Below are 144,179 nucleotides of genomic sequence, written 5' to 3' on the forward strand. Positions count from 1 at the left end.
AGGCAGGATGTTCTGAAACAACCTCCAGCCAGAATAGAAAATTCTCTTAGAATTCAGTTGCTCCTCTATGAGTTGAGGCTGGGACACAGCAGTGCCAACTCTTGGCTGCTGTGAGCACCATGATTCCAGTGCCCCTGGCTGCAGAGCTCAGTGGCTCATCGTGTCCTGGGGCTGAATGCTAAGACCGCAAATCCTGTGCCCTCCTTGGGGTGTTTAAGCTCATCCCACTTGGATTCTGCCCCAACTTTGCAGGCTTCTTGCAGGCCCAGAGTCATCTGTTTCCATTCCATTGTTAATATCAGGTTGAGTTTCAACGGACTCAAACCTTTTCTCGTCTCCTCCCTGCTTCCCCTTTGGGCCGGAAGCCTCAATCCTATTATTTATGAGCAAACTGTTGGTCTGCTCTTCCAAAGCCTAAATCAGACTATAGTGCATAACATTCAGTGCAACTTCCATGGAGCTAGAAGATGACTGTGGTTCTTTATGATAATTCTCATGACAGAGATAAGATGTTGAGTCTAAGGAAGATTGAGAGCTTTGCCTAAAGTTACACACTCGTTAACTTGCAAAATGTAGTTAGGATTTGAACCCAGGTTTCTGAGGCTTCAGACTCTGTACCTTTTCCATGGTGCATTTTCACCTACCTGCTATGCACTTCAGTACCCTATCTCTGCTCCAGCTCCAGGCTGGGTCATCTTATTGCATCTTTGTAGATGCCTCCATGCAAAATGTGTAACTAAGCCTTGACAACTCTGAGTCAGGCTCCCCTTGGTCTCACTATATCCTTGGGAGAGTGGGATGCTACCCCTCTTCATCTACTACTGTGCTCTACTGGTAAATCCTCAGAAATTACAAAGGCTGAGAAATCGTGTGTGGCTTTTTTTCTATGATAACATTTCTCTTTATTTATAATTCCTTCTATTCCCATTCTACAGAATCTACTGATTCTGAGACTCCAGATTTATTATTAAATAGTGTGTGCCCAGTTGGTCAGTCGTGTTTGAGTCTTTGTGACCTCTTGGACTGTAGCCCGCCAGGCTCCTCTGTCCAAGGAATTCTCCAGGCAAGAGTACTGGAGTGGGTTGCCATTTCCTCCTCCAGGGGATCTTCCCGACCCAAGGATCCAACACATGCCTCCTGTGTCTCCTGCACTAACAGGTGGATACTTTACCACAGAGATGCCAGATTTATTATTAAATAATAAATATAGGTGGCTTTCCTGGTGACTCAGACAGTAAAGAATGTAGCTGAGAGAATATTCAGCTATAGAAAATGTTTAATCTAATTTATTACATTTTCTGTCTGCTATTTAGGTTGTAAATTGCTTTCCGTTAGCTTTAATTTATGAAAATAAGCTGTGAGAAGTCAGAAAATGTTGAATATGTGCTGGCATCAACACTCTCGGAAGGTTATGCCTCAGCTAAGGAGATGCTTAAGTCGTTTTAAGGCTTATTTCAAAGTTCAAAAATGAAATTATTACTGCACAGAGACATCAACACAGTGCTTACATAAAGAATATGATGGCAAAGCAATGAGGGATACTTTACGTGAATAAATATCTCTTTATGGTCTATTAAGAATTCTGTGCTTGAACTAGTAGTTACTCCCATTAGCTTCTAAATGGAGCATTGTTGAGAAGCATTGGACTGTGATATTATGAACGACGTTGCCAGAAGAATAAAGTGGTAACAAGTGTTGAGTTGTTTTCAAATGATAGCTGAGAGATACTAAGGATCAATGAGTTTGGTATATAAGAGACAGGGAATGGGTGGAGAGCTCCATCTTTTCTGAATGCCGGCTGGGATATGTCCTCTACATAGAGGGCTGATATTTTGGTTGGGTCCAAATAGTAAGTCACAGACCAGAAATGAGGATGGATGGGGTTGTCATTTTCTTGGACTCTCTAATATTAATTCTATTGATGTAAGTAGGGATACAATAGAATTTAATGAACCAGAAGACCAGGCTGGACTGAAAGGGAGTCAGCTGACATGGACCAAATGGGATGGTAAGACCACAGGGGTCCAAGCAGGGCACAGTCCCCTTAGTCCTCCAGGCTCGCAGGGAACCCCTGTGATAACTGGACACTGAGGAAGACATCTGGTCATTTGGCCAGCTTACGTACTGATAACAGAAGCAACAAAAAAGCCTCTTATTGGAGGCACAAGAACACCCAGCATTCTCAGGAAACAAGGTGGATACTAGGATTGTGGCTACGCTTGTTATTTGAGATCACAGCAGCTGGTGAGAACTGGGTTTCTAATGTGTTGGGTCTTATTTGAATAGCCAGTCAGGCTGAGTCATTATGTAGCAGGCACTGTTTGTTTGCTGAAGCCCTCCACAGATTATAAACAATAAGCTCAATTCATCTATAACTATGGTGATTCTTCCTGTCCACTTTTTATTTATCGACTGTATTTTATTCACTTTGCCCCATAGTACCTAGACAAATGCTTGCCTAGTTTGAGTTCTTAGAAAATGTGTAGTGGTATTCTCGCTTTGAAACTGACCTAAAAGATGACGGAAAGTAATTGTTTTAGTAATATGTAAGAGGTCTTCTTAGAGAGAAGGATAGCTCTGCTAGGTCAATGTTTATAGGTAGGTCTATGGGAGTAAAAGTAAGATGCTTTAGTCAGGGACATAAAAATAAAAAAAAGTGCAATGAAGATCGGTGATGCACAAGCAAGTAAAGGGCATTGGATGCTGGGTTGGAGACTAAGAAGAATGAGAGAGAGTTGAGGAAAGAGGTAGGTTTCTGAGGAACAAAGAGGAAGTAACACTGTCCAATGAGATGTTCTCAGTGGTGGGGGTTTCACAACAGAGGCACTTAACTTACTTGGTTCTGAATTGTTAATAGTATCGGAAATTGTATCTGCTTCGTTGAATCCTCAGGCCTTTTCTGTTATTTTGGGCATAAAAGAATTAGAATGGTGTCCATAATGAGGCAATGCAGAAAAAGAAACATACTCTTGGGACTTCCCTGGTGGTCCAGGGGCTAAGACTCTGCACTCCCAATCCAGGGGTCCCGGGTTTGATCCCTGGTCAGGGGACTAGATCCCATATGCCACAACTAAGAGTTCTCCTGCAGCAATGAAGATAGAAGAACCCACGTGCACAGCCAAATACAAATAAATATTTAAAAAGAAATGTACCCCTGAAACACTAAATGAACCCTAAATTTAACTCAGAAGAAGCAAAAACAGGAATTCCAGGTGGACCAGGTGAGGTATCAGTTTTGATTGGTTCCCTCTAATAAACCTGGGAGGGACCCATCTCTTCCCTCTGCTGGTGGGGAGGGAAATCAATTTGTTTAACGTTTGGATTTAATTTTACTGGAGTTTTCAGTTTCAGACAACAAAAGCAAGAGGAAATTCTCTATTCATCTTAATCCTCCTAATTTGTAATTCAGTATGCATTTGGCATTTAGAAATACATATATTCAGAAAATACATATATTTTAATCTAAAAGAGCTTCTGATACTATTAACAGATATTAATTATAATCCTTCAAAATAACGAAATTTTCAAATTAGCATCTTACTGTTTACTTTCATATCTTAAAAGTCTGAGTCTCTAGGGGTGGGAAGCTAGAATTTCAACACACAAGAATGATAGTAGATATATAGAAATCTGTCCCTTGTCCCTGTTGTTCAAGCTTTTAATAAAGTCCCCTTCAGTATTATCTTTTGATGTCAAGAAATCCTTCTTTTATAATGACCTACATAATATCCGTCTTTTAAAACTACTCTGTTGCTTCTCATATTATTTTTTTAATGATTTTAACACAAGCATGTAAATACTTTCATTATCTCCATACACACATAAGAAAATCAACAGTCATGGACTGCTGTTTGAAGAGTTTAAACTTGCATGTGGGAACCAGCTCCAAACTCACATTTGATCATCAAACCTAAGGAACAGGAGGGATTTATAAGTGAGGTAGGAACCCAGCCATCAAAGTCTATGCCAAAAATTCTTTCCTTAAAACTTGCCACACAGCACTGTGCCTTTTATGTGCCAAAGGTGGGTCTTGTTTAAGGCATTTATGAAACAAATATGGAAGTTAAAGCAGAATCTCTATTACTAATGATGATGGCACCTGGCAATGTCATAACGTGAGTTATACAATAAAGCAAGGCAATTATGCCAAAATGCCTGAACTACTAAGAAACTTATATCATATATTAAATATTCACCCTACCTGAGTATTTTATACTCAGAGTTATACCAAGCCGAAATCAATCCCTAGGAATAAAATAGAAACAACTTTTCTCTGCCTCTCTTACTTTCTCTCCCTAGACAGCAATAGTAATAATGCTGATTTATATGTTATTAAAACCTTTACACGGCATATCTAGATTTTCATATCAGAGTCCAATATTATTATGACAGTGGCTCTATAAAGCAGGAATTGAAGTGGACATAGCTTAAAGATGAATGAATGTTAAGCATAAAAAGTGTCATTGCTCAGTTAATTTCACACTACTGGCCAGAGGTTTCCTGCAACTCCAGGCCAGATTTTGGGAACTACTCTCTGGCTTGGAGCAGCAGACAGCAGCGTTGCTTTCAGTTTGAAGAAGCCCATTATTGAGCTAAACAGATGCTTGGTATTTTGCATCATCAGCTCATCAAGCCTACAGACAACCAGCTCTCTCTAGCCACCATCACCATTCGATAGGACAGCTTGCCTTTCTACAGTTTTACATTGGGTCCCACATGCCTCTTAAATCCAGTTAGATTCCTGAGTTGGAGTTCCTCTAGGAACTTGTCTGTTTTCGGTTCTTAGCGTTCTTCTCAGGTTGTTAAAGTTCTAACCCGTTTATGACCCTGCTTATAAGAACCTCCTCTGTGCCAAACCACATTTTCCTTCTTTAGAATATGGCCACTTTCCAAGAAGGGCCCGAGTTTCTTCCTCCTTTCTTTCCTGTTTTCCTCCGTCTCTGTAACTTTCCACAGCCTGACTCAGATGGTTCTGTGCTGTGTCAGATGCTGGCTGACTCATTTAATGAGTAAGTGGTTTGGATTAAGACCTTGGCAGGCCTTCTCTAGGACAGGCCGGTGTTCATCTAACAGCTTTTCAATGAGACCCCAGGCCTTTTCAAGGGTGAGAGAAGAAAGAAAAGAGACAGTGGAGATAAGTGAAAACTGATGTCAAGAAAGCAAACCACTCAGTGAAGGGACTGGCATTTTGGAAGGCAGAAGGAAGGAGATTCACCTGGGGAGTGTTCTGGCTTCTCCAGCTGAGATTTCTGCTGTGGCTTCAGACCGGTCTCTGAAAATTTCTTTGTCTCTCTCATCTTTCTCTGGATTCCTACGCAGGCCTAGAGCAGCTTCTACACGGGGCAAGCCTTGCAAATGTACCCCTTATTATTTATGTGTTTCAGTTTTCCAGATAATTCTTTTTCCAAGTTGGACTCAACTCATTCCCACAGCATTTATCCTGAAAGATCTGAGTAAATTCAAAGTTCTAGATACACAGTCAACTTTCTATTTGATTTACCAAGCACTGTCACATTATGAACCCCAACGACGCTGTGATGTGTGAGGGTCTCAGGGTTATGTCCAAATGAAAGGACAAAAGCCACAGTCTAAAAACACAAGAGCAACTTCAAAATAATCCCAGTTCTTTACTAGTATTAACACAACAAGCGAGGGCTGGTAACTATTCACCGTACTTAGATCACTTCTTTCCATAATTTATGTTCACATCAACTCACAAGCACACCCTGAGTTTAGAAAAATCATGTGTTCACTCCTATTTTTCATGCTGGGGTTTGAAGATTTAGAGGTTAAATGAATTTCCTAAAGATGTACAGCCTTCAGGGGGCAGAGTGAGAGGAGAAACTGAGGCTTTCCCTTCCAGGCCCGTGACCAAATCACAAGGCTTCCCGTCTACACTAGCCTTTTCGTGAAACCGAGAAAATGAAAGGCCTTGTTGGTGGAGAAAGCACTTGATAAATAATAATGAATTGCTCAAGGTTTTCATCCCTATGAGAAGCACATAATCCACAGAGAATGTTATTCATTTCTCCTTCATCTTAATGTGATATGGTTTCTGAATGTTAAGGAGTAGAAGATGATATACTGCAATTCTATTTTAAAAATGAAAAACACAACAAATGGTGTTCTAGCATAGGAAGTGCTTGTTTTGTTGTCATGCCATGAACCTAAGTTGACAGCTGATTCCCCTGCTCCCCGCCGGGGTAACTGGAGTGCACAGCCACTGGTGGGGAGTTCTGATACGGGATAATGCTCCCCTGAATTTCTTGATTTCCTTACTACTTGCAATGTGGAGTGAAGCTCTGTTTTTAGGTAGCAAGTTGACTTTAGAGTCTGAATATTGAGATAAAAATAATTATTGCTACTTCATTTCTTCAGGGCACAATATATAAAAATATCATAAAGCAACTTACCTTCTAACTCAGAAGGTTCGGTGTGTAATGAAGCGGTGATGAGCAGACTTGCTTCCTGGGGTCTCTCTTCTTTCCTTCTTCTCTTCCTTCTCCCCACCCATCCATCCACCCGGCCCCCTCCCTTCCAGGCTCCCTTTCTTTTTACAGTCAGCTCTCAGCTTATCCCTTTGACCCCAGAGTCACCCTGGCAGCTGACTTGGATAGGTCTTATTAGTTCTTGAAGTCAGCAGGCCTAGACTTCTTTAATAGGCCCTAATTCAGAACAGCTGTGTTTTCACTGTCTTCTGCTGCTGAACTTTTAGAGGAGGACAATTTTATGCAGTTAAGTAAAAGAAAATAAATGAGCAATTTATGTCATTAATTTTATCAGTCTTTTCAGGGAAAAGATGTAAGCATGTAACATCAAAGACATTTTTTGAAAAAAATTGAAGTGTTCTCCAGTAGGTTTGATTGAACTTACTTGGCCCTAGGGAGGTTCTTAATGGATGATTAACAAATGTATTTCAATCTTTTTTTCTTCTTTTCTCCCTAAAATTACCCTAGGCATGTAACTCTAAAGTTTTTCATTCAGGGAACCCCAACGAGCTTTCAGGTTACATTCAATTCTAGAGATATTAAAAATAATATAGTAATTTCCCTTTTAACAATTCTGTGTGTACTTGACATTTCTGTAGAAAAACCTATGGCACAATAGTTTCATAAATTATGTAACACTTTTAAAACCTGGAGCATGAGTTTCAGGCTCAAAACCATATTGCCTTCAGAAAACATGTCCCACAGCCAAGGTAGTTCAAAATACTTCCTTGTTTTGCCTGTAAGCTTTATAAACTAGGAGCTAAAACAACAAACAAACCTCTACAAAAAAACCCCAAACATACCCAAAGGAAAGCAACAATAATAGCAAAACCCACCTCTTTCAGTATCTGCAGATTAGTTCTATGCTGAGGGGCTCCTTCAATACTTAATTACAAAACTACACTGCTGGAGTAAATCACCTATGTATAACAATTAGAAAAGTATACTGTGATGAAGTGCATTTTCAGCAGACCATTTCCCCTATTTCCAATTCCAACATAACACTTTTGCCTTTGCAATTGAGAGGGCACTGAGTCTATTATCTAGGTATATTTGTGAAGACTTCAGGATATGGAAAAATGCTCTAAGACCATGCTTTTGTTTATCATCATTAAAGAAAGAATAGTAGGACCATCCTGTACTAGTGGTTTTCTAATCACATGTTTCTCTGAGTTGGGCTTATAAACTTGAAAATTATATTTCTCAGGGCTGAGATTAAGCTGAATTTCAACAGAAATTGCTAGTCTTTCTACCTGTATATCTAGTCACTGAGTTACTGGATGAACTTGGTACTATCCTGGCTTCTCAGGGTCATCAACCCTTTAGAAGTAAAGATTACCTCTCTCTGGGTTGTAAATATTGACTCTCTTAATGAAAGACTATAGCGATGGGTCATTGAAACTTCCTTCTGCAAGCAGGATATTTGCACAGTGTTAATTAAAACTGAGTACGTAGATATACTTACCTTTTAAACACAGTCCTAGAATAGTACAAAGTAATTACTCATCTTAGTTCAAAATGTATAGCAAGCTGAGCTCTATGTTATAAAATGACATTTTTGACCTGCTAATTATATGGTGGGCCTTTGCTTTTTCTCATATGTCTTGCTTTCAACTAACTTAACGGTTCAGTATAAAAATAAAAATAAAAACAACAAAACTGTCAACACTTGACCATGTCAAATAATCATGTTATTATTAATGACCATGTGATTAGTCGTGTTACTAATGACTTTGTCAATATTTGAGCAGGTAAAACTTGATCAGTTTTTCATCATGGCCAAAACATATCATGAACATTACTATCTAACTGCCAAGTTACTGCACAGAAATCTTGAACTAAGATTCTTCCTTTAGAAATGTGTATGGGTTGGAGATTTTGCCAACGTGGCATGAAAGAAAACTTGCCAACCTTCTCATTATTCAAAAAGTAATCGCATTAAAATCAACTAAATAGATTACAAAGAAGGCAAAAATTGGGTCTTGTAATAAAGATACAAATTGTAGCCAGTGATTGGGATGTGTTTCCATTATCACTGGCATTTGTAATCCAGAAGCCTTAAACTTCAATATATTGAATTCAATATATGTGATTATATTAGAAAATGCCATTTAAAAACCTAGAGAAGTTGAAATGGTATTTGAAGCAAATATGAAGTTATTTTATATGTTTATCCAGTGATTTTTAAATATTCCCTTTCTGTGGACAAAATTCTTAATTTCTTAAATATTAATTAAGCTGATTTTAGTGAAGCAAAGGAAAAAAAATCACTTTGTAACAGTTTAAAAAATGTGAATGAAAATATGATGCATTATGTAGTGCAAGTGACTCCAGCATCTTCGTCGTGCGAACAGGCTCTCACACCCCACTGTCTAATTCTGCACTCTTCAATGGATGATTCTTTCCCAAAACAAAATACTTCATTCAGCCATATTGGACCTGTACCTGCAAAAATCAGATACAACTGTATTAATAAGTATAGTTTAATGTTTATGTTTGTGTGGAACAGTCATTAATTTATTCACTAATTTAACAAAAAATGTGTTGCTCATTATCCACATGCAAGCTCTGCACCCTATGTTAAGATTCAAAAGTTAACTCTCTACTCCAGAAAATTTTATTTTCGGTCAGTGTGTAAATGACAAAAATACTAAGTAATAAGAGCTGTTATGAAGTTCAGCTCTTCATACAGACTTTTATGAAATCATAGATTAACTAATTATTGGTTTTCTCCAAGGATTTAATAAATTAATTTTATTTTTAAAAATAAGGGAGGAAATCAGCTTTCCTAACAATGGATATATGCTATAACTTAATGATCTAAACGTGTCTGGTAGGAGGTGTATCCAGAACATAAGCGATCCTGCAGTTCTTTTCTTAGCTTCCTGTGTGTTGCAGTCTGCATGTGTCTGGTCTACCAGGTATATTATCTATTTTTAATTAAACTAAGACTAACACGATCAGCAAAGGGCTTACAAACTATCCTGCAAGAAGACTACAGATTATTAATTGCAAACACAAGCAAACAAGAAAATGGCAGAGGTAACACTTGTACTCTTTGTCTGAAATCTTCCTCAGACACATTAGAAGGAAAAACAGGCTGTCAGCATCGGCTACCTAGAAGATAATTAACCAAACAAACTTAACTGCCACTTTCAAGATAAGAACATTATTTTATCAGTGACTAAGAAAACAACTTCTTTTTTTTAAGGAATTCATGGCAAGAAAAGATAACTTTAAAATGAATGTTTGGCAATGTTTTTCTGATATTCTCTAAAGATTTTTTTAAGTGTATCAGGTATAACAGTTTTTTCTTTCATACTTAAGACACTTGGGAACAGACTCTTTGAAAAACTTATAAATGAATGATTCCATTTGGTTTTGTTAAACATATAATATTGCAAACCTGACGAATTTTCAAGAACATTTCATGTCATCAAGAAACTGATGATTTAGCAGTGAAATTCCAATAAATACCTTTGTAAAACTGTGGATGGTAAATAAATATCTGAATACTGTAAGTATAATCAATAATGCACTTTTTCCATTTGGATCAATATGATGGTAAAGGGTTCTCTTTCAGTCTCAAGAACTATATAAAGCATGTTTAGAAGCAAATTCAAAACCTAGAAACATACCTCTGTGTAGCTCTAAAAGCTAAATGAAGATTTGTTTTTTTACAGAGGAATATAAAATGGCACATATAATTCCATTACTCTTAACTGATTTTCAAATAATCTGTGAGTTAATTAAAAGTTAATAATATATGCATGACTAGTGTATATAATTGTATAGTAGTGGACAGGGAGGCCTGGCGTGCTGTGGTTCACGGGGTCACAAAGAGTTGGACACGACTGAGCAACTAAATTAGCAGATACTGGAAATTTTATAATCGTGATGTGGATTATATTTGACCAAAGCTTAAAAAATGAATGAAGGTTTTCCATATATTGAAAAGATGTAATTCCATACAGTGGGGGCATCATGAAATGTATGATGGATTAAAACAGTGAATGGTCTTCTGGCATCTGTAACAGAGTCCATTAATGGGAGGAGGAGGACTCTTTGGGAAGGTTGGATAGGAAGCTAGGACCATGCTATAAACAAAAAAAATAATAACATCATCAGAACTATATTTTAGAATTGTAAGTCTGGCAGAAATGTGGAAGATGGATTGAAGAAGAAAAAAAAATCTATAAGCTAATGCAGCACTTCATAGGATGTTTACATAGACATTTTCTGTAAAGACATGTTTTTATTTACTTTTAGAATTAGGAAATTATAAGTTCCATATATAAAATAAATAAGTGCACTTACTTAATTTTTGAATAATTTGTGCCTTCACTAGAAATATCCAAATAAAGACAAATATTAATAATATTTAGGTTTACATTATCAAAGTAACTGGGAATAGTATATTTTTCATTTCACATAATAGTAATTAAATCATTAGTATCCAAATAATTTCTCTATTAGACAAGCAAAGGTTTTCCTGGTCTGATCAATTATGAGTAGCAACTTGGAGAGCTCAATTAGTTTATGAAATGTTTATAAGAGTAATAAGCCTTTTCAATTTGAATTTTTAAGGTAGATGAAAAGGAAAAAAGATTAGAGGAATATGATCTTAAAATCAGAAGCCTGACCAGTAATACTCTTTGGTTTTCAAATTGCTCTTACTAGGTATATTGTGGTCCGTTTTGTGTTTGTGAGTAATTGTGTTTATGAGCACATTTGTGTGTGTGTGCATTTATTTTAAATACATAAGGTCTATCTAAACTTTTCCGAAATTGACCCAAAGAGCTACTCAACAAGATAAGCAAATAACAACAACTGGACAAATAATAAAGCCATTTTCCTGCTAACGTGGAAGGGAGCCAAAACAGTGGGGCATTTATAAATTGTATTTATGAGTTCAGTTCAGTTTAGTTCAGTTGCTCAGTCATGTCCGACTTTTTGCAACCCTATGGACTGCAGCATGCCAGGCCTCCCTGTTAATCACCAACTCCCAGAGTTTACTCAAGTTCACATCCATTGAGTCGGTAATGCCATCCAACCATCTCATCCTCTGTCATCCACTTCTCCTCCCACCTTCAATCTTTCCCAGCATCAGGGTCTTTTTCCAGTGAGTCAGTTCTTCACATTAGGTGGCCAAAGTATTGGAGTTTCAGCTTCACCATCAGTCCTCCCAATGAATACTCAGGACTGATTTCTCTTAGGATGGACTGGTTGGATCTCCTTGCAGTCCAAGGGACTCTCAAGCTTCTTCTCCAACACCATAGTTCAAAAGCATCAATTCTTCGGTGCTCAGCTTTCTTTATAGTCCAGCTCTCACTTCCATACATGACTACTGGAAAAACCATAGCTTTGATGACAAAGTAATGTCTTTGTTTTTTAATATGCTGTCTGCTGCTGCTGCTGCTAAGTCACTTCAGTCGTGTCCAACTCTGCGACCCCATAGACGGCAGCCAACCAGGCTCCCCTGTCCCTGGGATTCTCCAGGCAAGAACACTGGAGTGGGTTGCTATTTCCTTTTCCAATGCATGAAAGTGAAAAGTGAAAATGAAGATGCTCAGTCGTGTCCAACTCTTAGCAATCCCATGGACTGCAGCCTACCAGGCTCCTCCATCCATGGGATTGTCTAGGCAGGAGTACTGGAGTGGGTTGCCATTCCCTTCTCCAAATATGCTGTTTAGGTTGGTCATAACTTTACTTCCAAGGAGCAAGCATCTTTTAATTTCATGGCTGTAGTCACAATCCACAGTGATTTTGGAGCCCAAAAAATTAAAGTCTGTCACTGTTTCCATTGTTTCCCCACCTATTTGCCATGAAGTGATGGGACCAGATGCCATGATCTTAGTATTCTGAACACTGCACTTTAAGCCAACTTTTTCACTCTCTTCTTTCACTTTCATCAAGAGGCTCTTTAGTTCTTCTTTGCTTTCTGCCATAAGGGTGGTGTCATCTGCATATCTGAGGTTACTGATATTTCTCCCAGCAATCTTGATTCCAGCTTGTGCTTCACCCAGCCTAGCGTTTCTCATGATGTACTCTGCATATAAGTTAAATAAGCAGGGTGACAATATACAGCCTTGACGTACTCCTTTCCCAATTTGGAACCAGTCTGTTGTCCCATATACAGTTCTAACTATTGCTTCCTGACCTGCATACAGACTTCTCAAGAGGCAGGTCAGGTGATTTGGTATTCCCATCTCTTTAAGGATTTTCCGGAGTTTATCGTAATCCACACAGCCAAAGGGTTTGGTGTAGTTAATAAAGGAGAAATAGATGTTTTCCCGGCACTCTCTTGCTTTTCTGATGATCCAACCAATGTTGGTAATTTGATCTCTGGTTCTGCTGCTTGAACATCTGGAAGTTCATGGTTCACGTATTGTTGAAGCCTGGCTTGGAGAATTTTGAGCATTACTTTATTAGCATTGTGCAATAGTTTGAGCACTCTTTGGCACTGCTTTTCTTTGGGATGGGAATGAAAACTGACCTTTATTAGTCCTGTAGCCACTGCTAAGCTTTCCAAATTTGCTGGCATATTGAGTGCAGCACTTTCACAGCATCATCTTTTAGGATTTGAAATAGCTCAGTTGGAATTCCATCACCTCCACTTGCTTTGTTGCTTCCTAAGGCCCACTTGACTTTGCATTCCAGGATGTCTGGCTCTAGGTGAGTGATCATACCATCGTGATTCTCTGGGTTGTGAAGATCTTTTTTGAAAGGGTTGTTATTTATTATAACTTATATGAATAAGCATGAGTGAAACTTTTGGTTTTGTAGTGATTGAGAGCATGAGAACAGCATGGTTCTGTGGCCTCTGCACCCTGGGGACTGTGATGCTTTCATTCTACAATTCGTAGAACTTGTCACCAGATTTATATCTCAGCAGTGCAGAATTTTTACAATCCAAGAAAAGAGAATTAAATATGAGGATCCTCTCAATAGCTGAAGCGTCCAGAAGGGCCATCCCCACAGGGGCAACTCAAGACAGATATTATTCAGTCAATGCGCTGCCATGTGAGTCTAAGTTTCTAGAAACCATAGTAGGGAAATTCATGAATATTAGAATGACAAAGATGCAGTAAAAAAATAAAAATGAACATGTAAGCCCACTGTTTTAAGGATTTATTGTGTGGCAGAAAATAGTCAAAGTACTTTTGAGCTGTTACCTTACTAAATTCTCCATCTTAAAAAGTTAATAAATGCTATTTTGGGGTCATGATACTGTTATGGAAAGTGAAAGTCAGAGAGAGGAAGTCACTTTGCCCTATCACATAGCTAGTGCATGATGGAGCCAGTATTCCCACCCTGGGTCTGCCTAGTGCCAGGGCCTTTCATCAGAGATTTACTGCAGTCCCTTGCATCACTGAGTTGTATGTGTGTGCTCAGTCATGCCCAGCTCTTTGCAGCCCCATGGACTGCGGCCCTCCAGGCTGCTCTGACCATGGGATTCCCCAGGCAAGAACACTGGAGTGGGTTGCCATGCCCTCCTCCAGGGGATCTTCCCGACTCGGGAATCAAACTCACATCTCTATGTCTCCTATATTGGCAGGATTCTTTACCACTGCACCACCTGGGAAATCTCCCTTGCATTATTAGATTCCATCATTTAACAAATCTCCTTGCAGTGCCTATATGAGTGAACAAAATCAGAATCCATCCTCTCTTGGACTGACTTTCTAGTGAAGACCTTTGTTTTAGGTGAATGCAGCAACTGAGGTCACATAGATAATTAGTGGCAAAGCTGATTCCTGTATTTAGAATGCTTAACTCATGCATGCATGATAAGTTGCTTCAGTCGTGTCTGACTCTGTGTAACCCTGTGGACCATAGTCCCTCAGGCTCCTCTGTTCATGGGATTCTCCAGGCAAGAATACTGGAGTGGATTGCCATGCCCTCCTCCAGGGGATCTTCCTGACCCAGGGATCAAACCCATGTCTCTTAAGTCTCCTGCACTGGCAGGCAGGTTCTTTACCACTAGCGCCACCTGGGAAGCTCCCACTAACCTCATATTACAATGCTTTTCCCATTGAGAACACATAGATGAGATAAATATTTTAGTAACTCTGGTGTTATGCTATACAGAAAAGATTCAGGCACAGTGAACATACTGGGTCTTTTCATATATAATTTTACAAATTTACTTCTAATAACTTTGTAAAATATTGGCAATTATTTACATTTCACTGATAAATAAATTGAGACTCAGAAAGGATGTGTGATTTTCTCAAAGTAACAGAGAAAATAGGGACAAGCAACAGAACATAATGACATTTAAAACTTGGTGCAATTCACTGACTATAGAGAAGACCAAATAGAGTTATAAAAATTATTTTCAAGTATTTGCTATTTTATTTTTATATTAATATATTCAGGACTATCAACACTAAGGAAAAATTTATTTAATACTTACTCCCCATCTTCTTCCAAATTGTTTTCTGCATTAAAAATTAATGCCAAGGTAGAATAAAATTCATAAAATTTTATCTTCATATGCACTTCAAAGATTAAAAAACAGATCTGTTTTTATTTCTGTAGGTAACAACAGTTACTGAAGGACTTTTGTCATTGCTGCTGTCCTTGGTATTTTTTTGCCTCTGAGCAATCCTTGCTACTAGCGGAAACCATGAAAAATTGATATATGTATTTTAGGGATGATTTTATTCTCTAATCCTACCTGTTTATCATCTATTTCTCTATCTATCTAAACATCTATATAGCTACAATTTCCTTTACAATGTGAAAGCTGTATAGGAAGGAAAAACTGATTTTGTGTTTCCGAAAGCAGACAACAAAAACTGTCGTCCATGGCTTCTGGAGTTTTATGAGCTTGGTTTGTGATGCTTAACAGTGTGCTTGACAGATGATACCATTTCTTCTTAATACCTCTTTAAAACAAGACAAATATTGATATTTCTTTGAGGGACTTGAGTTTCTTTAATCTTTTGTAACCACTGCTTTTATTTTTAAAAAGTATTCATATTTCAAACAGTAGCCAGATACACAGTGACATGATGAGATTTGAGATTAGCTGCTGAATAAGATAAGTGAAGAAGCAAAAAATCACTAATGGTTAAAGCCTCTGAATGAATTTTAATTACATCCAGTCAAGGCTGGGTGACATGCATTTATATCACTTTTTAGACTTCTAGTTGGGAAGTGCTTTGTCAACAGCTTCTTCTTTGAGAAAAGCATTATGCTTTTTTTTTTTTTTTAAGGGAGTGGGGTGTCCAATGTTAAAAATGAAGTGGAATCAGACTAGAGAGTGGGTAAACTTAGATTATAGTTCTAGATTCTAGTTTTGGGGTTCTGGAGAAGCCACTTATTTTCTCTGTTTTATTATATATGCAGAATAGAGGGGTGGGGCTGAAATAGCTCTGATTTCATTTACTTTTACAATTCTAAGATTCTGAAAAAGCAAGCTCTTTAGAGATGAGGTTTTTAAGGTTAAAGAACTTAGAAGGACTTTCTGTCCAGTGGAGAGACAAGATAAGGGATGAACGTTGACCCCTGCCTCACAATCACCATAACAGCTATGGAAATGTGGGTGTTTTGTGACAGTTCTGTCAGATTTCCTTAGTTTTCTAGGAAGAATGGGGCTATAATACCTTTCTCATAAGCACTGTGAGCACTAAATGAGACTGCATAGTAAACACTTGATAAACAATATTATTTCATACTTAGTATTTCTCTGTTAGATAAGCAATAGAACAGACATGTTGCGAACTCTATTAGGCTCTATGAAAGTGAAAGTGATAGTGTTAGTAGCTCAGTTGAATCTGCTAGTCTCCTCTGTCCATAGAGTTCTTCAGGCAAGAATACTGGAGTGGGTAGCCATGCCCTTTCTCTAGAGGCTCTTCCTGACCTAGGGATCGAACCCAAGTCTCCTGCATTGCAGGCAGATTCTTTACCATCTGAGCCACCAGGGAAGCCCTGCTTCTTTACCAGCTTCCATAATATCGAACACAGAAACATTTGAAAGCTTTCAGTGCACAGGGATCAGTATGTAAGAATCGGCAGTTCTAATCTATTTATATATTTAATTTATCTTTGAGATTGTTTTTACTCCCAATCACTAAGGGATAGTTCAGAGACACAGAGTTTTCTTTTTGATCTCTTTCAGTTTAGTTTTATAATTCTTAAAATGCCACTCAGAAAATTGAATATGGAACGTGAAAGGGGTAATGTACAAAAGATAGCATTTATGTTTAGAATTTTCTTCTGTTTCTGCTTTTACATTTGGAGCTTCAGTACCAACTCCTTGAAATTTAGGAGAAGATGAGGTGGCTGCTCCAGAACCAGTTCTTAGTTCGTTCATTAGCCTAAAGGCTCAGACATGCCTGGAACAAATTCCCAGACTACCACCATCCCCTGATGAAGCTCATCCAAGTTTGCTACAGGGAGCCCACTGGGAGAGAAGAGGCTCCCTCCCTCCTCCTTGCTCCAGGCAACAGCAAGCACCAGAAGCTTCTCAGTGCTTCTTTAACATTTTTGTCTCCTCAGGAAAAAAGAAAGAACATTCCACTTGATGCAAAAGGTGCATCCAGATGAAAGAACCCATTTAAAGGAGTGAGCTTTAAGCTTTGTTCCTATGAATCATTTTACTTGCAACACTAATTGTTCTTAAAAAGTTATTAAGGATTATCTCTAACAAGCCAGGTTTGCTACTTTAAAATGAGAAGGAAAAAAAAAAAAAAAGGAGAGTGGGAGACTGTGTCCAGAAAATGGTATTCTTTCTTTAACAGGAGAACTATACAAAGGAGATAAATTTAAACTTTCACCTTCTTGTTTCAATTTTGATAATAATGTACTATATAGCATTAATCTGATTCTTCTTACTTTCCTATGAGAATGACATACAATTAAAACTTTAACGCACCTCCCTCCTCTTCTCTGCTCTACACCTCCCCACTCATACTTCTAAGTTTCCTTGCCTGCTTCTCTTTTGCAGTCAAAATTGCTTTCTCGTTTACCTCCTGAGTAAAACTGTAAATTTAAAACGGAAAAAGGAAGAGTTTAAACAGCTTCACATGAAATGATGGTTTGCCATGACTAATCCAGAATCAGTTTATGTTGTAAGCCTGTTTCTTAAAATACAATGTACACTGAAGCAGATCATGAAGTTCATTTTTCAGATTCTTTTTCTTCAGAACAAATCACCTCAGTTCTATTTTTTCTCCCAGCCCACCTTGCTTTACTATTTTAAAATTCTTATCATCATTCTTCAGTTGTTTGGGGGTGAATTTCCACAGAGAGCTGAAACAGCGCTGGGTGTGTGTGTGCAGCAGAGCGGGGACCTTACTAGAGAATGTTACACAGAATGTTCTTAAGTCACACCTCCGTACTGCAGAAAACCACATTCAACTTTTCCACCCTTGGAACATCACGAATGTCACTCCACAATGTAACACTAATCTGACTTATCTACCTTTCAACTTTCAGCTTCCCCGGTGGCTCAGACAGTAAAGAATCTGCCTGCAATGCAGGAAACCTGGGTTTGATCCCTGGGTTGGGAAGATGCCCTGGAGAAGGGAACAGCTACCCACTCTAGTATTCTTGCCTGGAGAATTCCATGGACAGAGGAGCCTGGTAGGCTACAGTCCATGGCGTCGCAAAGAGTTGGACATGACTTAGTGACTTTCACTTTTCAAAGAGGATGGTAAATATGTAATTATACAGTTAGTGGTCCTGCTCCCTGTGATCTTGTCACTTGTGAGCAATGCTGTGAGTCTGGCTTCAAACTGGGCACTTTCTAGACGCCATTTCTTTTCAGATTCAAAACAAATCTTTGCTGTTCAGTTGGTCCATCATGTTCGACTCTTTGCAATCCCATGGATGGCAGCACTTTGGGCTCCTCTGTCCTTTACCATCTCCTGGAGTTTGCTCAAACTTATGTCCATCAAGTCAGTGATGCTGCCCAACCATTTCATCCTCTGTCGTCCCCTTTTCCTCCCACCTTCAATCTTTCCCAGCATCAGGGTCTTTTCCAATGAGTCAGTTCTTTGCATCAGGTCGCTAAAGTACTGGAGTTTCAGATTCAGCATCAGTCCTTCCAGTGTATATTCAGGACTGATTTCCTTTAGGATGGACTGGTTGGATCTCCTTGTAGTCCAAGGGACTCTCAAGAGGCTTCTCCAACACCACAGTTCAAGAGCATCAATTCTTTGGTGCTCGGCTTTCTTTATAGTCCAACTCTCACAACCATACATGACCACTGGAAAATCCATAGCTTTGACTAGATGGACCTTTGCTGGCAAAGTAATGTCTCTGCTTTTTAATATGCTGTCTAGGTTTGTCATAGCTTTTCTTCCAAGGAGCAAGCGTCTTTTAATTTTAATGTAAATACATAGCCTCACTGAAAATGGACGCCTATTTTAGAGAAGTAGTCAGTTATCTCGGAAAAATCTTGAGATGATTGTTTCCATATAGCCAAATGAATCATTTCACTTGAGACTAAACTCAATTGTTTCCTATTTAAATAATAAGCTTTTTTTTTTGGCTAGTATTTCAGAATATTTATTTTATTCCTTTCTTACCAGTGTTTTAGACTAGAAATCCCTAGTGCTTTAGACTAGAAATCCCTAGAAGTATAAGCAAGAATGAATAAAATCTGGGGGGGAAAGAGTATTTTACTTGTGAAACTAGGCCTTCAAGTTAATGGAATCTTACGATAATAGTCTCCAGTTGTGTATTGACTAAGGGAAAACAACTTTGAAATCTATAGCAAGGCTCCATATTCAGAAAAGGAATGGAGCCTGGGTATAACGTCTTATTCTGTTTCCTCCTACAGTTCATATTTGAAATGTTTTTTTATAAAATTATGTATTTTAAATAAATGGCCTTTCATGCTACAGATCTTAGTTACATAGAAATGGAATCTCTCTGAAAAGAACATTCTAGAAACTCAGACTGGCAGATTAGTCTTCCTAAACAATTAACTGATTCACTTGATTTTCTAGTGATGAAGAGTTGGGGCTTTTTTTTTTTCTTTTTCCCTTCTCTGGGGGAAAAAAATAAATCTAGCTTATCAATGTTTAAAACATTTCATGTGGAAGTAAATTTTACAGGTACATGAATAATTTTAGTCTGACAATTTCAAGCTGAGGAAGTTCTGAAAGTGTAGTGTAAATGGAAAAATTTGGAAATTCCAAAAATCTATTTGGTGGTGGCAACTTATGGATATTTTCTATTTCCTTTGTTTCTTCTATTCAGAGCTTTAACACACAAATTAAAAACTGGTGACTAGGGGCTTAAACAAAACAGAACAGAAACTTTCACTATCACCACTTTCTTTCTGTCTTGTCTTTAGCCTCTTTATGAAGTTAAATTATCCTTCTGGTCTCTAAAGACTTTGGAATCTAGATTTCTTCTAAAATTCATCTCTTAAATCTGATATAATAAATTCATTTAGGTAAAGGAATAAAGGATATAATTGTGATCTATTATTAATACTGCTTATGTGTTTAGCACAATGCATGACAGAGAGTTATTCCTCAGTAAATTGTAACATAATAGGACTAAACACAGGCTTCCCAGGTGATGCTAGTGGTAAAGGACCTGCCTGGCAGTGTGGGAGACGTAAGAGATGTGGGCTCACTCCCTGGGTCAGGAAGATCTCCTGGAGGAGGAAACGGCCACCCGCTCCAGTTTTCTTGCCTGGAGACTCCCATGGACAGAGGATTAACAATATGTTTCATGAATATATTTCATGAATTTAAGAAGTCTATCTTGTTTAGTCTTTTGATATAATTTGACATACTCGACTATTTTATTATTACACATAAGATCACCTGGTAATTGTTCAGTCGCCCAGTCGTGTCCTACTCTTTATGACTCATGGCCTGCAGCATACCAGGCATTCCTGTATTACCTACCTGGTAATGCTGCTATGTTATGTCTATAATTCTGCATCCAATCTCTATTGCCAATACCTCTCTAGAAGAATAACTAATGCAAGATGAAGGTGGTCAGATCTTTCTCTCTTTTTTGGTTACCATCAACTTCAGAGATACTAGTTACTCATCACATATGGACAGAAGAATAAAAAAAGAGGAAATACTGACTTTAAAATTCTAGTTTATCTATATATGGCTACTTTCTTCTAATCTGTCCTTCAGAACTTATGTATGTTTAATTATACATAAAACCTAATATAAGATGCCAGGGTAGGGGGAAAAAATGAGGTAGTAAAAATACCATGGGTAAACTTTCAAATATTTTATCCCCTGCAAATTTTCTCCCAAGCTCTTTCAATACATTCATAAAACATGTTACCAAGTCATCAGATGAAAATGCACAAATTTACATGCAGCATAAGAACTACGTGATTCAACCTCACATAGAGGGGAAAGTAACCTTTCCATTCCTATTTCCCATCACATTTCTTAGAGAGAGGAGAAGTCATAACTGGCAGGCATAGAGAGCCCGTATAATTGCTCCTTTTTCTTTCAGAGTTTCTACTGCCCTTTCTGGAGAAGGAAGTGGAAACCCACTCCAGTATTCTCACTTGGACAATTCCATGGACAGAGGAGCCTGGCGGGCTGCAGTCCATGGGCTCGCAGAGAGTCGGGCAGGACTGAAGCGACTCGCAGGGCGTGGTGGCTGGGAGGTAAACGCTGAAACCGGTACCCCGCTCAGTTCCACAGAAGAGAGAATGGGGGAGCACGAGGCATTGCCCACAAGACCCAGAGAGGTCAGTGAGTGTCCCAGGAAGTCAGGCCTTGTCCATAACTGACTGCTTCCTGCTCTGCTTTGCCGATCATTTCCCGCATTTCCTCTGTTACATTTTCCACTAACCAATTCAGTCTAAAGGAAATGTAGACATTAAAAGGTGTCTAAGGGCATTTGTCTTTTCCTTAAATCTCTTTTCATTCCTACTTTCTGGGAAAGGCCTGTAAAAAAAAATTCTACTTCCTTTTCTATATGTTCCCGTCTCTACTTGATTATACGTACTGGAGAATGCTTACAATTCATTTAAAAAAAACTTACCTTTTCCAAAATAAGCTCGCTTATGCACACTTTGAACACCTTTGTATCCCAAGCTCCTGCAGACGACCAGTCCTCCACGCAGTTCCCAGCGGTCATCACACACCGTACCCCACTGGCCTTCGTGGAAAATCTCCACTCTGCCTTCGTGAGGGCCGCTGCCACCCACCAGTCGGACTGTATTAGATGGTCCTGTAACAGAAATAAACAGGGTTTAATATTATATATATGCACATACTGCTTTATAATGCTTTTTCTTAAAAGAAAAAAAGCACATTTTTCCAGTAAGTTCAATTATTGGAATAAGTATTAAACTTTCTAGCCCCACCTATTGGTAAAGATTTTAATTGCAAACAGTGTACATAGCGGTCAAATCTGAAGAAAGCTCTTCTTACTTGTGAATCTCTTCCAGCAACTTTAAAATTTAACAGCTACAAGTCTGTTAATGTTATAGAGATTTTATGATATTTTATGATATCATAAACATAAAAAATAGACCAAATATCCCATTCTTCACCAAGATAAACAAAATAACTATAGTGACAACACTGATCTAGAAACAGCAAGGCTCTTCCTTGTTACAAGATCCCTGGATTTTATCCCAAAGTGTTTTTCTTGTTTTGTAAAAGGATTAATGAGATAGGGATCAGATAACTTTGTATATTTTGAGAAATTGGTAAAGAAGTAAACTTTGGGAAGAAACATATCATGTCTATAATAGTAAAAGTACTTTTGCTCTGCAATGCCTAAGTAATGAAAATTCCCATACATGATGTAAACGTTTATAAAATCTTTATCACGTGCAGCAATTAAAGTGTCTCTTTGCCTTCTTTAAAAGCAACATATACATTTCAAACCCAAGAACAGGTAAATAAAGTGGGTAATCAGTATTACAAAAAGTTTCACTTAGAGTTAGAAAATTTCTTTAAATAACCTGTCCTATTCTAGTAAGTTTTTGCTTAGGAATATTTGGCTAAAAATGGGGAAACAGAAAAGACAGAAAGTAACTTTTAAAATTTATTTATTGCTAAATAAAAATAACAATATTCTCTAATAATTTAAAAAGCCAATGAATTAAACACAATTCTACTTAAATATATCTTTTCAAATACAAGTTTGAAGAACATCATATTATAAAAAAGCACAATGTAACTGTTACAACAAAAGTATCTCTGTAATGTGAAAATGGAGTTTTAGGTTATGGGTTTTCAGAACTCAGTTACCTAAAGGAAGAGCACTTTTCTTTCTAATTTCAGTAAATTTTGTTGGAACAATGTGTAAAGGAAAATAAGTCATTTCCTACAAGCCTGACTGAGCCACTCAGAAACAGGAAAAGCAAACAAAGTAAATGTAGTGTTACAACTACCATTATTTTCTTGATTCTTTCAAAATGTTATTCAGTGCTAAATAATGAATTTATGTGATAATACCCAGGTGCATAAGCCCTTTTTCACTTAATAAACATGAGTTATAAGAATTAAAAACATTTTTTAAAAAGGAAAATAGCTTGCTATTGCAGTATTCAAACTTTCAATTACTGAGTAACCCAATTGTTCACTGTAAATGCCTAAGAAAATATTAAATGATTCAGCAGCAGATTGTATAAAGTTTTAAACTACTAGGGTCATGTAATAGTAACTAGTGCCACTCCCAAGTGTTTAAATTTTACACAAGTAAGAAATACCTAAGCACAACATTTTTACCATGATTCTATGAAAAAACAGATGTCACATTCAAACACGTGATTTTATGAGCTTGCCTTACTGCCCAAATAAGTGTACAGAAGTATTCTCATTGTGGGTTCTTTCCCCTTCTGTTCAGTTCAGTTGCTCAGTCTTGTCCAACCCGTTGCGACCCCATGAACTGCAGCACACCAGGCCTCCCTGTCCATCACCAACTCCCGGAGTCCACCCAAACCCATGTCCACTGAGTCGGTGATGCCATCCAACTATCTCATCCTCTGTTGCCCCCTTCTCCTCCTGCCCTCAATCTTTCCCAGAATCAGGGTCTCTTCAAATGAGTCAGCTCTTCACATCCGGTGACCAAAGTATTGCAGTTTCAGCTTCATCATCAGTCCTTCCAATGAACATCCAGGACTGACTTCCTCTAGGATGGACTGGTTGGATCTCCTTGCAGTCCAAGGGACTCATCAAGAGTCTTCTCCAACACCACAGTTCAAAAGCATCAATTCTTCTGTGCTCAGCTTTCTTTATAGTCCAACTCTCACATCCATACATCACTTTCCCCCGTACATCTCTGAAAATGCCATTAAGGAACCTGGCTTGTTCTGGATCAGTGGTTCTCAAACTTTAGTTTGTGCTAGCTCAGGCTGCTACAACAAATATATCATGGACTGATGGGTTAAGCAATATTAATTTCTCATAGTTCTGGATGCTGGAAAGTCCAAAAAACAAGGTGCTGGCAGATTCAGGATGGGGTTTAGCCAACTTCTTGCAGCCAGCTGCCTCTTGTCTGCTGTGTTCAGGTGGCCTTTCCTCAGTGAATGTTCATGCAAAAAAAGAAGTAGAGAATATCTCTCTGGTCTCTTCTTGTAAGGCTACTAATAGAGGAAAACAGTAGAATGGGAAAGACTAGAGATACCAGGAAAATTTCTTCAAGAGAATTAGAGATACCAAGGGAACATTTCATGCAAAGATGGGCTCAATAAAGGACTGAAATGGTATGGACCTAAAAGAAGCAGAAAATATTAAGAAGAGGTGGCAAGAATACAAGGAAAACTACAGTAAAAAGATCTTAATGACCCAGGTAACCACAATGGTGTAATCACTCACCTAGAGCCAGACATCCTAGTGTGCAAAGTCAAGTGAGCCATGGGAGGCATCACTACAAACAAAGCAAGTGGAGGTGATAGAATTCCAGTTGAGCTATGTCAAACCCTAAAAGATGATGCTGTGAAAGTGCTGCACTCAATATGCTAGCAAATTTGGAAAACTCATCAGTGGCCACAGGACTGTAAAAGGTCAGTTTTCATTCCAGTCACAGTGAAGGGCAATGCCAAAGAAGGTTCAAACTACCACCAACTGCACTCATCTCACACACTAGCAAAGTAATGCTCAAAATTCTCCAAGCCAGGCTTCAACTGTACATGAACCGAGAACTTCCAGATGTTCAAACTGGGTTTAGAAAAGACAGAAGAACCAGAGATCAAATTGCCAACATGTGTTGGATCATTGAAAAAGCAAGAGAGTTCCAGAAAAACATCTACTTCTGCTTCACTATGCTAAAGCCTTTGACTGTGTGGATCACAACAAACTGTAGAAAATCTTCAAGAGACGGGAATGCCAGACTACCTAACCTGCCTCCCAAGAAACCTGTATGCAGCTCAAGAAGCAACAGTTAGAACCAGACATGGAAGAAGGGACTGGTTCCAAATGGGGAAAGGAGTATGTCAAGGCTGTATATTGTCACCCTGCTTATTTAACTTATATGCAGAGTGAGTGAAGTGAAGTCTCTCAGTCATGTCCAACTCTCTGACACCCCATGGACTGTAGCCTACCAGGCTCCTCCGTCCATGGGATTTTCCAGGCAAGAATACTGGAGTGGGTTGCCATTTCTACACCATGCAAAATGCCAGGATGGATGAAGCACAAGCTGGAATCAAGATTGTCAGGAGAAATATCAATAGCCTCAGATATGCAGATGACACCACCCATATGGCAGAAAGCAAAGAGGAACCAAAGAGCCTCTTGATGAAAGTGAAAGAGGAGAATTAAAAAGCTGGCTTAAAACTCAACATTCAGAAAACTAAGATCATGGCATCCGATCCCATCGCTTCATGGCAAAAAGATGGGGAAGCAATGGAAACAATGAGAGACTTTATTTTCTTGGGCTCCAAACTCACTGCGGTTGGTGACTGCAGCAATGAAATTAAAAGCAGCTTGCTCCTTGGAAGAAAAGCTATGACAAACCTAGATAGCATACTAAAAAGCAGGGACATTACTTTGCCAACAAAGGTCCATCTAGTCAAAGCTATGGTTTTTCCAGTAGTCATGTATGAATGTGAGAGTTGGACCATAAAGAAAGCTGAGTGCCAAATAATTGATGCTTTTCAACTGTGGTTTCAAGAAGACTCTTGAGAGTCCCTTAGACTGCAAGGAGATCCAACCAGTCAATCCTAAGGGAGCTCAACCCTGAATATTCATTGGAAGGACTGATGCTGAAGCTGAAGCTCCAATACTTTGGCCATCTGATGTGAAGAACTGACTCATTAGAAAAGACCCTGATGCTGGTAAAGATTGAAGTTGGGAGGAGAAGGGGATGACAGAGGATGAGATGGTTGAATGGCATCACCAACTCAATGAACATAAGTTTGAGCAAGCTCTGGGAGTTGGTGATGAACAGGGAAGCCTGACGTGCTGCAGTCCATGGAATTGCAAAGAGTCAGACATGACTGAGCAACTGAACTGAACTGAATCCCATGACAGGAACCTTACTCCTGACCTCACTTAAACCTAATTAGCTCCTTAAATGTCTACCTCCAAACCATCACATTAGGGTTTCAGTATATAAATAGGAGGAGGGGGGTTCAAAGACTGTTGGTCTCATACCCAGAGTTTCTGATACAGTAAGTTTTGAGTAGAACCCAAGAATCTGTGCTTTGCACAAGTTCCCAGGGACTTCCCTGGTGGTCCAGTGGTTAAGACTTCCTTTTCCCATGTAGGGGGTATGGGTTTGGTCTATGGTTGGGGAGCTGAGATCTCACATACCTTGTGGTTCAGAAAAACAAACCAAACAAAACAAAACCACAATACAGAAGTAATATTGTAACAGTGCAATAAAGTCATTAACAAGTGGTCCACATTAAAAAAAATTAAAAAAAAACAAGTTCCCAAGTGATGCTGATGCTATTAGGTTCCATACTTTGGAAACCACTAACCTAAAGATCATGTTATACATTTTAAAGAGAAAGCATATTATATAAGACACAACTATTGATGCTTGTATTCAATATTTTGACCTCATTTATTAGAAAAAGAATGGCTTGTAGATTTCTTCCAAATTCCCTGTGCTTGTAGGATTTTAATGGAGATTTAATTCGTTAGTGCCAAATACGTCTGGACATGCCTATGCTTATCTCTCACTTAAATATTTTGAGTTATAAATCAATTGCTGGCAGCTGATCACACTTTGATGATCCCTGATCATCTCTGAACTAATAGAATGAAAAGAAGCAGATCAACAGATTCATTCAAGTGTCAGTATCACACATGCAACTACTCTGTTTTGAAAAAAAGTTCATTTTATCATTTTGAAGAGCCTCAATCACAGCATGTTTCTCTATAAGATGGTAGATCAGAATTTTCCATGAATGTGGATGTAAATAATGCCTTAGCATCACACTAATATAGTCAGACAGATATTTTTTTCCTAATTGGGAAACTTTTGCCTTGTACTTAAGATTTCAGAAGAGTAATTTTTATGATTTTTTTTTCTGAGTCATTATCTTAATTCCCTTCTTAACTTTATTAAATGTAGATTTTTTTTCTAGAGTCAAATCACAGAAACACAGATAAACACTATGTGCCCACTTCATGACCCTCTACATTAGTTATTACTTTGTAATTGGCTAAAAACAGAAACACAAATCGAAATGGGAAGAACTCCCCATGTCAAAGACCACAGGATTCTCTCAGAACTCAGTGATGCGAGAGTAGTCAGGCATCCGGACCAGCTAAATCAAGACTTGAACCTGCTCAGGACTCTCTCCAACTGTTACCCAAGAGTCTCTGTTATGTTGCTTCATTCTTTTCTTTAATTGCCAGCTGGATATCTTTGTTCTTCAGGGAACATGTCTGTTATCACTCTTAAATTTATATTTTACATTCTCTTTCTTACAGACAATTCTAAAACAGGAAGTCCTCTGATGGCCTAGTTTGGGTGAGATTCCATCTATGGACTCAACAGCTTGGGCCAAAGACATGGTCAGTTGTGTTCACACGGCATTCTTGGAATGGGGGAAGGAGAGAGGCATTTCCTGTGAAAGGTGAGTTTTGAGCAAAGACAGAAAGCCCAGTTCATAAGACACTTTAATAACCTTGGTGTATTTATGATTAATAATTGTTCTATATGTTCAGCTTTGTGTTCTTTTTCATATCCCTGACTGTAGAATATAACTGAAATTAAAAATGCGAGAGTTAGATCATCTGGATGCTACCTCTTCCTCTGACTCTGTTTGTGTGAGCTATTAGACAGTTTAACCTCTAAGACCAAATTCTCCAACTGTTAAGAAAGAGTACATGATATTTTCTCTTTTACTTAAACACATCTAAACACAACTTCTTTGTGCCAGGCATTTTCCTTGGTTTTCTATGAATTATTTGAATAAAGCATGTATCCTGCCCTCAAGACTCAAGTATTTCTGAGGTTATTATGATGCTTAGTTTTGTAACAGGAGGGAAAGGGGCAGGGCACAACTTTGGAAAGAATTACATAGCCCAGTAAAACTCATTCAGTTGTGTCTGACTCTTTGCAGCCCCATGGACTATACAGTCCATGGACTTCTCCAGCCCAGAATACTAGAGTGGGTAGCCTTTTCCATCTCCAGGGGATCTTCCCAACCCAGGGATTGAACTCAGGTCTCCCACCTTGCAGGAGGATTCTTTACCAGCTGGGCCACAAGGGGAGCCCAAGGATATTGGAGTTGGTAGCCTATCCCTTCTCCAGCAGATCTTCCTGACCCAGGAATCAAACTGGGGTTTCCTGCACTGCAGGAGGATTCTTTACCAACTTAGCTATCAGACATAGACCAAGGACATCAAATGGCTTCAAGATGGCAGATAAAGTCAACTTTGATTAGACCTTGATCATCAATCAGCAAGCTAAATGTCACACCCAGAGGCACCATGACAGTTCCAAGGCACTGTCAAAAGACTAAGGAGTGGGTGGTGGCTGATTTCTTGGAAATCTCCACCACTTCCAAAAAATAGTTGGAATAATTTTCCCACTCATTAGCATATGAAATTACCAAACCTATAAAACGAATCATGCCACATTTGTGCAGAAAATCCTACAGTCTTCCAAACGAGATTAGTGGAGACTTTTCAGTCCAGTTCAGTCACTCAGTCATGTCTGACTCTTTACAACACCATGGACTGCAGCATGTCAGGCTTCCCTGTCCATCACCAACTCCCAGAACTTACACAAACTCATGTCCATCGAGTCAGGGATGCCATCCAACCATCTCATCCTCTGTCGTCCCCTTCTCCTCCCGCCTTCAATCTTTCCCAGCATCAGGGTCTTTTCCAATGAGTCAGCTCTTCGCATCAAGTGGCCAAAGTATTGCAGTTTCAGCTTCAGAATCAGTCCTTCCCAACAATATTCAGGACAGATTTCATTTAGAATGGACTGGTTGGCTCTCCTTGCAGTCCAAGGGACTCTTCAAGAGTCTTCTCCAATACCACAGTTCAAAAGCATCAATTCTTCGGCCCTCAGCTTTCTTTACAGTCCAACTCTCACATCCATACATGACTACTGGACAACCATAGCTTTGACTAGATGGATCTTTGCTGGCAAAGTAATGTCTCTGCTTTTTAATATGCTGTCTAGGTTGCTCATAGCTTTTCTTCCAAGGAGCAGTTCAATTCAGTTCGGTTCAGTCAATCAGTCGTGTCTGACCCTTTGTGACCCTACGAACCACAGCATGCCAGGCCTCTCTGTCCATCACCATCTCCTGGAGTTTACCCAAACTCACATCCATTGAGTCGGTGATACCGTCCAACCATCTTATCCTCTGTTGTCCCCTTCTCCTCCCACCTTCAATCTTTCCCAGCATCAGGGTCTTTTCAAATGAGTCAGCTTTTTGCATCAGGTGGTCAAAGTATGGGAGTTTCAGCTTCAACATCAGTCCTTCCAATGAATACCCAGGACTGATCTCCAGGATGACTGGTTGGATCTCCTTGCAGTCCAAGGGAATCTCAAGAGTCTTCTCCAACACCACAGTTCAAAAGCATCAGTTCTTTGGCGCTCAGTTTTCTTTATAGTTCAACTCTCACACTATAAATGACTATTGGAAAAACCACAGCCTTGATGAGATGGACCTTTGTGGACAAAGTAATGTCTCCACTTTTTAATATGCTGTCTAGGTTGGTCACAACTTTCCTTCTAAGGAGTAAGCATCTTTTAATTTCATGGCTGCAATCACCATCTGCAGTGATTTTGGAGCCCAAAAAAATAAAGTCAGCCACTATTTCCACAGTTTCTCTATCTACTTGCCATGAAGTGATGGGACCAGATGCCATGATCTTTGTTTTCTGAATATTGAGCTTTAAGCCAACTTTTTCACTCTCCTCTTTCACTTTTATCAAGAGGGTCTTTAGTTCCTCTTCACATTCTGCCATAAATGTGGTGTCATCTGCATATCTGAGGTTATTGATATTTCTCCTGGCAATCTTGATTCCAGCTTGTGCTTCCTCCAGCCCAGCATTTCTCATGATGTACTCTGCATATAAGTTATATAAGCAGGGTGACAATATACAGCCTTGATGTATTCCTTTTCCTATTTGGAACCAGTCTGTTATTCCTTGTCCAATTCTAACTGTTGCTTCCTGACCTGCATACATGTTTCTCAAGAGGCAGGTCAGGTGGTCTGGTATTCCCATCTCTTTCAGAATATTCCACAGTTTGTTGTGGAACAGAGTCAAAGGCTTTGGCATAGTCAATAAAGCAGAAGTAGATGATTTTCTGGAACTCTCTTGCCTTTTTGTTGATCCAACAGATGTTTGTAATTTTGATCTCTGGTTCCTGTCTTTTCTAAATCCAGGTTGAATATCTGGAAGTTCACAGTTCATGTATTGTTGAAGCCTGGCTTGGAGAATTTGAAGCATTACTCTGCTAGTGTGTGAGATGAGTGCAATTGTGTGGTAGTTTGAACATTCTTTGGCATTGCCTTCTTTGAGATTGGAATGAAAACTGACCTTTTCCAGTCCTGTGGCCACTGCTGAGTTTTCCAAATGTGCTGACATATTGATTGCAGGACTTTCACAGCATCATCTTTTAGGATTTGAAATAGCTTGACTGGAATTCCATCACCTCCACTCACTTTGATCATAGCGATGATTCCTCAGGCCCACTTGACTTCACATTCCAGGACGTCTGGCTCTAGGTGAGTGATCACACCATCGTGGTTATCTGAGTCATGAAGATCTTTTTTGTACAGTTCTTCTGTGTATTCTTGCCACCTCTTATTATCTTCTGCTTCTGTGAGGTCCATACTGTTTCTCTCTTTTATTGAGCCCGTCTTTGCATGAAACATTCCCTTAGTATCTCTAATTTTCCTAAAGAGATCTCTAGTCTTTCCCATTCTATTGTTTTCCTCTATTTCTTTGCATTGAATGCTGCTCAAGCCTTTCTTATCTCTTCTTGCTATTCTTTGGAACTCTACATTCAGATGGATATATCTTTCTTTTCTCCTTTGCCTTTCCCTTCTCTTCTTTTCTCAGCTATTTGTAAGGCCACCTCAGACAACAATTTTGCCTTTTTGCTTTTCTTTTTCTGGGGATGGTCTTGATCAGTGTCCCTGCACAGTATCATGAACCTCTGTCCATAGTTCTTCAGGCGCTCTATCTCTCGGATCTATCCCTTGAATCTATTTGTCACTTCCAGTGAATAATCATAAGGGATTTGACTTAGGTCATACCTGAATGGTCTAGTCGTTTTCTCTGCTTTCTTCAATTTAACTCTGAATCTGGCAATAAGGAGTTCATGATCAGAGCCACAGTCAGCTCCTGGTCTTGTTTTTGCTGACTTTAAGGAGCTTCTCCATCTTCGACTGCAAAGAATATAGTCAATCTGATTTCAGATTGACCATCAGGTGATGTCCATGTGTAGAGGCTTCTCTTGTGTTGTTGGAAGAGTGTGTTTACTATGACCAGTGTGTTCTCTTGGAAAAACTCGATTAGCCTTTGCCCTGCTTCATTTTGTATTCCAAGGCCAAATTTGCCCATTACTCCAGGTATCTCTTTACTTCCTACTTTTGCAATCCAGTCCCCTATAATGAAAAGGACATCTTTTTTGGGTGTTAGATCTAGAAAGTCTTGTAGGTGTTCATAGAACTTAGCTTCTTCAGCATTACTGTTCAGGGCATGGACTTGGATTCCTGTGATATTGAATGGCTTGCTTTGGAAATGAACAGAGATCATTCTGTCATGTTTGAGATTGCATCCAAGAACTGCATTTCAGACTTTTTTGTTGTCTATGAAGGCTACTCCATTTCTTCTAAGGGATTATTGCCCACAGTAGTAGATATAATGGTCATCTGAGTTAAATTCACCCATTCCCATCCATTTTACTTCACTGATTCCTAAAATGTCGATGTTCACTCTTGCCATCTCCTGTTTGCTCACTTCCAATTTACCTTGATTCATGGACCTAACATTTCAGGTTCCTATACAGTATCGTTCTTTACTACATGAGACTTACTTCCATCACCAGTCACACCTACTGCTGGGTGTTGTTTTTTCTTTGGCTCCATCTCTTCATTCTTTCTGGAGTTATTTTTCCACTCTTCTCCAGTACCATCCTGGTCACCTACCAACCTGAGGAGTTCATCTTTCAGTGTCTTATTTATTTATTTATTTTTTTTTTTGCCCTATCATACTGTTTATGGGGTTCTCAAGGCAAAAATACCAAAGTGATTTACCATTCCCTTCTCCAGTGGACCACATTTTGTCAGAACTCTCCACTTTTAGGAGACTCAGTTCAGCTCAGCTCAGTTCAGTCACTCAGTTGTGTTCAACTGTTTGCGACCCCTTGGACTATAGCACACCAGGCTTCCCTGTCCATCACCAGCTCCTGAAGCTTCCTTAGACTCAAGTCCATTGAGTTGGTTATGCCATCCAACCATCTCATCCTCTGTCATCCCCTTCTCCTCCTGCCTTCAATATTTCCAAGCATCAGGGTCTTTTCCAATGAGTCAGTTCTTCACATTAGGTGGCCAAAGTATTGGAAACTTTTAGGAAGTAAACAAATATGGATCCCTTCTCCCCTGAGGGACAGGTCCCTTTTGCTATGTATTTCATAGCCCAGTCTGCCCCAGACATCAGGCACAAAATTCAGAAAGCAACTTCTGGGCCTCAGATTCCAGTGAATCATTTGCTCCAATTGGCTTATTCAGTTTTTAAAAATAGGGATATGGCCAAAAAGGCTGAACACACCCAGGAAAATATGCAAAAGACCCAAATGATTGCAATGGTTTTTTCTGCTCAGAGACCACCAACTAATCTTCCTACTCATTAGCATATGAAATTGCCCAGCCTATAAAAACTAAACACGCCACATTTCATATAGGAACTTGCCCTCTGTGATGGCCCACATTCTCTCTGTGGTGTGGATCTCTGAATCTGAGTAAACCCACTTCTTACCTATCACTTTGTCACTCACTAAATTCTTTCTGCAATGATACTTCGAGAACCTGAGCTTCATTAGGTCCTGAAACCAGGTACCGTGGGTTTTGGCAGGGTTCAAATCCCAGCACATGGGTTCAAGTTCCAGTCTGAGGTACACAGTTTGAGTTTATTCTTCAAAATGAAATATAAATCTAAAGTTTTTACTTTTACAACTCTTGAAAATTTTGAGATTTACATTTTAAGGTGAGAGTACTTGAATATATTATCATACTATTAAACACCTTACTTTTTAATTTTTTAACTACTTTCTTATTTAATACTTAACCTTCTCAAAGAGGAGCTTTCAGCCCAATAGGTTGGACTTTGGCAGACAGACAAAACTTACCCTATGGTTTCAAAAGGAATATATTTGACTTTTGTTATTGCCAAGCATGATGGATCTTAAAGAGGCTCATGGAGACTGGTAATGAGTAAAACATGGCCCTTAAGCCAATCCTAGCTTTCTGTTTATTTTGTAAATAAAGCTTTAGTTTATTTACTAAATAAACCTCAAAATTCTCCAAGCAAGGCTTCAACAATATGTGAACCAAGAACTTCCAGGTGTTCAAGCTGGATTTAGAAAAGGCAGAGGGATCAGAGATCAAATTGCCAACATCCACTGGATCATAGAAAAAAAGAGAGAGTTAGAGAAACACCTACTTCTGTTTTATTGACTACGCCAAAGCCTTTGACTGTGTGGATCACAACAAACTGTGGAAAATTCCAGAGACTGGAATACCAGACCACCTTACCTGCCTTCTGAGAAATTGATATGCAGGTCAAGAGCCAACAGTTAGAACCAGACATAGAAAAACAGACTGGTTCCAAATTGGGAAAGGAGTATGTCAAGGTTGTATATTGTCACCCTGCTTATTTAACTTATATGCAGAGTACATCATGTGAAATGCTGGGCTGGATGAAGCACAAGGTGGAATCAAGATGGCCAGGAGAAATATCAATAACCTCAGAGATGCAGATGACACCACCCATATGGCAGAAAGCAAAGAACTAAAGAGCCTCTTGATGAAAGTGAAAGAGGAGAGTTAACAAGTTGGCTTACAACTCAACATTCAGAAAAATAAGATCATGGCATCCGGTCCCATCACTTTATGGCAAATAGATGGGGGAAACAATGGAATCAGTGAAAGACTTTATTTTCTTGGGCTCCAAAATCACTGTGGATGGTAACTGCAGCCCTATAATTAAAAGACACTCGCACCTTGGAAGCAAAAGTATGACCAACCTAGACAGCATATTAAAAAGCAGAGACATTACTTTGCCAACAAAGGTCCATCTAGTCAAGGCTATGGTTTTTCCAGTGGTCATGTATGGATGTGGGAGTTGGATTGTGAAGAAAGCTGACCATCAAATAATTGATGCTTTTGAACTGTGGTGTTGGAGAAGACTCTTGAGAGCACTTTGGACTCCAAGGAGATCCAAGCAGTCAGAAATCTGTCCTAAAAATTCACTGGAAAGACAGATTCTAAAGCTGAAACTGCAATACTTTGGCCACCTGAGGAGAAGAGCTGACTCATTGGAAAAGACCCTGATGCTAGGAAAGATTGAATGTAGGAGGAGAAGGGGATGACAGAGGATGAGTTGGTTGGATGGCATCACTGACTCAATGGACAGTACTTTGAGCAAGTTCAGTGAGTTGGTGACGGAGAGGGAAGCCTGGCGTGCTGCAGTCCATGGGGCTGCACAGAATTGAATGTGACTGTGTGACCTCACTGAACTCAACTGAAAGCTTTAGTGGAATGCATCCATGCCTGTTTGTTTACATATGATGCAGGTTTGCTTTCAGACTACACAGCAGAGTTAAATAGTCTGACAGAGACCTTCTGGCGTGCAAACCAAAAATATTTACTAGCTGGTTCTTTTCTGAAAAAGCTTGGCAACCCCTGATATAATTGAAAACACAAGACTGGTATGATGGCTGATTTCAGTAGGGAAGAACCTGCCACGTGACCCCTGGAACCAATAAGGCGATAATTAATCTCTACTTATTTTCCAATTTAATGCTTTGAAAACCTCTTTGCCCCTCCTTTCTTGCTCCCTTTACTTCAGTTACATAATTACTCACATTTCCAAATAAGCTTTCCCTCCTTCATTCCTGGGGCTTTGGTGCCTCGATCCCCCACACCCTCTCCTCCTCCCAGCCCCCACCAGCACCTCCCGTTTCTTCACCCCAGCACCCAGTTTTGATAGGTACCCTTCTCAAGCTCACACAGCACTGAAATGTTAGTCGCTCATCCTGTCTGACTCTTTCCCACCCATGGACTGTAGCTCACCAGGCTCCTCTGTCCATGGATTCTCCAGGCAAGAACACTGGAGTGGGTTGCCATTTCCCTCTCCATGGGGTCTTCCCCACCCATGGATTGAACCTAGGTCTCTCACATTGCAGGCAGAGTCTTTACTGTTTGAGCTACCTGGAAGCACAGCACTACTGACCTACAAAGCACCAGAAACTGGTCTATTTTTGCCCCCGTACTGACATCCTTCCAGTTATCTTTTCAATACCTGACCAAATATCACTCGATGAAGCGTGATGGAATAAATGAATGAATTAATTTTGAGCTCTTCTTGATATGTGATCTCTATTACCTGAGTGGATTAAATCGGCAAATGTTAAAAATACCAAACACTGAAAGGAATAGAATTTAGTATGTCATCCGTCTCTAGAGAGAATGTTGTTTCTATGTGCAGAAGCAGTAAATTGCGCAGGGAAGGTTGATTTTAGAAAAGAGTCCTATTACAGGGGAAAAAAAAAAAAACCCACATGGTCATCCACTAAGAGCCCTCTAATGTGGAACGGTCTGGTGGGAGGGTTTCATCAGAAGCCTCACAAATTCCAAAGCCCGATTTTGTAGGTTTAGCGGATTTATCTCTTAGTGGCAGACTAATGTTAAACAGAATCTTGGGACTAAATGGCAATTCAATTTACAACCAGAAATGTAATTGCCTCAAAAAACAGGAATATTTTTAACTACTTGACAAGGCCATTTTGTCTCTGTGGGCAATCTGTGCAAGAAGTCAAATCACAATCAGTGAATTATTCGTTTAATTAATTTATTAATTTACAATGAGGCATAGCAGTGAGATTTTTGCCTCTGGGATTGGCCCGTGCTCTTTTGCTTAACACATTTTTCTTTCTATATGTTAATATATTTCATCAGGTTAGGGGATTTTACATATTTCTGCTCTGATCCACGGTGGTTTAATTTTCTAAAGGCAGTCTTACTATACTTACTTCCTAAGGTTGGAAAGAAGAGTAGAGTACTGATATTTTTTATATATTTTTAAAATTCTATAAGAAAGATAAAAACAATATGTGAAATACTTATTATACAAATAGCTCATTCATATGTCTATAATCATAAAGTATCAAACAAAAAATAAGGAGCAGATAATTTACAGAAGAAAGTTTTTTAATCTGAGAAAATGACTTCAAATTAGTGCAAGTTAACAAGTTCAGTGGCCATTGTTGGGTTTTTTTGTTTTGTTTTTTGAAGGCTTATTTTTAAAGGAAGAAGTAAAACAACTACATTAAATATCTAGAATAAAAGAATAGCTAAATTAATTATAGTATATTCATTAGATGGATAGTTTTAGAGGCATTAAACATAACTGTCAAAGGAATAATGTAGAAAATGAAAAAAAAGATAATATAAAACTAAGTAACTATATTAACATTTTATTTTACTATGCCAAAAAGTTGATATTTAAAAAGACTAGAAGGAAGTATCCAGGAATATTGATAGTAATTTGTATAGGGGACAGGAATTGAATATAAAATATTTTTATTTTCTGAAATTATAATTTTTTTAAAATTAGGATTAATTAAAATACGTGGTAGCCAGATACTCACTAATGTCCTTACTGTTTTAAAGGGTCTATTACTCAAATAAAGCCAAAATTTGTCAAACTGAGGAAAAGAACAAGCTTAGAATGAGAGATCTTATATAATGTTATTTATATAAAACAGAAAATAATACCGTCTACCATTTATGCAAACGTACATATGTAGTTAATGTACAGAAGCATGAATGGAAACAAACATGTCAACTCCATGATGGAAGTTTAACCTAGAAAATGAGACAGGCAAGCATAAATGGGACTTCAACTGTGCAAGTTAGCATATTTCTTATAAAAAAGTAAATATGTGCAGTCAGTATGGTAGAAAGACAACACCTCTAAAACGCAGGTGGCGTATACATGATTATGTATCAGCTATTTTGTTGTAAATGTTCTTTCTTCCTGTCTTTATATTTGAAATCTATTTTATTTAAAGAAACCTATTTTAAGTCTCATGTTCACAGGGCTACTGATGGAGCCATCCATGAGCCCAAAATAAATTATAGAAGTGCTTCATATGTCAGTCTTTTCTTGAAAGTTAGGAAAAAGTATTATGAATCTGCATAGCATAGAACAGAGATGCTGAGGACATGGCATAAACTGGTTAGCGCCAACTAGGTCCAAAATGGCGGACAAGTGAACTTCCACTAGACCTTCGGCGTCATTATACACTTATTATAACACATCAGAAAGCTAAACTCACCTACAGACACCAGGACAGTTCTAAGCCCAGCCATAAAAAGCCAAAAGTGGGCAGTGGCCCAATCCCTGGAAATCCGCACTCCATCCCCAAAATAGTTGGAATAATCCTCCCACTCATTTGCCTGTAAAAACTAACCACCCCATATCTTAGGGCCTCTTACCTTCTGAGATGGTCAGGACTCTATCTATGGAGTGTGTCTCTTCCTGAATTAGCCATCTTTTACTTTACTATGACTCTTGAATTCTTTCCTGAGGGAAGCCAAGAACCCACACTAGGCACCGTCCCAGGGACTCGCCTGAGACCCGAGATGTGACCATCCTTTTACACCCCACTTTCTTTCCTGCAACAAGCTCCAGCTTTCAAAATTTTAATTTGAAAAGAAAAGTCAAGAAGAATGTGAACTCTGAGGCATCTCTGCATGTATCCAGCACTGCTACTTGAGTGGAAGAAAAGAACAGAGGTTAAAATGACTTGAGGAGTGTAGTTTTTCATTTCAATTATTATCATATTGCTTGCCTTATTGTCATGCTTTCTTTACTTTAAATCATTTAGTGGAATTACGATTTAGGGTTAAATTTATTACCCAATGGTAATTATTGTATTTGAGTTCCAAATGTAGCAAAAAAAATTTTTGTGAAAGTCTAGCTGCAAGTTGACCCAGAAGTCCTTGTAATGAAACAAAATTCTTCTGGAAAGATAATTAGTCTAGTGCAGTATTTAACTATGAAAGGCACAATCTGGTGTGAAATAAAAGTCATACTTTATGGCAAGATCAAAAAATTTAAACATAAAATTTTTTCTGCCCTTTGGCCTCTTCTGCCCCTAATGTTCATTGTATATCTTGCATTATGCATCAACCAGATCTCACCCATCAGCAGAAATACCTGCTCAACAATAAAGAGCAACAGAGTCCTAGCATCAAGACAACTCCTTAAAGATAACGTTCCCTCTAGAGCTTGTAAGAGGTCACATGACCTAGCATGATGACCTGAAGATCTGGATTATGTAAACTATCAATAGTAACATCATTTGATGTACATCCCTCTGTCTCAAAAACTTACTCAGCTGGGCCTTGACTTCTAATGGAGCTCTCTGAGATGCTCTTCCCAAGCTATCATCCTTAAATTTGGCTCAAATGAAATTTTCCATTTCTTCCTTCAATTGATGGATTAATTTTTCTTTTGCAATGGATATCAGATGTCTGCAGAAATATGTTGAGTTTCTTGGAAAAATAATTTAACAGATTTTGAATCTTGATCTGGAAGTTGAAGGAAACAAGTATTCTGGAAATCCCAAAACAAAGTAAAGAGGAGAAACAGGAGGGAGAAGATCCCAGCTAAGCAGGGGTGTGTAAAATTTTTTGGCTGGAGGGGAGAGTCTGAGGATAGCTTTTTTGGCTGGAGGGGAGAGTCTGAGGATAGCGTCTAATCTAGTTGGTTTTCAACAGAGTCAAGTTCAAGGTTCAGCTTGAAGTTGTAGACTTTTCTGCTCACATTTCCTGTTAGGCATGATTCTTCAGTAAAATTTTCTTACATACCCAGGTAGAACTAGGGAACATTCTCAAATGAAGGGAGACATGTGGTGGTCATTGTTGGAATGAGAGATGTGGCGGGGAAGCAACAACAAAGATGTGTGGGTGTGTGAGTTTCCTCAGGCTACTATAGTAAATGATCAATCTAGACAGCATATTAAAAAGCAGAGACATTGCCAACAAAGGTCCGTCTAGTCAAGGCTATGGTTTTTCCAGTGGTCATGTATGGATGTGAGAGTTGGACTGTGAAGAAAGCTGAGCACTGAAGAATTGACGCTTTTGAACTGTGGTGTTGGAGAAGACTCTTGAGAGTCCCTTGGACTGCAAGAAGATCCAACCAGTCCATCCTACAGGAAATCAGTCCTGGGTGTTCATTGGAAGGACTGATGTTGAAGCTGAAACTCCCATACTTTAGCCACCTGATGCAAAGTGCTGACTCATCAGAAAAAACCCTGATGCTGGGAAAGATTGAGGGTAGGAGGAGAAGGGGACAACAGAGAATGAGATGGTTGGTTGGATGGCATCACTGACTCGATGGACATGGGTTTGGGTAAACTCCGGGAGTTAGTGATAGACAGGAAGGCCTGGTGTGTTGCAGTTCATGGGGTCTCCAAGAGTTGGACATGACTGAGGGACTGAACTGAACTATAGTAAATGGTCACAAACTGTGCAGCTTAAAACAACAGAACTTTATTCTTGCAGTACTGGAGGGCAGAAGTCTGAAATCAAGATGGTGGCAGAGCCTTGTTTTCTTTGAAGCTTCTGGGGAGAAATCCTTCTTTGTCTTAAGTTTCTCATGGCTCCAGCAAGTCTTAGCATTCTTTGGCTTGTAACCAGATCACTCTAATCCTTGTCTCTGTCTCCACGTGGTCTTCACTGTGTCTATATGGCATTCTCTTTTTATCAAGATGTCCATCACTGGCTTCAGGGCCCACCAGAATCCAGTATGACCTCATCGTAGCTTAACTACACCTGCAAAGACCCTACGTCCTAATAAAGGCACATTCTGAGGTTTCAGGTGGAAAGGAATTGCTAGAAAGCCTATTAAACCCACTATCACAGTTGTCATGGGGATTTGAAAGAGGAGATGAAGGGAATATAATTTTTTCGTATTTTCATCAAACTGCTTTAGACAGGAGGCACTGGAATTGCCTTAGAATATGAGGGTGGTGCTCAAACAATTTATTACAATTTTATTTCAGGATTAAAGGAGTGACCATCCCCACCCCCCAACCCCGCCCCGGATTTCAGGACTGTGGAATAGCTGGGTAGTAGACATTTGGTTGCACTGGAAATTAGTGACTTAGCAAAATTAACAATGATGACAGTGAACACCCATAGTTCAATAACCAAGAGATTAGATTGAGAATGTGTGGCATCAAAATAAATGGCAGTAAACTCAGCTGATACGGAGTAAATCTGTTACAACTTAAAAGCTCTTACTTTGCAGTGGATTAAGCAGGATGTGAGTGAGAACACAGCAGAAGCAGGGGTTGAGGGTAACCGGAGCGTCCAGGAAGGTTCCTGCAGGGTAAGCCACAGTGGGAGATATTTCTGGGACACTTCATGTGCAAGTAAGTAACTCTGCTGGCTGTTCTAAGGAATCTGACCTTGAGATTCGCATTGTTGGAAGCACAGTAGCCAGAGAACCAGGTTAAGGGGGCAAATAATCCGTTGTGACCTGGGAATTCCCTGGTGGTCCAGTGGTTAGGACTCTGTGTGCTCACAAAAGAAACAATCTTGTATTAGTGTAAGATGATGTTCACTGCAGAACAGGAAGCCAGGACCTGGTTCTCTGAAGAAGGAAGGAAAGTCATTTGGGCCTCCAAGCTTGTGGAGACATGGGAAGTGGTGTGTTGGGCCTCTCTGCTCCATCTGAACTCTAGCACATACTTGAGTGAATTATAAACTTTGCTGATGCAAAAGACCTGGCTGGAACTGTATTGATTTTTTTTTTTTTTCTTCTCATTATCTCTGCTGAGAGTCAAGCTGTGAGACAGCTGGGATAGGTCCTAAACAGGACCAGTGCTAAGCCCTAGACTCATTACTGATTTAAATCTCTATTTCAATTTACAAGACATATTAGTTATACACACTATTAAGGAATACATCTATTGCTTCTTAATGGAACACTATGTGTTTTTAGCAACCATTTGTGGAATCATATAAAGCTGAAAACATCACATAACTGTTGAGAATGATCAGTGTTTATGTAAGTTACATGGAGCCATCACTGCTTGGGGACACTGCTCTGCTGAAGCCCAGTTGGGCCACTGAGGAAAGGACAGTGAGCAGTTAAACAAGAAACATGGACTGAGATGTTATGGGGAGGGAAGTGGGAGGGGGGTTCATGTTTGGGAACACATATAAGAATTAAAGATTTTAAAATTTAAAAAAAATAAATAAATAAAAGATAAAAAGAAAAAAAAAAAAAAAGAAATGGGACACCCAAGCAGCAGCATAATTGGAAAAAAAAAAAAAGTGTTCAAATTGAGCCGGTTACTGAAATAAAGAGAGAATATTAACAGGTAGCTTCTTCCCCTGGCACACATGAGTAGCTCTCAGCAAGGTAATGGAAGCTTGGTGAGCATTCCAGAAAGACTATGTTTCTGAGTTAATATTCTTTAGGGAGAGACTGGAGGCAGTGGCTGGAACAGAATATGAAGGAAGAAACATAAACAGTAAATGAGAAAGCTTTCTTGGAATCTGACCTAGTGGAATTCACGTTCTAAGAACTTTTTCTTCCTTAAGGTCTTCAAATGATTACGGCCATCCTAGATAATCAAATTGTTCATTAAAAACCTCCCTCTCTCCACACCCTGCATATGATATATTCATGGTATTTATACATAAAAATATAGAAAACTAGTGCAGGAGTGTTGGATGGAGTCATAGAAACAAATTGGAACTTTGCAGATCAACACACCAGGTTTTGTGTTTCTGTTCTACCACTTATTAGCGGTGAGCTTCAGTTTCTAATCTATAAAATGGGAATGATGATAAGACTTACCTCAAAGGCTCTTCTGAAGATCAGATGAGATAATGCATTAAAGCCCCAGGTGCTGAGCAAATGTTCTCCAAACACTCATCATAATTATTTTATGGTTGGAGAAGAAGCCTTGACTTTGGTCAGCTGATTGCTTTGAGAAAGACTGGGATTCATTCAAGGGTGTGCTGAGTCCTCAGCAGTAATCAAATGAAAGACATACTGATATTTCATATCGTGGTATGAGTTTCATTGTATGTAGTCTTAATGGGCAAAAAGCACAGTAGAAAACAGAGACATTAGTACTTGGTACCTTTAGGACAGAGCATCACACAAAGTATTTAATTGTACAGCAGGAATTCTATTTGCCTGAAACACATACACTTTGAAGTTAGGGTGAGAACACAGCAAACTATTAGGACAAGCGTTAGAACTTGACGCAGACTTATTTTCTTTTTAGTATATGTTATTAAATCGGGTGTCATGTGCGCATTTGAACTGGGCATTCAGCATACTTTTGTCTAGAGAAAAAGCCCTTCTGCCCTAATGTGGAAAGTTCAGGTTAGCATTTCACACATGCAAGAAGTTCTGTGCAGTCTGGGGAGCCAGATAGCTTGTGAACTGAAGCCTCTAGCATAGTGTCCCAGGGTGTTTGGGTTCAGGGTCATCCTGAGGCCAGTGTAGACCAAGTCTTGCCGGAAGGAAAGATGGCTCCCAGCACAGAACAAGGTAGGACATCCAATGAAACCACAGGCAACGAGATCCGACTCCTCTTCAGACGTCTGCAATAATCAGCTCCTTAGCATTGCTAGTTTGCTAGCATTGAGGATGGGTGGTCTGATTGCTCCCTGCCCCTCTTCTCTGGGAGACCTTAGTGTCAAGCCGGCACAAACCCAGAGTACCACTGACAACTCTAATTTGTTTCAACCTTTCCTGGAGCTTTCTCATCAGCAGCATCGTGGGCTCGTACTTCTTTCCTCAGAGCCTGGAACTCCTGTTTTATTAGGCTGACATTTTGTTCTGATCTGTGTTGACAGCTTCTGGCCTCTGGTGGGCACTCTGTTTAGTCGCTCCTTTTATTTATAACTTACACTCTTTTCCTCGGCTCAGACAAACTCATTGATTTGTGATCTGGTCACACTTGTGTTGCTCTATCTAATGTAAAATCTTATCCGAGTCTCCAGCATCTCTCTTTTTTGTCCACGGCATTTATTTGGCTTCTTGCATTTTCATTTGGCACACATTCATGTTCTGATTATGGATTTAAATGTCTGCATTAGACCAGTGAGAAAGAATAGCTCCGGGTTAGAGAGACCCACCGGGAACTATGCCTTACGAGTGTTAAGCACTCCATGATTTTACAGAGCCATCTACATACATGGAGTATCATATGTGACTCTCACGACAACCCTGTGAGGTGAGTGATACAATGCCCATTTCACAGGCAAGGGAATGAAAGTGGGCAGACACATAGGGACGCTACTGAGAATTCTCCTAGAACCTTAATATCCTGAATCCTGGGACTATATGTGTTAAAACTTGGAGGGAAGGAGAGGTGAGGAAATTCCATCTGTTGATTAATAGAGATAAACATTCAAAATGAACCAGGAATCCCATAGCTTTCTTTTTTTGTAGTTTGTCTTTTCCTATTTTTTCTCCTTTCTCATTTTCAGCTTTTTTACCTACAAAAAATATCTCCAGTTCTACTGAAATATTTCTTTTTCTCCAGGATCTATACAGGATATTTAAAGCACAAAGAATTGCTTAAAAAATGTTTTTCTTTATAGTTTTTATTGAGTAACATAACTAACACACTTAGAAATTTGTTTTTACATGTGCTTTTACCAAGGATATTAAATGCAGCAGGCTGGTGAAAGGAGCTTTATAGAATAAAATAGTTTCAGCATTTTTTTTTTTATGATCAAAATATTCTTGCTTGAAAGAGCCAGGTAATTTAAGGCAACAAATTTTAACTTTTTTATTTTTGGCTAAAAAATGTTGAAGGAACTGCCCCAGCTCCACTTGACTTCATGATAAAACTTGAAAAAATATGCCATAAACTGGAGAAAAGAAGACAAGAAGGTAAACTAAGCAAATCAAAGTCAATTTACCTTTTGAAAATTCTAACGAATTGAAGACTCTTGATCCCCTCTGAACAGCCACGGAGCCCAGTTCCTTCCCCCATCTAGCCCTGCTCTAATGCATAACTGCTTGTGTCCATGTCTGTGTTTTTCAGGGACAATTAGTTCTGGAAGGCCAGAGACAACAGCTATCTTACTAGCTGTTAAGTCTAGCCCCAGGAGGTATATGGTAAACATATGCTGAACAAACAAATGGATTCATTTATGGCATTGCTATTTCTGGCTGAGACTGATATGTCTGAGGGTAAAGAACTCACATATAATCTGTTACCATGAAATTTCTCCTGGGAGCCAATGGATTCAGGAGACACTAGATGAGTGGGTGGCAGAGTGATCCTGGCCTGGCTCTGTAGAGGGTAGGAGAGAGCAGTCTGCAAGTCAATCCATGGAGGCTTCCCAGCTCAGGGACAGTGGTCATGGAGAGGTGCTGGAGAGTGGACAGGTATGAGCAGGGGAGCAGAGGCCCCAACAGCACCAAAGGACCAGGAGAGGAAGGCATGCGGAAGCTGACACCATGTAGGAACCAAGGTCGTTTGGAGGAGCCGCAAGGGGATACTGGAGTCAGCTGTGCTGATGACTTGTCCAGAGATGAAGGGCCTTTTAATGAGATGGTAGCACGGGGTATCCCGCCCAGCCCACCTGATCTTCAAAGGGGCCTGCCCTAAAACGATCAGGAAGTTACGCTGGTCCTGACACATGTATGGAAGAGGAAATAAGAATGAAATTAGAACATGCTCCAGCACCACACACAAAAATAAATGCAACATGGATTAAAGGCCTAAATGTAAAACCAGGTACTATCAAAATCTTAGAGGAAAACATAGAATACTCTCTGACAAATATCACAGCAAAATCTTTTTTGACCTTCCTCCTAGAGTAATGAGAATAAAAACAAAAATAAGCAAATAGGACCTAATTAAACTTATAAGCTTTGGCATAGCAAAGAAAATCATAAACAAAATGAAAAGACAACTCACATAATGGGAGAAAATATTTGCAAAGTGACCGACAAGGGATTCATTTCCAAAATATACAAACAGCTCATGGGGCTCAATACCAAGGAAACAAACAGCCCAATCAATAAATGGGCAGAAAATCTAAATAAACATTTCTTCAAAGAAGATACACACATGGCCAAGAGGCACATAAAAAGATGCTCAACATCACTAATTACCAGAGTAAAGCAAATCAAAACTACAGTGAGGTATCACCTCACACAGGTCAGAATGGCCATCATTTAAAAATCTACAAATGATAAATGCTTGCAAGGGTATGGAGAAAAGAGAACCCTCCTACACTATTGGTGAGAATCTAAACTGGTATAGCCACTACTAAGAACAATATGGAGGTTCCTTAAAAAACTAAAAATAGAACTACCATATGATTCAGCATTCCCACTCCTGGGCATATATCGAGAGAAAGCCATAATTGGAAAAGACACATGTACCACAGTGCTCACTGCAGTACTATCTACAATAGCCAGGACATGGAAGCAACCTAAATGTCCATCGACAGAGGAATGGATAAAGAGGAGGTGGTGTGGAAAATCAGTCAGTTATAAAAAAGAATAAAGTAATGCTGTTTGCAGCAACATGGTTGGACCTAGAAACTGTCATACTAAACGAAGTGAGTCAGACGCAGAAAGACAAATATCATAAGATACTGATTATATGTGGAATCTAAAAGAATGGTACAAATGAACCTATATGCAAAATGGAAACAGAGTCACGGATACAGAAAAGAAAAAAAAAAAAAAACAGTTACGAAGGAGGAAGCGGGGAGGGATAACTTGGGAGACTGGGATTTTCATATACCCTCCACTATATGTAAAATAGATAACTAACAAGGACCTACTGTATAGCACAAGGAATTCTACTTAATACTCTGTAATGATCTATAAAGGAATAGAATCTAAAAAAGAGTGGATATATGTATATGCATAACTGATTCACTCTGCTATATAGCAAAAACTAACACAACACTATAAATCGACTATGTGTGTGTGCGCTAAGTCGCTTCAGTTGAGTCCAACTCTGCGACCCTATAGACCATAGCCCTCTAGGCTCCTCTGTCCATGGGATTCTCCAGGCAAGAATACTGGAGTGGGTTGCCATGCCCTACTCCAGGGGATCTTCCCAATCTAGGGATTGAACCCGAGTCTCTCATGTGTCCTACATTGGCAGGTGGGTTCTTTACTATTAGTGCCACCTGGGAAACCAAATCAACTATATTCAAATAAAACTAATTAAAAAAAAGCTGAACTCCCCCCCAAACAAAATAGAAAGTCAATGATTATTTTCATTATATTTAAATCACACTTGAAAAATATTTTTTAAAATTAAAGCAAAATAATTCAACATCAATTTTCATATATCAGAATTAATTGAAGATGTGGGGAATAAGGTACTTTCATACAGAATAAATTGGTGCAACCTTTTAGGAGACATTTGCAAGAATCCACCAAATTGTAAAATACATGTCACCTTTGAGTTATTGATTCTACTTCTAGCAAATTCTCTATTAAAAAACATTCCCAAAAGATGATGTAAGAGAGTGCTGAAAATACCGTTGTTTCTTAACGCCAAGCTAAAGCAAACAAAAATCATCAAGTATTCATCATTAGGGAATTGAATGATACATTATGCTAATTAGGGCAGCACTATATTAATGGAATAGTGTGTAGCCACTGAGAGAGAGTAAAAAGTACCATAAGCATTGCCATGGCAGATGATTGGTATGCTAACTTAAATAAGAAGACAGACTACACTGTGTAGATGTTTCTGGATATGATTCCTTCTGTGTTTTTGAAACATCATGGAATTATATACTCTCTATGGGAAGATACATGGAGAGGAATCTGGAGGCTATGCGCACACATTTATACACAGAAGTTCCTCTTAACACTTCTTCAAAGAAAGCAAGCACATAAACTTCAAAACAGCCATGAAAATAAATACCTGTAAGTGAAAACATTTCTGAACACATCTGAAAATAAAAAGTGTTCAAAGCATTTGAAAGCCTCAGGTAACAAAAGAAAGAATGGGTGTTTGGTTAAACAGGCTGCAAAATAAAGGTTTCCCTTATTTGCCAAGTTTGGCCAGAGTCAAGGTTAAGAAACTCAGAGAATGTCTTAAGAAAAGACAAGAAGGAGATAAAGAACCAAAGATGGAGAGTCCCATGAGCAGAGGAGCCTGGCAGGCTACAGTCCTTGGGGTCGCAAGAGTCAGACAAGACTTCGTGACTAAACCACCACCAAAGGAAGAGATAAATTTTGAGATAAACATGCAGATAGAGAAGAATTACACAGGAGCTCAATGAAAATAAGTGGGTGACAGGGGAAAGGGGAAGAAATGGAATAAAAAGTAAACAGCTGATCAAAGTGATCACATCAAATAATAAATGGACACAAAGGAGACTTCTTCCTATCCACAGACTGTAGCCTGTCAGGCTCCTCTGTCCATGGGATTATCTTGGCAAGAATACTGGAGTGGGTTGCCATTTCCTTCTCCAGGGAATCTTCCTGATTCAGGGATCAAACCCACGTCTCCTGAATCTCCTGCATTGGCAGGTAGATTCTTTACCCCTGAACCACCTGAGAAGCCCTCAATACAATAACAACAACACTAATAATCACTGACTCACACTAAAGCACTTTGAGGATAAACAATACTCAGTATTGTTCAATTTAAGGGCACACACAGTTCAATAATGAAGCAATCACGGAAACGATTATAGAAAGCATCATATGGTTATACCACACTTAAATGGCTGGCATTCACAATGGTGACCCTAAGTTGCCTAAATGTGTCATCCACACACACGATTAGGTTAAAATAATTATTTTTAATAAGACAGAAAAATTAATACTGCATTTTAAAAACAATAATTACAATAGAGAACTGCTAGAGTTTTATGGTTCCATGAAAGGATTTGCCAAAATCTGTCTCAATCAGATTCCTGATGGGTAAAGATTATGATCATCGCTGTGCGTATCACCTATTCTCACAGCACACACACATCATACACATTACATGCAGTGCCTAGTGCGAATGCAGAGAAGTCAAATGTGAATTCCTCATCTCCTTTCAAAATTTTTTCATTATATCTGGTAGGTTCAGACTAGACATACAAGTGTTGACTTATAAAGATAAGTCATCTAATATTTAGTTTGCAAGGTCCAATTTACAGATTCTCTACACTAGAATATAAAATCACCATTCCATTCACAGAGAGTCCTGTTGTGAAATCTATGCTATTGCAGTTTTGAAGGTCTGGGATATTGAATATTACTTGTCAAGTTTTTATCAAAACAAAACACAAAAAATCCCAGCTGTCACAGAATTAGTCTGTCAGGGTTCTTAGATTGTGCAAATTCCTATATGTAACATTTCAGTTATTTCGGTTAGTAGGTAAGGAGGCTGTAATTGTTTCTATTCATAAGCTTGATTTTCCTTCAGCAGATTGAAATTGGCTTGAAAATTGAGCAATTTTCTGTGTGAAATTTTTAGAAAATTACACTCATCACAAAAACTAAATACAAATGGGTAATGAGATTTAGAGTTGTGTAATTTAATCTATTTGCTTTATTCCAATTAGCACAGTTTACTTGTAGAAAACTGTGGCTGACTTTCAGAGCATCTATGGATCAATACTGAAGTTCTCAACCTCTACATCAAGAGTAGCCCACCACCATCACAAGCTTGTTTATTACAGAGACACAGAGGAAAAAAAGCAAGAAATTATAAACTTACTTTGCATGCTTCCACTCCCTTTTTCTCCCTTCTGGCCTTTTTGTCCATTAATTCCTTAAAAAAAAAAAACCAAAAAAATATTAATTTAGGCAATTCACAATGCTTGCCCTAAAAGGAGACAGAGCGTGGCGAGGTCATCTGGAGCATCAGTGTATAACAACCTACAGATGCTCAGACATAATAATGTTGATGGTGATAATGATGATGATGACAGCTATCATTTTAGAAGGCTGTTATGAACTTGGCATTTTATGGGTAGGTCCTTTACATACATTATCTCAGATTCCTTACCAGGGTATTAAGTGTTCTATTTTCCTAAAGTAAGCAAAACTGAGGAGTAAGCAGTTTCTTTGAGGCTTTTGCATGCTCCATTTTATCCTTTTTACCTGTGTCCTCCTCCCTTCCCCAGAAAGTCTAGTGTCCACCATCTCATCCCAAACTTTGATTTTCCATTCTCATTACAATTTTTCTATCTTACTTTCTATTTCTTTTCTCTTTTGTGTGGAGCCTCTCAAAGACTGAGCGGTGAAAAGAACTGGGAGTGCTGAGATCCTGATTACCTCAGTCCTGGGGAAAGCTGGGAAGGTTTAAGGGGGCGTCTAAACCTCTAGGCTTCAAGAAATTTTGAGAAATTTTGGCTTTGTGAAATTTCATTCACATAGTTAGAGAGTGGTACAAAAGGTATTCTAATAAGGCTTAGGGCTTCAGATACTTACAGAAACATCGCTAAGACCCTGCTCTTTGCTAATTGGTTTGTTATTTCATCCATGGTTCCGTTTGGAAAGTTTCATCCAGAGGATCAGTCCTTAGCACCAACAAGAGACTTCATGAGGGACAATCCTGTCTCATGAGAGGAGTGCTGCTCTTGCTTATTTATTCTCCTTCCAAGGGTCCTCAGTTGGCTGTCTTGCAAATAATAACCTTCCTGGTATAAAATGCATGACTGATCACAGTGCCATCTAGCTCTAAGTCAAAATCTTTATTAACATTCTTGATTTCCTCTAATAACAAACAAGGACTGCTCTCTTTTCATCCAAGAACTCAGAAAGCAGAGTTCAAAAACTCATGAGCTTTGGGATAATAACAATCATTTTAAAATCTCTTGTGTTGAATTATTTTGCTTGGCCACTTATTAGGTATGTGGCTCAGATCAGGTCTTTAAACTGCCGGGAGAAATATCAATAACCTAAGATATTCAGATGACACCACCCTTATGGCAGAAAGTGAAGAGGAACTAAAAATCCTCTTGATGAAAGTGAAGAGGAGAGTGAAAAAGTTGACTTAAAGCTCAACATTCAGAAAACAAAGATCATGGCATCTGGTCCCATCACTTCATAGGAAATAGATGGGGAAACAGTGGAAACAGTGTCAGACTTTATTTTTCTGGGCTCTGAAATCAATGTAGATGTTGATTGCAGCCATGAAATTAAAAGATGCTTACTCCTTGGAAGGACAGTTATGACCAACCTAGATAGCATATTCAAAAGCAGAGACATTACCTTGCCGACTAAGGTCTGTCTAGTCAAGGCTATGGTTTTTCCTGTGGTCATGTATGGATATGAGAGTTGGACTGTGAAGAAAGCTGAGCACCGAAGAATTCATGCTTTTGAACTGTGGTGTTGGAGGAGACTCTTGAGAGTTCCTTGGACTGCAAGGAGATCCAACCAGTCCATCCTAAAGGAAATCAGTCCTAGGTGTTCTTTGGAAGAAATGATGCTAAAGCTGAAATTCCAGTACTTTGGACACCTCATGTGAAGAGTTGACTCATTGGAAAAGACTCTGATGCTGGGAGAGGTTGGGGGCAGCAGGAGAAGGGGACGACAGAAGATGAGGTGGCTGGATGGCATCACCAACTTGATGGACATGAGTTTGAGCAAACTCCAGGAGTTGGTGATGGACAGGGAGGCCTGGCGTGCTGCAATTCATGGGGCTGCAAAGAGTCGGACACGACTGTGCAACTGAACTGAACTGAACTGAGCTAAAGTTTATTCTTCTTTCAAATGAAAAAAAAAAACAAAAACCCAATACTTTCTATTGCAGAGTTGCCTTGAAAATTAGCAACCGTATTTAGAAAAAGCCTTGCCCATAAGAGATGCATGGGAGAGATGGTAGCTCTCGTTATTTGTTGTACAATATCACTTAGCTAGAATGATCTTATGATTTTATTCTCAGTGAATCAGAGAGGATATTTTCATTTCAGTTCACTTTTTTATGGTACAATTATTTTAAAATTTATTTTTCAGTTTTACTCTTTATTTTGGATTTTTTAATCTGTTTTTTCCTCTAGTTTACTTTGCTTCATCTATGCTTTGTTTTTGAACACTTGTCCTTATTTGACTTTTAGAGAAGATTTTTTTTTTGATCCCCAATTTACTATATTTAAAAAAATACAAAATAATGTGTGTTTTTATTAAAAATTAAAATTTTATTGTGAAGATTTCATGAAATCCCAACCATTCTTTATCAGAGTATGATACAGAGAAAGTCTCTAATTATTTTACATCTATGATTACAAGGTACATCATTAAATTCACTTTTTACTTATGATTCAGTCATTTCAGGTAATATTAAATTGACAAGAATCATTAATCTTGCACAAAGTCCCCAAAACCATTTCTACTTTTTTTTTGGAGGGGGGGGGCGGGGATGGTAGGCTTTTATGAGATATAATAACAAAGTTTTAGATTTCCTCAAGAGGAAAAATCTAAGATATTAAACAAAAATTGTGGATAGGGGTTTAAAGTGGTGTAACTGGTCAGTTCTAATTCTTTTCAGAGAAGATAATAAACAATTTTATCATTCTACCACTATTTTCACAATTAGAAAATAGTCGTAAAATGATTTTTGGAAGTCTTTTCATACTGCAATTTGTCTTCAGTATTTAAACAACAGGATGGTTTAAACCAAAGATCTGAGCAAATGACCTACTTTTTTTTCTTATAAATAAAAACAAATGTTTTATGTTATTTTAGCATGATTCAGAGATTTCCTCACAGACAACATTTGGAAATCTTTTTTCACACCTGAACACATGAAAAACATCCTTTCTAGAGAACAGGGTTCCTCCCTCCTTTATGAAGCGATGCCTTAGGCTGAAAATGAGCCCAACAACTTTGTCAAAATCTGGAGTTAACCACCTCCTGTCAGATATGTCACTCTTCCATCAAAAATAAAGAACTAATATCTCAGACAATCACTGAAAAATAAGAAGTAGATGGTATGTAACATACTGCCATTCTAAATTCTAAGATCAGAGGAGCTATTCTCACTGACATCATTATGATGTCAGGCAGTATCAGAGCCACTGCCACGAGCCAGGCCCTGGGTTCCCGCTTTCACACGCAGGCACACTCAGCTCAGCCAGTCTGTCCACATCGATCCAGATGTGACACCCTCCCTCCTCGGCCTACTGCTTCTTCCTGTCTCCTAGATTCTTCACCTTCAACCTTCTCCCTAAGCTGTCACAGTCTTTTCACCTTTCTTCCCTCTGTATCTTCAGCCACTCCTGTATTTCATCAGGCCATCAGCCTTTAAATAGTATTCAAATTACCTTCCAAAGAAAACACAAAATCAAATGAAAGAACTGAGCTCCTCCTCTCCCTCAGAAGCGCCAGACCTCTCCAGCCCCATCTACAGTCCCCACCACCAGCTACCTCTGGGCCTTCCCAAATCTGGCTTCCACCCAACCCCACCAAAACTGCTCTCAATAAAGGCAACGTCCTCATGGTAACAAATGCCAAGAGCTTTCTGTGGGCCGCATCTTACTTGACCGACTTGTGCAACTGTCTGCCTTTTCCGCATCACCTTGTCTGGGCTCTCCTCCTCACTCGGGCTCCTTTGCTCTTTCTGCTCTGTCTGAACTTCTGGAACCACTTCAGCCTTTATCCTAGGCCCCGTCTCTTCTCACTGCCTACCCATGAAATACTATTAAAATAAGTGATTATTAAAATTCATTGACCTCAATGAACACTTAAATGAGCTTGACTACAACTTTGTCTTTTTACCTCTGGCTTCACCTCTGAGTTTCAAATCCATATATTTGACTATCTATAAATATCTCCATGGATGGCACAGAGAAAGTGTTTCATAATTGTTTGTCAAATAAATAAATGAATTTGTTATGGTCTATAGCTTTAGATACTCCTAAGAAAGACCATAACTCATTCTTAGAATCAGACTTTGAATGGATTCCAAGAGAAGTAAATTATTTACATTGCTGGAAAATCTAGTTCATTTTAACAGGTTCTATTCAGACTCCTTTAGGGATTTTAAATATATGTAAGGTTACACTTCAATTAAATCTTCCAAGCTGTCTTCAGTAAACCTGTTGGGATGATAAATGCTCTATCAATTTGGGATGGATCAAGAAGAAAGTCTTCCCTTTTTCTGCTTATATGTTTATATTTTATCAGTTAAGGACTGTGTCTTCTTTACTTCTCATTCCCTTGTACCAAGCATTGTCCCTTGTGTGTGTGTGTGTATTTATATATATGGGGGGGTTACTTAATACACATGGAAGAAAGAGGGCAGGGTGGGGAGGAAAAGAACAGGAGAGAAAACAGGAGAAAATAAATAGGGTTGCTTTTTTAAATACTTTTTTGCTTTGAAATCTGTTAATGCTTTGACATCACTCAGATAGTCCAGGCTGTCATTATTTAGAAGATGACAATTCGGAGATTTTATTTCTAATTGTATCACTCTTTGGACTCTTGTATGGAAGGACTCATTTACTGTTTTAATCTGAAGTATAACTAAACCAGTACCAGGCACTGCTGCTCACATTTCTAGCAAATTTGAATCTTTTAATAAGGAAGGGATATCCTGAGAATATCTTTGGTCAAGGGATTTATTACCTCTGTCCAGAGTTACTGTTTCTCCACATTCCTTTACTGGAAATGTGGTTCTCAAACTGTGATCCCTGGATCAGCATCATCACTATTACCTGGAAACTTGCGAACAGTAAACATTCTTGGGGGAACCCAATTCTTAACCTACTGTATTAGAAACTCTGGAGTTGGAGCCCAAGAAGTTGTTTTAACAGGGTGATTCTAATGCCTGCTGAAGCCTGAAAACCACAGACAAAAATGGTATACTATGCATCTTTAGGCCAGCTCCCATAGGACTTTCTTTAACACCTTGTCCTGCTGTATGGAATTAATCCCTCTACTTCCTACTTCCACAGCTTCCACCTCCCATTACTTCTGTCCAACTGTACAAACGTTTATTACTTACCACTTGGAAATATAGCTAATTGCTTCTGTATTTTTCTGCCCCTGCTCCCTTCTAAAATTTCTGTGCAAAGATCACAATTCAGGCGTAGGCTACTGGCATAAGGAGTAGAAATAATATCATTGTGTATGCAAATTGTAACGGGCCCAAGCATGTCGATCATTAAGTACTAATAAAACAACGTCTGCTGGATCATCAAAAAAGCTAGAGAGTTCCAGAAAAAACATCTATTTCTGCTTTATTGACTATGCCAAAGCCTTTGACTGTGTGGATCACAATAAACTGTGGAAAATTCTAAAAGAGATGGGAATACCAGACCACCTGACCTGCCTCCTGAGAAACCTATATGCAGGTCAGGAAGCAACAGTTAGAACTGGACATGGAACAACAGACTGGTTCCTAATAGGAAAAGGAGTGTCACCCTGCTTATTTAACTTATATGCAGAGTACATCATGAGAAATGCTGGGCTGGAGGAAGCACAAGCTGGAATCAAGATTGACAGAAGAAATATCAATAACCTCAGATATGCAGATGACACCACCCTTATGGCAGAAAGTGAAGAGGAACTAAAGAGCCTCTTGATGAAAGTGCAAGAAGAGAGTGAAAAAGTTGGCTTAAAGCTCAACATTCAGAAAACGAAGATCATGGCATCTGGTCCCATCACTTCATAGGAAATAGATGGGGAAACAGTGGAAACAGTGTCAGACTTTATTTTTGGGGGCTCTGAAATCACTGCAGATGTTCATTGTAGCCATGAAATTAAAAGATGCTTACTCCTTGGAAGGAAAGTTATGACCAACCTAGACAGCATATTAAAAAACAGAGACATTACTTTGTCAACAAAGGTCCATCTAGTCAAGGCTATGGTTTTTCCAGTGGTCATGTATGGATGTGAGAGTTGGACTATAAAGAAAGCTGAGCACAGAAGAATTGATGCTTTTGAACTGTGGTTTTGGAGAAGATTCTTGAGAGTCCCTTGGACTACAAGGAGATCCAACCAGTCCATTCTAAGGAGATCAGTCCTGGGTGTTCATTGGAAGGACTGATGTTGAAGCTGAAACTCCAGTACTTTGGCCACCTGATGTGAAGAGCTGACTCATTTGAAGAGACCCTGATGCTGGGAAAGATTGAGGGCAGGAGGAGAAGGGGACAATAGAGGAAGAGATGGTTGGATGGCATTACCAACTGGATGGACATGGGTTTGGGTGAACTCTGGGAGTTGGAGTTGGACAGGGAGGTCTGGCATGCTGCAGTACATGGGGTTGCAAGAATAGGACATGACTGAGCGACTGAAATGAACTGATACAGTAGGAGGCAAATTATCTTACAAAGGATAGGATTTCAGGTCTACCTGTGTTTTGCTAATTATAACTTAAGAGGATTTGAAGGGTTTTGGTTAAAGGTACGTTAATATTGTTTATTAATATTGATTATTTGGTTAGTATTTTGCTTTTTTCTTTGCCAGTCTCCCAGTCTCTTTATTCTGTGATAGATGGCGATTTACAGTGGTGTGAAGCTGATAGATCCTCTCTTGTGCTTTTATATTAAACTGGTTTCCTGTAGTAGATAGAAGCCTTGCTCACATGGACAGAAATCAGTTTCAAAATGTTTCAGATAACAGATAAACTGCATGTAACTGCTACTGTTCATGCCATGATGACCATTGTTTTTGTTATCTAAGAAGTTGAAAGGAATATCAATGATCTGGTGTTTATTTTCATGTTCTATACAGAGAATATGCATTATCAGAATACCTGGCTTCCCGGTCCTCCCCGCTGGTCCTGGGAATCCTCGAATTCCAGGAAAACCAGAGATCCCCCGATCACCTTTAAGACCTGGATTACCTACATGATAAATGAAGGGGAAAAAAAACAGTAGTAATAATTCATTTTTCATAACGATTTGAGAAAATAATGAAACAATCTAATTTCACTAATGGATATAAAAGAGGCGAATCTCCAAGGTGGAGGAATAATGTCTTTCCTAAAATTTCATGTGTAGAAATTGATAGATAATATCAACAGTAAGTGGAAAAACATTAGTGCATACACAGCAGATATTCAATAGGTAACATATTGCTAATATAAATAAAAACACATGAGGAAACATCTTAAAGTTTTAATTAGAAGGTTTATATAGTCTAATCAGGAATCTTCAAATGGCAGGATTTGGCTGTGGCTTAAGTGATAACTTTGAAATGTAAGTTAAAAATTGGATTTTTAAGAATTGTCCCAGAGATTTCACAACTCAAGAAATGGGAAATATCAAAGAATATTTATTAAAAAAAAAACTTAGGTACTAGTGAAGGAATATATTACTCTATTTCCCATGCTCTTGTTTATACCTGCTGCTTTTGCTGCTGCTGCTAAGTCGCTTCAGTCGTGTCCGACTCTGTGCAACCCCATAGATGGCAGCCCACCAGGCTCCTCTGTCCCTGGGATTCTCCAGGCAAGAACACTGGAGTAGGTTGCTATTTCCTTCTCCAATGCATGAAAGTGAAAAGGGAAAGTGAAGTCGCTCAGTCCTGTCTGACTCTGCGACTCCATGGACTGCAGCCAATCAGGCTCCTCCATCCATGGGATTTTCCAGGCAAGAGTACTGGAGTGGGGTGCCATTCTACTCCATTGTAATCCCAAACAATAATGTAACTGTGTGTGCGCTTGTGTTTCCCAGGGACAGGGAGAGTATTCAGTAAAAACTTCTTAAAATAAATTTTAAAGTAAAAGGTCATAGGTCATTCTCCTTGACATGCTGCCAAGGAATCAGCACACTGAAATGCTTTTTTATTATCTTATTTGAGATAAAGCACAGTTAACATAATATCCACCCCAATACATAAGTAACAATTATAATATGTTTGCTGTATTGATTATTTAAAACTACTAAGATAAATAATGGACTCCAGTATCCTTGCCTGGGAAATGCCACAGAGAGGCGCTTGGCCAGCTGCAGTCCACGGGGTTGCAAAGAATTGGACACAACTTGGAAACTGAACATTAGGCTAAACACTTATTTTTCTCAGACTTTCATATCGTGGTTGAGTGTCAAGCTGAATTTAGTGGGCTTAACTGCATGTATATGTGGGGTTTTAATAAACCTGCTTAAATCAGAAAGTAAAATTATCAAGGCAGTCCATCATATACTTTTAAGCTCCTGATTCCAGTTCTACACATGAGGCAAATGGGCAACGTGGCAAAGAACAAAACAGAATGCAGCAATTAGTTAGGAGAGATGCCTTATAACTTGAATATTTTTGCTGCAGTGCACCAAATCAAATGTAACCTAATAATCTAAGAGAGTCAGTTTATCATTCCCACAGTGAAATCTGCTTCTCTTTAGAGGGGCCAGATAATGCTTGTTTGTGTACAGGAGCAGTACCAATAGCCACAGACTAAAGCCTCACTTAAAGAATCAAAGCAGGTTTGCAACAGTATCTGTTTATAGTATTAACAAAAACTGAAACTTTTAAATCCCTCTTTCTATTTCATACATCCATAGTTTCGAAACAGCTGCAAAAGATGTTCCCAAGATGAAGCTTTGAACAGCAAGTTGTAGCCCAGACTGAACTTTTATGGTTGAGTTATAAAGCTTTGACAATTGCAATTTGTAACGGAGGAGCTGACAGACCTTTGACAATAGCCACTCTGGCAGATAATATAACACTGGTTACTTCCCCTGCTCCTGACATTAACACACCATTGCTAAGCTCTGCCAGGTGCTAGTCAAGTGAAAAGACTTTTCTGAATAAAGGATCTTACCTGGTATTACTTTCAAAGGCACAGCAACAATTCACCCTATAGATGTATTTTATTTTCTTTAAAGAAATTTAATTAAAAAAAAATGTAAACGTTATATATTGGCTTTTTAAGCTCCATGACATAAAGGGCAGGCTTGTGTCAAATTCATGCTTTTAATTTTTAAAAACTGTTTTTCTGATGTACGCTGGGCTGGTCAATACATTGATCAGAAAGAAGGACATTTTATATAATCAAAAGACAGAAAAATAAGATGAAATCCTTAGTATTTAGGTATTTTGGGAGAGGGCAGAACAAACCATTTTAGTTGTAATTAGACTGTGCAATGTACTCCCCACCTTCAGAAATCATACAGGTATTTGATTTTGAGCCATGAATAACATGGTGATCATGTTCTTATTATTATCTTCTTTATTTTTTTGAGAGCAAAGAAAGTTCATGATCTTTCTCTTTTTCTGTCTTCTATTATCTTCTTTCAAAATACTGCTTTCAAGATTACAAAATAGACTGAAGAAAGTAATTTGAAACATTTTGCTCCAAGTAAGATACAAAGAGTAACTGACAGCAAAGGTAAAATTCATCCGTATTCTAGTCAATATTTATATTGAAACTGCAGAGGAGAAGACAATGGCACCCCACTCCAGTACTCTTGCCTTGGAAAATCCCATGGACGGAGGAGCCTGGTGGGCTGCAGTCCATGGGGTCGCTAAGAGTCGGACAGGACTGAGCGACTTCACTTTCACTTTTCACTTTCATGCACTGGAGAAGGAAATGGCAACCCACTCCAGTGTTCTTGCCTGGAGAATCCCAGGGACGGGGGAGCCTGATGGGCTGCCATCTATGGGGTTGCACAGAGTCAGATATGACTAAAGTGACTTAGCAGCAGCAGCAGCAGCAGAGATTTAAGCAGGTATGTTCAGTTAAGGACTATATAACGAATATGATCCAATTCGCCTTTGACTCATTTTATTTTATTTTTGCATCTTTAAAACCAGATAACTTGTAAATACATTCAACGTGAAGATAGTTTTCATATTTTCCTTCACCTGTGACTTCAAACTAGTTCTGCCAAATACTGTTTGCAGTCAGTGATATAGAGCCCTCCCTAGAATTAACCAACAATCTTATGCCATTAACGTTCTTCAAAAATGAAGAATCAGTGCTGACCATTCTGAACATAGAGGTGATGAGGCTACCCAAACACTTAATATGCCCTCAATACACGCATACACACACACGCACACACACACACACATCCCACAGAGAACCAATCAAATAGCTCAACCCTCCTTCCTCATACATGGCTGTATACTACTCAGCTCTGCTGTACATAGTGGAATAGTTACTATTACCATACCTTTTAGACCTGGAAAGCCTGGCAAACCATTTAGTCCAGGAGGGCCTCTATCTCCTTTTTCACCTGGAGGTCCAGGAGGACCTTTAAAAAAATAAATGACAATTACTGATCATAGTTTTAAAGCAAGGGTAAAATAAATTTGTCACCTGTGCAGACAGTTACATAGGTAAATCCAAAGCCTTTTGTTTGTTGCACAGTTATACAGAACAAACGAGACTGACCTTCCTGGATGGAAGCGGTGTAGCCAGCCGCTGAGTACCACAAAGAGATAGCCCTAAACTAGACAGCCTGATTACAGATAAAATACTTATGTGTGCTGAGCACTGTTCTGTGTTCTCAGATCCTGGCGGCAGAGACAGACACTGAGTCAATGACAGGACAAGTCCACATTAGTACTGTGTACCTACTGGGAATGAAACCCAGCGCCCCTAAAACTGAGTTTCCTTGCCGAGTTTATGATTAGCCTCTCTATCCAATATTTTATTCCCCTTCTTGTCTTACCCATGCTCCCTTCAGGATTGAGGAGCATCAAAGAAAAGGTAGATCAAGCAGGATCTTTGGGACCTACCCAGCCCAAGGCTCTCCAGGTCCTCTGTTTCTTATTTGTAGAGAAAAGTCTTTAGTTTTCTAGGCCTTCCTTGAGCCCCAATGAGCAGGCACAAGCAGTTAACAATGAGACAAGTGAGGCGGTACAGACAGAAAGCAGGAGTCCAGCAAGGTAGCTTCAAGTTTAGAGTCCTAGATCCTCCCCAACAATAAATGTGACAATCTGACACATGTCTGCGTTGATCTGCAGACACCAAGCTGCTCATGGAGGTGGAGGATGGTGACTATGTGCAGACCACTAGCACGGAGACCCCAGATTCATTGGAACCAGAAGGTTGATGACTAAGTTTCTGGGAACATCTCCCTGTTACCTCACCACCAGGCAGATTTCACTATATTAAGTTAGATGTTCCGTAGAAAATGTACAAATAGAGTCACGTGTGGTACCGTCAAAGGAAACAGAAGTCCATGCAAAGCATATAACCAAAAACCATATTGTTGAAAATGATACCCTTGGGTATTTGTTAGAGAGATGCACGTCAGCACGAGGAGCAGTGGTCAAAAGACTTGATTGAGGAGGTAGGATTGGAGTGGACTTTGAAGAATGGGTAGAAGGAGAAGAAAGAGGATTCTGGATAAGTGGGAGAGATGTGGGGAAAGACAGTAAAGTGAAAATGAGTAAAAGAATAACTTTTCGAGTATAATATTAAGTAGAATCCCAAGTTGGATATAGATGTTATAAAATAAGTGGACATTGCAGGGGAAATTTGGACTACTTAGCATGGCAATTATTAATACCACAGTGTCCCCCAGTACTGAGTCTGATCAACACTGATTAAGTCACTTGAATTTTCTGTGTCCAAGAAAGAGATGGCACTATGTCCCTCTTCTTCATAGAGTGCCACAGGACAAGTATTAATCTCTAAAACAGCAATGTTTTAAAAGAAGCATTTTTCAACTTCTGTGGTTCAGCCACATAACCCAAGGACAATACACAGTCATAGTTAGTGTCACTGGTTAAACAGCACTCGTTTACAAATTGTAATCAGGTGGGAAGATGTAAGACCTGAAAAATTCTAAGAAGGGGCTACATAAATAAAGATAATCTGATGAGTAAGTATATTCTGTCCATTTTCTTTGCTTCTTTTGAAATACTCGTCCCTGCTTTTCTCCATTTTCCTGAATTGTTTCTGATTTTGCAAGGTCCAAATTGGGTTTCAGGACCTTCCTTCCCTGATAACTTAATTTTCCAAATATCCATGGCACATTTTCCATTTCCCTTCATATACACCACTGGGCTATAATGTTTTATTGCATTTTCATTACAATAATAACTACATATTATAGGAAGGGTAAAAGCCTAGACAAAATGAGGAAAATCTAATTCATAATTCTATCATTTTAAGAGAACAACCACTAACATTTATATTTTCTATTTGTGTTGTATATTTTTTGCCTCTTTTTAAAAAAATATAATCATCATGTAAATTACATACCACTGGGCATTAAATAGCTGTAGTAACAACCAGCAAGTTCTGTTAAGCTATAGCTTAATGTTGGAAACATATATTTAGATGTCTACAAGTGAGGTCATGGTTCTATATCAATGGGAATCCATGCCTCTCCTATTCCTGCAGCAAGTACTTCTCCCCAACAAAGGAGTTTTAACCTCACGACTGTGAACATGGCTGTAGGTCATTCATCTCTGCACAGTGGCAACAGAGCAGGAAAGTAGGCCAGAAAGACTCAATTTACAGCTTGAATTTTGCTGAGCAAATTGAAGGGAACCAAATCTACAGTACTCCAGGATGAATTTCGAAAAAAAGAGTGCATACGCAAAGACTTTGATTCAGTGATTAGGGCCCTAAACCAAGACAGACATCTCAGGAAAAACTACACAGCGTGAGACAAGAAACAAGGGACACAGATTAGCTGTGGACTTGCAGCCTCTGAGATTAAGAGTTTTCACCATTTCTTTAATAATTCAATATTCAAAAAACTAAGATCATGGTACCCAGTCCCATCACTTCATGGCAAACAGATGGGAAACAATGGAACTAGTGACAGACTTTATTTTCTTGGGCTCCAAAAATCACTGCCGATAGTGACTGCAGCCATTAAATTAAAAGATGCTTGCCCCTTGGAAGAAAAGCTATGACCAACCTAAACAGCATTTTAAAAAGTAGAGACATTAGTATGCCAACAAAGGCCCATCTAGTCAAAACTATGGTTTTTCCAATAGTCATGTATGGATGTGAGAGTTGGACTATAAAGAAAGCTGAGAACCAAAGAATTGATGCTTTTGAACTGTGGTGTTGAAGAAGAATCTTGAGAGGCCCCTGGACTGCAAGGAGATCCAACCAGTCCATCCTAAAGGAAATCAGTCCTGGGTGTTCACTGGAAGGACGGATGCTGAAGCTGAAACTCCCAACACTTTGGCCACCTGATGCAAAGAACTGACTCATTGGAAAAGACCCTGATGCTGGGAAAGATTGAAGGCAGGAGGAGAAGGGGATGACAGAGGATGAGATGGTTGGATGGCATCACCGACTCGATGCACATGAGTTTGAGTAAGCTCAGGGAGTTGGTGATAGACAGGGAAGCCTGGCGTGCTGCAATTCATGGGGTCACAAAGAGTCAGACACACTAAGCGACTGAACTGAACTGAACTGATAGCCGATTAACAATGTTGTAATAGTTTCAGGTGAACAGTGAGGGGACTCAGCCACACATATACATGTATACATTCTCTCCCAAACTCCCCTCCATCCAAGCTGCCACATAACACTGAGCAGAGTTCCCTGTGCTATAAAGTAGGTCCCTATTGGTTATCAATTTTAAATATAGGAGAAGACAGTTAACTTAACACATCTTGAAAAGATCTCAAGACTCCTTCCTCTGGATATTTGTAATAAATATATGCTCCAAAACTGTTTGAAAACTATAGAATTTCTAATACCAAATTTCTATATATATCAGTACATCTTAGTATATCATTTTCTGGAGGAATGAGAAGATACTTTACCTTGGAATAAAGTGATATTTTTCAGTGTCTGAGAATGTTCCCAATCCTTCAGCCTCAGATCATTAGTGATATTATTCAACAGTTTCACTTCCCCTTTTAATTCCTGTTCCAAATGCACTTGTTTTTCATCTAGAGACTTCATTTCTGCTGATGCATTGTACATACGCTCCTCTAATTTACGCATCTCCTATGAAACACAAGCCAACATCCACAATTTCTGTTACACACATAATATCAAATATATAAGTTTAAGAAGCCCTACAAGTCAGATTTTTTAAAATGGATAATATTACAATAATATTATGGAATAAGAATATGGACATTAGAGAATGACTTTAAAACAGTAATTCTTTGGTTTTGAAGCATTTCCTCTTTTAACTGAATGGCTTATTTCTACACTCTACCAGGAAAAAAAAAAAAAGGTTAAATATATATATATCTTAGACATGCTTCTATTCCTAAATATCTACATGTCAAAATGCTAAAACTAAAATCAAATTTGAAACTTGGCATATGGTTTTAAATTCATCTAAACTCTTTATACTGTACTTGAGTAATTCCAATTCTATCAGCTCAATAGATTTGTATATTAAATTGTTTTACAGCAATAGCAAAGCTTAATGTCATAATTCTCAGTGGTGATGAACATTAAGGATAGCTTTTCAGATTCGATAAAATCTCAACCAGCATATTAACAATATCTTATGTTCAGGTTTTTTGCCTCTGTATTTGAGATTTCATTATTTTATATTTTCAAATGCACATATACATTGTGGGCATTTATATACATTCATGCATATCTTAAAACTATGAACAAGAGAGATGGCATCATGTTCTGGATTATGACTTTATTTTTTACTCAATAATATATTAAGAATATTTACCTATTAAAATATTTAGAAACTGCTTTATTTTTTATAATCTAGTAGAATTATATTGTATGTTTCATAATTTGATTCCTATTGATAAAGAGTTTTGAGCTGTACATAAATAATGCTGCAATGAACACAATTTTATATGTATCTACATATTTATACAAGCACTTTTATAGGACAGTTTCCTGGAAGTGGATCTGATCAAAGGGACTAAATATAAAAATTTTTGTTCACCCCTCTCCCTACCACCTTATAAATACACAGGACTTCTTTTTTTTTTTTTAATCTTACTTAATGTATCTGAATACCTACTTTTTGCCCTCAAACCCTGGGTATCATCAATGCATTTAATTTTTCAGAGTAAGAGTAGACATAATAAAATCTTGTTCAATTTGCTTTTCAAATTGATGAGGTTAAGCATCCAGTTGTAAAGTTTTTGACAATATATATACTTTTTATTACTTTTCAAGTCATTTCCTGGGTTTTCCTTTGGGAGCTGGGCTTTCTCTTTCCAGGGTACCTAACTTTCTCATCTATCTTGGTAACATTTTCTATTTCTCTGTTCTACTTACCTTGTGTCCTCTGTCTTCATTGTATGATTTATACTTTTCTAATGACTTCAATGTTTAATTGCTGATAGATTCTCATTTCCCAATTGCACAAAGAAATAAATCAGTGGTGTACTGTTCCTTAATCCAGGTATGAAAAGAAAATTTCACCTCACTTGACTGGACTGGACAAGTTGAAGTGAGAGGGTCCAAAGTGTCAACTAAAACCTTTGGAAAGAAATGCAAGTATACCCAGATCTGCCTGTACAAGAGCCCTGCACTCAAATAGAGATATGTCAGTTTTCACCACCCTGACTGTGCCTTCCCCCATCCAAAACCTTGTTCTAGATTAGGATGTCTCTACCCTCTGCTGCCTCCCTCCCCATTTAGTCTTTTCTGTGCAATATGGTACATATATACATGAAATAATGAACACGGATGTTTTATAGAGCATAAGAACATGATAAATATGCTTGACATCATTGATGTGGCTGCAGATTGCCCCAGCTGTCAGGATATCCACAGATATCCTGTGATACCCTGATATCCTGTTATCAGCTTCTGATATCCACAGAGAAAAGGTCAAGGGACTAGTTGGTGATTTCTGCTCCCTAAACCTTAGGAGTCACCCATGTTTTTCATACCTAAAGCTGAGGCTGCCTTTTCCCCCTTTCTTTGAAAACTCTATATAGCGCTCATATTAACCACACTTTACTTGAAATAGGTTTTATTGGGAGGAGAGAAAGTTCATTTGATATATCTTTAAAAGTCCTCTATAGCAAGGGTCTCCAGCTAACAGGATCTAATACCTGATGATCTGAGGTGGAACTGATGTAATAATAATAGAAATAAAGTACACAATAAAAGTAAAAGTAAAGTGCACAATAAAAGAATCATCCTGAAACCAATTCCCACCACCCCTCATCTGAGGGAAAATTATTTTCCACGAAACCATCCCTGGAGCCAAAAAGGCTGGGGACTGCTGCTCTACAATAAGCGCACACACTGTCCATCTACCACCAGCGGCTCTGCTAGAAACAAGCATGTAATTTTGCCTTCTTACAGTCCTTTCTATGTAAAACAGAGATGATACATCCCACCTCTCTCTTTTATTTAGTCAGTATTCTTCTTTCTGTCAAATTAATGCCTGGTCTGTCCTTGATAAACAAATGCTGGTATTACTTATAAGTCTTTTATTCAAACAATTACTGATTGAGGCATGTATTTAATTTACTTATTCCTGCATTGGGCTAAAGATTCAAAGATGAATCCAACTGTTTTAAGCAATGGGAACAAGATTGTAAATACTATTTTCAGTGAGCAAGCATGCATGCACACACACACACACTAGCACTTACCTAGATTTCAAATCTCTACAAATGACTACTGTCTTACAAAAAAAGAGCTTTAAAAAAATAAGTTCCTCCTTTCCCTTGTACCTCCATCTCTAATGCTTGGACTGCTTTCAAAACGAAAGTGCAATTTATTTCAACTCAATGATCGATTATTATCAGATTCCAACTGTTTCTATTATATATCATTTCCAGGCTCCCTGGTGGCTCAGACGGTAAAGAATCTGCCTGCAATGTGGGAGACCTCGGTTCAACCCCTGGGTTGGGAAGATCCCCTGGAGAAGGGCATGGCGACCTACTCCAGTTTTCTTTCCTGGAGAATCCCCATGGATAGAGCAGCCTGGAGGGCTGCAGTCCATGGGGTTGCAAAGAGACAGACAATGACTGAGCAACTAAACGCACACACATGTATCACTTCAAACATGTTTAGCACTTCTACTATCTTCCAAATGGTTTCCAATTTGGTTTTAACTCTTCATTTATGTGGGTTTATGAAAGTGATGAAAATGGAAGTCGCTCAGTTGTGTCCGACTCTGTGATCCCATGAACTGAATTCTCCAGACCAGAATACTGGAGTGGGTAATTGTTCCCTTCTCCAGGGGATACTCCCAACCCAGGGATCAAACCTAGGCCTCCCGCTTTGCAGGTGGATTCTTTACCAGCTGAGCCAGTTCACAGATAATCTATAACCTCTGAGGACTTGGGGACATTACCAATATCAAGTAAACTCTTGTTCTTTCATTGCATCCATCTTTATTTTCTTCTCATCCTGTCTCACTGCCCCTCTGATCTTCAGTTTAGTTCAGTTGCTCAGTCATATCCGACTACTTGTGACCCCATGAACTGCAGCATGCCAGGCTTCCCTATCACCAACTCCCGAGTGAGTGATGCCATCCAACTATCTCATCCACTGCTGTCCCCTTGTCCTCCTGCCTTCAATCTGTCCCAGCATCAGGGTCTTTTCCAATGAGTTGGCTCTTCACATCAGGTGGCCAAAGTATTGGAGCTTCAGCTTCAGCATCAGTCCTTCCAATGAATATTCAGGACTGATTTCCTTTAGGATGGACTGGTTGGATCTCCTTGCAGTCCAACGGACTCTCAAGAGTCTTCTCCAACACCACCAGTTCAAAAGCAACAATTCTTCAGTTCTCAGCTTTCTTTATGGTTCAACTCTCACATCCATACATGATTACTGGAAAAATCATAGCTTTGACTAGATGGACCTTTGTTGGAAAAGTAATGTCTCTCCTTTTTAATATGCTTTCTAGGTTGGCTATAGCTTTTCTTCCAAGAAACAAGCGTCTTTTAATTTCATGGCTGAAGTCACCACCTACAGTGATTTTGGAGCCCAAGAAAATAAAGTCTGTCACTGCTTCCATGGTTTCCCCATCTATTTGCCATGAAGTGATGGGACCGGATGCCATGATCTTCGTTTTCTGAATGTTGAGTTTTAAGCCAACTTTTTCACTCTCTTCTTTCACTTTTATCAAGAGGCTTTTTAGTTCCTCTTAGGTTTCTTCCATAAGGCTGATGTAATCTGCATATTTGGTGGTTATTGGTATTTTTCCCGCAATTTTAATTCCAGCTTGTGCTTCCTCCAGCCCAGCATGTCTCATGATGTATTCTGCATATAAGTTAAATAAGCAGGGTGACAATATACAGCCTTGACATACTCCTTTCCCTATTTGGAACCAGTCTGTTGTTCCAAGTCCAGTTCTAACTGTTGCTTCTTGACCTGCATACAAATTTCTCAGGAGGCAGGTAATGTGGTCTGGTGTTCCCATCTCTTTCAGAATTTTCCACAGCTTGTTGTGATCCACACAGTCAGATTTTAGAGTAGTGAATCTTGTTTTCACACAAAGTAATATTTCTTCTCCTGTCCTCTTTCCCTCATATTTAATCAGTTTCTGTTCCCACAGCTAATATTTTATTTTCCTCTGTCTCAAGGTTCTCAGCCCTCTGGACAGTTTCTTCTTTGTGCACTCTTTCTAAACCCTCCATAGCCTGAGTCATTGATATTCCAATAACTTTTTATATGTTTAGATACTTATTAACCATGGGGGAGGAAATAACAGTCAGTATTTGGAAGATGTGACAAGGATACAACACTGACTATCAAGGCTGGCATTGGGATGAGGTTCACCAATGGTTTCTGTATTTACACAGCAATGTCTTTGTCTTCTCAGGGACTGCATCTTACAATAAATAAATATTAAAGTGTGCTTTCTTAACCTGTTTAGTCTATTCTCTAGTCAATAATTTAATTGGTTTTCACATGATGTTAAAACTTTAGAGACTTCTCTTTGCTCTCTATAAGGGACATCCATTTTAAAAAAAAACTCACCACTGCATAACAGTGTATCTATATAGAAAACAACCTCATTAATTAAGACATGGTCTATTCAAGTAAAATATACTACAAAGATGGCAGCCTTACTGAGCTAATGTGGAAAGTTGACATATTTCACATTACGATCTTAGGGCTTAGATACCATGCAATATGAAGATTAATTTTTTCACACAAGTAATGAAGCTTTATCCATGAGCTTATTTTTTTTCACAAATGGAACAATTATAATGACCTAACAACAAAAAATAATCCAATTCTGAACTAAATGAAACAACTTGCTTCTTAATTTCCTTCTCTTCAGTACAAAGGAACCCAGAGGGTTGGCCACAGAGTAGTTTAGAGCAAAACTAAGAAAAATTATGATCCATGGGTCAAAGCCTATTTTTGTAAAGAAAGACTTACTGGATCACATTTTCACTCATTTGTCTATCTACTGTCTAGGACTGCTTTAGTGTTAGAGTTGAGAAGTTGCGAAAGAGACCATGTGGTTCCCACAGCCTAAGAGTTACATCTAGGCCTTTGCAAAAAAACTTTGGCTGACAAGTGGTCTAGAAGATGTCTTGCTTTCTTGTGTTTGATCCTGTGACGGTAACAAGATGTTGATGCATTATTCAAACTCGAATTCTTTACTTAGAGTTATCTCTACACATAAAAATTTAGCAATACTTCTTGTGAGTGACAAACTATTTTAAAATTTAGATTTTACAATTTACCCATGTAAATAACGTTTTCATTCTTTTCATGATGAAGATATTCTGGGTTTCTTTTAAAACTTGCAAAAACTGTATCTATCTGTCCAAATATGCTAAGATAATCTACCAACTGTAATTGGTTTAGAGAATCTCAAGAGGCATTCTGAAAGTATTTAAAAAATTAAAACATGCTAAGAGAGTCTATATTTGATGAAAAACAAATTCCCCCTTCGGCTGGGAATTTGGAAGAGGCAGTAGGTAAATCCATTTGGAACTTTCTGGTGAGATTGCAAGAGAAATCAGGTAAGTAGAATGATGTTAAAACAGGTTTTGCAACTTTTTCTCTGCCCTGGACTATCTGAGGAGATAGGTTACAGATGGATTCCCTCCCAGCATATGACTTTTCAGTACAAAAACTCTTACCTCTTGTTGTTTAAATGCATTCTCTTGGACTATGCCATTCAGTGTTTCAATACTGAGCTGCAAATCAAGTAATGTGGTGTTCAGACCTACTAATGACTTGGAGATATCACCTATAATATTCTCATGTCCCTGGATGGAGGAAAGTAAGGAATTTAGCTGGAAAAGAACATCATTAAATCTTTGATCAGTTGTTATGCTGAAATTTTGGAAATTCTCAGAATCTAGGAGATTGGCTTCATTATCTGAAAGATACTGGATTCTGTTTTCCATGTTGCTCATGCGTTCCATCACAACTTCTCGAAATCTCATTTCATCTTCACTGCCATTTCCTTTGCCTTCCAGACTTGGAGATATATCTGCATTAACTGAACCAACTGTGCAATTCTTCGTTTCCCATTTCAGGAGCTGAGCTGCATATTTAAGTAAAAATAAACAGAGTCATGGCCTGTATCCTTAAACGCATCCACCGTTCCATTCCACATCACTGCATCCCATTCTAACATTCTGAATGCTATCCTGAATCAGGTGTTTATTTTAAACATACAAAGTATTAACCAAGGTAGGCAGAGTGCTGAGAGGGAAATAGTCTCCTTTTCCCATTTTACGTTAGAATTTATTCCACAGTTAAGTCATTCTTTCTGACTTGCTGCTTAGATGAATCTTCTGGGTTGCTGCATTTAGCTACGAGAGCAAGAGTAAATGCTACAGATTATGAAGTACACTGTAGCCTTGTCCTCAGGTGTGCTGTTAGGATAAGATGAGATAATGCTTAACACAGTGTCTGAAGTAAACATGTTGAATGTGTTACCTATTATGAAGATTAATGATGATGTGACAAAAACAATATGTAGTAAAAGTAGAAATATTAGTGTTATCCATTGTATGAATAAATTGTTGGCTCATCTTCCTTAGGTTATCACTAAGCTACCAGAGAGTTATCACTTTCAGTTTCTGCAGACCTAATTTATTGTTGGTAGAGCAGGAAATTGGATAAAAAAGTTTTTTTTTTAACTTTAAAAAACACTGTTCTTTCAAGATTCTCTTTACTTATTATAAAATATATACTTGTAGTGGAAAATTTAGAAAATATGAGTAATGAAAACATTGTACCATTAATCTCATGGTAATTAATCTCAGAATTAAGTGCTAACATTTTAGTATATGCGTATCAGATTTCTGATTCCACTATTATACAATCAAGAGCTTATATATAATTTGGAAACTAGCTTTCAGTTAGCATCTATCATAAAGACCCTTGCATATTATTTAATATTGTTTTACAAAAGTCATTTGAATAACTACATTGTTATTCTATGTGTGGTTCTGCCAGATTTAACAAATCCCTATATTCAGTTGTGGGCTGCTATCTATGGGGTCTCACAGAGTCTGACACGACTGAAGCGACTTAGCAGCATATTCAGTTTGCTTCTATTTCTACTAATATATTTAACCCTTCGATGAACCATCTTATGAGCAATTATTTCCTGAATATAAAAATTCTATTAAATGGTGTTTGCGGCATAGAGAGCTGCTAATATGTATTTCCAAATGGGCATATGTTCGCTAAACAAGCTAATTATCCTTCTGAAAGGATCTAGAGCAATATGTTCACAGTTTCAAATATGAAAAGTATCAATATTACTTTTGCAGATAAAAATAATACATAATTGTACACCATGAAGACAATGTTAAGCACCATTTTATTCCTAGTTAATGATGGTTAAGATTTGATTGTTTCATCTCTCTATATATCTATCTATATGATTTATACCTTTTATCTACACATATATCAGTCTTTTATCTATATTAATTTGAATACATAAGACTTTACATATTTGACCATTATTGAGCAGTAGAGAGTAACTTCATATGGTTTAAAAGTATATCTATATAAACAGCAATAACTGACCTGTCAATTTCCTTTAAAGTGATATGACAATAGTTATTAGCTTTACAGGTTTTTGAGACTTAACTGAAGTAGCACATGAAAAGCCCTGAATTCCACCCTGAACTCAGGGTACCTGTTATACAAATGAGAGCTTGGTGTTTATGTAGGAACAAGCTGCCCAATTCTGGAATCTAGCCCCACTCCTTAGTTACTAACTAGGTTACTCTGAGCAAGTTATATTTCTTCTCCTTAATTAGGCTTCCCCAAAGACCTAAAAGTAATAACTGTCTTACAGTGGTGCTGAGAATGAATGAGATAAGGCATGTAAATCCCATAGCACACAGATGGCACACATGAAAAGTACTCAAATTAAAGTGCCTTATCTTTGAAAGTTATTATCTTAGTTACAGAGTCTTCACCACCGTCACCTGAAGGTGTTTGATGACGGCTATCATTGTAGCTCTTATTAAGCATTAAACTACATATTCAATTAAATCACAATTTAAAAATATATATATATATTACTTGTTCCTAGTTATATTCTCTTTAAAATTAGCTTGTTTGATTTAATAAAATATGTGGCTACATTTTTATACAATCCACAACAGAGGCCATATTGAGTATACATTATTTTATGAATAATTTGGACAAAATAGTATATTTCTTAGTTGGAACTCATAACCTTTATTAAATTAAGTGTAGAGAGCAAGTTTTGGATTGACAGCTTCACTTATGCATTTGCCAGTTCCATGATTTATTTATTGAGTACCTACTGTATACAAAGCACTGCTCGAGCAACTCTGGGAATAGAAGACTGACTGGGAATAACAATCAGAAACCCTAACTAACAATATTTGCAAAATCATCTCTAAGTTAGCCCTCAAAATTTTTCTTTTATGATGATTACTGCTTTTTCAGGTAGCAGTTAATAATACAGGCTCTAGACGGAAACTGCCTGGATTAGCCATTCTTGCTCTTTGCTTCATAAACTGTGCCCTTGAGCAAATTAATCAGGCTATCATTTCACTACCTTATAAATGGGATACTACTGCTGCTGCTGCTGCTGCTGCTAAGTCGCTTCAGTCGTGTCTGACTCTGTGCGACCCGGTAGATGGCAGCCCACCAGGCTCCTTCGTCCCTGGGATTCTCCAGGCAAGAACACTGGAGTGGGTTGCCATTTCCTTCTCCAGTGCATGAAAGTGAAAACTGAAAGTGAAATCACGCAGTCGTGTTCGACCCCTCAGAGACCCCATGGACTGCAGCCTTCCAGGCTCCGCCGTCCATGGGATTTTCCAGGCAAGAATACTGGAGTGGGGATACTACTGGTCAGTGTTTAAATAATTAAATGAGCTGATATATGTAAAGTGCTCAGATCTTTCCCTGGCACATAATGCACATTTGATACTTTTCATTTTTTAATTATCATTAATATTTTGGATTCAATATCTGCATGCCCAATACTGATACAAGGGGGACTTAATATTATGTAATGTAAAAAACTGGGAGGAAGTTGGGTGCTCCATGAGAAAGACAGTATCTGTACTTTATTTTAATAGGCATATTGATTTAATTACTCAACCATATAATTTTTACTTTCACTAGAAATGCTTTTTATTTCATAGGGATAAAGCAAAACCTCTTCATAGTGTAGAAAGGGAAGATTTGATTTGATAAAATGTCATGTGACCAAAGATTTTTCTTCAATATCAAGTTCAACATGAGCTGATAATAAAGGCTATATTTTGCTTACAGATTTAAAAATGCAATATTGCTTGTTTTCCCAAATCTTGAATGAAACCTAATCTAATCCTTACTTTCTTTAAAAACATTTAATTGTGATACAGATGATATAGATACGAGTATCGCAAATCTAGGTATGGAATGCTAGAGTTCATATTTTTAAATGTTCATTTCTTTCATTATCATCAGAGAGATGGCATTTTGTGACTTTTCTATCTTACATTTGAAAGGAGACAAATTTTATGACTTGTACAATAGGGAGAGGGTTATATTTGACCTTACAGATCACATATACTCCTCCATGTTGGCAATACCTTCTTCTACCAAAAATTTGTATTATTTTGAGCTCAAGGATCTTCAGTTTGTCAGCAATTTATATACATTAACCTTCGGCTTGCTGCTGCTGCTAAGTCGCTTCAGTCGTGTCCGACTCTGTGTGACCCCATGGACGGCAGCCCACCAGGCTCCCCTGTCCCTGGGATTCTCCAGGCAAGAACACTGGAGTAGGTTGCCATTTCCTTCTCCAATCCATGAAAGCTTAACCTTATCTTATTCTTCAGAGACATTGTTATATGTTGTTATACTATAATAGAAATGTAGTAGCTTCTTGGAAAAAAGGTAGCTTGTGGAGAGACTATAATTAAATATTTTTCAATACATAAGAAACTTTAGTTTTCATGCACAACATTTTATTTTATCTACTGATTTATATTTCCCAAAACAGAATAATTTCTATCATTACAGGGATATGTTTTATCTACATTTGAAGTTTTTTTTATTATGTAGAGTTAATGTATTGCATTTTAGCTTTCTTTTGGAAAAATTCTGATCTAAAACTTACAGCTGTAAATGGACAGTCAATTGTTTATTATTCAAGTATGATAAACACAGGAGATCTAAATTCTGGTGAATTGGGGTGCTAATGTGAACTTGCAAGATTTGAACACTTTTAGCTTTTTGTCAGTCTTAATAGTACATGCTATAGTTTAAGGAAACAAAATTACTTTAGGTCAATCATTGTCAATCCTAGAACAACTGTGTTGACTTGGTAGCATTTGGTAACAGCCCAGAGATTTTGAACCTGGTTAGAACCCTGATATTTTCAAACCTCAGTTCACATTGTGCATGGGCTGAGTATAAAGAAGTTGCATTCACCGAGGTTGGTTCTGCAGGCCACGGTTTACATAAAAGCAATGAAAGTGAGTCACTCAGTTGTGCCCAACTCCTTGCAACCCCATGAACTATATATAATCTACGGAATTCTCCAGGCCAGAATACAGGAGTGGGTAGTCATTCCCTTCTCCAGAGGATCTTCCCAACTCCAAGATCGAACCCAGGCCTTCCACATTGCAGGCAGATTCTTTACCTGCTGAGCCACCAGGGAAGCCCAAGAATACTGAGTGGGTAGCCTATTCCTTCTCCAATGGATCTTCCCAACCCAGCAATCAAACCAGGGTATCCTTCGTTGCAGGTGGATACTTTACCAGCTGAACCACCAAGGAAGTCCCATAAAAGTGATGAAATTACGCACATTCTAACTGGCTGACAGCTAATGATCCCAAACAATGATGCATCTTTCAGTTAAGCACTTCAAACTGATAAGCATAAACATAAACAACACATAGATAACCCGGTTTATCAGGAAGTTGTTGTTTAATGACAGACACCTCAGGTTCTTTTATTTAAATGGCTGTGGTTGGTTTGATTAGTTGATTGGTTGTGGTTGGCTTTTGTTTTTGACATCCAAAATAGTATCTGACTTTTACATAGGGAAAATATTTTCCTGGCTAATGTTACAACAAGTTAATTTTTTAGTGGCCAATCATAGTTTGTTCTAAACACCGGATTGTACTGGGAGATAGTAGATCACAGAGGATAGGAGTCAGGAGTCATGGTAGGAACTTCAGTTCCATCACTGAACAGTTTTCTTTTGAGGATGATGAGGGTAAGCATATGTCTGTCCAAGGGTAACTGTGAGGTGTCTTAAGATAATCTGTGGAAAATGTATAGCCCAGGGCCTGAACATAGTAAACGCTCAAAAATGTTAAAGTCATTGTTGCTTTCATTATCATTTCTTCCTTAGTAAAATTTTGGTTCTGTCTTGGAATATCCTTTTGACAGAGGAGGTATGGCCTTATATTAGGAGCATTTCCTTGTTAAGCTGATTAGTATGCACATAAAAACACATCTTCCTCCCAGCCTATCTCTTGTTCAAGCATATGTCTAGATATTTTGTCACTCTCAGAGGAAAAGGGAGCTACAAGGCAAATAAATTCAAATGTCAATCAAATCCCTCAAAAATGGTCCTGAGGGAAATAATGTTTATAAATTTGCTTAAGTTACATGCAAGCTATCCCTCCCTGTATAAACTCTTTAGATGTATCCCCAACTCAAGCCAAACTCTTCAAAACAAATATATACCTGAAAAATATCATGTAGGACCCAAGCAAAGTGTTCTATTTTTTTTGTTTGTTTGTTTGAAAGGATGCTATCAGTTCATTTTTAGAGAGGTTTTAAATAAAACCCTCATGAAATATGTGACCATATAAAGGACAAATACTGCTGAGGGATAGGTCACTAGTTTCTGAGGTTTCCTCTGAAGACTTGTAGGGATATTTCTTTCTGCTCTCAATACTAGGAATAAAAGCATTTTTCCAGAACAATTGGATTGTTTTTATATTTTAGGCATTGCTAAAATAAACAATCATGTTTATATCTTCACATTTGCAACTAGAATGCTTACCATGAAATTTATGACGCATCATTAGAACTTCACAGGACTTCAGATGATAACATTGCTGAAACGGTCAATTCTTTCCATCTTACCTTTACATATTCATATTTTTATCTTAAAGTTCCATTGTCTAGGCTATTTATTTAAAGTTTTTTATGCAATAACTTTGCAGAATCTGTTTTTTTTCCATGAAATAAATTTGAGGAATATTTTTTGATCTAAAGTTCAAATTCTTACTAACTTGCCATATACCAAAGACTAATGCTTCTTTCTGCTTCTGCACTAAATAATTTACTAGGTGAGTTTCAGAACTAGAGTACTGTACCTGCCACTATGCCAATGATGGGCACGAGAACTACAAACACAATGAGATAAAGGGTGATCAGTGCAGCTTTATAAGACTTCATCCTCTCTTGAAGAGTTGGGCCATTTTTAGGATCTAAAAAACAAAAGTCCAACCTCCTGTTAGAGAACTTACTCATCTTACTTAATTAAAACTTTTTAAAATCTCCAATTATATGGTTAGTATCAAACCTACTGGAATAAGAAGGAAACAAGAAATAGGTTCTCATCTATTCAGCAGGAAGTAAAAGGGACAGTCAAAAGGAGAAGTCAATACAGAAATTGCTGTGGACATTTGATCTATCCACTAACTAAACATCCAGGACAAAGTTACTATCTTCTCCAAGCCATACTTGTCTCATTGGATGCATTCATTGATAAATTTTAATACTGATACCATACCAAAACACACACAAACATAAATTTTATTCTATTTCACATGGGAATGTGAACATTCTGGATGAAAATAAAGTTCCTCAAGCAACCATATATTAATAATTATATATATTTTTTCAGATTTTAAGTGGAATAAGAAAAACATTACTTCTGATGGTAATTATGTAAATTTTCTTTTCTCATTCTACCTCAATAATTTTGTATTTGGATGCCTCTTGTGATTTGAATACAAGCTGAAAAAAAATAAATAACAAAATTCACACTTTGATTAAACATTGGAATGGATCAGTAAAGCCCATCCTCTGGATATTTCAGAATATACTAATATTTTAGTATTATTTCTTTATATGAACCAGCAATTCATATGTTGAGATGCTAATTGTAGAAAAGTTAACTCAATATAGAGGGAATCTTACTAGCAGAAGATGTTTCTCTGGTTAAGTAAATAAAACATTCATTAAAACATTCTTTCCTATGGCCATTGCTTTTGTTGTTTAGCAAAAAAGAAGGAAATTTTGTTTTCAGGTTGCAAATTAAAATGAAATTTTAGGTAGTGTTCAGTAATGTTCTATGAGGAATTGAACAGAAAAAGGAGGAAAAAATTAGGTAAAGAAAATTTAAAAAATAAGGAAAAGGGGGAAAATGAAGGAAAAAAGAGAAGGAGCAACCACAATACAAGCAAGATGGGATATTCCATCTGTCAGGTGACTAAGACTGAGATCCAACCAGGCAGATAGAGTAAGTCTCATGACCAAAATTTTACAGTCTCACTAACTCCAAGGACAATGTCCATGAGCACCCTCCCTTATTCTACTTACGGGGAGGAAGCAAAGCTGTCATTGAGCGAGCATCGAACTTCACAGACTCTGTACAGCTGTCAGTGTCTTCTTGCTGATCAGGAAAGTCATCCCACTGTGCCATACTTCTATCAAACACATGGAAAAACACGTTAATTACACACAGAATTGCTAGGGCCCTTTGGCATCATGTTTCACATTGAAATTTACAGTTAAAATCCAATTTTAGCCAGGGAACAAGTATAATTAATTACATTTACATACATCTCTGTCAAATATATGCCAACATAACTACCCATGAATTTTCATTTCAACATTAAAAGACAGACTTACATGGAACCCACTCATGAGTTTTTCCATGTACAAATGTACACTTATGATTGAAGTATGTGGGTTTTTTTAGAGTGAGAGGTAACCTTGCTCTCTTTAGCTAAAAAAGGAAAAATTCTCAACTGGCAGAAAACAACTGTTTAGCTAAAAAGTTAAAAAGAATTTCCCTTAGAACAAGTACTAGCTGAAAATCTGAAACAAATATTTCCCGTGATATTTTATCAGAGCTTTATCAGCCAAATTTTCTTCTGCCAAGGCATCTGTTTATCCCTTTAGAAACAGAAAACAAAGTCCAGTCACAAGATAAGGAGCCACAGGAAAAACTAAGTTTTTATTTTCCTTTCCTTTCCCTTCTTTTCCTTTTTTTAAAAAAATTTTCTTATATATTTTCCTATCAAGACTTCCCTCACTATATACATTGGCAGCACCTCAGATATGTGCTTGTACCTTTTAAAACACAATTGCAAAGAGCCGGACACGACTGAGCGTACACACACATATTTTATGACCTACTCTCTATCTATGTCTCTTTAAGATGCATTAGAATCATTTAAAAGGCTTACTTTAAAACAGATTGATGGTCCCAACCTGCAAAACTTCTCATATTTAGGGTAGGGATCAACAACTTTCACGCTTCCCTGGTGGTTCAGTGGTAAAGAATCTGCCTGCCAAGGCATGAGACATGGGGTTCAATCCCCAATCAGGGAAGATCCCCTGGAGAAGGAAATGGCAACCCACTCTAGTATTCCTGCTTAGGAAATCCCATGGACAGAGGAGCCTGGCAGGTTACAGTCCATGGGGTCGCAGAAGAGTTGGACACGGACTTAGAGACTAAACAACAACAATCTGCAATTCAGACAAGTTTTCTAGTCATGCTGCTGCTGCCAGTCTGAGGACCACAACTTTAAGAACATTTGTCAAAAGAAACTGTATGACTTTTTCTTGGAAACAGTTCAATTCATTTGATTGATAAGTTTAGCATAAAGCCAACATCTTCTGATCATTGTTTATTTTCTCTAATGCTGAGTTATGGATTTAACACAGCTGAAGTTGCAACTGTGTACCCTGGTAACTTCAGGACACTGAACTCTTATCTCCTCCAGAAAATGGGCAATCATTCATACGCAAATGTTCACCCTGCTTTGGGAAGAGGTACTGAAAATAAGGATGTGGCAACTCCTGTCAATATATTTAGAAAATATATTTCCAAGGAGTTATTTTATTTTGCAGTTTGTACATACATCATTCTGTAAATCGGTTTTACTTTTTTGTAAGTCTGGTCGATCTAACCAAGGAGTGTATTCTTTAAACGGTTCAGTCACTGTGGAGGAAGCTGGCAGAGGGGGGAAGTTAGGACGACATCCCCTTTTCTTGCTACTGCTGCTTCTAAGCCGCTTCAGTTGTGTCCGACTCTGTGCGACCCCATAGATGGCAGCCCACCAGGCTCCCCTGTCCCTGGGATTCTCCAGGCAAGAACACTGCTTAGGCAGAGGTAAAACTAAATAAACAATTATCGGCGAACACTATTATAGGAAACCAAACTGATTAATTCAGACCCAGACTCTCCTGCCATTTCTCGCCTTTTTAATTCACTCTATTATTTGATTTGGATGATAGTTTTTAACTTGCCATGGGAAAAAATCAAAAACATTACTTTCAAGAATGAGATGACAATGAAACAGCTAAATTCTTTTTTAAACTACAGTTCAAAGCACTGGGACTCTGGCAAAGCTTTTAACATTTGAACTCAGTTTATAAAGGATGGGCTCACAAAGTCTACTTTTTTTTTTTTTTGCTGTATCCCATGGCATGCAGGATCTTAGCTCTCTGACTAGGGAACAAACCTATGTTCCCTGCATTGGAAGCCCAGAGTCTTAACAACTCAACAGCCAAGTATACATTGAGGTACCCCTGCTATGCACCTAGAAATATTTCCCTGTAAGTCTGCTCACAAGTCCCTTCTCAATGTGTTTGACTCTGGTTCTGGTCCCAGTAGCTGAGATACTATGACTCCATTTTCACTTACATACAAAGGAAATAGCCTTATATTAGTCAGTCTTCTAGATGGGAATTTCTTTTTAAAAAATATTTTTGCAAAATTTAAAAAAATTTAAATCTGATAAATCTCGCTAGACTGTGAGCTACAGAAGAGGTGGGACCATGTCTAGTTTTGTTCAATATTATATTGGCAGAGCCTAAAGCAATCTGGAGTATAGAGTACACTTGATATATACTTGTTGAATATTTGGGCACTGGCATCACGGACTCGATGGACGTGAGTCTGAGTGAACTCCAGGAGATGGTGATGGACAGGGAGGCCTGGCATGCTGCGATTCATGGGGTCGGACACTACTGAGTGACTGAACTGAACTGAACTGAACAGAGACTAAGTTCAGTTTTGTTTTTCTTTAGGCCTCTATACTTCCATCTATCCTTTATGGGCTTTAGATGATAATATATATCTTTCAGATTACTGGATTTCAAACTATGATTTCTTTGGGTAGATTTAAAATCTCTGAAAAAGAAAACCCTCTAATAAATGTCTACAAGTGGGTTAGACTGAATGACTACATGTGGACAACAGAGGTACAGAGAGCTGAAAGTGAGATGAACACTAAAGTCTGTTGAGTGGAGCGATGAATGAAAAAGAATCCCCTCTGGTTACTCTGGTGAACAATGAGTTCTGTTTGTTCTCTGGAGTGGTTTATAACAAGAGTTGGTTAATCATGAAATATACTTTTTTGCTTTGAAAAAAAAGATTAAATTAATCATAGATGATGCTGCCATAAGATTGCTGGCATTTCCTATTACTACTTTCTTTTGTTCTCAGTCTCCAAAATTGTCCTGAGAAGCTCATTTATTTCCATGGCTTGAATGGCATGAACTACTGCCTACATGCTGACTAAGCCAATATACCCAGCTCAGATCTCATGTCTCAGAATCAGATTTATAAATAAAGAGATAGATAGAAAGAAAGATAGATATAATATAGCTAGCTACAATGGGGTACTTTTCACATCAACCTAACTTTTCTTATTCCAGGGTTTCTGATGTTGGCATGCCACCCATTTATATCATCTGTTTGTTATTACAATCCTGGGCTAATTTAATAGCTCCCAATAGGTCTCTCTGGCTTCCCTGATAGCTCAGTTGGTAAAGAATCCTACCTGCAATGCAGGAGGCTCTAGTTCAATTCCTAGGTTGGGAAGACCCAGTATTCTTGGGCTTCCCTGGTGGCTCAACTGGTAAAGAATCTGCCTACAATATGGGAGACCTGGGTTTGATGCCTGGGTTGAGAAGATTCCCTGGAGAAGGGAAAGGCTACCCACTCCATAATCCTGGCTTGGAGAATTCCATGGACTGTATAGTCCATGGGGTCGCAAAGAGTCAGACACGACTGAGTGACTTTCACTTTCACTTTTTCATAGGTCTCTCAGCTTCATGTTAATCCTTCCATTTTATTTTCCACACAATTTCTGGAATGGTCCTTTTCTAAAGTAAGTCAGATTGACATCATGACCAAGTGGCTTTTATCCCAGGGATGCAAGGATTCTTCAGTATTTGCAAATCAATCAATGTGATACACCACATTAACAAATTGAATGATAAAAACCATATGATTATCTCAATAGAAGCAGAGAAAGCCTTTGACAAAATTCAACATCCATTTATGATAAAAACCCTCCAGAAAGCAGGCATAGAAGGAACATACCTCAACATAATAAAAGCCATATATGATAAACTCACAGCAAACATTATCCTTAATGGTGGAAAATTGAAAGCATTTCCCCTAAAGTCAGGAAGAAGACAAGGGTGCCCACTTTCACCACTACTATTCAACATAGTTTTGGAAGTATTAGCCACAGCAATCAGAGGAGAAAAAGAAATAAAAGGAATCCAGATTAGAAAAGAAGAAGTAAAACTCTCACTGTTTGCAGATGACATGATCCTTTACATAGAAAACCCTAAAGACACCACCAGAAAATTACTAGAGCTAATCAATGAATATAGTAAAGTTGCAGGATATAAAATTAACACACAGAAATCTCTTGCAATCCTATACACTAACAATCAGAAAACAGAAAGAGAAATTAAGGAAACAATTCCATTCACCATTGCAATGAAAAGAATAAAATACTTAGGAATAAACCTACCTAAAGAAACAAAAGACCTATTTACAGAAAACTATAAAACACTGATGAAAGAAGTCAAAGATGACACAAATATATGGAGAAATATACCATGTTCATGGATCAGAAGAATCAATATAGTGAAAATGAGTATATGACCCAAAGCAATCTATAGATTCAATGCAATACCTATCAAGCTACCAACAGTATTTTTCAGAGAACTGGAACAAATAACTTCACAATTTGTATGGAAATACAACAACAAAAAAACACCCTCAAATAGCAAAAGCAATCTTGAGAATGAAGACTGGAACTGGAGGAATCAACCTGACTTCAGACTATACTACAAAGCTACAGTCATCAAGACAGTATGGTACTGGCACAAAGACAGAAATATAGATCAATGGAACAAAACAGAAAGCCCAGAGATAAATCCACGCACCTATGGACACCTTATCTCTGATAAAGGAGGCAAGAATATACAATGGAGGAAAGACAATCTCTTTAACAAGTAGTACTGGGAAAACTGGTCAACCACTTGTAAAAGAATGAAACTAGAACACTTTCTAACACCATACACAAAAATAAACTCAAAATGGATTAAAGATCTAAATGTAAGACCAGAAACTATAAAATTCCTAGAGGAAAACATAGGCAAAACACTCTCTGACATAAATCACAGCAGGATCCTCTATGACCCACTTCCCAGAGTAATAGAAATAAAAGCAAAAATAAACAAATGGGACCTAATTAAATTTAAAAGTTTTTGCACAATGAAGGAAACTATAAGCAAGGTGAAAAGACAGCCTTCAGAATGGGAGAAAATAATAGCAAACAAAGCAACTGACAAAGAATTAATCTCAAAAATATACAAGCAGCTCATGCAGCTCAATTCCAGAAAAATAAACAACCTAATCAAAAAATGGGCCAAAGAACTAAACAGACATTTCTCCGAAGAAGACATACAGATGGCTAACAAACACATGAAAAGACACTCAACATCTCTCATTATCAGAAAAATGCACATCAAAACCACAATGAGGTACCATTTCATGCCAGTCAGAATGGCTACTATCAAAAAGTCTACAAATAATAAATGCTGGAGAGGGTATGGAGAAAAGGGAACCCTCTTACACTGTTGGTGGGAATGCAAACTAGTACAGCCGCTATGGAGAATAGTGTGGAGATTCCTTAAAAAACTGGAAATAGAACTGCCATATGACCCAGCAATCCCACTGCTGGGCATTCACACTGTGGAAACCAGAATTGAAAGAGACACGTGTACCCCAATGTTCATCGCAGCACTGTTTACGATAGCTCAGACATGGAAGCAACCTAGATGTCCATCAGCAGACAAATGGGTAAGAAAGCTGTGGTGCATACACACAATGGAATATTACTCAGCTATTAAAAAGAATGCATTTGAATCAGTTCTAATGAGGTGGATGAAACTGGAGCCTATTATACAGAATGAAGTAAGTCAGAAAGAAAAACACCAATACAGTATATTAATGCATATATATGGAATTTAGAAAGATGGTAATGATGACCCTATATGCAAAACAGCAACAGAGAACCAGATATAAAGAATAGACTTTTGGATTCTGTGGTAGAAGGTGAGGGTGAGATGATTTGAGAGAATAGCATTGAAACATGTATATTACCATATGTGAAATAGATCGACAGTCCAGGTTCAATGCATGAGACAGGGCGCTTAGGGCTGGTTCACTGGGATGACCCTGAGGGATGGAATGGGGAGGGAGGTGGGAGGGGAGTTCAGGATGGGGAACACATGTACACCCATGGTTGATTCATGTCTATGTATGGCAAAAACCACTACAATATTGTAAAGTAATTAGCCTCTAATTAAAATTAATTAATTAATTAATTTTAAAAAAGTAAGTCAGATGTATCACTCTGCTGAAATCCTATAAATACATTCCCATCTCACTCACTCAGACAGACTTTTCTCCAGCATCAGATCTGAAATGGAAACCTACCTCTTTCACTTCCTCTTCTCTTTCTTGCCTTGATCTGCCCCCCACCCCCAACTTATCACCATCCAACATGAAATACATTTCCTTTATTTGTCTTGTCTATTGTTTGTCTCTTCTCACACAAGTTAGAGTCATGATTCAGTGGTTTTTATCTCTTTGGTTCAATGAATAGAGTTCCTGTCACTGGTGTTCATCATGTACATAAGAACATTAGGAGAAATTCCACAAATAAATGAAAGACAAAATAGTTTGCAAGATGACTGGATTTTATACCTGGAGTCATGCTTCAGGGAAAGTTTGCATTAGTGTAATGAAGAAATGTAAAAACCTGTTCTGCTATCTACTGGTAAATGAAAGGTTTTTCCTTTGAATCCTGTGTCAACAGGAAACTGAAACAAAAATATCTCACCCCCAAGGTTCCCACTTTTGCCTCAGAGGGATTTGTTAGACTTACTGGATTCCTTCAGCTCCTTACTCTATCAGTGCTGTTTGTTTAGGAATGTTAGAAAACATACACATGTGAGGCTTTGTTAGAAGCCAGCGGACAATTCACACAATCCAAATGAGCCTTTAACTGCTTTTTCCAAAGTTAAAAGAAAAAGTAACCTCACATGTTACAGCTTCCTATCAAATGTCAATGCACTGACAAAGAACTGTGAAATCTTCTGAGTGTATGTAATCTATTAAAAGCACGTTCTCATGAGAAGTGAAACACCTCTCTGCAGTATCAGCTCTTCATGAAGAGGGTGAAAAATTTATAGAAGCTACAACAGGAAAACCTTAATGAAAGAAATTCAGTATCATTCTGTTTGGAAACATACTTTTCTTTATTCCTGTTTTTATTATAAAAATATTGTAACACTACTGAAGACAAGTTGGGACAAAATTTCTAACATTCCATCACCCCAATAAAGGAAAAAATTGAGTGCATCCACATTACAAATTGATACTATAATGTATGTTATCATCTGGTTTTATGTATTTCCCTTAAATTCATATCAGTATCTCTATAATTGAAATTATTTTTTTCAAGTTTAAAATGATGGGCTACATAATAATTCATTGAATATATGTACCTTATTTATGCAGCCATTTTCTTATAATTCTTCAAAATAAGATATGTTCCCTGTTCTTTGAAGGGCAATGTGTTACTGATACAGATGCTGCTGCTGGAAATCTTTGCATAACTTAGGTTTCTCCTTTTTAGCCTAAATGTTTCTTTAGGTAATTCATTATATGTTGAACTATCAGATAACAGGAATACTATCTCAAACTTCTTAGTATCCACTGTCTGACTTCTCTTTAAAAAGACTGTACACATTTACAGAGATTCTAGTCACTTATGTTTTAAACCAAATTCACCACTGTTCAGTAACAATGTTTATTTTAGAATCATTTAGATTTTAGTGAGAGCTAAATGATATCTCAGATATATATCTATATATACACAGATATATATGGTTATAATATGAATTTAAAATTATGAGGATTATAAATAATTTTTATAAATTGTCTGATACATAGACAACCACAAATAAATGAATCACCATTATTTTAAACCATCACTTTTTTTTAAATATGAAATTTTCTTATTTTATCCTCACAACAGCACCATGAGGTATGTTCTCAATTTTACAAGCTGGGAAACCAAGACCTAAAACATTTAAGTATCCAGTTAATGGTACACAACTAGTGAACGGGGAAGTTGGGACCTGAAGGTAGGCAGTGTACGACCAAAAAAACAGCTCCTAATTCCTGTATAAAACATTTATAATCTCAGTTTTATGACTTTTCTATCACTATTTTCACGTGGCTAATGAGAATGCTAATCGCATTTTATGCTGTGTACATCTTAACCATTCTTCGAGATGAATGTAAATTCTAACAGCTCCATGAAGACTCTTCTTTCTCCTCTTGAAGTAATTTTGGCCTCTCCTGTATTCTCATAGTATTTACATATAGCATTTGCATATCACTTTTATGGTGCTCAAATTATATTATGCCAATTTGCCTTAGATCTTGATTTTCCTAAAGACAGAGACTTTCATTTTTTATGTCCCTTCCTTACATCTAGAAAGTGCACACAGTAGATGCCCAACTAATATTTGTTATATGAGCAATAGAGGTAATAAAAGTATTAGATTAAAGTCAAGAGTATTATGTAAAAACTAAGATTAGACTAAGATATATTTAATCACATTGAGTAAAGCCAATAATTTGCAACAAAATATGCACATTTATATGCCCAAAATTTCTTGCTAGTTCAACTTAAAAATATGTATCATATATATATGTCATATATATTTGTGCACATATATACATTTTTCACCCACAGAAAACCTAGCAGAAATCTCTATCATTGAAACAATCAAAATGAGTTATTAGTGATAGGATTCAAAATTGTACCAAAAATTACTGATCACATATGTAAACAGCTCTCTCATACAACATACACACACATACATGTAGACACACAAAAATATACAGAGTAGACCCATATATTCAACAGAAGCAATTTGGGAGAAAACACAAATAAAACTTCTTTTACCATATGTCCTAAAGACGGCAGCACTGATTTATCCACTTCCCTCTTGTAACAATTGAAACCTAAAACCTTTATCACATAATATTTCAGCACAGCACAAGAAGAAAGGAAATGACACATTTGTATGTTGAAAATCTTTCTTAACAGTGTATTTCAATAGTACTCTTCTCAGTGCACAAGTTTGCAGAATCTAAATTTGTCAGATAACTCATTCCTCTTTCCATCTAGGACATTACAAAAGAAAAAGAGAAGTCAAATGAAAAACAATTGGGGTTATTGTAACAGCATACATAACATATGGAAGATTAATCTTTTCCTTTTTGTAAGATAGGTCTGCTCTATAATATTCTCATTACTATTAATCTTTTATTAATCTCAATATCTTCCACTAATACTCATGATCTCTTTCATACTGTATAACCTTGAGGGAAGACTCTATGTTTATGTGATTTGTTTTTCTTAATCCTTTTCCCTAGATCCCTTATCTCTAGCTTCAAACACAAAGCAGAGGAGGAAAGGATACCCACCAAGTAAAAGCAGCAATCCCTTACTGCTCACTTCAGCTCTGTCTATAGTGATGTTAGCAATTTCTGTAGATCCCTTTGAGCATCTAAAAAGTTATTTATTTCCTGAGAAGTATAATAGAGGAAAGGGGTCTCGGGCATGGGATCAGAACAAAGGAATGACTTTCATCTTCTATACCTGTCAGAGTTTTACATATTTTTTAATCTCATTTATTTAATCACATTCCAGTTCCAATAGGACATGTGAAAAAAAATACACTATTGAGCTAATTTTTAGATCTGATTCTTTTGCGGAAAAGTGTTTACTTTATATTTCATGGGCACTTCATGGTGCTCAAAGAGGGAGGGATCCTACTTTCTATCAAGAGATGGTCAAAATGATGTTCTGGCACCACAGAACAGTAACCCCTGGTAGAGAGAACCCAGGAATAGTGCACAGTGCTTGAAAAAAGAAAGCAGAAAAGAAAGTAGCATTGTAACAGCAATAGTAACAGGCAATGAAGCTGGCAGCACAAATGCTGGCCAGGCAGCTTGAGCCAAGAATAGGATTGCAGACATCAACCCAGGCTAGACCAACATGAAGGCTACTCTGTGACCACACTAGGTCACCAGATTCTTAGGAGACCTGGAGACTAACATCAGAACTCACTGTATTTTCTTTTGACCTGCTTCTATATCTTTTTGTTGTCCAGTCATTAAGTCATGTCCAACTCTGCAATCCCATGGACTGAAGCAAACCAGGCTATTCTTTCCTCCACTATCTCCTGAAGTTTGCTCAAATTCATGCCCATTAAGTCAGTGATGCTATCTAACCATCTCATCCTCTGCCAGCCCCTTCTCTTTTTGTCTTCAGTCTTTCCCAGCATCAGGGTATTTTCCAAACTCACTGGAAAATATTGGAGTTTCAGCTTCAGCATTAGTTCTTCCAATGAATATTCAGGGTTGATTTCCTTTAGGAAGGACTGGTTGGATCTCCTTGCTGTCCAACGACTCTCAAGAGTCTGCTCCAGCACCACAGTTTGAAAGCATCAATTCTTTGGCACTCAGCTTTCCTTATGGTCCAACTCTCATGTTTGTACAGTACTACTGGAAAAACCATAGCTTTCACTATACAAACCTTTGTTGGCAAACTGATGTCTCTGCTTTTCAGTATGTTGTTTCAGTTTGCCATAGCTTTCCTTCCGAGGAGCAAGCATCTTTTAATTTCACAGTTTCAATCACTGTCCACAGTGATTTTGGAGCCCAAGAAAATAAAAGCTGTCATGTTTCCACCTTTTCCCTTTCTATCTTCCATGAAGTGGTAGGACCGGATGTCGTGATCTCAGTTTTTTGAATTCTGAGTTTCAAGCCAGCCTTTTCACTCTCTTGTTTCATCCTCATCAAGAGGCTCTTTAGTTCCTCTTCACTCTCTGCCATAAGGGTGGTATTATCAGTGTATCTGAAGTTGTTGATATTTCTCCCAGCAATCTTGATTCCAGCATGTGATTCATCTAGCCTGGCATTTCACGTGATATAAACAGAATATGTTAAATAAGCATGGTGACAACATACAGCCTTGACATACTCCTTTCCCAATTTTGAACAAGTCCGTTGTTCCATATCCAATTCTAACTGTTGCTTTCTTGACCTGCATACAGGTTTCTCAGGAGACAGGTAAGGTGGTCTGGTATTCCCATCTCTAAGAATTTTAATATCACAGTTTGTTGTGATCCACACAGCCAAAGGTTTAGTGCAGTAAATGAAGCAGAAGTAGATGTTTTTCTAGAATTCTCTTGCTTTCTCTATAACCCTCTATAAATTTCAGATGCTGGCAATTTGATCTCTGGTTCTTCGTCCTTTACTAAATCCGGCTTGTACATCTGGAAGTTCTCAGTGCACATACTGCTGAAGCCTAGCGTGAAGGATTCTGACCATAACTTTGCTAGCATGTGAAATAAGCACAATTGCAGTGTAGTCTATACATTCTTCGACATTGCCCTTCTTTGGGATTAGAATGAGAACTGGTCTTTTCTAGTCCTGTGGCCACTGCTGAGTTTCCCAAATTGCTGGCATATTGAGAGCAGTACTTTAACAGCATCATCTTTAAGGATTTGAAATATCTCAGCTGGAATTCTATCACTCTCACCAGCTTTGTTCATAGTAATGCTTCCTAAGGTCCATCTGACTTTACACTCCAGGATGTCTGGCTCTAGGTTAGTGACAACACCATTGTGGTTATCCAGATCATTAAGACTTTTTTGCTTATTTCTTCTGTGTATTCTTGCTACCTATTCTTAATCTCTTCTTTTTCTGTTAGGTTCTTACTGTTTTTCTGCTTCATCATGTCCATCTTTGCATGAAATATGCCCTTGGTATCTCCAATTTTTTTTTAAGAGCTCTCTAGTCTTTCTCATTCTATTGTTTTCCTCTATTTCTTTGCGTTGTTCATTTAAGAAGGCCTTCTTATCTCTCCTTGCTATTTTCTGGAACTCGGCATTCAGTTGGCTTTATTTTTCTCTTTCTCTCTTGCTTTTCACTTCTCTTCTTTCTTCACCTATTTATAAAGCTTTCTCAGACAACAGCTTTGTCTTCTTGCATTTCTCTTCCTTGGGATGGTTTTGGTCACTGCCTCCTGTACAAACTTCTGTTCAGGCACTCTGTCTAATCCCTTAAAGCTATTCATCACCTTCACTGTATAATCATAGGGGATTTGATTTGGGTCATACCTGAATGACCTAGTGGTTTTCCCCACTTTCTTCAATTTAAGTCTGAATTTTGCAATAAGGAGCTAATTAACTGAGCCACAGTCAGTTCCAGGTATTGTTTCTGCTTACTGTATAGAGCTTATCCATAATTGGCTGCAAAGAACATAATAAATCTGATTTTGGTATTGACCATCTGGTGATGCCCATATGCGCAGTCATTTCTTGTGTCATTGGAAAAGGCTGTTTGCTATGACCAGTGTGTTCTCTTGACAAAACTCTGTTAGCCTTTGCCCTGTTCCATTTTGTACTCGAAAGCCAAATTTGCCAGTTATTCTAGATATCTCTTGACTTCCTGCTTTTGCATTCTAATCTCTATGAGAAAAAGGACATCTTTTTTTGGTGTTAGTTCTAGAAGGTCTTGTAGGTCTTCAAAGAACCAGTCAACTTCAGTTTCTTTGGTATTAGTGGTTGGGGCATTGACTTGGATTACTGTGATGTTGCAGGTTTGGCTGGGAAATGAACCAAGATAATTTGTCATTTTTGAGATTGCACCCAAGTACTGCATTTTGGACTCTCTTGTAGACTATGAGGACTACTCCATTTCTTCTGAGGAATTCTTGTCCACAGTAGTAGATATAATCTGAGTTAAATTTATCCATTACATCCATTTTAGTTAACTGATTCCTATGATGTCAATGCTCAATCTTGCCATCTCCTGCTTGACCACATCAAATTTACCTTGATTCAAGGACCTAACATTCCAGGTTCTTATACAATACTGTTCTTGACAGCACCGAATTTTACTTTCACCACTAGAAACATTCACAATTGAGTGTCATTTCTCCTTTGGCCCAGCTGCTTCATTCTATCTGAAGCTATCAATAATTGCCCTCCACTTTTACCCAGTAGCATATTGGACACCTTCCAACCTGGATGCTTCATCTTTTGTAGTCATATCTTTGTGTCTTTTCACACTGTTCATCCATGGGGTTCTCTAGGGAATACTGGAGTGGGCTGCCATGTCCTCCTTCTGGGGACCATGTTTTGTTAGGACTCTTCACCAGGACCCATCATCTTAAGTAGCCCTGTGTCAGTTCAGTCGCTTACTCAAGTCCAACTCTTTGAGACCCCATTGACTGCAGCACGCCAGGCTTCCTTGTCCATCACCAACTCCAGGAGCTTACACAAACTCATGTCCATCGAGTTGGTGATGCCATCCAACCATCTCATCTCTTGTCATCCCGTTTTTCTCCTGCCCTCAATCTTTCCCAGCATCAGGGTCTTTTCCAATGAATCAGTTCTTCACATCAGGTAGCCAAAGTATTGGAGCTTTAGCTTCAGCATCAGTCCTTCCAATGAATATTCAGGACTGACTTCCTTTAGGATCAACTGGTTGGATCTCCTCAAGAGTCTTCTCCAACATCACAGTTCAAAAACATCAGTTCTTCGGCGTTCAGGTTTCTTTATGGTCCGACTCTCACATCCATACGTGACTACTGGAAAAACCATTGCCTTGACTAGACAGACCTTTGTTGGCAAACTAATGTCTCTGCTTTTCAATATGCTATCTAGGTTGGTCATAACTTTTCTTCCAAGGAGTAAGCGCCTTTTAATTTCATGGCTGCAGTCACCATCTGCAGTGATTTCGGAGCCCCAAAAAATAAAGTCTGACACTGTTTCCACTATTTCCCCATCTATTTGCCATGAAGTGATGGGACCAGATGCCATGATCTTCATTTTCTGAATGTTGAGCTTTAAGCCAGCTTTTTCACTCTCCACTTTCACTTTCATCAAGAGGCTTTTTAGTTCCTCTTCACTTTCTGCCATAAGGGTGGGTGTCATCTGCATATCTGAGGTTATTGATATTTCTTCTGTCAATCTTGATTCCAGCTTGTGCTTCATCCAGCCCAGTGTTTCTCATGATGTACTCTGCATATAAGTTAAATAAGCAGGGTGACAATATACAGCCTTGACATACTCCTTTTCCTATTTGGAACCAGTCTGTTGTTCCATGTCCAGTTCTAACTGTTGCTTCCTGACCCCATAGGTCACACCCAATTAACCTGATTTCAAAACTCAGCAAAGAGATACATTTTTCTCAGTCTGAGATCAGTGTATGCATTGTCAGTCACCTTCATGACAAACGGTATTTTGAAAACAATCTACAAACACGGACAAATTCCAGATCATAAGAATAGCTGCCTTCTCATCAGTTACTGCCATGGGATTCTTTATTTTTGTTGTTTATGGAATATGTGTCTAGCACAAAGACTATTACAACATTATGCCTAATGTTCGAATAAAGTTTCAAAATTAAATAAATGGGTTGAAAAAACTTACTTGAGTCTCATAGAATTCTTTGTGTTAGAGGAATGCAAGCTGAATTCAAAGGAAGACATATTTTATATTCATAAAGTGATACATTTGAATGTAGGTCATTTGCCTAGGTCATTAGTTATAAGGTCATTAGTTATAAGGTACACGATACCATATATTTATGTGATAAATTTGCACAAAGATAACATTTTTCCTATTCTTGACTCAAAATAATAATTAGACAGTAATGTTTACTATCTACTTATTCTTTTAATAATTAAAAGTTTTAATAACATTACATTGGACACATCTCTCCATGTGAATATAATGCCTTAAAGAATTATCAAAAAACCTCATCAAAATCAATATTGAAAAATTACATCTTAGTAGAGCTTTTGTTTGATGATCATATATAGGAAAAAGGAAGAATTTTTATGGTAACTGTATTATTTTATATAACTCTATACTGAACAGAACTTTTCTGCAGAAGTATTATTGAAGTTAAAATACATAAACAGACAAGTACAGCATCAGAACCAACTATATCTTCCTTCTGTGAAGCCTATCAAAACTGTTCTGTTCAATCACATGACCCTAAAGTGATACAGCTGATTAAAGTTTTAGTATTTTTGTAGAGTTTAATGTAATTTACAAATGCATTATATCTATAAAATACATTTGTAACCAAAAATTGGTTAAGAACTATAGACCTATGGAATTTAGGTCTAAATTTATGTTTCTATGTTTTAACATATAATTATAATAAAATAACACCATGAGATAAAGGGACTAAAATACTTATTTCCCTTGGAGAATAATGTACTTTTACCATACTGTTTTAAAAACCATACAGTTTTTAAAAGAAAGGGCAGATATCTAAAGAGCTCAGATGTCCCTACAATAAGAAAAAAACAACCTGAGCAAACTGAAAATCAGTGACGTTTCCTGGAGACAGCAGAGCCTTTAGGTCTCAGGACAAACTTTAGAGAGGGAACCCAAAGAACTCACACCTGGGTTTAGCTTCCCTGGAGCAGAAGCCTCTAGAATCAGAAACTGGCAAGAACCTGTAAATGGTAATTTGAATGAATGGCTGGAGAGCTGAGGGAGGGCCAGTGTGAGGGTGAAACTCCTGGGGCTGCAGTTTTGGGGGGCTTTATGCTCAGGAACCCCACCAGGTTCTCACAGGGAAGAGCCAAGAAAAGTCACCTGGTGCCTGTGGCAGAGGGAGGGGAAAGAATCTATTTTAGAATGCCCCCAGAGCATTCTCCATAATAAAGGCTTCCTCTCCAGGGCAAAGGGCTGCCCTGGTGGCTTCCGGGGGTCGGAAGATCCCCTGGAGAAGGGAATGACAATGCAGTCCAGTATCCTCGCCTGGGAAATCCCACGGACAGAGCAGCCTGGTGGGGTACAGTCCATGGAGTCTCACAGAGTCGGACACGACTGAGCGACTAACACTGTCACTTTTTTACTTTCACAGCTGACCGACCCTGAAAAGTTCTCTGTTTCAGGGAAGTTTGTAGGGAAATCCCAAAACTAGAGACAAAAACAAGGACACTAGAAGAAATTTTAGCCTCTGACAAGTATTAAACACAGCCCAACTCCTAGCCAGGGAATCATAAAATTTCATACCAATATGCCTATTTACCTCAGTTCCTAAACCTGTCTTGACCAACTCCAGTTTTCAACAAGGCATGCTAAAAATCAACGAAGTGTGTGCCAGGACCTAAAAGTCATGGATTCCTAGGATAGGTAGGAAGGTGGTGGGTGGTGGGGGGTGGGGGGTGGCTAGAGTAAGCACAAAATCCTAGTGACCAGTTACCCTCAAGCAATATTAACAAATCACCCCTTCTTCATGACTCATGTCTTATTAAGGAGACACAAAATGCCAGTTAAGAAAAAAAAATGAATGTGAGCTCATTTTTAAGTGATATTTTTAAATCATGAATGCCCTGAGTTTAGGGAAGTTTGGTTTCAAAACTAGAGTGACAGACTCATCTAGTTTAAATAAGCTTTAAAGTGGTAAAAATAGAAATTTATTTAAGCCTGAACAAACTTCATTAAGCAGGAATTCAGTTCCCGACCAGGTATCAAACCTAGACCCTAAGCAGTGACACCATAGTGTCATAACTACTGGACCACTAGGGAATTACCTCATTAAACAAATTCTTATCCAGAAATCTCCTGGAATCATTACGAGATGTCAGCCTAGGGGCTCAAAAGCAGAATGGACCTTTCTACCACAGCTAAGAGAGCTGAGGTAAACTGAGTATCACTCATGTTATAGCAACTTCACATGTGCCATAGTTTTTCCTACTCATGGCTAAAAAAGAACCCCAACAAAAACCTCTTTGAAAATGAGAGAATAAAAACTCTCCAAAAAATTTATCTAGGGTCACTTGGTCAGTGACAGAGTATGCTCTAGAACCTATATTCTATGATGTTCTTTCCACTTGGACCCTTAGCTTCCACGAACACACATAATTACTCATCTACACATCTCCATTTTCTCCCATAATGTCTTCAGAAGCTACTGATAGTTTCCAAGAGGCATCAAAGCTGAGCTCTGTCTTTGCTGTTTGATCTCCCTGCATTCGCGTTCAGAGAATAAAGAGCTCTCTTTTTTGACTTCCAACTCTCTTGAAAGCACTACTCTTTAGACAACTCTCACCAAGAATCACACGGGAAAGGTGATTCTGAGCAATGTAGTTCCTGGAACCCCCCGTGGGACACAGAAAAGACAGTAAAGAGTGTAGGGGGGCAAACAGCAATAGAGGACGTCTACATAGCCTGACAACTCAGAAAGGAACACTTACCATCCAAAGAGGGAATGGAAACTGAATTGCTGAAAAGGGAGAAAGAACAGCTGGGGTGGAGAAAACAATGCGTCCAAATGCCTGAAAAAAGACAGGAACACGAGAATATCAACGACCAGAGTGAGGACAATGTGGCTGCGGTAAAAATTTCAGATGTGGGAAGCAAGGTTTCAGCTAAAGCTGAGCAGTAGGTAGGAAGCCATGGATTGAGGAGTTTACCTTCAGAGCAGCAGAAAGACTTTAACGCTTTGGAAGTGGGATGAATGAGACACATCTCGATTTTAAAAGTTGACTGCCATGGAGAGGTGGGGAAGTGTGGTTGAGCACAAGTCAACTGATTAGGAAATTATTACAGTGGTGTCACGGAAAACTGATGAAACCATCTGACTTCAAGGATGTCAGTGGTAAAGGGGAGAAGTGGGGAGAGATATTAAAAGGCAAATTTAGTGAGAGTTGATGATGGATTTGATAGTGAGAGTTGGTGAGCTTAAAATTTTCTCATTTACTACTTCAGATTCACTCTCCACTTTCTCTGCCCTTCTACTTTCTGGACTGAGAGTTATGAAACACATAACTCTCTTTTGATCTCTGGCTTCTGATGTGAAGTGAAGCCGCTCAGTCATGTCTGACTCTTTGCGACCCCAAGAACTGTAGCCTACCACACTCCTCCATCCATTGGATTTTCCAGGCAAGAGTCCTGGAGTGGGTTGCCTTTTCCTTCTCCAGAGCATCTTCCCGACCCAGGGATCGAACCCGAGTCTTCCGCACTGTAGGCAGACACGCTTTACCATCTGAGCCACCAGGGAAGGCTCCTGATGAGGTTTGACAAATGGGTAGCCCAGCAGGATATTTGTGAAAGGAAAGAGTTAGTTCTTCATGCTAAATGTCTAGAAATGAAATAAATACTTATGACCTGAGAATGTTGAGTAGCCTCTTAAAGGGCTACTTGACCTATATAAGCAGAAAATGTCTGGGTCTGCTAGCCAATAACCTAACCCTCACTATTGTGGATATTTCAATGTCATACCCATTTCCAGAAAAGTGATAGTAAAAAACAAACAAAAAAACAAAAAAACTACTACTTTTTAAGAATAAACAAGGCCTGGTGATAAGACTATGGTTGGCAGAAAATCCTCTCCCTCAGAAAGCTATCCACATCCTAATTCCAAGAAGAATGTTATGTTTCAAGGCAAAGGAGAATTAAGTCTGCACATGGATTTAAGGTTGCTCATCAGCTGACAAAATAAGGAGATTATTCTGGATTTATCTGAGTGGGTCCAAGGTAATAACCAGGATCCATAAAAGTAGAGGAGGGCAGCAGAAGAAGGTCAGAGGAAGTGATGATGGAAGAAAGGCCAAAGAGATATAGTTTCTGGTTTTGATGATGAAGGAAAAAAGGCCATAAGCTAAAGCCTATGAGTGTCCTCTAGAGGCTGTGAAAGGCAGTAACATATATTTTTCCCTTAAAATGTTGAGAAAGTAAGGCAGCTCACTGACAACTTAGAGTTAGAACAGCAAGATCTGTGGAACCTAGAGAACTGTAAAAAAAAAAAAAAAAAAGCATTTGCATTCTTTTAAAGCCACTGAATTTGTGTTAATGTGTTAGTGAGGCAGTAGAAAACTAACTCAGGACTCTCTTTGTTAGAGCTGCCATATTAAAACACCACACTGAATGGACTGAGTGGCTCAAACAACAGAAATTTAGTTTTTACAGTTCTGGAGGCTGAAGCCCAAGCTCAGGCTGTCAGCAGGTCTGGTTTTTCCTGAGGCCTCTCTTCTTGACTTGCACATGGCTACCCTCTTGCTTCTTTACATGGCTGTCCCTTGGTGCTCACATTCCCCTCTAGGGATATGTAACATGAACAGAAGACAGGCTTTGTGATCTGTAGTAATGACCTATTTAAAAATATGTACTCAATCCTTGGTGACTTGAAGGTAAACTCTTTAATTTACCTTGTGTGTTGGTCTCCCAGTCGTGTCCAACTCTTTGCGACCCTATGGACTGTAGCCCACCAGGCTCTTGTGTCCATGGAATTCTCCAGGCAAGAATACTGGAGTGGGTTGCCATTTCCTTCTCCAGGGATCTTCCTGACCTAGGGACTGAATTTGGGTCTCTCTCATTACATCTGATCTAATTTACCAAATCTATCATGAAAACAATCGTTCAGTTCAGTTCAGTTCGGTCGCTCAGTTGTATCTGATTCTTTGAAACCCCATGAATCATAGCATACCAGGCCTCCCTGTCCATCACCAACTCCTGGAGTTTATCCAAACCCATGTCCATCGAGTCGGTGATGCCATCCAGCCATCTCATCCTCTGTCGTCCCCTTCTCCTCCTGCCCCCAATCCCTCCCAGCATCAGAGTCTTTTCCAATGAGTCAACTCTTTGCATGAGGTGGCCAAAGTACTGGAGTTTCAGCTTTAGCATCAGTCCTTCCATTGAACACCCAGGACTGATCTCCTTTAGAATGGACTGGTTGGATCTCCTTGCAGTCCAAGGTTGCTGCTGCTGCTGCTAAGTCACTTCAGTCGTGTCTGACTCTGTGCAACCCCATAGACGGCAGCCCATCAGGCTCCCCCGTCCCTGGGATTCTCCAGGCAAGAACACTGGAGTGGGTTGCCATTTCCTTCTCCAATGCATAAAAGTGATAAGTGAAAGTGAAGTCGCCCAGTTGTGTCCGACTCTTCGCGACCCCATGGACTGCAGCCCATCAGGCTCCTCCGTCAGTGGGATTTTCCAGGCAAGAGTACTGGAGTAGGGTGCCATCGCCTTCTCCGGCAGCCCAAGGTTAGAACGCTGTTAATACGGCTCAGACACCTGAACAGGCCTGATGGAGTTAGCAGCTCTCTACCGGACAGGATATCATCCAAAAAGCACCCAAGTCAGTAGAGAATCCACCTGTAACATGGGAGACCTGGGTTCAGTCTCTGGGTTGGGAAGATTCCCTGGAGGAGGGCATGGCAACCCACTCCGTGTTCTTGCCTGGAGAAACCCCATGGACAGAGGAGCCTGGCGGGCTACAGTCATGGAGTCGCAAAGAGTCAGACATGACTGAGTGACTAAGCACACACAAGAAGAACAATGAGCGTGATAATGAGCATGAAAGGAATTGGCAACTTTTATCATCAGCCAAAGCAGAGAAACCCCACAAAGGACAAAAAGCAACACCATCTTCTGAATAATAGTTCAAAGAAGAGGATGATTCAGAAAAATAAAGAAGCTCCCGTAACCTGTAATATAAATGGCAACCACAATGCTTAGTCTTGAGGCACCTGCTATTTAGATATGAATACAAATTATCCTAAGAAAATTCCTTTGCAAGGCAAGAGTTTTTGAAATTTAAATGAGTTCTTTCCCATCTGTCATAATGCTTACAACAAATTTACACAGACTTCACACTGCATTGATTTAACCAAAGGGAACAGTCTTCCCTGGCTGTTTTCACATTGTATCGAAGAGATTCTGTTTGTTTACTTGTTCGTTTCATTTTGTTTTTACTGTGGTACACACTGGCATAGCAAATATTCCAGCCTGTCTCCAAAACCTATATCCAAAGCATTGTATTTCTTATATTTTAAAATATTTATTAGCTGAGGCAGATTAAGGAGAATTGTTAGAAAATTGGTTACTGGAATTATTTATGTCTCAAAATAAGCTCTTTGCATCCAAATAACTTGCTATATTCATACAACATAGGAAAAAAACACAAAAAAATGAGTAAAATGAGGCCTTCAAAGATAGAATATAAATGCTATAAAATGCTATTCGAAAAAAGAAGCATGGCACTATTTATTTAAGAAAGACATGATAGAATTTTCACTGTTCCTGGAAACAGGAACTCAATACTTTTATTTTTTATGATTGATTTGTTATTATATACAAGATCCTTATTTAAAGAACTTGGAAGATAAAGTATGGACACTAAGATAGCCTTCCAAGAGTTTGAATCCTGCTTCTAAACTTGCTAACCATGACATGAGGCAAGTCATTTTATCTTAGTTTTTCATCAGTAAGCTGATTTTCAAAAAGACCTTTTAGAACCGAGTAAGTTCATATTCGTAAAGCACACATAACAATGTTTCGCATGTAGAATGTCCCCTGTAAGCATATTGCTTATAGTAAATTAAAATGTTAAAATTGGAAAATGTGAAGCCAACATCAAATCTTCTTAATATTATAATACTTATTTTTCAAAGAGTAATCTGTAAGAAAATATTAACTGATTAGCAAAATTTTATATCTCTAACTCATTTTTAATATTGGCATGCTTTTTCACCCAGTAAATTAACTGAGATATACTTTGTTGTAAACAATATGGAATGTTACGTTTTCTATTCTCTTATTTCTTCTCTCCTGACAGAATTATTTTTGCCCTTGATAATTCAGCAATTTAAATGAAAGATTTATATCTTAAAATGACTGGAAAGATTCTCGTTATGTCTTCCATAATGGTTGATTGGCTTATGAAGTCTAGCATTTTAACAACTTGGGGAAAAAAACCACAGATTCTGAAAAAATCGCAACACTTCCTGGCTTCAAATTCTGGATCTCTTCTTCCTAGCTATGTGACTGTGGGCAAGATATTTAACCTCAGTGTGCTGCAGTCTTTCTCACCTAGAAAAATGGATGAAAGAAAAACTTATCTCTTACATTTGTCGAGAAAACATTTATAGCTGTGCTTTCACAAAGCAGATACTCTTAAGTATTCGTTGGTATTGCTATAATATCAATGATTATCAGTATCATTACAATAATTCTTGCTATGATGTCATTATATTTAATTTTTGTGTCCATTTTGGGACCCATGAAATGTATACTTGCTGTAACTTTTTGAAGATGTCAACTTCTTTGATACCATCAATATTTCAAAAATATGTTTACTGAGAATCTGTTATAACTTGCTGTTCAGTCGTTCAGTTGTGTCTGACTCTTTGCGACCCCATGGGCTGCAGCATGTCAGGCTTTCCTGTCCTTCACCATCTCCTGGAGCTTGCTCAAACTCATGTCCATTGAGTCAGTGATGCCATCCAGCTATCTCGTCCTCTGCCATCCCCTTCTTCTCCTGCCTTCAATCTTTCCCAGCATCGGGGTCTTTTCCAATGAGTTAGCTCTTTGCATCAGGTGGACGAAGTATTGGAGCTTCAGCATCAGTTGTTCCAATGAATATTCAGGACCAATTTCCTTTAGGATTGACTTGTTGGATCTCCTTGCAGTCCAAGGGACTCTCAAGAATCTTCTCCAACACCACAGTTAAAAAGTATCAATTCTTTAGCACTCAGCTTTCTTAATGGTCCAACTCTCACATCCATACATGATTACTGGAAAAATCATAGCTTTGACTAGACAGACCTTTGTCAGCAAAACAATGTCGTTGCTTTTTAATAGCAGAGACTGTCTAGGTTGGTCATAACTTTTCTTCCAAGGAGTAAGCGTCTTTTAATTTCATGGCTGCAGTCACCATCTGTAGTGATTTTGGAGCTCAAGAAAATAAAGTCTCTCACAGTTTCCATTGTTTCCCCATCTATTTGCCATGAAGAGATGGGACTGGATGTCATGATCTTTGTTTTTTGAATGTTAAGTTTTAAGCCATCTTTTTCACTCTCCACTTTCACTTTCATCAAGAGGCTTTTTAGTTCCCCTTTGCTTTCTGCCATAAGGGTGGTGTCATCTGCATATCTGAGGTTATTGATATTTCTTCCGGCAATCTTGATTCTAGCTTGTGTTTCATCCAGTCCAGCATTTCACATGATGTACTGTGCATGTAAGTTAAATAAGCAGGGTGACCATATACAACCTTGATGTACCCCTTCCCAATTTGGAACCAGTCTGTTGTTCCATGTCTGGTTCTAACTGTTGGCTCTTGACCTGCATACAGATTTCTCAGGAGGCAGGTAAGGTGGTCTGGTATTCCCATCTCTTTAAAATTTCCACTGTATATTGTGATCCACACAGTCAAAGATTTTAGCATAGTCTTTGAACACAAATAGATGTTTTTCTGGAATTCCTTTGCTTTTTCTATGATTCAGCGGATGTTGACAATTTGATCTCTGGTTCCTCTGCCTTTTCTAAATCCAGCTTGAACATCTGAAGTTCTTGGTTCACACACTGTTGAAGCCTGGCTTATAAGTTAGCTAATGCCATTTTATAAGTTGTGATCTGAAAGAGGGTGATCAAGAAACTAAATACAAACACATCATTTTAAAATCAAATAACTTATAATTAAATTCAATTGATATACATTTAATGACACATTTAATCAAAAGCATGGTGAATATTCAAACAGAGTCGTTCTCAAAAATGATTTAATTGGAATTCTTTGACATAGTTAAGTTCGTTTGCTTAGTCTGTTTTCCCATTGTACATTCCGTTTATCTATAAGCAATATCAATATTGACAGTTTCCCATGGTACCAGGATAGCATTTGCCCTGCATTTTGCGGTTGTGTGCACAAAGATTAAAAGACAAGTCAAGATTTAATTCCCTAGACTCTGAGATTGCTTTGTCCCTAGCCTGCTTTTATGTCACAGACTATAGATGCTCTTTTTAGCATTTCTGTAATCTGAGTCTCTGGTTCACTGCATATTCCTTATACCCTTATTAAAATTTGAAAGGAAATTCTGATAGATTAGATATGAGGCTTTTTTATTATAACTGGCTTAACATTTCTGTTTTGAAATTTATTATAATTTCTAAACATTAGCATGCAGCATTGTATCTACATTTCTAGAAAAACAAAGGCACGTGCCACTATCTTATTTATTCAACATTCTAAACCCCAGTTTGGATATTTAAATTAGTTTCAAAATCATTCTGGAAAATAACAAGGCACATTTTTGGAAAACCGTGAGGCAGAAACAGGGCTTGTTCCCTCCCCATTGCTTCTTCCACTCTAATATGCACATTGACAAAATCGTATTAAGTTCAAACAATAGTCTAGCAGGCTTCTCTTCACTAGAGAGGTGCACTATTAAGGGTAACGCTTTATTGTGCAGCACCTAAGGTTTCCATTAGGCACCTCTTGTGTACCAGTGCACATCCAGTTTTTTCTCTGGCTGCTACTGAAGCCTCCAGTTCATGGTGGGCTTCACCCACACACTGGGCATGCCACAGGTGTGCCCAAGCTCTTACCACCTACCTCTTGTTTTCTATCCCAGAGTTTTTGCTGACACTGTCACTCTGATATCAGGCTCACCTAAAACCTTGAAGGTTGTCGTTGAAGAAGTAGGGTTATCCTTGACCAATGGGGCAGAAACTGGAGGATAATGCTCTTCTTCCTGTCTTCAGGTAGGCTACTCTGAGTCATGTTTAGTTAAGTCTCTTCAGGTCTGGACCTGAGCACAAGTCACCTATAATATTGGCCAACTTGATAAAAGATCCTTGTGCCATCTTAACTCCTTCTGTTTTTTTCATTCTTCCAGGTTTCTTCCTAGGATCAGTCAAAAGTTAAAACTAAAACAACTGCAAATAAAAAACTGCTTGCACATGAGTGTTTGCATCAGATGTTCCTTGGACATGGGAAGTGGGAGGGGGCAACTAAAATGAAGTAAATGGCATTAAATTGGTCCCTCTATGTGCACATTTTAATCCTCTGCCTGAAGTAAAGCTGAAATTAAAGACTGAATGAGAATGATCACAAGCCATCTATCAAGATGAAATTGTTCCTCACCAGACAACACCTACCATGCCATCCTCTCCAACTGCTTCAAATCCTCTGTGTACTTTTATCTGGCCTTTGTCAACTGGCTCCTCTCTTGCTGAGCTAGGGAAGTCCGTTGTCTCCAGGTGCACAGCAGACCATCAGCTATCCTCCTTATATCTTTCAAATCTTTCACCTTTCTTTATGCACAATCCAGAGTAAATGTTAATGATAAATGTTTGGAAGAATGGATCAAAAAATAATTGTACTCAATCTTAGGTGGTCACTCAGGTGGCAACAAGCTAAGCTAATTCTTCCTCCACTAAATGATAATCCAGATGGAAGGAAATTTTCAAAGAACCAGAGGACAGGCTGTCTTCTTCCCTAATTATCCCTCTTCTTTATGGAAGATTGCAAGATGAGTTTCAATAGGTTTTACTGTAACTGGCCATAACTGTGTGGGACTAAGTGTCAGTCTAGAAATGTGACAGCAATACATTGTACCAATTAAGAAACTGTATCTTGAAATAGTGGTACGGACTAAACTATAATATTAAATTTAGAATTCTTACCTGGCAACTGCAAGGTATAAATAAGAAAGTTTCCACCTTGATGAAGAATGAGAATTAGGTCATGAATAAGATTTACTACATGAAAACTTTAAAAAAGTTTTTAACTTTATGAATAATTAGTTACCATATTAAAGTGTTTATGCATACTCACATACAGCCTTATATAAATATATGTGTGCACGTACCAGGATGGATCTTGAATTTCAAAATAAACAATGAGGCCAAGTCTACATAAAAATTTGGGATGGAAGTAAAACACTTGACTTATTTGTAGATTTTCATGGTTCAGTATTTTGAAAACACCACAACTGCATTTTAATGTGACAATCTGAAAATTAAAAATAAAAACTTATTTTGCACCTAGAGATTATCATACGAGGTGAAGTAAGTTAGGAAGACAAATACCATATGATATTACTTATATGTGGAATCTGAGCTATGACATAAATGAACTTATCTACAAAGCAGAAAAAGATTCACAGAGAGTATGTTCTACAGGGTGAAGGGCTTCCCTGGAAGCTCAGATGGTAAAGAAGCTGCCTGCAAGGTGCAATCCCTGGGTTGGGAAGATGCCCTGGAAAAGGGAAAGCTATCCACTCCAGTATTCTAGCCTGGAGAATTCCATGGACAGAGGATCCTGGTGGGCTATAGTTCATGGAGTCGCAAAGTGTCGGACACGACTGATCAACACTCACTGTCACTTTCACCAAAGAGAATAACCATGTGGCTGCCAAGTTAGAGGGCTGGACCGAGAGTTTGGGACCAGCAGATACAAGCTATTACATGCAGAGTGGATCAACAAGGCCCTCCTGTACAGCACAGGGAACTATATTCAATACCCTGCAATAAACCACCATAGAAAAGAAAAAATTTTATTCTAAATCACCCAAAACCTGTATCTATACCTACACCGAGATTTTATTCCCAAGACAATTGTCTTTACTTACCTTATTATGAAGGATTCCAAGAATTATGGAAAGATTCCTCTGGCTATTTGAACACAAAATTCAATAAAATCAAGAGCTTTCCATTTCCATCTATGCGCTTCTTATTAAGAACATATACCTATGTCCATTTCACAGACTGCACCACAGTTGAATACATTAAAAAACTGGAGACTCAGTAAGTGCATGAAATGCGGTCCTTAAATACATTATTTTCACAACTTAGTAGGAAATAGAACAAAGTATACATATGCTTGAAGTTTCTAAATGGTAGATACAAATATGTGCTCTATTCATATTCCACATTTATATAGATTCATCCTGAGGCCTTTAGAACTTAAATTGACCTGGGGATTGGGTTTTATTCTGCCTTATCTAGAATGGCCCAAAAATTGGGGTAAGAAACAATTCTCTACTTCCTTTCTTACTTTTGAAATAGCTACGGTGTAAACAGTTACTGTTTTGTTCATTATTAGAGGTAAGTTTTATAAATGTTTATTCAGCTCTTGACTTGAAGAAAGAAAGAAAACAAAATGTATCTAAGACTTTCAAAAGAATGCTAGAATTCAAAGTTAATAGCTTAATTTTATGAACTGCTTACTGTAGATATTTTTATTGGCTTTCTTATTGAGGTTAACAGATTGTACATTTGTGGCATAATTTACTTATCCTTAGTATTTCTATTAAATAAGTTCTTTATGAATCATTTGAACTGTTGTACATTTTTCGTTAAATTTACTTTTAGACTTTGATTTAGGGTCAATATAAACAATATTGCTATAAAGATTATTATATGTGTGTTTTAGTATGTTCCCACTATATAAAAATACCTTTAACATTAATACTTTTTCATGAATACAAAAATGAAATTTATAGATAACAGAGTATGCAAATATTCAGATTTAATAGACAATGATGAGCAATTTTTTCAAAGTATTTATAGCAATTTATACCCATGCTAACAAGAAATTAGTTTTCAGATGCTTTCCTTTCTTATTAAATTTGGTATTTTCTGCCTTTTTTGTATTAGACACTCTGTTATATATGTGACTTTTATTTGCCTTTCTCTGATGACTAATCAATTGAATGTTTATCAGCTGATAAACATTTTATATGTTTATCAGCTTTTGGATATCCTCATTTATGAAATCCTGTTTGAGGTTTTGGTCCATTTTTCTGCTGGGTTGATACTTTTTGACTTATAGGAAATTTTCTGTGTTTGATATAAGTCCTTTGTCAAACATATATAGAAAATATCTTCTTTGAGGATAGTAGTTAGCTTTTCTTTCTTTTAACTCTTCTTTGTAGCTTTTTGAAGAAATCTCTTTGCCTTTATCGAGGTCTTCAGGGTATTCTCTTCTGCTTTCTCCTAAAAGCTTTATTATTTATTTCAATATTAGCTCCATAATACAGCTGGAACTGATTGTTGTGTTTTGTGTAATAGAGATCTGATCTGGCCACCTGATGCAAAGAACTGATTCACTGGAAAAGACCCTGATGCTGGGAAAGATTTAAGGCAGGAGAAGAAGGGGAACTACAGAGGATGAGATGGTTGGATGGCATCACCGACTCAATGGACATGAGTTTGAGCAAGCTTCGGGAGTTGGTAATGGACAGGGAGGCCTGGCGTGCTGCAGTCTATGGGGTTGCAGAGAATTGGACATGACTGAGCGACTGAACTGAACTGATCTGATTTGGCCATTTCCATGCAGATATCTAATTAACCTAGAAGCATTTATTTAAAAGATATTCTTTTTCCAACAGTAGCACATTACAATCTATGTCACAGATCAAATGACCCTCTATGTATAATGGGTTTGCTACTGGGCTCTTGTTCTGTTTCATTGGTCTTTCTGTTGTACTCTTTTAAATATCTAGCTAATCAAGAGGTTTTCACTGTATTATTAGCTAATATCTCAAACATGGAATCCATTCACAATCCAATTTATTTTTTCACAATAATAAGTGCGATGTTACACTCCAGAACATTCATTAATTTAATTTCTTTTTTGGTAACTTATCATTTTAGATTAGGTCATCAAGGTTTCAGCCTCATAATGGAGCTGATAAAGAGTTCATATTTAGTGTAGACATGACAACAAAACAATTTTCTTATTATTCTTTTGCCCTTAAAAATCTTCAACATACGGTTTGTCTTGGTGAATTTTTTAGCATACGTGGCCATTCATTGTCATTAAACCTAGATAACAGGAACTCCCCATATGCTTAATTATAAACATTAATTTCCATACTCTGCAAAGGAAATAAGGCCCCTACCAACTCCCTTGCAATAAGAAACAGTTTTATCTCAAGATAACCCCTGATGCAACATGTGACAGAAGAACTAAATGAAACTGCCATATTAAATGCAGATGTAAATTTTAAGTTTCTCTTGTTTCTTCTTTTACTAAGATGGAAAATAAATAGAACTTCTGCTTCCAGTCATGAGGGAGTAACAGGGACTAAATTTCTCCTCTTGCCCGAAATAACTGTAAAACTAGACAAAAACGAAAACAATTTTCAGATAATAGACCTAAGACAGCACACAAGACAGCGAAGGATGAGAGACAGGAAACTACAAGATGAGCCGCCTGCTGCCTCGGCTAGTTGTCTGGCTGAAGTGCAGAGTGAAGCTCAGATGGTTTAACCCGAAGCGGAAGAATCTTTAAAAGTTGTGGAATTTGTAAAGAACAGGGACTGGTGGCTCCAGAACCTTACTACAAATCATTAAATTCTGAATGACTGTGGGATTATAGAGAAGCTTCTATTATATTCACATCTTAGATCCAAAATTCAATGAAGAATGAGGCTCTTGGCTTGTACATGAGGCCAAAGGTTGGTGAAGTCACAGAGAAACATATTTGAATAATTAAATTGAACTCTCAGCTGGTGTAAAACCCAGTGAAACCCTTTCCTAGGTAATAGCATTTTCCCTAGACCCACACTTTGAGATACCCTTTGAGGGGCACACAACCAGAGAAAACGACTTCTTACAATTCCTCTATTCAGAAGTGCACGAGTCCAAAGAGCATCCTGAGCCACTCCAGAAAGTCATGCGACTGCTGTATGAGGTCAGAGGAGCACGGAAAGTGGAGGAATAATGGGAAGGAGCTTACAAGGAGAATTTCGTTAGCTATGGATATGAGGCTCTGGATATGGGTGTAACCGCACTGTTTTGATAACGGAGCCGGGAGACAACATGGGTGGTTGAGTTGCAGAGAGAGACCAAGAGTCAAAGACCTGGACCTCTGGAAGGGAGAGGAAGTGCCCTTGGAAGAGTGATTCACTGAGTGATGGGAGGAAATGAGCATACAGTGAAACCAGCAGAGTTCCAAACTTTAGAAATATTTCAGAAGGGATTAATGACAAAAGCACATGCGATCATAGGAGGAAAGAAACCCAATTCTAACACAGAAGTTTTGCAGGTGATAGTTAGCTGTGTCATGGGATCCCGTATTTATTGAGGGGAATAGTTCCACTGCTGCTAGAGACCATGAACAGGGATATTTAATGATGTGACTGTCTCCATCCCAAAAGAGGTAACAGGCATCCCGACACAGCTAGAAAAACTCAGATGTGTACCTCCAAGGAAGCCTCATCAATGTCAAAACAGACACTGAGTCTTAGGAAAAGAGAATAAAAGGGATTATAAGAAGTGAGAAATGTTTTTCAAATGAAGTTACCAATAGCTAAGAATAGTTCCTATAGGAGTTAAATACTTAATAAGAAAAACATCAAGATTAAAAAATAAATAAGTAGAAATAAAAAGCAGAGGGGTCTCTTATGAGTACAAAGAATGAGATGGCACTACTCTCCCACCAGGAGTAGGGCAGGAAACTCTTATAATCTAAGTATTTCCTCCTATTGACCCAATGAGAACGGCGATAAATGTGATGCTGATGGCTCCTCATGGATATGACTTGGCTGTGCTCTCTTGGCCAATTTGTGGCTTCCATTAGAAGTAGAGAAGGACTGGGTCATATCCAGACAAAATGAAATGTTGTAAGCTAAGAACTGCAGTCCTACCCAAACTGGTACTACTCCATGTTTAATGTTTAATGGCCCATCTACCACAAGGATGTTATATAAGATGCAGAGTCTAAAATCTCACTGCTTTATTGACTCTTAAACCAGATTAAAATTGCTTTGGCTTTCTGATGGATTAAAACCAGTCCAAAGTTGTCTTCAACTCATTAATTCAAGACCTAGCATTCTAACTCAAGCATACTTAATAAATGAACCTAATTATACTCACTGAAATTCTCATTTCACCTTTCTTAAAGAAGAGATAATTGAAAATATTCTTTAGGAAATGCATAGTGCATATTCTTGGAATGAGCTAAAAAAGATACATTTGAGAGTTCAGAAAAGAACAGGAAACTCAGCATTCCCTCCAAAGTAGACTCAAAAAGTTATAACATTAATACATATTAAACATCAATTTATATTCTGCTATATTTAACCTCATCTTTTAGGATAATTTTTAAAGTCTTTATTTTCTCCCAACACTGCTTCTGTTTCATGTTTTGGTTTTTTGGCCACAAAGCATCTGGGCTTTTAGCTCCCCAACCAGGGATCGCACCCAAGCAAACTGCATTGGAAGGTGAAGCCTTAACCACTGGATTGCCTGGGAGGCTCCTAGGATAATTAGTTTTATAAATTATTGCATACTCTATTTGTTTCACAAAAAAGTAAAGTGAGTGTTGATGGTTCAGTGCTTGATATTCCTGTAAATAAAAACCTAAGTAAACCAGTGGTATTTGATTTGAAGACAGAGAAAGTAAATGACCAAATGATAAACTTGTCAAAAGGCTGGAATTATTTTAAACAAAAATATAAGCCTTGGCATATTTATTTAGTTAACACATATTTCTTCAACAACTACTGTGTCTCAGAAATTGTGTTGAACCCTGAAGATGCAAACATTAAGGCATAATTCTGATGTCAAAGCTTCCATTTTGAGGTTAAAATACACAGCAGGAAAACAAATGCATGTTAGGAAACAAAGATGAAAATCCTAGCATAAAGAGTCCTCATAGCACAAGAGTGCAGAGTTTGTCACTGGAACATTTCATAGGGACACTGAGCTCAGACTGCTGGGGAAGGGAGAGTCCTAACAAGGGGACTTAAATGAAAGGAGATTGTGGAACAGAAAAAGGTTTTCTGTATAGAAAGAGAGACTTAAACAAACTAAGGTGATGGTAGAAAATATAAAATCTTTAAGAAACTACAAATAACTGAGTATGGAAGAAATGAGGACAGGACAAAAAATATATATATAGTTTTATAATCTGGGGTTGAGAAACAGCTTTCTAATCTAAAAGTATATTAGGCAGCAGAGAATGGAAGGACACTACATAGACTTTCAGACCTGACTGCAGTGGTTCATAGCTTAACTAATAAAAATGGCCTGGAAAAATCAATTCCTTGGATTTCATCACTTCAGCTTCCTCTTGTGAAAACTGGAAATAATGAGCCATTTTTTTTAAACCTGCATGCAAGTTTATTTTGAGGAGCAATGAATTAATATTTTTAGACGTATCTAGAACAGTGTCTGACAAATAATAAGCATTCAGTAAGTGTTAGTTATTTTTAATATTAGCTAAATTGGAAACCAGAAAAGCATTGATCAATTTGTCTGTAGTAAAAACACAAATTTCCTAGAGATAAAATTGTCATGTGTCATTGACACTACTTGGGAACAAACATGGACTTCTCAGTGCACGCAGAGTCATGCAGCTCTTAATAAAGGCACAAAGACAGAGGGGAAGAGGAGAAAGTGAGCACAGGCAGCGCTGGATCAGAGGGATTTTCAGGTGCCACCCCCAGAGGCCTGTCTTGGGAACCCAGGAGGTGGTTCCTCTTCTGGACAAGCCTTGGGAATCTCAGCTGCAGTGAGGCAAAGTTTCCCAGGAGATCTCTTCTGACCCATTGGTCACATAGCCAAGCCAGGCTGTGAAACTGGTAAAATCAGGTCTAAGGCATCATTCCATATATCCTGAAATAATGCAAAAAGGCTTGCCCCTGGTGTCTGAAGGATAGGTTTGAACTTTACACAGCACATCATCAATCACTAATCAGAGCATCTCATCCTAATTTTGGCTAGGAAGCAGTGCCAGAATTTTAAGTATCTCCAAAGATAAGCAGAGAACTGCCCCAATCCAGTGGAGGATAACCACCTTATACATTAGCCACTTTTGACTAATTTCAATTTTTATAATTATAAACTTTTCATTATCACATTTCCGTAACTTTTGTACCATTTATAAAAGAGAAAAAGCAAAGAACAAAAATGCTAATTACTTGCAACCTTTGATGAAATATATTGTTTCAAAGAACCATTTCCATTTCCAAATATTGTAAACCAAACTTGCTTGTAATCATGCAAGACTTGACAACATACAGACAAGGAAGAAGCCAGCATAAAGGGTATCAATAACAGCATTGTGAACTATAGCAGAAAATAACAAACAAAAAATTCAAATAAAGATCCAAATATCCAACTACAGTAGGCTGAACAACTAAATTAGATCTGTTGATTTAAAGGCTTACTATAAGAAGAGAAATTGAATAAACAAGAGCTAATCAGCATAAATGAATTTCAGGAACACGTTGAGAAAAAAATACTAATTCCAGATGAATACATATAATTAGGTTACATTTATAAAAAATTTAAAACTGGGAAAAAATAATTTATTTTGGAGGATACTGGCAAAAACATGAAGGAAAACAGAAGAGTTATTAACTCAAAATCCAGACTCATGAATGGGTAAATTTCAACCTGCAATCTAGGGGAACATCAGAGAGTTTCAGAAACAGGGGTGATACACTTGACTTTTTTTCATTCAATCTAGGTTCATAAATACTGAGCAGAAAGTACTGAGATTTCCTATGCATCCCTTCCCTTCACCTCTCCCCCAGTTTTTTCTGATTATTAACATCTTACATTAGTGTGGTATATTTGTTAAAACTGACTAACCAATATTGATATATTATTATTAACTAAAGTTCACAGTTTACATTAAGGTTCAGTCTTTTGGGTCTCACATTCTGGAAGTTTTGACAATGGACACAGATATGTATCCATCATTACAGTGTCATACACTGCATGAACACAATACTTTCAATGCCCTAAAAATCCCCTCTGTTCCACCTATTTATCCCTCCTCCTTTCTGCAACTTCTGGCAACCATTGCTCTTTTTACTGTCTCCATAGTTTTGCCTTTTACAGAAAGTCATACAGTTAGAATCACACAAAACAAAGCCTTTTCAGATTGGTGTAATTTGCTTAGAAATATGCCTTTAAAGTTCCTCTGCATTTTATTGTGACCAAAGAACTCATTTATTTTTATCATTGAATAATATTCCATTGCTTGAATGTACCACAGTTGTTTTTTCATTTATGTATTGACGGATACTTGGTTGCTTCCAAGCTTTTGCAATTATAAATAATCTATTTTTAAAGTGTGTGTGGGGCATAAAAATGTTATTATTATTACTTATATTTTATCATATATATTACTGCATTTTTATTATATTTTCATGAGTGACATATAAAGAACTAAATTATTCAATTGTTATTATGACATATGCATCTAGTATATATGCCTACATATATGTACCTATATAAATATGTATTAAAATAAAGATATACATCTATATAGATATCTATATATATGTTTCTATATTTATTGACATCCAAACTTTTTCATAGCATTTTATTAGAGGAAAAAAAAGCCTGGTTGTAAAGTGTATTCATAGTGATTATGATTTTCTAGACGTATACCTAGAGAGAGATTTGGATAAGTAGATAATATCTGAAATTATGTTCATCCAAATATTTACAGTATTTGCCTCTGAGCTGTAGAAGAAACACCTGGAGTAACAGGCAAATTTGGCCTTGGAGTACAGAATGAAGCAGGGCAAAGGCTAATAGAGTTTTGCCAAGAGAACACACTGGTCATAGCTAACACCCTCTTCCAACAACACAACAGAAGATTTAACACATGAACATCACCGGATGGTCGACACTGAAATCAGACTGATGATGTTCTTTGAAGCCAAAGATGGAGAAGTTCGATACAGTCAGCAAAGCAAGACCAGGAGCTGACTGTGGCTCAGATCATGAACTCCTTATTGCCAAATTCAGACTTAAATTGAAGAAAGTAGGGAAAACCACTAGACCATTCAGGTATGACCTAAATCAAATCCCTTACGATTATACAGTGGAAGTGAGAAATAGATTCAAAAAATTAGATCTGATAGAGTGCCTAAAGAACTATGGATGGAGGTTTGTGACATTGTACAGGAGGCAGGGATCAAGACCATCCCCAAGAAAAAGAAATGCTCAAAGGCAAAATGGTTGTCTGAGGAGGCCTTACAAATAGCTGAGAGAAGAAGAGAAGCAAAAGGCAGAGGACAAAAGGAAAGATATACCATCTGAATGCAGTGTTCCAAAGAACAGCAGGAGAGGTAAGAAAGCCTTCATCCGTGATCAGAGCAAAGAATAGAAGAAAACAACAGAATGGGAAAGACCAGAGATCTCTTCAAGAAAATTAGATACCAAGGGAACATTTCATGCAGAGATGGGCAAAATAAAGGACAGAAATGGTATGGACCTAACAGAAGCAGAAGATTTTAAGAAGAGGTGGCAAGAATACACAGAAGAACTATACAAAAAAGATCTTTCATGACCAAGATAATCACGATGGTGTGTTCACTCACCTAGAGACAGAATTCTGAAATGCGAAGTCAAGTGGGCCTTAGGAAGCATCACTATGAACAAAGCTAGTGGAGGTGATGGAATTTATGTTGAGCTATTTCAAATCCTAAAAGATGATGATGTGCTGCATTTAATATGCCAGCAAATTTGGAAAAGTCAGCAGTCGCCACAGGACTGGAAAAGGTCAGTTTTCATTCCAATCCCCGAGAAAGGCAATGCCAAAGAATGCTCAAACTACTGCACAATTGCACTAATCTCACACTCTAGTAAAGTAATGCTCAAAATTCTCCAAGCCAGGCATCAACAGTACATGAAATGTGAACTTCCAGATGTTCAAGCTGGTTTTAGAAAAGGCAGAAGAACCAGAGATCAAATTGCCAACATCCGCTGGATCATCAAAAAGGCAAGAGAGTTCCAGAAAAACATCTATATCTGCTTTATTGGCTATGCCAAAGCCTTTGACTGTGTGGATCGCAATAAACTGTGGAAAATTCTGGAAGAGATGGGAATACCAGATCACCTGACCTGCCTCTTGAGAAACCTATATACAGGTCAGGAAGCAATAGTTAGAACTGGACATGGAACAACAGACTGGTTCCAAATAGGAAAAGGAGTATGTCAAGGCTGTATATTGTCACCCTGCTTATTTAACTTCTATGCAGAGTACATCATGAGAAATGCTGGGCTGGAAGAAGCACAAGCTGGAATCAAGACAGCTGGGAGAAATATCAATAACCTCAGATATGCAGATGACACCACCCTTATGGCAGAAAGTGAAGAGGAAGTAAAAAGCCTCTTGATGAAAGTGAAAAAGGAGAGTGAAAAAGTTGGCTTAAAGCTCAACATTCAGAAAACGAAGATCATGGTATCTGGTCCAATCACTTCCAGATGGAGAAACAGTGGAAACAGTGTCAGACTTTATTTTTTGGGGCTCCGAAATCACTGCAGATGGTGGCTGCAGCCATGAAATTAACAGAGGTTTGCTCCTTGGAAGAAAAGTTATAATCAACCTGCTGCTGCTGCTAAGTCGCTTCAGTCGTGTCTGGCTCTGTGCAACCCCATAGACAGCAGCCCACAAGGCTCCCCCATCCCTGGGATTCTCCAGGCAAGAACATTGGAGTGGGTTGCCATTTCCTTCTCCAAGGCATGAAAGTGAAAATTGAAAGTGAAGTCGCTCAGTCGTGTCCGACTCTTTGTGACCCCATGGACTGCAGCCTACCAGGCTCCTCCATCCATGGGGTTTTCCAGGCAAGAGTACTGGAGTGGGGTGCCATCGCCTTCTCCAATAATCAACCTAGACATTATATTAAAAAACCAGAGACATTACTTTGCCAGCAAAGGTTCGTTTAGTCGAAGCTATTGTTTTCCCAGTAGTCATGTATGGATGTGGGAGTTGGACTGTTAAGAAAGCTGAGTGCTGAAGAATTGATGCTTTTGAACTGTGGTGTTGGAGAAGACTCTTGAGAATCCCTTGGACTTCAAGGAGATCCAGCTGTCCATCCTAAAGGAAATCAATCCTTAATATTCATGGGAAGGACTGATGATGAAGCTGAAACTTCACCGTCTGATGCAAAGAACTGACTCTTTAGAAAAGACCCTGATGCTGGGAGAAACTCAAGGCAGGAGGAGAAGGGGCCGACAGAGGATGAGATGGTTGGATGGCATCACCAATTCAATGGACATGAGTTTGAGTAAACTCTGGGAGTTGGCAATGGACAGGAAGGCCTGGCATGCTGCTGTCCATGGAGTAGCAAAAGTTGGACACGACTTAGAGACTGAACTGAACTGAACTAACGCCTTTTATTTGTAGGGTGAGCTTTCATCATCAATATCATCCTTTTCATTTTGAAATAAAATTTAAGTCACTTGTATTACAGTATGGAAATATAGAACTTAAATTTAGAAAAAAAAAAGCATATAAGGTTCTTAGAGAATTGTTGTTCAGTCGCTCATTCGTGTTCAACTCTGCGACCCCATGGACTGCAGCATGCCAGGCTTCCCTGACAGAGAACAAAGACCAAAATAATGCCCGTAAGGTGTCAATTGACTGTAAAATGTTAAAGGAGGATGAAATCTACAGAAAAATGTATTTTATATATAAACTAACATATGTAATCTACAATACATAAAATAATACAATGCTAATCAAGTTAAATCAAATCATTTTGAATAAGTCCTTCTGTGAAAGAGTTAAAACCTGAAAAGAGATTTCAAATGACTTTTGGCGTACAGCAATTGCTCTTGACTCTACCTTCTAATAAATTTAACTTTTCAATTTTTGATTGAAAAACAAAACCAAACAAAACCCAGGACTTCCCTGACAATCCAGTTGTTAAGTCTCCAAGCTTCCACTGCAGGGGAAAAGAGTTTAGTTCCTGGTCAAGGGCTTCCCTGGTGGCTCAGCGGTAAAGAATACACCTGCAATGCAGGGGATACAGAGACGTAGATTCGATTTCTGGGTCGGGAAGACGTAGATTCGATTTCCTGGAGGAAATGGCAACCCATTCTAGTCTTCTTGCCTGGCAGGTTACACCCCATGCGGTTGCAAAGAGTTGGACACGACTGAAGGGACTGAGAATGCACTGAACACGCAAGGAACTAAGACCCTGCCTGTTGTGCATAACAGCCAAAAAACCCAACAAAATCAAGCAAAATCAAACAAAAAAAAATCCCCTATGAACTGATTTTTAAAAGATTCTGAGGCCAAATCTTCACACATGCACTATGTCACTGATAACGGAATTTTACAAGATTTAGTTAGCAAATGAATTTTCATAGTTCAAGTAAATAGGAAAGATGCTACATTAAAACTGACAAGGTAACACAGGATCAGAGAGAGGGCAATGGAGTGGGACAACCCGGGGAATGAAGCGGACAGCTTCTCACCAACTGAACCCTTCGTGTCCGATTGCTTCTTATTTCAACAAAGGTTCTTTTTGTGCAGAACGAACAGAGGAAGTCAGTGTGTTAGCACGAATTTTGTTTCTATTTTCACACTGAATCTATATAAGACATAAAATATAAATCAACTTGAGATATTTTTAAAATATTGTGTTGGCCAAAAAGTTCATTCAGGATTTTCTGTGACATCTAATTTTGGTGAATCCAATAGCATAATCATGTGAGAAATATAAGGAAAGTCAGTTGATGTTAAAAAACAGAACTTTGTAACAGGCTAATGATATGGGTTGACTTGTGTAGCCCCAAATTCACATGTAAGTCCTGATGCCCAGTAACTCAGAATGTGACCTTACTTGGAGATAGGTATTTACAGAGTTAATCAAGTTAACACAAGGTTCTTCAGGCAGGCTCCAGTCCAGTATGACTGGTGTGTGTGTTAGTCACTCAGTCATATCCGACTCTTTGTGACCCCATCAGGTTCCTCTGTCCTTGAAACTGTCCAGGCAAGAATACTGGAGTGGGTTGCCGTTTCCTTCCCCAGGAGATCTTCCTGACCCAGGGATTGAACCTGGGTCTCCAGCATTGCAGGCTGCTTCTTTACCGTCTGAGCTGGTGTCTTTAGTAAAGAGGGAAATTTGGAGTTAAAAATAGGTACAGGGAAGATAACGTGACAAGATAGGAGTAAGGAACAGCCATTTACAAGTCAAAGATTTGCAACTGGCCCTTCCCTCACAGTCCTCAGGGGGAACCAAGCCTGCAGTGTCTTGATTTGGGGCCTGTCCCTTCCAGCACTGTGAGACAACCAGTCTCTTGTCTAAACACCCCTTTTGTGGTATCTTGTTGTCGCAACCTTAGCTAACTAATATCACAGCCCATATGAAAATTTACCTGGAGGTTTGAAATGATACATTGCTTGTTGTTTAGAATTTTTGTCATCAGTTCGCAGACACTGTTTTTAAAGATAAAGCTACCAAGTATTTCAATGCTTTTAAAATATATTATTTTACTTTTGATGCATTTCTGTAAAATATGAAGGCCAGTATTCAAAAAGAAATTCAGAAACATGTTTATATTGGAAGATATGGATTACTCATGAGTAATTCTTTACAAATATTTAAAGAATTTGGAGGAAGAAAAATAATATTTTAAAAATTAAAGACAATATAAAGAAAAAAGTACATAACCAAGGGCAATTCAGTTCAAAATGCAACATCCTCCTGAGGAAACCAGTAAAATGATTTTTGCTTTTATAATCTAGGCACGTAATATGTCTTTGAGTATTCCTGCCACCTTCCCTCAGGAAATATATTCTTAATAAACCATAACAGATAACACTAAATGTATACTAAAGATCTCCAGCAGGCTGCTTTGCATTTTGGAAAGTAATGATATTTCAAACATACATTGAGTTATACCTAAAATAATTTTTAAACATATATATGAAAATTTAAAATAATTTTTAAAACACATATATGGAATATATTAAAAACATATATATATATTTAAAACATATGCATGTAATCTCCTCAAGAAATAACTAAAGAAGCATTTAACATCTCAAGACAAAGACAGCAAACAAAAGGAACTACAAGGGAAAAAAAAGATTGCAAGTTACTTAGCTGAAAAAAGAACCGAAATCATGTAACATTTAATCATGTTATGATGAACATTTTAGCCATAAAATAAAATGTCATTTTCTGAAATGATGGCAGTGGAGTCACAGCATAACTCTGTAGAAGGATCCTTCACATCATTTCCATGTAAAGACAATAACCCACCATTGATTTATTAAGCAAGTGCAATGGCAGATTCCATGGCTTCATGGCTACAGAGGCCCTGGAATTAGAAACAAGGCAGGTGTAGAAGAAACTTCTAGGCACTCACATAAAATTATTTGTAAATAATTAAGATACTCTCACATATCAATAGTTCCTGTGCAGAATATAGGCCATGCCACCAAATAGTAAAGGTACCAAGCTGTGGGTGAGGGTACCAAGGTATGGGCAGAGAGACACTTTTGAAAGGTGGATCCATTATTATGTCTCTGGAGAGATGACTTTATGTCTGACATGGAGAGCCTCACATGAAAAGGCCCTGTGGTAGGCACAGACGTGGTCTATTAGAGTAGAAAGCCCTGGGTGTCTGGAGAGTGGTGATCAAATGGTAACCTGCGTAGCAGAGCCTTAGAAGGACCAGAGATCCGGAAGGCCCCTGGCAAATGTTGGCCCAGAGCCTGGACTAGTGCATTCATAAGCTGCTTGAGGGTTTAACTATAGAAATGGCATTTTCTGATTTATGTTTTTTAAACCCCATTTTGGCTGCTCTGAGAAGAATGGATTGTAAGGGGGGAAAATGTAATGATGGAGATCAGCTCAAAAACCTATGCACTACTGTGCCCTCACTGGCTAACTCACAAGTGCTTAGAAGAAATGAATGAATTTCCAGGTTACAAGGGAAAGAGGTGACTAGTCCATGGAACTGTATGTTTAAAAACGAATAGTTTTTAAAGGCACAGCAGTCTAATATATGTCTCTGGCTTGCACGAGGACTAATATCTGTGGAGATATGGAATCATGGTTTGAGCAGCATCCGTGAACACTCATTGGTCAAATATACAAAAAGAAAGAAATAGAAAAAAGAGGCAGAAGATGACCCCAATACACCGTGAATTTCCAAAGCCTATGAATCAGAAACAGCAGCATGTGAATTTTTAATTGATTTAGTATGCTTCTCTGAAATTATACATCTTCTATGTTATGGGTCCCCAAGGATAATACAGCTTCTTCATTAATGATGATCCAATAGAAAACATATTTTATCTCATTAAAATTCATTTAGCAAGCAATCACTCATCTCCTAATTTTTCCAAAGTCTATAAAAAGATGACTAAAGCCCAGTCCTTGCAACCAGTGTCCGGCTGAGGACAGTGCCACCCTCAAGCCTGGTCACATCTTCCTCAAACGTTGAAACCCAAGGAGTTTTATTTTTTCCCCTGATTTGGTCTTATGAGAAAGTGATGTGGAAGTTCAGCAGCGTAGTGAACCAAGGGAAACTGCAGAGGCAGAAGTGTGTCCCCAGGCAAGAGGACAGCCATGAGTACCTGAAAAAGAGGGTACACCTCGGTGTGCGGGGAGCATGGCCCGGGGACGGCGTGGCCGGGCTTTCCATGGCTAGCCTCTCCACATCACCCAGCACAGCGTCTAAGCAGACCAGTTCTGCAGATGACCGTGCACCCGCCTTCTCCTCTGCCCAAGTGGAGGCATTTAGAATTGCTGGAAAACTGGTTTATAAAGGGCAGTCTTAGGGAAAGGAAGCCACCCATCACTCAGGTCCCCGTGGTGGTTTAGGCAGCTCTGGTCCTGGGCCAGGCTCGCCTTTGGCCAGCCCTCCTCAGAGGCTTAGAAGTCACAGGGCTGGAGGAGGGGCGGGGTGGTGGGACTCAGCTCTTCAGCTTTAGGCTGCAGGAAATGAGGGCTACTCCAGCTGGGCTGGCTCCCAAGCCCTGGGGTGAAACTGAGGCTGGACATTGGAGGTAATTTAGAACTTTAAACATTACAGACATAAATACATGAGACTCCTTCTTTACACTCACAAACATCAAGTGACCCTAACGAAGTGACTGGAAAAATAAAGTCTGTGTTTGATACAGGATACAGGATGCTTGGGGCTGGTGCACGGGGATGATCCAGAGAGATGATATGGGGTGGGAGGTGGGAGGGGGGCTCAGGATTGGGAACTCATGTACACCCGTGGTGGATTCATGTCAATTTATGGCAAAACCAATACAATATTGTAAAGTAAAATAAAGTAAACACACACACACACACACACACACAAAAGATGATAGGGTAGAACTACCGTCATGCCATCCCTATAAGGTAGGGTTAGCATGGGTGTGGGGCCAGTCAAAATGGGCAGCGAATGATGGGTGTCCCTCCCAATGGCTGTGTTTCACTGCACGAATGCTCCTTGTCTGCCTCTCTGAGTCTCAGCGGCTTTAAGCACAGTGAGGCAGAAACAGCATCTACTCCACACAGTGTGGCCCTGAGGATTAATACTGTCACAAGGCTGAAGCCATCCACCCAGGAACAGCACCACCACCCTGAAACTGGGCACAATGGAAAATGGCAGGGAGAGAGATTTTTCTTCCCAGGGGGTCATAGTCACAGAAAGCTTCAAAGAAAGGAAGGCACTTAATACGGTCTTAAAAACAAAGCATCAGAAGAGAAATAAAATGAGCAGAAGTATGAAGTATGCAAAATGCCTGACTCAGCTGGGAGCTGACTGTGGGGCTCGTGGTAGAAGCTAAAGACAGAATGACTGGTCTGTGAAATAACATGTGTACAATATACAATGTACTGAGAGGTTTTACGTTGTGGATAACTGTGTATTATTGAGGTTGTTTGCTTGCTTGTCTGTTTGTTTAATGAGGGCAACGACCTGATTGAAAAAAAAAAGTTTCAGGAAAGTAATTTCTACTTCACGCTGACATCTCCAAAGAGAACTGTGGACCGTCAGTCATTTCCTTCACGCTAAAGTTACCACAAAACCTACACAGAAGGAGCCAAATGGTAGTGCCCATGGATCAAAAGTGGGAATAAAACATTTCCAAGGAAACCCAAGGGTTAGTTGCTGAATGTGTAAGCTGGGATATTTACATTTTTTTTCCTTTTGTTTACAATTATGTTCAGTTTATTTCCACATAACTTGTGTTTTAGACCCTACATCAATGAGGTTTATACTTTAGACTCTTTGTAACAATAAAAATAAAATATTAAAAACTCAGAAGAAAAGTTATGCCGCATTGACTGCAGTGGCAAAACATCTAAAAGTGCCAAGAGGGAGCATGTGGCTTGGTTCCTAGAAAACTTCAATTGGATTGGATGTCTGAGGTTTTTAAATACTTTAGATTTTAATGCTACAGTTTTGTTCTGGGGGAAGTAAGCTGCCTCACGCTTTGCTTTTCCTGCTTATATTCCATTTTAAATAAAGCCTAGCTACGTAGTAACGAAAGAAAGTGGGAAAGAACAGGCCAAAAAGAATACTTAGGATTTCACAACCCAAAGGTTTTGAATAATTTATTGACCATAAAATAAGGCCCCCTTCTCTGTTTCTAAGCACTGGATGCCAAACAGCAAATATGAATAACAAAATCCTAGTCACTTTTATCACAACTTTATTGCCCCTGTGTGGCAATTTTCTGGGCGTTTTATTGCTTTTCCACTTTTGTCCAAGTTAATAAAAGAGCTTGATAACCTCTTTCCTATCTAAACAGTTCAGCAGCAACTGGGGGGATAATAAAAAGATGATTTACAATCCATTTGGATAATTTCTTGAAGCAGGTTTAGAACCGGATCATAATTCTCAACCTAATGTGAAATAATATAATTCATCAAATCCTAGAGTGGAAATGAGAAAGGAGTCCAGTACGAAGAATCATGTGCTATTTGGGTGGAGTGATGCCTCGGTCATTCTCAGCAGAATTATTCTCTATCATTTGCAAAATAGAAGGAAAAGAAAATACTTTGTGTTGCAATGTTTTAACAAATATTTTAGAAAAATTTGCTAGTATATGAACTGATATTAGAAAGACCAGAAATTTTACTATCCATTGTGGAAAATATCAGTAATTTTTCTGGGACAACATGGATAAACCAGGAAAATTCCTTACAAACCAGGATTTGTTATCACTAACCAATACTTCTTTCTAAAAATGTGACTATGGAACTCTTTCCCTTCTTTTTTTGCCCTTACAGTCTCTGCTGCACATATTATTTCCCTACTTAAGTCTTCAGTGGCCTCTCGCTGCAGCAGAGACATATTCCTAATTATAAATCAGGTCACTGATACCCACACAATCCATTCCGGTGGTGTCTCCCTTACCCTGGCTGATACTGCTCTGGCCATGTGGCTTTCTACCATTCCCTGAGCTTGCCAAGCTAATTCTGGCCACATTTCTTTCCATTCCTCTGTCCGAGTTGCGTTTCTCCTGCATGTTTGCAGGTCTGGCTCCTTTCCCTCACTCAGGTTTCACTCCACATGAGGACTCTCTGACAGCCGCTCTAGAAGAGGTCTTCTCAGCCCTGACTTCTCAGGCTCTCGTCATCTCCTTGCCATGTTGACTTTTTTCTGCCGCACTTAACACTGATTGAACTTTTCAGGGTCTCTATCTTATCTAATGCGGCAACATTTGGAAAAATTTATTTTCTGGCCCTTTTAACATACCTCCTTCACAGGGTATCTTATCACCTACGTTTCTTCTTACTTTTTCGGTTATTCCTATTGACTCCTTTCCTACTTCCTTCTCATGTCAACCTCTAAATCTGTAACCCCAGTCTCAGTTACTGACCTCTTTCCTTTCCTATGTATGGTGACCCCCTAAGAGATTTTATCCAATCTCACTGCTTCTCATCCATAACTTGATAACTCCTCCATTTACACCTGCAGCTCCATGTCTCCCCTGAACTTCTGGTCTGCATGTCCTCTATCCGTCTAAATGGTGTCTCCACGTGCACGTCTAGGGGCCACCCTTTCCCTGTTCTCTTCCAGAACTTCTGCCGCTCTCAGCCATCCACATCTCATTTATCAGCAATCAATTCTTTCCCTTGCTGATGTTTAAAACTTCTGCCCACCTTCCACTCCTCCTTTTTCCAGCTAAAGCCTCATCTGCTCCATCAGCAAATCCTACCTGCTCTTCCTTAAAAAGAAACACAGAATTCTATCACAAGTCAGGACGAACCCAGCAGGCACCACGCTGATCTTGGCACCATATTCTCTCTTCAGTTATTGAAATAGGCTCCCGACCGATCTTCTGACTTCTGCCTTGGCTCTAGAGAGTGTTCACAGCACCACAGTCACTGGGATCCTGTTAAGACATGAGTCTCGGCCTGTCCTTTCCCAGTGTCTGCCTGTATCAGAGTGAAAGACATATTCTCCACAGTGACTCCCTGGGATGCTGGAATGTGTGTGTTCCATGTATCTGTCTGATTTTCTCTAGCTCTGTTCTTCCTCATTTGGCTACAGTAGCTTTTACTTCTGTAGGCGGAAGGCACCAGACCCACTCTCACTTCCGAGACATTGTACTTGAATTTCCTCCTCATAGAGATGCTCTTCTTGAAAAGTCACGAGGTAGCTCTCTTGTTCCCTTCAGGTCTTTACCCAAAAGCCCTGTTTCTCCGTGAGACCTGTCTCCAATTTCACCTGTCATTTTATATGGCCCTTCTCTGATTTTTTGCTCTATTTTTCTCATTCGTGTTTATCACCCGGTAATATACATTATACTTAATTATCGAGAATAGTTTCTCTCTTCTACCACTGGGATGTTAGCTCCATGAGAAGACAGGTTTTCTCAGTCTTGGGCAGTGTCGTGGTCCCATTACTTGGAAGAGGACCTTGACCTGGACCACAGAATTACTTAACTCATGGTTGTTGACTGTTGTGATGAAATTAGAAGCTCTTAACTCTGCATTCCTTGTTGTCATGTCCCTGCTTTCCGCTTCAACTGAGACTCTACTCAAAAGAGCTGAAGGCACAAGCACGCCTCCTACCTTCATACTTGCAACTCACTCTGCGGCCCACTCCAGTCTGTTTTGGTCCTCAACGTTCACCGAAGCGCTTCTCGTCAGTGTCACCAATGGCCTACCTACCACCAATCCTATCCAAAAGTTCCAATCCTTATTAGACTTGTAATTTAGAATATTTCACACAGCTTACCACTTTTAACATGATCACTGACTTCTGTGATTCTGTATTCTCCATGGTTTCGTCAACAATCTCGGCCCCCTTCTATCTCAATTTCAAGTTTCTCAAGCCCCTGCTTTTTTTTTTTTTTTTAATTTTCTAACTTTATAGAATCCATTTCAATAGCATTAAATTCTACCCATAGGATAAAACATATATTTACATCTGCAGGCTGTAAACTCTTCAGAGATAAAAGGATACACATGGACTTTGGCATTGCTGATTTTAGCAGCACCATATTTGTTTCAGTCTCCCCATGGTATTTCCCATTCCTCTGTAATGTCACAGTACATTGTATTACACAGAAGAAGACATTCAAACTTGGTGGGAAGCACAAAATTTTCCAGGGAAAGAAATTAAGCTATATGTCCCTTGAACTGCAAGGAGAGCAAACCAGTCCATCCTTAAGGAAATCAACCCTGAATATTTGTTGGAAGGACTGATGCTGAAGCTGAAGCTCCAGTACTTTAGCCACCTGAGTCAGCTCACTAGAAAAGATCCTGATGCTGGGAAAGGCTGAGGGCAGGAGGAGAAAGGGCAGACAGAGGGTGAGATGTTTGGGTGGCATCACTGACTCAATAGACATGAGGCTGAGGAAACTCTGGGAGGAAGTGAAAGACAGGGAAGCCCAGTGTGCTGCAGTCCATGGTGTTGCAAAGAATCGGGACACAACTTAGCAAATGAACAACATTTGCCCAGTTGTACCTTTCAGTCTTATAGACATTAATATGAAATCCTGTTACTAATGATGAAAAATGTCCAGTGGGGATATCAATTCAGTTCAGTCGCTCAGTCATGTCTCATTCTTTGCAACCCCACGGACTGCAGCATGCCAGGCCTCCCTGTCCATCGCCAACTCCTGTAGTTTGCTCAAACTCATGTCCATTGAGTCGGTGATGCCATCCAACCATCTCATCCTCTGTCACCCCCTTCTCCTCCTGCCTTCAAACCTTCCCAGCATCAGAATCTTTTCCAATGAGTCAGTTCTTCACATCAGGTGGCCAAAGTATTGGAGTTTCAGCTTCAGCATCAGTCCCTCCAATGAATATTCAGGACTGATTTCCAGTGGGGATATGGATATGTCTAAAAAGATGCACCTGTATAGTTTAGATACAGGAAGACTATTTGAGAAAAGAAGTAGGATGTGTTCTTTCTGTATCATGGATGTTGTTTTCAAAGAACACACATTTATTCAGTGCTAGCTCTCTACTTTTTTGCTAACTCAACCCTGTATTATGAATCACTACAAAAATACATACTCTTTTTTATTTCCTTCATGTTCTGAGAGGCATTTCATTATTTATTTTATACTTAGATTGAACTTATATCTCATTTGTTACCATTCCTCAGAGAAATATATTATGTATCTTTTTATTAAACAATTTACTTTTACCAAGATGCTATGCATGTTGCAAAATGAATGTCTTTAGAATTTTTGAAAAATTAAAAAGAGGAAGGAGGATTCTGAAAGTCTCTACAGAGGCCTATAAATAATTGCTTTTCTCTTAGGCAATCTTCAGTGAGGCTGCTTTTTCATTTTATTGGCTGTTTTTACTGTCATAGGGCCACAAATAAATGAAAAAAATAGAAAAAATAAAATCAGCATGTATATGATTGAACATAAAATCAATATGACATTCTTATTAAATTTAAGTTCAATTTCCCAAACGGGAATGTGAGAAATCTAGAAACATTCCTTAATCTTTGCCTTATCTATGCTGTTCCTTCTCTCTGGACTGAAACAGAGCATAATTCAAAGGAAAGTTCAGTTGTTTCTCTTCTCCAAACATAAATAGCCTATGCATTCTAGGGTAGGCAACTTGGTTTGTATGAAGTACAAGCTGATATTGTAATATTATGACAATGTCAGCACATCTAATTTATACCATAGCCCTCTTGAAAAGTTAATTACAAGGAAAGGTGAGCCAGTGGAAGGGGGCCAAATATAACTGTTGTTGTATTATGATTATTACAAGAGCAGCTTTCTACTATTCCACACTGTTTTTATTACTTACACAGTCCTGGTCACAAAAATCATGGATGGACAGGACAAAGAGAAAGAGAGAAGAAGGCAAGAAAGGCATGAAGAAACAGGTCCCGAAGAACAACATGCCTTTTCAATGCAGTCATTCATGGAGGGTGCAGTGTCCATTGGTTCACTTAACAATCTAAACCAATGAGAGGGTAATATGCAAGGATCCTACTGTCAAACAAATGAAAACCAGAAAATCCTTAACTGACCCTCACTGTTAGAAACAGATAATTAGCAGTAAAACTTACATAAACCTCCTCTGTTGTTCAGTCTCTAAGTCATGTCTGACTCTTTGCGATCCCGTGGACTGCAGCATGCCAGGTTCCCATCCTTCACCTTTTCTAAAGAAAAATAAAACAGGAAACAAACAATGAGTGTAAACTGGATTTGGTAGTGTCCAGCAACAGGAAGCTAGAGAACCAACCTTGTTTGCAGTGAATGCTCCTGACAATATTCCCACCCAAACACAGAGCCCTGGCCCAGCAGCTAGGCCTGGAAACTATACCTGGGCACCCAGATGGTGCTGAGGCACTCCAAGAAGGAGAAAGTGCTGCCATTTTCCTCCTTCAAATATTTCAATTTGAAGTATGCCAACTTCCAGCAAAAGCAGATGTAAAATTTCCCTGGCAGAGAACATTCCCAATATAACTACTTGTTAGTCATGCAGTTGGAGAATAAGCAGATATGACTTCACACAGGGGGCAAGGCACTAAGGGAGCACCAGCGCAAACAGTAAAGAACTGCCCAGGCCCACAAAGGAATTTTGAGGATGAAAGCGTCAGAGAACACACAGCTGCCAAGTAGAATAACCACGTATAAGTTCGACTCTTTGCAACCCCATGGGCTGTAGCCCACCAGGCTCCTCTGTCCATGGGGATTCTCCAGGCAAGAATACTGGAGCGGGTTGCCATGCCCTCCTTCAGGGATCTTCCCAAACCAGGAATCGAACCCAGGTCTCCCACATTGCAGGCAGATTCTTTACCATCTGAACCACCAGGGAACCCCAAGGTAGCATAGAAGACAGCAATTAGATTACCAAGAAAGAACAGGAATATAGGAACAGAATCAAATAGAACTTCCAGAAATGTAATTTTAACTTCCAGAAAACTGTAATTTTTGAGATTGAAAGATGAAGATTCAATAGATTAAACAGAAGATAAGAAATGGCTGAACAGGGAATTGCTGAACAGAAATACTGATCTGAAGGAAGGAAACAAAATTCAGTATCGGGTAGGGGGAAAAGAGACTATGTCAATGACATTGCAGATTCAAATAACTAGAGCTTTAGACAAAAGAGGCAATATTGAAGAGAAAATGACTGAGATTTTCCAAAATCACTGAAATTTCTCTTAATTATCTTGTTTAAACTAATTTCACTTCAAAATCTGAAACCTAAATCTGGGTTCAGTTCAGTTCAGTTGCTCAGTCATATCTGACTCTTTGCGACCCCATGAATCGCAGCACGCCAGGCCTCCTTGTCCAACACCAATTCCCGGAGTTCACTCATACTCACGTCCATTGATTGAGTGATGCCATCCAGCCATCTTATCCTCTGTTGTCCCCTTCTCCTCCTGCCCTCAATCCCTCCCAGCATCAAAGTCTTTTTCAATGGGTCAACTCTTCGCATGAGGTGGCCAAAGTACTGGATTTTCAGCTTCAGCATCATTCCCTCCAAAGGGCTGATCTCCTTCAGAATGGACTGGTGGGATCTCCTTGCAGTCCAAGGGACTTGCAAGAGTCTTCTCCAACACCACAGTTCAAAAGCATCAGTTCTTTGGCGCTCAGCTTTCTTCACAGTCCAACTCTCACATCCATACATGACCACTGGGAAAACCATAGCCTTGACTAGACGGACCTTAGTCGGCAAAGTAATGTTTCTGCTTCTCAATAGGCTATCTAGGTTGGTCATAACTTTTTTTCCAAGGAGTAAGTGTCTTTTAATTTCATGGCTGCAGTCACCATCTGCAGTGATTTTGGAGCCCAAAACAATAAAGTCTGATGCTGTTTCCACTGTTTCCCCATCTATTTGCCATGAAGTGATGGGACCAGATGCCATGACCTTCATTTTCTGAATGTTGAGCTTTAAGGCAGCTTTTTCGCTCTCCTCTTTCACTTTCATCAAGAGGCTCTTTATTTCCTCTTCACTGTCTGCCATAAGTTGGTGTCATCTGCATATCTGAGGTTATTGATATTTTTCCTGGCAATCTTGATTCCAGCTTGTGCTTCTTCCAGCCCAGCGTTTCTCATGATATACTCTGCATATAAGTTAAATAAGCAGGGTGACAATATACAGCCTTGATGTATTCTCTTTCCTATTTGGAACCAGTCTGTTGTTCCATGTCCAGTTCTAACTGTTGCTTCCTGACATGCATATAGGTTTCTCAAGAGGTAAAACATATACAAAAAAGAAAACTTAAAAGATTATGCATCAATCTCTGTATGGCAGCATCCTTGTTATCTCCAATAATGATTTTTCCAAATCATGAAGATTAATAATATATAAGTAGTTTAAAAATAAATGGTGGTTAGTAAGGAATATTACAGTGAGTGCTTTAAAGAATACTTTTACATTAATTTGAATAGAAATTATTCCATAGAAACTAATACCTAACACTATTTTTATTGCTATAATGAAAAAATATATATCACATTAAATTGTTGGAATGGCTTTTTGTTCTCTATAAAGCATTCATCTTACTTATTAAAAAATGTTTTCTATGTTTTATAGTTTCTCTTTGTGTCATTGTCCCTTTTTCCTACATAAATATTCACATTTTTATTCTTTATGAGTTACCAAAATGTTTGATACCATCAGCAGAGCTGAATTTGTAAGCAAACTCAAAAGCTCTGCTATATTCTGATATTTCTTAAAGCAATTCTCTATTCAGCTTCATTCACATCTGGTTCACTCTTTGATTCCAACAAAATAAATTATAATAATGTAAGCTTAGACTATTTCAACCATGTTATTGGTTTTGCTGTTCAGTTGCCCAGTCGTGTGCAGCTGAAGTTCGCCCAAGTTCATGTCCATTGCATTGGTGATACGATCCAGCCATCTCATCCTCTGACAGCCCTATTCTCCCTCTGCCCTCAATCTTTCTCAGCATCAGGGACTTTTCCAATGAGTCATCTGTTTCCATCAGATGACCAAAATACTGGAGTTTCAGCATCAGCATCAGTCCTTCCAATGAGTATTCAGGGTTGATTTCCCTTAAGATTGGTTGGTTTGATCTCCTTGCTGTCAAGGGACTCTGAGCAGTTCCAGCACCACAGGTCAAAGGCATCCATTCTTCACCACTCTGTCTTCTTCTTTACAGCCCAGCGCTCACAACAGCCCATGACCACTGGGAAGACCATAGCCTTGACTATATAGACCTTTGTTGGCAAAGCAATGTCTCTGCTGTTCAACACACTGTCTAGCTTTGTTATAGCCTTCCTGCCAAGAAGCAACTGTCTTCTGATTTCATGGCTGCTGTCACCATCTGCAATGATCTTAGAGCCCAAGAAAATGAAATCTGTCACTACTTAAACCTTTTCTCCCTCAATTTGTCATGAAGTAATGGGACAAGATGCCATGATCTTAGTTTTTTAAAAGAGTTTTAAGCTGGCTCTTTCTTTCTCCTCCTTCACCCTCTTCAACAGGCCCTTTAGTTCCTCTTTGCTTTCTTCCATCAGAACAGTATCATCCGGACATCTAAGGTCATTGATGTTTCTCCCACCTATTACACTTATTCCAGCTTATAATTTATTCAGCCCACCATTTCTCAAGATGTGCTCAGCACATGGATTAAACAAACAGGGTGACAGCAGACAGCCCTGCTGTACTCCTTTCTCAATCCTAAAACAATCAGTTACATAAAGGGTTCTAAATGTTGCTTCTTGACCTGCATACAGGTTTTTCAGGAGACAGGTAAGATAGTCTAGAATTTATGCATTTTAGAGAAGAGAAAACTGAGTAATATTTGGTTTCATTAGGCATTTCATTGGTATTTCTAATAACTCTAAAAGGTGACCAAGTAGTCTGCAGAACTTTGTCCCCATCCTCACTAATTTTTATGACTCTAGGAGAGAGTTACTTACATGTTCTACTGATGATTCTTCTCTTCGTTCCTCTCTCAATGTTTATGCTATTTTTATGAGGAAGAAAATTGCATGAGATGATTCTGGTAAATCCCTTTGCTCAGTGTTGTCCAAAAAAAGTAACTGCTCCATTATATGTTTATAATGTGGATGCTGATTGCAAAAATTTAGGATAAAAGGGAGTATTTTGTAAGCTTTAAGCAAGGTTCTAACAATTTGTAAATTTCAGGTAGATTGTCTACAAATGAATTCCTGGAATACAGCCTTTCTATTAGCAGTAAAGTCACTTTTTTATTCCTTCGAAATATGAAACCTGTGTTAATGTGTGGTGGATGGATGACAAAAGGGTACACAAACAGCTGCTGTATCACAGGTAAAATGAAATTGCTTTCGACAGGATGGGCGAAAGAAACCCCAGCAGGCTACACGGCAAGATGCAGTGTCAGCTTGCATAAGCACCCACACTGAATGGATGCAAAGACCTTGGGGCAAGACAGTAGCAGACAGAAGCACTCAACCCAGAAACATCAGACAACTTGGCGGCTCACTGTAGAAGGAAGAAAAAGAAAGGAAACGCTGTTTGACAACAGAGTAAAATCAATCTTCATTTGTATGCAGCTGGAAACAAGGTCTGTTGGCTTTCACTAGCCTTTTAAACCAGATTTGCACAGACAGATAGCAACATTATCTACATATGATACAAAAGTGAAGGACAGTGGTACATGTGTTAATTCTTCTACATTTATCCCATTGCTTTGAAAATTCTCCAAAAAATTCTTAAATTCAACAAAATAATTCAAGTGTCCAAGGGACACTCCCCAGCCTGGATGACACTGAAAAGATATTCCTTTCTTGATGGATACAAGGACAATTTAATGGCAGATCAGACACTAGCTACTCCAGGAAGAAGAGGAATTATATTTGGAATTATAAAAAGACTGTGGCTACCTTCATCCCAGAGTCTAAGATGACATCTCACTTTTCTTGTAGTGCTTGTGAACAACTGTCAGAATCAACTTATTTCTATGCAAATACAAGATCACATGCTGACAGAGACGCTTCTCCCTGAACTTGGAAATAACAACCCTGCTAAATTTAAGCCCATATAAGTAAGAAGACAAAAAGGCAAATGTCTATTACTGAGGAGAGGTGCTAGAATCTGCTTGAATTGTCAGAGCATCAAAGTAAGGATCTCTAAATCATGCTGGAAGTTAAGGTACCAGCAGCAGTGCACAGACATCCAATGTCATCTACTTGTTTAGTGACAAATTTTATAAGAGAGGAGAAAACAAAATTAAATGATCTGGGTAATGTGACAATAATGCCTTTCATTTTCTGACTTTTTTTTCTTTAATGGGAAATGTCTTCATTTATATGATAAAGAAGGTCTCCTCTTTCCTCTGACTGGAGGGTTTGGCCAATTCTCTGCTCAAGTGCTTTTATCTCCTGATTAATTGGCAATTGGACAGAATCATATTTTCAATTGCACTCTAGGCTCTCTATATTCAATTTAGGATAAATTGCCTTCAAAACAAATAAAACATTAGTTGAAAGTAACAAAAAGTACTTTATGTTATATGCAAGGTCATTTCCCCTGTAAATGTAACAACCACATTAACATTAAAAAGGAAATACAAAGGCTTGAACAATTTGTCTTGCAATGGTCTATTTGAAATTCCATGCAAAGCCGATGAAAAAGATGTCTGTGGCTTAAGGCCCTGGGAGGCACTGGAATGTTTCATTATGACACAAGCCGGCAGCTCATCCTTTGTGCTGACAGAGTGATGGCCTCCCAGCAGGGGGATTGGATTTGTGGCCTTTTAGGGCATTTTGTTCTCTGCTCTCTGCTCATGTCTCTCTCCTTTTCCAGAAATTGATGCAGTGATGATTCTTCACATTTTTATAACAGCCTCAGACTAATTAAAATATAAATGCCTTAAGAATTTCTTGATTACCAAGGATTTCTTAAAAAATTATTGACAACACTTGAATGGAAATGTATATGATGAGAGTATGTGTTTCTTTCCTTAAATTAGGAACTAGAGTGACTGAGCATGAGTATGAGTTATGCATTAATTGATTATGCTTATTTTACAAAAAGTTATGGGGCAAATATTTATTATCTACTGATATTAGGCAATAGGCTGTATGTGACTAGAGGCAAATAGCTTAACAGAATTTAATTCTTCATTTGCAAAACAAACATGTGCTAAGTCACTTCAGTCATGGCTGACTCTTTGTGACCCCATGGACTGTAGCTTGCAAGGCTCCTCTGTCCATGGGGTTCCCCAGGCAAGAATACTGGAGTGGGTCGCCATTTTCTTCTCCACAAAATGAACATATTTACCTAAATTACCAAAATATCTCCCTTTAGCTCTACCAAAAAAAGGTATGTGTTACTGTTCATTTTTTACAAGATAAAGCCACATATACTACCTATAATGATGAATTTAAAATGTTAAGCAAAATATTCCATTCACAATAGCAAGAAGAATTAAACAATATTATAAAATTACAAAACTGCCAGAAATATTATGGGAAAGATATGAAAAGTCACAAAATTTACTCAAAGAGGGATTGATTATTGAGAGTATTCTACATAGTTAGATGAAGAGATTAAATACTTTAAAGATGCCAATACTGAATAATGCTTTTCTAATTAGATTAGAAATGAAAGGCTTTGTTTGTATAATTTGTTTTACATACACCTTCCTGAACTAATCATAAAGTTACCTGGAAGAATAATAATTACAACTCATTCAAAATTACTTTTTAATGAAAATAATGAAGGAAGACTTTTATCTCCTGATGCTATTTGCTCCAAAATACACAATGAATATAATAAGTCTGCTGCTGCTGCTGCTGCTGCTGCTGCTGCTGCTAAATCGCTTCAGTCGTGTCCGACTCTGTGTAACCACAGAGACAGCAGCCCACCAGGCTCCCCTGTCCCTGGGATTCTCCAGGCAAGAACACTGGAGTGGGTTGCCATTTCCTTCTCCAATGGATGAAAGTAAAAAAGTGAAAGTGAAGTCCTTCAGTCTTGTCCAGCTCCTAGTGACCCCATGGACTGCAGCCTACCAGGCTCCTCCGTCCATGGGATATGAAATAATTTGGAATATAATAGAAATGTAAAACTAATTGGGAAAAGGATGAATAATTTATACTTCAGAAAAACTCAAATGAAAGACAGCTACATAGGAAGAAGGAAATAAGTATTTACAAAACTGGCACCAAGAAGCAATCCCTGTAATATGTGAATACTATGCAGAATAGCATAAAATAAATTCATAATATATTTATTCTTCCTATACATTCAAATCAAGTATTTCTATAGCAAAGTAAATCTCTTCAATAATATATATTTATCTTACTTGAATACTATTCCATTGCAAGGAAAGAGTCTACTTAACTAATTAACAACTTGTACTTTCAAGCAACTGAAAAATTATATAATTATAATTTATAAAAATTATAATAAAAATTATATAATTTTTTGAAATCTTTGGGGAATATTTCTATATTGAAACATTTTTCTAATACTTTAACCATTTCCATGGCATACATTTCTAAATATACAAGTGCCTCACAAAAATTTTTAGGACTTTTATTAGTTTGTTACCAAGTCATCAAATGAAAAGGCTATACTGAAGCCTCATCTTTAAAATGGATATTATCATTATTATTTTCCCACCAATTTTATGCTCCTAATGGTATTTTATTTCTTTTCTATACATCTTATAACTAATCCAGTTGAAATTTTTAATGTATTGTCATTTGTGAGTTGTATGAATGAGCCTCTCCAAGGCTGATTAACTCTGATTTGGTATTCACATTTTTCTTATTAAAATGAGACATTAATATGTTTGATACATAGCCAACCTCTGTCTATAATATAGGCTGCAAAAAGTTTCCCAAGTTGTTTCTGTGTACCAGATCATCACTTTAGATTATGAAGGTTATTTTCAATTCAAAAACACCATAGTACTATGCTTTCCTTTTTCATACAAAATTTTAATATTCTATAATTGCCCCTTAGAATATGTTTTCTAAAAAATGAAATTAATTCCTCAATACTTGAATGCCTTCAGAAGAAGAGTTTATTATAGATGAGGTAAATGTTTAAAAGCTATGTAGAGTCAAAGCTATGGTTTTTCCAGTAGTCAGGTATGAATGTAAGAGCTGGACCATAAAGAAGGCTGAGTGCTAAAGAATTGATGCTTTTGAATTGTGGTGGTGGAGAGGACTCTTGAGCATGGCATCATCAACTCAATGGGCATGAGTTTGAGCAAGCTCTGGGAGATCGTGAAGGACAGGGAAGCCTGGAGTGCTGCAGTCCACGGGATTGCAAAAAGTTGGACAAGACTGAGCGACTGAACAACAACAAAAACGTCTTCCAGACATTTCGTGTAATCACAGTTTTGTTTGTTTGATTATGTATTTGAGACTTGCATTCTCTCCACATGATATTTGGTTTATACTAGATCTTCCTTGTCTGCTAATTAGGTTCAAGTAGCTGATAAGTTTGTATTTTGTCAAAGAAATGAACTACTCAGTTCTACTGAAAAATTTTTATACAACTTTTATTTTTATAGTTTTGTGTATTTATTTTTGGCTGCGGGGAGTCTTCATTGCCACACCGGCTTTTTCTCTAGCTGAGGCAACAGCTGTGCTGTGCTGGCCTCTCACTGCAGTGGCTTCTCTTGACGCAGGGAGCAGGCTCCAGGGCACGTGGCCTCCAGCAGTTGCGCCATGCGGGTTCAGCAGCCGTGGCTCCTAGACTACAGCACAGGCTCAAGAGTGGTGGCACATGGACTTTAGCTGCTGCGCAATCCTCCTGGACCAGGGAATGAACCCGTGTCTCCTGCACTGGCAGGTGAATTCTTTACCACTGAGCCAGCAGGGATATAAAGCCTTTAAAAAAGCACTTGGAGTTTAACCCAAAACATGCAAACTAAACTCTACTCAGTTGACATTTAAATTTATGAAAGTGTTTCAAGGTGCATCACCATGTCACCTTGCTGGGTTCCAGTTCCATATGGACTCTTGCTTTTAATAACCGAGGAGGTGAAAAGTTTTCCTCTTTCTGCATTTCTCATTACGAATTACTGAAATGGTTTTATGCTGTTCAGTAAACTATGTCAGACTAACTATTGCAAATCATGACCTGGCTCGGTGCCTAACTTCCTCTGCTTTTAAAAAGTTACCTACAAAGGTAATGGCATCCTCTTCCTAAAAATGTAGTAAAGATTAAATTTGCTGTCATAAGGTTTTCAAAACATTTTGTACTTCAAAGCAGAAATAAGCCTGGTTAATGAAATCTTCTATATAAGGTACCCTTAATCCATTATTCTTGGCTGCAATAGTTAAGTACGATCCATTATGTATACTGATGGATAATAATACTGAACAATATCTTGTAGCTTTATAATTATCACAATAAGAGATACAAGGCTAATGAATATTTCAGATTTTCTACATAACACAGTGATATTACCTTCAATGATGGCAGTTTCATTTCTTCTTCTCCAATCCTTACATTTAAAAAATTTCTTGCTTCACTGTATTTTCAAGGAGCTCTGATATAATGAAGACTGGAAGAATTCTTGCTTTGTTCTCAGTCTGAATGGAAAGCTTTTTACTATTTCACCATTAAACGTGATGTTGGTTGATGATTTTTTTTGTTCCAACTGTCTACTGAATTAAGTGTTTCCTTTTATACCGAATTTGCTCAGAATTTTTTCTCTTATTACAAATGAATATTAAATTTTATCAAATAATTTATCTGTATCCTTGAGATGATCATATATATTTCTTCCTTTATTCTTTTAATATAGTGAATTATATTGATTTTCAAATGTTAAACCAACCTAGCTATCCTGGGATACTCGGTCTTGGCATGTTACCATTTTTATATATTGTTGGATTTTAATTTGCTAATATTTTGTGTAAAGATTTTTATTCTATCCATCGCAGGTTTTCTCTGTGTGTTACCTTTCCACTGCTTCCTACTTTTGTGGTGATAATAAAAGTTCAGTATTCTCTTTCCTTTGCAAGAGAATAGATTTTCCATTAGATTGAAGCTGCTAAAACGATTCCTCATGAGTCAAAACACGCTACTATAGTTCCTGAGATGAAATGGCCTGGAGGTTTTACTGCTTAACTGTTTTGGACCAACAAACTTATAGGCTGTTCCTCATAGGTGAAGGTTCTACATAAACTAATTCTTTGATTAATTCATGATAATTTTGATAGACATGGAGAAATTAACCACAAACTATGTTTTTGTTCTTTACAGAATCAGAACATAACATATGCACATTTAGATAAAGGAAAATGCCCCCAAAATAAAAAAATGTAGACTATCCATCAGTAGTAAGCAAAGAACATTTTATTTTATAGTCTTCCTCTACACTGCCTGGAATTAAGTTTTTAAATCTGTCTAAAAGTTTGATCTATATCATGGGAACTTTAAAATCACTTTTGCCAAATAATAACTGAACATATATTTTGTTTTTTAAAAAATTTTAGGTCATATATAAAAAAATTATGACATCACATGATGCTTCAAACATTTATACTTTCCTTAAATCTCAGAATTTCTAATATAATGTTAATGCTATTTGGTGTTTACAAAACAGAGCAAAAAAAAAAAAGATGTGCCCACTAAATCTTCTGAGAATCTTTCCTACCTTATAAGGGCCCCTATCTTCAACAGAGATGATGAAATTGGTATACAGCAAGAAAAGAACAAAGAGCAGGGCAGTTGAGATGCCCAAAGGATAAGTTTCCCAGAAATAATCAGCTTTGAGAGTCAGTAAGAGTCTTCCAGACACATCTAAGAGACAAAATCTTGAGCTTTCAAGCAGCATTATACTTTACCACTGTTATAAATATCTGTTTAAAGTGACTGTTAAAAGTTGGTAAAAACCGGTTTACACATATAGGAAAAGAAATAGAAACTAAATAATCCAATAATTGATAATATTCTAGTCTTTCTTTCAAATAGCAATCAGTAATATTAATGAAAAAAAGAACAGCTATTTCATCTGCAACAAAAGATGTGAAAATATTGTCTGAATTCAGTTTTAGTATATAAAGTATAAAGCTTTTATTGCTTTAATTTGAAAGCTTCTAAGAATACTTGTAATTATTGTTGCCTCTGTGGCTAATTGTAGTTTTATCACCTGCATAACGGGTGCTTAGAGAAGTCTCAACACCTTATGTATAAAGAAGAAAAGTTTCCATTATTTCTCAGCTGCTGCTTTCAAATGTGTTATGCTGAAACTTTCTTCACTGCTGGGTAGTTGGTCTCTTCACAGCATACAGTTCCAGTTCCACAGAGGCAGCTCAGGTTCCAGGGGACAACATAACCTCTTCAGTTTCTACAGCCCAATGCACCAGTCCCCAGAACCAGCTCACTTCACAGCACAGCCCAACACCAGGTCTGAGATGAACACAACGGAAAAAAGGACAAGATCTTGAGTTGCTTCTGGACAGAACCACAGATGCCTGTGTGGGTGGCACATAGGTTTGTTGTGAACATGGAATCTCACTTGCTTCATTTTACTTACCTCCCTCCAGACAGAGCACACACTCAAGGGCAATGACACCTTATCAAACCTGACCCTCAGGGCCTCCACTCCAACAGCTGGAGCTAAGACCCTGTCCAAGGGCTGTGATAACCACAGAGCAAAGAGGAGGCCCTGCCCCACATCCAGTGCAGACTCTGCACACTGTCACATCAGGCACATCCACTCTCAAGGGAAATGGCCAGCATGCTGAGGAAGATGTGGCTGGCATTCATGTCCAAAAAGCCTTTGCAGCAGATATGCTGGGCCTACACAGTATACATAGGTGCTCCCACAAAAAATATTCCTTTAAGGCCACAATAGATAAGCTGTTTCTCCCAAATTCACAGGGACAGAGAGAGATAGGTAAAGATAGATAAATTAAAAGACAGAGGAACTACTCTCAATTAAAAGAAGAGAAATCCCCTGAAAGAACAAATAATAAAACGGACCCCCCAGTCTATTCAACCTTGAGTTCCAAAAGGAGGTAATAAAAATGCTAAAAGAAATATTATCAATAATCACTAAAAGTGAAACAATCTGAAAGAAAACTCCCTGCAACCAAAAGTCAGGGAAAATGGCTTCACTGGAGAATTCTACCAAAACATACAAAGAAGAACGTACACCTATCCTTCTCAAAGTATTCCAAAACCAAAACCACAATGAGGTATCACCTCACACCAGTCATAATGACTATCCTCAAAAAGTCTACAAATAATCCAGCAGCTTGGACTCTAATTAAACGTGAACACTTTTGCACAGCAAAGAAAACCATAAACAGGACAAGAAGACAACTCTAAGAACGAGAAAAAATATTTGCAAATGAAGCAATAGATAAGGAATTAGTCTCCAAAATATACAAACAGCTCATGAAGCTCAATATCAAAAGAACAAACAACACAATTAAAAGATGGGCAGAAGATCTAAACGGACCTTTCTCCAAAGGAAACATACAGATGGTCAACAAGCACACGCCAAGATGCTCAACGTCACTAAGTTAGTGAGAAATGCAAGTCAAAACCACAGTGAGGCATCACTTTACACTGGTCAGAACAGACATCAAAAAATCTGCAAACAACAAATGCTGGAAAGTGTGTTGAGAAAAGGCAACCCTTTTACATTGTTGATGGGAATGTAAATTGATACAGCCACTAAGCAGAAGAGTATGGATGTTCCTTAAAAAACTAAAAACAGAACTATCATATGACCCAGTAATCCCACTCCTGGGCATATAGCCTGGGAAAACCATAATTCAAAAAGATGCATGTGCCCCAATGTTCATGGCAGCACTATGCTGCAGTAGCCAGCACATGGAGACAACCTAAACGTCCCGACAGATGAACGGATAAATTAGATGTAGTATATATATATATATACAAGGAAGTATTACTCAGTCATAGAAAGGAACAAAACTGGGCCATTTGTAGAAATGTGGAATGGACCTAGTGTCTGTCGTACAAAGTGAAGTAAGCTAGAAAGAGAAAAACAAATATCGTATATTAACATATATATGTGGAATCTAGAAAAATGGTATAGATGAAACTATCTGCCAAACAGAAACGGAGACACAGACGTAGAGAATGATGTGTGGACAGCGGGGGGCAGGGTGAACTGGGAGATCGGGGCTGACAAACGTGCACAGCCACGTGTAAGACAGATGACCAGCGGGAACCTGCTGATTAGCACAGGGAGTCAGCTCGGGGCTCCGAGGTTCCCTAGATGGGTGGGAGAGGGGCTTGGGGGGGACAGAGGCTCAGGAGGGAGGGGATAGATGTGTACATATAGCTGATTCACTTCACTGTGCAACAAAAACTAACACAACATTCCAAAGCAACTATATCCCAATTAGAAAAACGTCTACAAATAGCAGATGCTGGAAAGGGTGTAGGGAAAAAGGAACCTTCTCACACTGTTGGCGGGAATGTAAACTAGGGAAAACAGCATGGAGGTTCCCATACGGATGGCTAACAAGCACATGAAAAGATGCTCAACATCACTCATTATTAGAGAAATGCAAATCAAAACCACAATGTGGTACCACTTCACACCAGTCAGAATGGCTGCGATCCAAAAATCTGCAAGCAACAAATGCTGGAGAGGGTGTGGAGAAAAGGGAACCCTCCTACACTGTTGGTGGGAATGCAAACTAGTACAGCCACTATGGAGAGCAGTGTGGCGATTCCTTAAAAAATTGCAAATAGAACTGCCTCATGACCCAGCAATCCCACTGCTGGGCATACACACCAAGGAAACCAGAATTGAAAGAGACACATGTACCCCAATGTTCATCGCAGCACTGTTTATAATAGCCAGGACATGGAAACAACCTAGATGTCCATCGGCAGATGAATGGATAAGAAAGCTGTGGTACATATACACAATGGAGTATTACTCAGCTGTTAAAAAGAATACATTTGAATCAGTTCTGATGAGATGGATGAAACTGGAGCCGATTATACAGAGTGAAGTAAGGCAGAAAGAAAAACACCAACACAGTATACTAACACATATATATGGAATTTAGAAAGATGGCAATGATGACCCTGTATGCAAGACAGCAAAAAAGACACAGATGTGTATAGCGGACTTTTGGACTCAGAGGGAGAGGGAGAGGGTGGGATGATTTGGGAGAATGACATTGAAAGATGAATACTATCATATAAGAATCGAATCGCCAGTCTATGTCCGATGCAGGATACAGCGTGCTTGGGGCTGGGGCACAGGGATGATCCAGAGAGATGTTATGGGGAGGGAGGCGGGAGGGGGGGTTCATGTTTGGGAATGCATGTACACCCGTGGTGGATTCATGTCAATGTATGGCAAAACCAATACAGTATTGTAAAGTAAAATAAAGTAAAAATAAAAATTTAATAAAAGAAAAAAAATAAGTAAAATAAAAATTAAAAATAGAGCTACTATCATGGGCTTCCCTGGTACCTCAGCTGGTAAAGAATCTGCCTGCAATGCAGGAGACCCCGGTTCAATTTCTTGGTTGGGAAGATCCCCTGGAGAAGGGATAGGCTACCCACTCCAGTATTCTTGGATTTTCCTGATGGCTCAGACAGTAAAGAATCCACCTGCAATGTGGGAGACCTGGGTTTGATCCCTAGGTTGGGATGATCCCCTGGAGAAGCGCAATCCAGTATTCTTACCTGGAGAATCCCCATGGACAGAGGAGCCTGGCGGACTACAGTCCATAGTGACTAACCACAGAACATAATTCTTCTTAAAGTCACACAGTTGTGTCTGACTCTTTGCGACCCCACGGACTATACAGAACATGGAATTCTCCAGGCCCAAATACTGGAATGTGTAGCCGTTCCCTTCTCCAGGGGATCTTCCCAACCCAAGGATTGAACCCAGGTCTCCCTCATTGCAGGCGGATTCTTTACCAGCTGAACCACAACAGAAGCTCATCACAGCACATCATATGATTCAGCAATTCCACTCCTGTCTGTCCCGAAAAGGCAAAATCTCAAATTTGAAAAGATATATGCACCCTTATGTTCATAGCAGCACTATTTATAATAAACAAAACACTTAACCAACCCAAATGCTTATCAACAGACAACTGGTTTTAGAAGATGTGGTATATATACAACAGATTATTACTCAGCCATCAGAAAATGAAATATGGCCATTTGCAGCAACAAGGGTGTATTTAGAGAATACCTTACAAAATGAAATAAATCAGAGAGACAAATACTGTATCACTTACATATGGAATCTAAAAAATAATATAAATAAAATACAGATAAATCTATATACAAAGCAGAAATAGACTCACAGACATATAAAACCAACTTTTGGTTACCGAAGGATAAAAAAAGGGAAGAGAATGATAAACTAGGAATATGTGATTAAGAGATACAAACTACTACTATACATAAAACAGATAAGCAATAAAGATTTACCATATAGCACAGGGAAATACATTCACTATATGTAATAACCTATAATGAAAATTAATCTGAAAAAAAAATATATATGTAACTGAATCACTCTGCTATATATACCTGAAACTAACACAATACTGTAAATCGACTATAGTTCATTTTTAAAACATAATGGCAGCTGACAACTGTATCCTTGTAATGAGAATGTTAGCCGTAGTTTACTGTGGTACACCTCTACAATGAAATGTGCAATCAGTATAGAAATCTTTTACATTCTGGTTTTTTTTTTTTCTTGCAACAGGCATCATATAAATTCTCAGCAAAACAGATATTCACATACACTTCAATTACAAGAATCAGTAAGTTGTTTTAAGAATGACAAAATGATTTTATTTCATTGGAAACTGAAAATAGGTCAATTAACATTTTTACTTATTTGTAAAAAAGCAATTTCTGATTTATTGATAGTTTTTCTCATAGTTTCCTTTTACTACAACCTTTTTGGGAAAAGACAGGGAACTTAACTACCCATAATTGGTTCTGGCAATACATAACATAGTCACTGGGACACATTATAATTGAAATTTTTCCCAAGGCATAAGCTATAACTTTTGAGCAAATTAGCTTTGGAAGCATTTTTAACTCTTTCAGAAGGCCAGAGTACTATGAATAGAATGGTGCAGAGTTTATTAAGTCACAATTACATGCTTGAAAAATCAAGCTAAATTATTAATTTGGAAAACATTTGAAGCAAGTTGAGCCTTATTTTCTAAGTATGCCTCTATCACTTGGCCAAATGAAGTGTTAGAATCCATTAATTTTAGCATCTTGCAAATATTTCATATCTTTTATATAAGTAAGATGTAAACTTATACAGCTAAACTAAATTATGAAATTGTATATAGTATAAAAATGGATTCTAACACTTCACTTTCATGCAGCTATTTCTGAGATAGTACAGGTTAGACTATCTTAAGTACACTCTATATTTATGTTTCATTACTCCTATATACTTGGGAAACCATTGGTGGAGTTATATATATTTTCTAGCAAAATGGTTCTAAGGAAAATTAGAACAGTACTTGATTAGCTAGCTTTCCTGGTGGCTCAGACGGTAAAGTTTCTGCCTGTAATGTGGGAGACCCAGGTTCGATCCCACATCGAAATATGATTATCTTCTTTTTCCGTGTGTGTGTGTGTGTGTGTGTGTGTGTGTGTGTGTGTGTGTGTGTGCATGTGGGTTGGGAAGATCCCCTGGAGAAGGAAATGGCAACCCACTCCAGTATTCTTGCCTGGAAAATCCCATGGACGGAGGAGACTGGTAGGCTACAGTCTATGGGGTCGCAAAGAGTCGGACATGACTGAGTGACTTCACTTTCTTTTCTTTGATTAATACTCAACCTAATGGCGAAGAGCATTTATATTTCATCACATTGAGAGGACTGAAAATAGTTCACAAGAATTAGAGATCTTATCCTATGAAAGAATTAAGTCTCTGGTCAATATTAATGGTAGGCAGGTTGCTTCCTCTTCACAATTGTTCAGAAAGAAAGCAAGGGATCGGAAGGGAAATATGCTCTCTTATGTTCCGGGTCCTAATCTCACATAAAACTCGGCTTTTAGGGACACACAAAGCAGAAGTCATTGAAAATTATATCGTGCAATTTCATATGTCCAGTTGTTCTCCCAATTCTCATTTATAATATACTTAGGTCATCCATAGTTAAAGCAGTTTCAAATAGTTCCAAGTAAATTTTTTAAAATTAAGTCAAACACTTGTGCTTGGAAAGAGATTCCAGTTACATAGAATGATTGCATTGGTCAGTTTAACCAAAACTATTAATTTATCAAACTGGGTTTCGACACAATTCAATTTTACAGCATGCAAACAGGATGTTTTAAATGCAACCATTTGCTATCCGTATAGTGAATAGATGAAGTTGGCCTTCATAACAGAAATAAGAATTGGTTTTTGTTATAGATTTATTCAGTAAAAAGGAAACCCAATATACCCTTTCTCTTTCAGCACCATTTCTCTACCTTTTACAGCTTTCAAACATCTTTTACTATAGCACTGAGGGCGGTGGGGGGGACACTTTTCAAGTAAAGATACAGCCAGTGAGTGGTTAGAATTTAAATCCTACTGTTCTTTTCCTGTCTCAACCCTCTTCTCAAGTTAATGATTGTGGGACATATGCTACTCTTTGCCTTCTTCAAGGCTTAGGCTATTGTGATTTAAAATACTCTTGATAGTTAAAATCTTCTAATTTTAAAATTATTCCCTCTGCTTTGAATTTTGAAAATCTATTCATCCTCAAAAATGATAACATTCATCAGAATGTTTCAGCATAAAGGTCCCTTGGTGAAAGGGCCATGAGCAGAAAAACAAACACCCAGAAATTAAAATAAATCTGTTAATATGTCAATGTTACTAGATTAAACATTTATTGAGAAAAACTAAAGTCCTTATGCAAAAAAAGTCCTTAGGAAAAAATAAAAAACTGAAAGCAAAAATGTTACTGGTAGAGAAATATGATTATCTTCTTTTTCTGTGTGTGTGTGTGTGTGTTTGTGTGCATGTGTGTGTTTTAACTACCAAATTGACCTGATCTAATAAAGCACAATCTTCATAAAAACTGTCTTTGGTGTCTACTCAAGATTTATAGGATATAAAGACTCCATTATTTCCTATTTTATGAATTATCACTGTTTAGGGGGAATTAAAAAGATTCTTAAAGGAGAAAACACAGATTCTTCAGCCTATGAAAGAAGCTTATCAAAATTGCATCATTTCTTTTATAGATGCTACCATAAATAACTTGCCCTGCAACTTTTCCAAATTATACTTAACTAAGATTGAAGGCAGGAAGAGAGGGGACAACAGAAGATGAGATGGTTGGATGGCATCGCTGACTCAATGGATGGGTTTGGGTGGACTCCGGGAGTTGGTGATGGACAGGGAAGCCTGGCGTGCTGCGGTTCAGGCTGTCGCAAAGAGTCGGACTCAACTGAGTAACTGAACTGACAGAGAAAATCCTTTTGACGAACCAGAAAAAAAAAATTGCCTGAACTTCCCTTTAAGTTGTTGAGTTTTTCCTCAACAATTTAGATTGAAAGCATTTGACTCATCTGAGTTACCAACTGGACAAGATATATATTTGATTGGCCACTATGGTGGCTGAGGACAAGGCAATGGCACCCCACTCCAGTACTCTTGCCTGGAAAATCCCACAGACAGAGGAGCCTGGTGGGCTGCAGTGCATGGGGTCACTAAGAGTCAGACACGACTGAGCAGCTTCACTTTCACTTTTCACTTTCATGCATTGGAGAAGGAAATGGCAACCCACTCCAGTGTTCTTGCCTGGAGAATCCCAGGGACAGAGGAGCCTGGTGGGCTGCCATCTATGGGGTCGCACAGAGTCAGACACGACTGAAGTGACTTAACAGAATGGTGGCTGAGATGGTAAAGAATCTGCCTGCAATGTGGGAGACCTGGGTTCAATCCCTGGGTCCAGAAATTCCCCTGAAGAAGGGAAAGGCTACCCACTCCAGTATTCCTACCTGGAGAATTCCATGGACAGAGGAGTCTGGCAGGCTCACAGCCTCCTCCTCCATGGAATCACAGAGTCAGACATGACTGAGTGACTTTCACTTTCATGCTACTCACACTTCTTAGAAGGAGGTGACTTTATGTAAAAAAATCTCTTTTATCAAGTCTTTTTCTTTCTTTGTAAAGGAAAAACAGATTTTAAAAAACTATCATTCCATTTTTTTCCTTTTCAACAAAACCATGGAAATTAGAAACAGACTTTGTGCAGGTGTGCTAAATTGCTTCAGTTCTGTCCAATTC

General features: G+C 38.3%; 1 protein-coding gene across 4 annotated transcripts; it reads right to left on the bottom strand.

Moving 5' to 3' along the window:
- Positions 1-6,868: 6,868 nt before the first annotated feature.
- On the bottom strand, positions 6,869-85,940 carry MSR1 (macrophage scavenger receptor 1). Of its 4 annotated transcripts, none has more exons than XM_068970176.1 (10): positions 85,904-85,940; positions 76,920-77,026; positions 75,689-75,802; positions 69,002-69,411; positions 62,762-62,948; positions 59,191-59,271; positions 55,833-55,922; positions 48,849-48,902; positions 21,483-21,671; positions 6,869-8,933 (listed from the first exon to the last, which is right to left on the bottom strand). In XM_068970176.1, the coding sequence occupies exons 2-10, from the start codon at positions 77,020-77,022 to the stop codon at positions 8,800-8,802; spliced, it is 1,362 nt and encodes a 453-aa protein (XP_068826277.1). In that variant the 5' UTR covers positions 77,023-77,026; positions 85,904-85,940; the 3' UTR covers positions 6,869-8,799. The 4 variants fall into 4 exon arrangements, with proteins under 4 accessions (XP_068826277.1, XP_068826278.1, XP_068826279.1 ...); XM_068970177.1 differs by having other exon boundaries at positions 76,920-77,023; positions 85,904-85,933; XM_068970178.1 differs by lacking the exon at positions 75,689-75,802.
- Between the last annotated feature and the right edge of the window lie 58,239 nt (positions 85,941-144,179).

Source organism: Capricornis sumatraensis, chromosome 4 (assembly GCF_032405125.1).
Source record: "Capricornis sumatraensis isolate serow.1 chromosome 4, serow.2, whole genome shotgun sequence".
NCBI lineage: Eukaryota > Metazoa > Chordata > Mammalia > Artiodactyla > Bovidae > Capricornis > Capricornis sumatraensis.

What these genes read in the sequence shown, in the direction of transcription:
- MSR1 (XM_068970176.1), bottom strand. Translation starts at nt 77,022, where the DNA reads ATGGCACAGTGGGATGACTTTCCTGATCAGCAAGAAGACACTGACAGC. An exon ending in AAATATCACTTTATTCCAAG is followed by an intron (nt 59,272 to 62,761) that starts GTAAAGTATCTT and finishes ATTTTTTTAAAG; the next exon opens with GTCCTCCTGGACCTCCAGGT. An exon ending in GCGAGCTTATTTTGGAAAAG is followed by an intron (nt 8,934 to 21,482) that starts GTAAGTTTTTTT and finishes TGATTTTTGCAG; the next exon opens with GTACAGGTCCAATATGGCTG.